General features: G+C 39.0%; 4 protein-coding genes, 1 long non-coding RNA gene, 1 other non-coding gene and 1 pseudogene across 7 annotated transcripts; 5 read left to right on the top strand and 2 right to left on the bottom strand.

Moving 5' to 3' along the window:
• Positions 1 to 52,873: 52,873 nt before the first annotated feature.
• TRNAL-UAA (transfer RNA leucine (anticodon UAA)) lies at positions 52,874 to 52,956 on the bottom strand. Its single transcript has one exon. It is a non-coding gene; the product is annotated as a tRNA-Leu (tRNA).
• A 30-nt stretch (positions 52,957 to 52,986) lies between these two features.
• Positions 52,987 to 56,213, top strand: LOC141639140 (splicing factor U2af small subunit B-like). Of its 2 annotated transcripts, none has more exons than XM_074448320.1 (5): positions 52,987 to 53,380; positions 53,983 to 54,069; positions 54,174 to 54,382; positions 54,494 to 54,884; positions 55,973 to 56,213. In XM_074448320.1, exons 1-4 carry the CDS (start codon positions 53,144 to 53,146, stop codon positions 54,858 to 54,860), a joined length of 900 nt encoding a protein of 299 aa, XP_074304421.1. In that variant the 5' UTR covers positions 52,987 to 53,143; the 3' UTR covers positions 54,861 to 54,884; positions 55,973 to 56,213. The 2 variants fall into 2 exon arrangements, with proteins under 2 accessions (XP_074304421.1, XP_074304422.1); XM_074448321.1 differs by having other exon boundaries at positions 52,991 to 53,380; positions 55,001 to 56,213.
• A 14,786-nt stretch (positions 56,214 to 70,999) lies between these two features.
• Positions 71,000 to 72,018, top strand: LOC141639135 (uncharacterized). The gene is made up of 3 exons (XR_012542384.1): positions 71,000 to 71,076; positions 71,158 to 71,260; positions 71,951 to 72,018. It is a non-coding gene; the product is annotated as an uncharacterized LOC141639135 (long non-coding RNA).
• Positions 72,019 to 72,065: 47 nt separating this feature from the next.
• Positions 72,066 to 75,232, top strand: LOC141639136 (exocyst complex component SEC3A-like). Its single transcript, XM_074448317.1, has 4 exons — positions 72,066 to 72,099; positions 72,508 to 72,625; positions 74,969 to 75,073; positions 75,116 to 75,232. Exons 1-4 carry the CDS (start codon positions 72,080 to 72,082, stop codon positions 75,230 to 75,232), a joined length of 360 nt encoding a protein of 119 aa, XP_074304418.1. The 5' UTR covers positions 72,066 to 72,079.
• Positions 75,233 to 98,891: 23,659 nt separating this feature from the next.
• On the top strand, positions 98,892 to 100,886 carry LOC141639137 (protein FAR1-RELATED SEQUENCE 5-like). The gene is made up of 2 exons (XM_074448318.1): positions 98,892 to 99,416; positions 100,224 to 100,886. Exons 1-2 carry the CDS (start codon positions 98,892 to 98,894, stop codon positions 100,884 to 100,886), a joined length of 1,188 nt encoding a protein of 395 aa, XP_074304419.1.
• A 1,468-nt stretch (positions 100,887 to 102,354) lies between these two features.
• LOC141639138 (uncharacterized) lies at positions 102,355 to 104,247 on the bottom strand. Its single transcript, XM_074448319.1, has 2 exons — positions 103,342 to 104,247; positions 102,355 to 102,819 (listed from the first exon to the last, which is right to left on the bottom strand). Exons 1-2 carry the CDS (start codon positions 104,245 to 104,247, stop codon positions 102,355 to 102,357), a joined length of 1,371 nt encoding a protein of 456 aa, XP_074304420.1.
• Positions 104,248 to 107,706: 3,459 nt separating this feature from the next.
• On the top strand, positions 107,707 to 118,456 carry LOC141639139 (delta(14)-sterol reductase-like; annotated as a pseudogene).
• Positions 118,457 to 144,179: the final 25,723 nt, after the last annotated feature.

Here is a 144,179-nt window from a genome sequence, read left to right on the forward strand (position 1 = left end):
AAAAAGGGAGACTGGGCGATGCGTGATTATTTCGTATTCATTTTCACGCATTTATGAGCTTAATTAGAAGCTTTCGCTACTATATTCCCTTATATTTTCTACTTTGTCGCTTCTTTGTATTTATTGCAGGAACGGCCAAGAATTGAGTAGAAATCGGACCTACACTTAACCCAAGGAGCTACCCATTTATATTACATTAAATTTTGGACTCGGAACGTGGCCTAGAGATGCGTGAAGTCATCAGGGAAGCTGAAATGGGAGCTATTTGGTGATGCGCGTAGGAGTAAGAAAGCTTAGCGGACAAAATAAGAACTTCAAATTACTAGTGCCTACTTTAAAGAGACATATATATAGTTCTACAATAGATATTCAGGTGATTCTAATTGGAGTTGAAAGCTTATCCTCTTAGCTTTCCAACGTCACAAAAATCGCGTGATTTGGCCAATTAACGAAGAAATGACAGCCGTTTGAAGTTCAGTGCGCAAAGCAGGAATTACGCGCTGAGTTCGATCGAACGCAATTCCTCTCGATTGGTCACTCTAGCCTTTCGATCGACCAACTACTCTACTGGATCGACCATATTACTCCTTGATCGACCACTTTCGACCATAAAACCACTCGAATGAGGACTTATGCTAAGGAAACTACTAGATCGAGCACTGGTATGTTCGATCGAATGAAGACCGCTGCTAAAGAATTAATCGAAGCATTAAATGACGCAATAAAGCCCAAATTTATCTTATTATTTCTTTTATACCTAGTATGTTTTACTATAAATACTTTTGTTAGATCAATGTATGAGGCATCTCACTTTCAGGGGAGATCATCTCCCTGACTCTTTCTCTCTTCCCTTAAAACTTTTAGTATAGAATTTCTTTCCTCTTAATTTTACTCTCTGGACTATTTCTCTCCTTTAAATTCGGTATTATTATTCCTTCTCTTCTCTCTTTAATTCTCCTATTTAGTTTAGTTGTTCCTTTATGCGTTATTTCCCTTTTCCCTCTATGCCTTTAACTAGATTAGTTTCTCTCACATCCTTATCTCCGTTAGATTAGTTTTAACTATGTGTAGCTAGTTTACCCTGCTAGGATTAGGGAATCTATGGCGTAGATGGACTAATTTGACCTAGATCTAGAACATGTATTACTTAGGATTGCCTTATAGTTGTTTAAATTGTTTATCTAGCAAATCGATGCGCAGCGACTAGTTAGACCCTTTGGTAATTTTTTACCTAGATCGAAATATTGGAAGGGAATAGACCTAACTATGACCAATCGACTACCCTGGTGGACCGAAAGGACCTAGAGTCGTTTAGGCAATGGATTACTCTAATGAGGGCGAAAGTTAAGTTAGCAGTAGTCTAGGGAAAGAAAGCAGGCCGAAAAGAGCTTTCTGCAGATAGTGGACCGAAAGGACCTATTACCCTCCTAATAGTACCTAGACCAGACCTTAACTATTTTAGACCGTCGTAGCTGTAGTGACCCCAAATCCTAGTATCTTTCTCTCTCATCATGCACTGCTCTTATTTCTTGCACTCTCTCTCTCTCTCTTTGCTTTAGTTTAGTTTTAGTTTAATTACAAATAAATTCCAACCCCCCGTTATTCATAGACTAATTTAAGACAGATAAATCTCATAATTGCCTCCCTTGGAGATCGACCCTACTGTAAGATTCGTATATCTCTTATTAGACACCTCTAATAACTAATCATTTATTAGTTTAGTCATAAACTAAAAGGAACTTATGCATGCATAACAATTTGAATAAAAGAGAAGAAATTTAGACATTCTTATAAAGAGGGCCGAATTGGTTTATACTAATTTGGTCTCCTACCAAATTAGTCTTCTTAAAGAAAAATCCAAATGCCCCGACAACCCTAGATCTAATTGCAAGATTGACTCCTTAAGGATTTGTACCAAGCAAATACTCTTAATACAAATATTAATTTAGTTACTAGAAATTAATATTTGTATCCTTAAAAATACTAATATTATGTGATTACTACTTCTAGTAATTTTAGGAATAATATTAGAGATTATGTGAGAGTTTTCTAGTGTGTTCAAAACTAAGACTAGAGAGATAAGTTAATCACCAAGTAAGTCCCTTATCTCAAATGAATTGTATAAAATAAGAAGGAAAAACCTCTCATTTTTCCTTAGGGTGGCCGGGTAGGTGGAAGGGGGGAAGAGTGCCCAATGCTTTTGCTAGTTGCTCTTCACAAGAGTGTAGGCATGAAGGCCTATAATTAGTAGGTAATGATAATGTTTCCCACTAATTAAATAATTAAAGCACAATAACCCCTTCCCTTCATTTTCACGGCACACTTGAGATAATATGAATCCATTTTAACAATTTGTATAGTGTGATATATGGGTCATGTTACTTGACATATAATTTAAATAATGTATTTTTAACTTATTAAAAATCATTATATAAATGAAATTAACTTAGTAATTCACATTTACAATTACTTAAAATGGGTCATAAAATTATAAATCATAGCTACTTGTATTTATAATAAACAATTCATTCTTATATTAATTGTTTCATAAACAACAAATAACCTAAGTAATAAAACAATTTAATTACTTAATACGAATCTTATTTAATCGAATTACAATAAGATACGTATTATAACTCACAAAATCATTTGTTCAAATTTAAGGAATTAATTAACTCGTATCGTCATACAATTAATTAATTAATCAATTAAGAATGTTTCCCTAGAGGTATGACCTTAAGGGATCAACTGATCACCACCGTTATACGACAGTAATGTCAAACTCTAGTCAGCCAATCATTACCGATTAATGTGGATCAGTTGACAATAAAATATTACAATCCCTTTAGTATTCTTAATATGAGATTTAAACATGTGATCGCATTATTGTCGAGGACACATACTCCAACACCTACTTCCACTAGCTACATTAGTTGATTTAGGTATTTATTTTTGGTACTAGATGACGGTATCAAATTTTGGCTGTAATTCTTGGGAGGCAACACAGTTTTATCTGTTTTTATTTAGTTTATTTCTTGTCTCTGGGAACCTCGGTTCCTTGAGACTATTCTCATGCCTATCGTTCTTGAGTTTCCGCAGAGAAGGAACGAATTTTTTGGTGCTTATGTGATCAGGTTTGCGGAATTTCTCAAATCAGTGCAAGGAGAAATTTGTTCTGACTCAATATACATGTCTATCATCCAGGGGATAAATCTCCCCACGCGAGCATACCTTGAGGCTAATGGTTTGTGGAAATTCGATGGAATGCCCATATCTGACGTATTAGAATTCTTTAACTGGTTTGGTGCTGAAACTTTTAAACCGGACTTTTCTCTTCATCTGAACTCAGATAAGGGGGTGAGTAAGGCTACTTTAGAACTCATACAGGTAGAATGTAATACCCCGTATTTTTATATAATAAATTAAACGGATATTATTATATATTAATTATTATACATTTTATATTACCAATTAAGTCGGGTAAATTGTCGAGTCGATAATTATGATAAGTTATTTTAATTAACTCGCGTTGTATCGATATAAGTTAATTGTGACGGGTTAATATGGAATTCGAAATGTGAGCTAATCAGTTGAGCTGGCCCAATAACTGTCCAGCCCATTTAACCCTAAGCCCAACTAAACACTAACCCTAACCCTAAACCTAATAGTAACCCTAATCCCTCAACAGTCAACCCGCCTCCCTCCTCTCATTCACTCAACCCGCCTCCCTCTTTTCTCAGACCCAATCTCGGTATGCACACAATTCGAGGGAGAGAGAGAGAGTGTGGGTATCGTCAGTGCAGCAAGGAAGGGCTAGGGGTGGTCGTCGACGTTCTTAGGCGGCTATGGTGGCGGTGGTGGTGACGGAAAGGTAAGCATACAACCTCTGTCCTCTGTTTTTCGCTTTTGATGTCGGGTTGTTGGTTATTGTTTCGTGTCTTATAGAGGTGGTTATGGTGGTTGTTGATGGGTAATATGAGTAGGGTGGTATGTGACGAGTGTAGTGGTGGTGGTTAGGGTGGTTTTGAGCGGTGAGAATGGCGGCAGGAGGTGTTGTCGATAGGGGTAGCAAATGGGTCATGAGCGTGTCAGGCAGGGGTTGTGGGGGCTTCACCGGAGACTGGGGGGAGGTCGAGCGGTGTCGCCGTGCGTCCTGGGGGTCTTGGGTTGGCCATGATTCTGGTGGTGGTGGTGGCTTGTGGGTCAGGCGAGTGTGTCGTGGTGGCAGACGAGTTGAAGGTGAAATTTGTGATGGCGTTTTGTGGCGGGCCGAGTTGCGGCAGGGGGTGTTGGTGGTGGCGGTTCGACCACCGGCGTGGGTCGACCACGTTGGCGGTGGTCGGAGGTGGCCAGCCAGACTGGTGTCGAGCCCGGTGGTCGGCGGTGGCCGGTGGTTGTTGGAGGAGTTGTGTCGAGTTGAAGGGGATGCGTGTGTTAGTCGGGTTTGATTCGTTTCTTTATTATTTAAATTATCGTATTCTTAATAAATTAATTCCCGAGTTGATTAAATTAAGTAGAGACGGGTTTTGAGTCGGGATGTTGGAGTTGTTTAAAGTTTGATTCGGGTATTTTCTTAATCGTTTAATTCGTTTAAATCTTTAATTAACATAGTAGTTATTTACTTCAATTCAGGAGTCACTTAAATAAATTATTTAATTTAAGTTCGAGTTGTTTAAAATAAAATAATAATTAATCATAATTAATTATCTTGAGTCGGGTTGTTAAAAGAGAAAAGTTACTATATCGGAAAAGTTTCCATTTTAAGAAATTATACTCTAGTAATCTATTTTGAGAAGTTGGGTCAAATACTAATCGGGTTATTTTAGCTATCAGTTGGGCATAAGTTTGGTGTCGGGATTGTATTTCGGGAAGCTTCTATTTTGGGAGATTGCTATATTTAGTAGTTAGTAATTATAAATATTATAATTGTTTTAGGTGACGGATTCGTGAAGGATCGATAATCAGATTCGTTGCTTTATTTCTGGACTGCTTAACTGCTTAATTGGATTTGCTGGCACTTTGAGGTAGGGAAATACACTTACTCTATTAACGTTGTTGAATTGTGTTGACTGGATTCCTGGTTGTTGATTTACGTTATCATTTATATTCGGAAAGGTGATTGACTGATTTGATCGTATTGAGTATGATATCACAACATCGGGTAACTGGCATGACTTTATGATTTATCGATTCGGTGATTTATATACATATTGCATTGCATCAATTACTGTTGAGCATTTCATATGCATTGGAGTTGGAGGAGGATGTGGTGGTGACGATGTTGAGATACGATGTGATGTTGTGATAAGGCCCAGGCGGGTTCTGCAGGACTTGCCCTGGTGTCCTCATTGTTATTGGTAGCGGATCGACTTCGGTCGATATTTATAGTCTACCGGGATCGGTATGGGGGCGTTCCGGGGTATGAGATGTGTGTGATGAGTTGAGATGGAGATGGAGGTGACGGAGTATCATGCATATCATATTTTATTGTTTTATTGTTTTCCCTACTCAACCTCGTGGTTGACCCTGTGTATTCGTGAACACATGTGATGAACCGTTTTATGGGGAGCAGACTTGACAGGTTTAAGAGATAGGACGGGATTTGGATGGGCGTGAGACACTGGATCGACGACTTAGTAACTAGATCATCATCTAGAAGACTTCACTTTTATTTATGTCAGTTCTTGTAATTTAATTTGAAAAGAGAATTTGTAATAATTAAGTTAAAATATTATATAAATTGCCTTGGAGTTTAATTTGTTATTCACTACCTCGGGAAACCGAGATGGTAATGATCCGTTTATTCGGGAATGTCTTGACGAGGACTTCTTTTATAAACCGGGGTGTTACAAAGTGGTATCAGAGCGAACGATCCTCAGGCCTAAACCAATGAACCCAATGAACATAGGATGTGTCTAAATAAAATGAACCCCGGGAATAGAACTGTTAGGAGCACACTACGGTAAGGTATGAGTTAGGGGCCCCCTCACACCGAACCAGTGGTCCTCTCAGTTGAACCGGAAACCATGAGTGTATACGAGAGAAAGGGTAGAATAGTTGATTGGGAATTGAACAGAAATTCATATATCGTTGCCTAAGTGTTAATCGATTGATACATTGATTATTGCATAAAAGAGTTTGATGTATAATTTGAGACCGATATATTCTAACCATTCTGCAGGACAACGCTACGGTAAGTAATTTGTATGAATGATGTGTTGTAGCACTACTATGACTAAGCAATATGCGGTTATGTGATCCCAAAGCCATGCTAGTATAGTATTGTGATAGTAATTAGAAACACCATTGAATTGCATGTTTATAGTCATAACAATCGTGATTTAGATATACGGAATAGATCGAGATGCGAAGGGATTCTATGGGGTAGATGTTACGAATGGTATAGTGTAAGATTTAAGTTAGGATGAATTAGTATCGATAGTATAGTGTAAGAATTGGGACATAGAAAATGAATGACTTGGTGATAAAACTCGTTCTGGTTGGTGTTACCCTTTTGTTGACCTTTTGCCATTTCTTTTCGTTATTTGCCTATGGATGAAAAATTTATGGGAGATAGCCTCGTGAGTTAGTGTTCTTTTGGCGTTTGTTTCATGCTTATATGATATACAGATTAGGAGTAATAAATACTTTAGTGAACGGTGGTTAGGAAGTTCCCGTGCAGTGATGTTTGACCAATGATTTTATAAAATCCTCATTTAAATGGTATAATTAATTTTCACATAATTCCAACTCCATCGATCATAAAATTTACATATGTTTCAAATTGATAAGCCACGAAAAATCTTGATGTCTCAATATTAAATAATAAGTTTTGCAAACTGACCCAAATTTCAGACCAATTGCTGTCACATGTTTGTTTGGACCAACTGAGTTGTAAAATTATTTAAAAATGGAATTCGTCCGCCTTAAACCTAATTCTTTTTCCGTGTGTTTGAACTCACCGTGTTTTATAAAAGTAATATGAATCAAGTTTTAATCGAACAATTATTTATTCGCGATTTTTGGAAGATACAACGTAAATCAAAACATTTAAAATGTGCGTTCTATGTGGAATTTTCATACAGTTGTTTGAGTAATTCATGAGCCTTAGTAATGTGAATTTATAATGTTTTATAAGACGATAGTAGCACGCATGTTCAGTAGTTATGTATTTTAACAAGTGATAAAATTAAAACTTAGTTGATAACATTGTTTGCATGATAGTATGAGTAAAATTGGATAGCTTAATTTGATCTTTAATCAAGGATGAAATATTTTATACGAGTCTAGTTGTTTGCATATTTTATATACGTTTGGCATGTTGTAATATTTTATATCATATTTGCATGGTGGTCGGATATATATGAATAATAAAACTATATTGTCGTACCTAGGTAAAATTGATGACGTTAAAAGCTAATTTGATTTTTCTAATATACTCGCATGAATATTTACAATAATTTTGTTTAAAAGTTTATACATGGGTGGTAGTAATGATTGTGTCTAAATGTTCACACGTGTAGGGTGTCATCTGAGTTCTAATGTCTTCCATATGAGTTGTGTGCCCATAGTTATAATTATTATCTTCATCGCATTAAATGATTTCAATTGAACCTAAACCTATGACACGATAATAAACAGTGTGTTATTTCTTATTGGATATGTTCGTCATTAGATCGTCATAAAATGCTAAAGAGATTCTTGCAATTGTATGAGCATGATATAAAGGAAACTGTTTGATATAACACGACATTTAAACATATCTATATTCTCGAGTCATCACTATCAATTATATTCTAATAAGGATTGTTTATGATAATTATATTAGCAATTATAATGGGATAACCCTTTTATGATTCACATGATACACGTTGGTTTAAATGATAGTTGTTATAGTTACGTTTAATTGAGCCGTGAATATAACTGAGTAAAGAAGTGCAACTAAAATCCTGATGATGAGGTAATAGTCATTCATTAGTAAGGATAGGACTGAAACGAATAAGATGAACCTGTAAATTACGATATAGGAGTTGACACCTAAGCTCGTTTTGTTGAGAGGAATTGAATTAAGTTTATCTGATTTTTGAGTTTCATAGTAAGCTGTAAATGGATTCTATGGACGGCTCTGTTATAAGAATATGTTAAGAAAGTTATTCACCGTCCAGTATGAAAGCAAAAGTGTTGAAAATGAAGTTAAATTTTGTCGTGTGAGTATAAATTCGGAATGAGATTTCCAACCGGTGTCTGGTTGTATGGTTCATGATAGTTGCTAGTCTAGAGAAATGAAACTAGAACGGAATCATAAGTAGTGGGATAATTTAGTCATGTGGTTTGTTCATTTAGCGAATTGGTGGGTTGTGGTTAGTTACGAATGTCGAAACTGGTTGTTTTCATTTTATTGGTGATTACGTGTCTTGACCTAAATCTGTACAATTAAGTAAAGGAAGGTCGATTTGGACCTATTAGGTTATAAATTTTCATAAATCGATTTATCAAGTGTTGACCCTAATCCTTTTCTTATGTTGATTGATCACCTATGTTTTCAAAGGTATAAGATTATAATAATTCTTGAAATGAATAATTACTAATGATTTTTACTGATAACGGTAGCTTCCTTGAGAGAGCTTACATATCGATTGTCTTTGGTAAGGATTAGTTAACTTGAACGTGAGTTGTGAATCTTTTATCCTTTTTAAGTTGTTAGCAGTAATTTGAGAACGTTGTTATAATAATGAAGGTTACGGGGACGTAACCATGTTTTTAGTTGGGTAGGATTGTAAAATCTTGATGCGTAATTTGCACTTGTTTGTCGGTTATAGTTGACCAAGTTGATGTTAGATGTGGGGTACCTATGCAGAGGAGTTATATATGTTTTGGTTTCTACTTCTGTTAGATTGGTTGATGTGTAAAAGGAGAGTATAGTTAAACTACTGGTATTGAGTTATGAGTTGTGGGGCCTTTGTGCCGAGTTACGTTTGCGGTCCAGTGCGACCATGGTTAATGAGTTTATGTTGAGTTGAGATCGGAATTTGGATGGAAGATGACGGTGTTCTCAGGTGATTATATAGTTATACATTGTGTTCTCAGGTAATCATTAATCGTAGTTAGTTGGGTTAAGTTAAAAAACGAGTCAAACTTCGGGACGAAGTTTATTTTTAGGAGGGCGGAATGTAACATTTCGTATTTGTTATGTCTAATTGATGTGTCAAAAGTGTGTGTTAACCGTGTTAGAAATGTGTGACGTCCGTATGGACGATATGCAATACCCTTCTGAGGTTTGGGTACGGGGCGAACTTCGGGACGAAGTTCATTTTAAGGAGGAAGAGCTGTAATACCCGTATTTTTATATAATAAATTAAACGGATATTATTATATATTAATTATTATACATTTTATATTACCAATTAAGTCGGGTAAATTGTCGAGTCGATAATTATGATAAGTTATTTTAATTAACTCGCGTTGTATCGATATAAGTTAATTGTGACGGGTTAATATGGAATTCGAAATGTGAGCTAATCAGTTGAGCTGGCCCAATAACTGTCTATCCAGCCCATTTAACCCTAAGCCCAACTAAACACTAACCCTAACCCTAAACCTAATAGTAACCCTAATCCCTCAACAGTCAACCCGCCTCCCTCCTCTCATTCACTCAACCCGCCTCCCTCTTTTCTCAGACCCAATCTCGGTATGCACACAATTCGAGGGAGAGAGAGAGAGCGTGGGTATCGTCAGTGCAGCAAGGAAGGGCTAGGGGTGGTCGTCGACGTTCTTAGGCGGCTATGGTGGCGGTGGTGGTGACGGAAAGGTAAGCATACAACCTCTGTCCTCTGTTTTTCGCTTTTGATGTCGGGTTGTTGGTTATTGTTTCGTGTCTTATAGAGGTGGTTATGGTGGTTGTTGATGGGTAATATGAGTAGGGTGGTATGTGACGAGTGTAGTGGTGGTGGTTAGGGTGGTTTTGAGCGGTGAGAATGGCGGCAGGAGGTGTTGTCGATAGGGGTAGCAAATGGGTCATGAGCGTGTCAGGCAGGGGTTGTGGGGGCTTCACCAGGAGGCCCAGGGGAGGTCGAGCCGGTGTCGCCGTGCGTCTGGGGGTCTTGGGTTGGCCATGATTCTGGTGGTGGTGGTGGCTTGTGGGTCAGGCGAGTGTGTCGTGGTGGCAGACGAGTTGAAGGTGGGCTGTGATGGCGTTTTGTGGCGGCTGAGTTGCAGACAGGGGGTGTTGGTGGTGGCGGTTCTGACCACCGGCGTGGGTCGACCACGTTGGCGGTGGTCGGAGGTGGGTGAGCCGGACCCGGTGTCGAGCCTGGTGGTCGGGTGAGGGGGTGGTGGTTGTTGGAGGGAGTTGTGTCGAGTTGAAGGGGATGCGTGTGTTAGTCGGGTTTGATTCGTTTCTTTATTATTTAAATTATCGTATTCTTAATAAATTAATTCCCGAGTTGATTAAATTAAGTAGAGACGGGTTTTGAGTCGGGATGTTGGAGTTGTTTAAAGTTTGATTCGGGTATTTTCTTAATCGTTTAATTCGTTTAAATCTTTAATTAACATAGTAGTTATTTACTTCAATTCTAGAGTCACTTAAATAAATTATTTGATTTAAGTTCCGAGTTGTTTAAAATAAAATAATAATTAATCATAATTAATTATCTTGAGTCGGGTTGTTAAAAGAGAAAAGTTACTATATCGGGAAAGTTTCCATTTTAAGAAATTATACTCTAGTAACGGTCTATTTTGAGAAGTTGGGTCAAATACTAATCGGGTTATTTTAGCTATCAGTTGGGCATAAGTTTGGTGTCGGGATTGTATTTCGGGAAGCTTCTATTTTGGGAGATTGCTATATTTAGTAGTTAGTAATTATAAATATTATAATTGTTTTAGGTGACGGATTCGTGAAGGATCGATAATCAGATTCGTTGCTTTATTTCTGGACTGCTTAACTGCTTAATTGGATTTGCTGGCACTTTGAGGTAGGGAAATACACTTACTCTATTAACGTTGTTGAATTGTGTTGATTTGGATTCTGGTTGTTGTTTACGTTATCATTTATATTCGGAAAGGTGATTGGTGATTTGATCGTATTGAGTATGATATCACAACATCGGGTAAGCGGCATGACTTTATGATTTATCGTTCGGTGATTTATATACATATTGCATTGCATCAATTACTGTTGAGCATTTCATATGCATTGGAGTTGGAGGAGGATGTGGTGGTGACGATGTTGAGATACGATGTGATGTTGTGATAAGGCCCAGGCGGGTTCTGCAGGACTTGCCCTGGTGTCCTCAGCTGTTGAGCTGGCAGATCGACTTCGGTCGATATTTATAGTCTACCGGGGATCGGTATGGCTGGGCGTTCCGGGGTATGAGATGTGTGTGATGAGTTGAGATGGAGATGGAGGTGACGGAGTATCATGCATATCATATTTTATTGTTTTATTGTTTTCCCTACTCAACCTCGTGGTTGACCCTGTGTATTCGTGAACACCTGTGATGAACCGTTTTATGGGGAGCAGACTTGACAGGTTTAAGAGATAGGACGGGAGCTGGATGGGCGTGAGACACTGGATCAGACGACTTAGTAACTAGATCATCATCTAGAAGACTTCACTTTTATTTATGTCAGTTCTTGTAATTTAATTTGAAAAGAGAATTTGTAATAATTAAGTTAAAATATTATATAAATTGCCTTGGAGTTTAATTTGTTATTCACTACCTCGGGAAACCGAGATGGTAACAGTCCGTTTTATTCAGGAATGTCTTGACGAGGACTTCTTTTATAAACCGGGGTGTTACATAGAACTAAAAGCCGTGTTTAATGTTATAGATACTAACGATGACGAGGACATAGAGGAGACCACTAGTGTAGTTGAGGGACCTTCAGTTGGGTTAGTGGTTGAAAATCCTTTCTATTAGGATAATTTAGAACCCCTCTATGATTCTTGCACAGATAGTGAGGACGACTGCGCGGGTCTTTTTGAGAACCTCCCTATTGACGAGTCTAGCGATAAGAAGAGTGAGGAGAAAAATTTTGACAGTCTTGAGGTTAAATGGGATAATTATGATAATATTATAGACGAACCTATTATAGAGGACCCAATTGACCCAATTGATTTTACCGTCCCTTGCATCTGAGATGAATACCCACCTTCTCCTTTAGCAGACCAGATCCGTCCACCTCAGAGTTCTTACCCGTCTAAGCATCTGAATTCTACTCCCGTTATTTTTGAGTCAAATGCTCCTGAGCTCTCTTATTTTCCACCTGCGGTTAATTTGAGCTTTTATATTCCGCCCTTAGCTGGAGGGTAGAATTATTTTGTGGATAATTTTGGGAGCTGTCATAGGAAATTTGTTAGGCTTAAACGTTTTTACATTCTAATTTCCTATGCAAATATTGTTTTATGGTGCTACTTACAGTTTTGTGTAGCACATGCGCAGCTATATGATAGGTTGCTGAGAGCTTTGAGTTGTTTTGACTAGATTTAATTGGAGTAGCTGTTGAAGAAAACAAAAAGGTCGAGCGGGACCTGACTGAAACCAGCGCTAGCCGGGAGGCAACCTGGATGTGATTTTATTTTGTTTTGCGAATAAACTTCATAGTTATTTTAAAAACTCTTAGTGTGTGCTTAATTTTTATTCGGTCACATTTAGATATTTTGGGCTATTATTTGTGTGCGCTTTGTATTTGGAAACGCTAGTTCATGTGTATCGCAGGTTTGAGGCCATGTGAACTCAACATTGAGTTCGTAAGCATTCGGAAGGACATTGGTATGCGTGCCCATTGATGGTAATTCGATCGACCCTGCTGTGTGGTCGATCGAACACTTTTCAAGGCCAATTCGGTCGATCGACTAACTCATATGGTCGATCCACCACTGTTTGAGCTGTAGACTATTTTGATCATTCCCCTGCTATGTTTGATCGATATTTGGTGGTCTGGATCGATATTCAAGGGAGTTGTTTCTACCTTACTGTTTATTTTCGATCCTATTTCTGATGCGTACATGTTCTTTATTGATTAATTATACCCATATATCGCTTCCTGTACTTTACTATCTGCTTTGATGTGTTTCTAGGTGCTTACTGTAGCATTGTTGCTACGAAACCCACCGTCGCATGCTGGTTTGGGGAGGTTTCCTTTCGTGCGCTAGTCTTGTGAGTTCTCGAGTCCCTATTCTTAATGTTTTTCCATTTAGTTTTGCAATTACCCATTTCCCTTTGATGTTATTTTTGTATGATTTTGCACAATGAGGGCATTGTGTGATTTGGTTTGGGGAAGGGTTTGCATCTATCTTGCATCTGCATTCGTTATTTTATTGCATTTCAGTTACACGTTTCTTGCATTTCAGCTTTGCATTGTATTTCAATTTCTATATCAAGAACATCCCAAAAAATTAAAATTTTTCAAAAACTCCTAAATATCACGTTTATTTTTGCATTTAGGTTGAGTCGGAACGGTAGTATTTCAATGATAACATTGGGCTACATTTTGTTTTGCCTAAGCCTTGCATAATTCACATGTTATTAGTAGAGTCTTATATGCATGGTCTACGAGTTTTTGTTAAATTTCCTGCTGAACATTAGACTTGACTTTTAATTTTGGCAAGCTACCTATAATTTCTAAGGTTTAGAGTTTATAAACTGGTGACATTCATGACCAGTTCTTGTAGGAATGTGAGTAGTTACTCCTTATAAGGCATGTAACATCAAATTGCATAAGCATGAATTCAGTCTACTTAGTACCTGTATGCATTCGGGTCTGTGGTTGGTGACACATGTTAGGAGAGGCAATCCCCTTTATTTCATTTTACCCATGAGCTCCACATAGCCAAATTGCCTGTTTTGTCCCATATAGCTACAATCTATAATTCTGCCTACCCTAGCAGAGCTAGTAATGGTAGCCTATTGGGAATGTTTCATTGCAATGTGGTTATATCTGGTTTGAGAAGTTGGTGGCAATGTTGAAGGGAATGAAAAGAAGAAAACAGAAACAAGAAAAATTGCGAAAAAAGTTGAAAAAAAAAGAAAGATTATGAAAAAAATCATGAGCTGAAAAAATATTATGTTGTGATTTTCGCTCCCATGTTATATTTGTATTTTATTGGGAGTTGACGATATTATGGTGATTAGTGAGTTTGTGTGCTGCAAATTGGCACTGTTTTGCATTGATATATATTGAGTATGAAGTTGGGAAGTTTCTAAATTTGGATCCGTTGTTGCTAGCTTGGCTATTAACTCCACATCTCCAAATTCATTTTAGCCCCTTCTTATCCATTACCTCACTTACCCAAATGTAAGTCCTCGGCATGTGTTTTGGTCATTAGTTGGTTGGAATGCATATGTACGGTTGTAGAGATTTTATTCATGTTAGACTGCATGCATGTTCTTATAGGTCGTAGTTAGGTGAGAGTCTCAATTCTTTCTATCTTACATTATATCTTACCATGTGTTTAAATGTGTGATTGAGCGACCTGTGAGAGTCCATTATGATAAGTCTTGCAAGGTCGACGGTTCAGCAGTTTTTAACATCTTCATAATTCGTTTGCATGACTCATCTTGCTAACTGTTTGTTGGTTGTTGCATTAAATTGGTTTGGGCATTTCACTTTGTAGTTATCTCTGAGATTGAACCCGTTCCATTAGTTAGTTTAGGTAGAGTCTAGAGCTTGCTTGGGGACAAGCAAGGGTTCAGTTTGGGGAAGTTTGATGCGTGCTTATTTCATACATTATTTCGTATTCATTTGCACGCATTTATGAGCTTAATTAGTATTTTTCGCTACTATATTCCCTTGTATTTTCTACTTTGTCGCTTCTTTGTATTTATTGCAGGAACGGACAAGAATTGAGTAGAAATCGGACGTAAACTTAACCCAAGGAGCTACCCATTTGGATTACATTAAAGTTTGGACTCGGAACGTGGCCTAGAGATGCGTGAAGTCATCAGGGAAGCTGAAATGGGAGCTATTTGGTGATGCGCGTAGGAGTAAGAAAGCTTAGCAGACAAAATAAGAACTTCAAATTACTAGTGCCTATTTTGAAGAGCCATATCTAGAATTTTACAACTGATATTCAGATGATTCGAATTGGAGGTAAAAGCTTATCCTCTTAGCTTTCCAACGCCGCAAAAATCGCTCGATTTGGACAAGTAACGAAGAAATGGCGGCCGTTTGAAGTTCAATGCGCAAAGCAGGAATTACGCGCTGAGTTCGATCGAACGCAATTACTCTCGATTGGTCACTCTAGCCTTTCGATCGACCAACTACTCTACTGGATCGACCATATTACTCCTTGATCGACCACTTTCGACCACAAAACCTCTCGATCGAGGACTTATGCTAAGGAAACTACTCGATCGAGCACTGGTATGTTCGATCGAATGAAGACCGCTGCTAAAGAATTAATCGACGCACTAAATGACGCAATAAAGCCCAACTTTGTCTTATTTTGTTTTACTATAAATACTTTAGCTAGATCAATGTATGAGGCATCTCACTTTCAGGGGAGATCATCTCCCTGACTCTTTCTCTCTTCCCTTAAAACTTTTAGTATAGAATTTCTTTCCTCTTAATTTTACTCTCTGGACTATTTCTCACCTTTAAATTCGGTATTATTATTCCTTCTCTTCTCTCTTTAATTCTCTTATTTAGTTTAGTTGTTCCTTTATGTGTTATTTCCCTTTTCCCTCTATGCCTTTAACTAGATTAGTTTCTCTCATCCTTATCTCTATTAGATTAGTTTTAACTATGCGTAGCCAGTTTACCCTGCTAGGATTAGGGAATCTATGGCGTAGACGGACTAATTTGACCTAGATCTGGAACAGGTATTAATTAGGATTGCCTCATAGTTGTTTAAATTGTTTATCTAGAAAATCGATGCGCAACGACTAGTTAGACCCTTTGGTAATTTATGACCTAGATCGAAATATTGGAAGGGAATAGACCTAACTATGACCAATAGACTACCCTGGTAGACCGAAAGGACCTAGATTCGTTTAGGCAATGGATTACTCTAATGAGGGCGAAAGTTAAGTTAGCAGTAGTCTAGGGAAAGAAAGCTTTTCGAAAGGAGCTTTCTACAAATAGTGGACCGAAAGGACCTATTACCCTCCTAATAGTACCTAGACCAGATCTTAACTATTTTAGACTGTCGTAGCTGTAGTGACCCGAAATCCTAGTATCTTTCTCTCTCATTGTGCTGCTCTTATTTCTCTCTCTCTCTCTCTCTCTCTCTCTCTCTCTCTCTCTCTCTCTCTCTCTCTCTCTCTCTCTCTCTCTCTCTCTCTCTCTCTCTCTCTCTCTCTCTCTCTCTCTCTCTGCTTTAGTTTAGTTTTAGTTTAATTACAAATAAATTCCAACCCCCCGTTATTCATAGACTAATTTAAGACAGATAAATCTCATAATTGCCTCCCTGTGGAGATCGACCCTACTTCCACTAGCTTCTGTTAGTTGATTTAGGTATTTATTTTTGGTACTAGACGACAGGTATCACTGGGCGACAAAAGGAGCCCCCAGTAAAGAGGTATAAATGGAATTTGTGGTTGGAAGGTTGGATTTGAGGTTAAAGGTTGATGGCTGAGGTGGTAATTGAGGTTGAAAGTTGATGGTTGAGATGGTTGTGTCCTTGAGGACTGCCTACGTATTCACGTGAAGTGAAATCAAACCAGGTCGTAGTTCTGAGGTTCTGTTAATTTTATTTGGGTGTTGTGGTTGTATCCTTCTTGTGTAAGAAAAGGCGCCTACGTATCCACACGAAGAGGTGAAGTCAAACCATGCTCGTAGTTCGGGTGTGTGCCTAAGCTATGTTGTCAGGGCTTTAAAGTGCATGGGTCAGGAGAGTATATTTCTTTGGTGACTCGAAGAATCGATTTGGATAAACTCCCTCCGGTCATAGACCAAAGAGGTATAACTAATCTTATAAAAATTTACTTGTCGTGTGAGCACACTCGAAAGTGGACCCTGAGGATGGATATGGGTTCGTCCCGTCCTAGGTAGCAAAGTATCTGAAGACTCCGTGTCTAGATCAAGGTGAAGCTGGATTGGATATTTGGAATATGGAGCTCGGAAATAAGAGGCTTTGATAAGCAAATCTCTGGTGCTTTGATTTTATGGAGTTGAGGCTCGATGGGATTATGGCTTGTAATATGGCTTGGAAATGGAGTCTCTTGGCTTGATGTAGCCTGAGCACATAAAGGTAGGTTAAAATGATATGGGTTCAAATTTCCATGTCTTGGCCCTAAAGGATGGGTATACTTTATGAGTTTGAGAGGATTTTCAAAATTCCTAACTATCTCCCTCTAACGGTCTCGAGAAGGACTTAGGTTGTGTGATGTGTGAAAGGCTAAGTGAGGGTGATAGCTGACCATCTTCATCGATGTCTTGATTCTATATAGACTTCAGTAGTATTCCGTTCATCATTTGATTTCAGGCTTGTTCTTGATTCAGACTCAGATTCTTGGTCTAGAATATATCTCGGCTTTTTGCTCAAATTCTTGATTCGGGTTTTTGAAGATAACTTTGACTTTGGGTATTGACATTGACTTGCTTGATTGAGACTCTTCTTTTGACTCTTTTGTCTTGGATTACGGGCATAACTGCGGCCTTGGATATTGACACCAGTTTCTCTCTGTTGAGCCTTTGTCTTTGATCATGACTTGTATCGTCTTGAATTTGCTTGCTATCATGGATTTGGGTCAGACTAGCACCTTTGGTGTGAAACGGGTTGGTCTTTAGTAACAGGTTGTTTATTGTGGGGAATAATGGGCTTGCCTTCCGTCATGGATCGTTAACAAGGGAGATGGTCTTGATTCGTCCTAGAATATCTTGAGATAGGCTCGTCCTAAATTAGGGTTATAGCGAGGTCTCTATTGCCAGACGTGGAATAGGTAAAGAAAATGGACACGGAGTTTCAGGTGCTCTACAAATTAGAACGGAACATCATTTAAGTGCACTCACATCGACTGTCATGTGTTGTTGTTCGTTTTAAAAAGTCTCAAACCAATTTTTGTTGTCACGGGAAAAGGGGAAAGGAAAAGAACAATAAGTGGATTGAAAATTGTACTTTTATAGAAATGAGTAATGAATGTATTTAACATAGACTCGAGAAGACATGTGACTCATGGGACAGCCCCCAGGTTGTCACTAGAAATGGAAATTGACAGAAAGAAAGATACTAGAATAATTATGGGATAGAAAGCCTAGGACTCGAACTTGAACTCTGACTCGATCTTAGGTCCAGACTCATAATCATCGGCCCACGCTTGAACATTTTCTTTTCCAGCAACTGGCTTTGGCATCTGACTTTGAGCATTCACCCATTTGAGCACCTCGTCCTCATCATTGGGAACACCGGAAGGATAACAGTCAAGAAGAGTTTCCTGATAAGTGGTATGTCCATGAGGATTGCCCAAACTGCCTTGTGGGTTAAAGGTTGAGAGGGACAATTTCCCACTTTCAGTCATATCCTGGATCACATGCTTGAGCTTATAGCACATCTCAGTATTGTGTCCTTTGCCCCTGTGATACTGGCAATGGGCATTACTATCCCAGAACCTAGACTTCTTTTTTGGATCAGGTGTAGGACCGATAGGTTTCAACATTCGTCGCTCCATGAGTCTCTGAAGGTTATCGGTGTATGGAATACCAATGTCGGTAAATTTCCTAAGAGGTGTATCCTTCTTGTCGGAAGCCTTTGTGAATGACCTTGGAGAATTGTTAGGTTTCTTTGACGAAGGCTCCATGAGGTTGCCTTTGTTGATTTTGATTCCTGAATGAGAAGACCTAAGAATAGATTGCTCACTTTTTGCTTTCTCCTTAGGACTGTCAGGTTGAGGGTTTGTCTGGACACTTTTCATCTTGAGAGGTTGGGCATCAAGCTTCTTACCCATTTCATCAAACTGGTTCTCCATGTTGGAAAGCCGAGAGTTTAAGTTAACAATGTGACACCCCCATACTCCAAGTGCCTTATCAGGACCACTCAGGTATAGAAACGTCACCATCTCGGTTACCCGAGGCAATGATAATCAAATGACAATAAAGAAACATAATTTAAATAGCAATACGGTTTAAAGTGATTACATGTTCAAAACCAAAACTAATAAAAGTACAATACATGTTCTCAAAACCAGATGTCTCAACAACTAAAGTATGACAGCGGAAGACTCTAAACTGCTCGTCGTGACTCATCCCAGCTAGCCCAAATGCCTCAAATCAAACCTGCTCAATAACTGCTCACCATCCGCGAATGGATCACCACAGTTTTTAAAACAATAAACGGGGTCAGTACTAATTACACGACATAAATCACAAAAGACAGAAGTCAAACAGCTCAATCGTCACATCAAACTCCAAACTCCATAATCAATCTCCTCATAACTGACTACACACTAAAGTGTGTAGCCCTGCCAGAGTACCCATCGCAACAGGTACTCCATACCGCCAGTGGGGGACCGCAACCGTACCCACCAAATCCCCGCTCATCTCCATCGAGCGATAAACCCATGTTCATTAATGTGCACATCCCTTCTGTGGCGGGTTCCACAGAAGGCGAATCAAGGGCGTGAAGCCACTCCCGCAAGTGACTCCACTCAGCCAGGGACGCGCCCCGAAGATCACAGACAGATATACAACAACAATGATAATATTCAACAACCGTCACAATACCAACATTATACTTTAATTACAATCATCACAAAATCAACAACCACAACATGTAATTAATACTGAGTAGGGAAACCCTACCTGGAATGCAAACACAAAAGCAGACGATCTAGCAGCTGTCTCAAAATCTTTCTTCTAAGAACCCTCCTCCTATACACATAATCATACAATCACTACTAATACAACACATTCATAAAAACCCCCAATCCCAAAATTAGGGTTTAACCAACGTCAACCAAACGCTACAAAAACGGTATGTAGGACTTACCCTTGACACAAGGATCACAATGATATCAAGAACAATTGAAACCGACTCCTCTAGCTCCGGGATTTGCCAATAATGCGGATGAATCAAACAACGTAGTTTGCAATCTCTCTTTTTGTGAATTGGGTTTGTGAAAAGTGTTTAGGAAAGATAACGGAGTATTATATATATTAATCCGCATTATTAACAAAACCCGTCAAACATAACCCGATAACCGACTTACTCGATCGAGTAAGTCTCATACTCGATCGAGTGCCACTTACTCGATCGAGTACCAAGGCTACTCGATCGAGTACCTTACAGGCAGACTACTGTTTTGTAAATCAAAACATACTTACTCGACGGAGTAAGCACCACTCGATAGAGTACCCAGAGACTCATAAAACCGTAGTATTATAGTCTTCCCTCCTTAAAAAGAACTTCGTCCCCGAAGTTCAAACCACAACAAAATAAAAACACACTAACACACTCCCGACACAACAACCAAAAACAAAACTCAACATAAAACTCCAACACATACTCACCAAACCAAACTCAACCCGTCTCAAAAAACCACTAACTATATCAAAATCAACACAAACAGATGTAAAAACTCTTCGCGACCATCTCCTACCCCCGTAAAAGAAACAAGGTTACGTCCCGGTAACCATACATACCTGATAAAAAAGAAACGGGTAGCGCTCTCTCATGGCCTCCTCCGCCTCCCACGTAGCTTCCTCAACCTCATGATTAGACCAAAGAATCTTAAGCAAGGCTGTCTCACCATGTCTAGTCTTCCTAACCTTCCGGTCAAGGATCTGTTTCGGCACCTCAAGATAAGACAAGGACTCATCCAGCTCTATGTTCTCCACCTCTAGCACATGTGACGGATCACTAACATACTTCCGCAGCTGAGACACATGGAACACATTATGTACCCTATCCAAAGCAGACGGTAAGGCCAACCTATAAGAAACCTCTCCAACACGGTCAAAGATCTCATATGGTCCTATGAACTTCTGACTCAGCTTCCCTTTCTTACCAAATCTCATGACCCCACGCATAGGAGACACTTTCAAAATAACCTTGTCCCCAACCTGAAACTCTATATCCCGGCGATGTAGATCTGCATAACTCTTTTGTCGGTCCTGGGCCGCTCTCATCCTCTCTCTGATCAGCTTAATCTGCTCTACCATCTCATGTACTATCTCTGGTCCTAAAACCACTGCCTCAGCACTGTCGTCCCAACAAATCGGACTCCTACATCTCCTCTCATATAAAGCCTCAAATGGCGTCATGCCAATGCTGGTGTGATAGCTGTTGTTGTAAGAAAACTCAATTAAATCTAACCTCTGTTCCCAGCTACCACCAAAATCCATAACACAAGCTCTTAACATATCCTCAAGAGTCTAGATCGTCCTCTCTGTCTGACCATCTGTCGCAGGATGAAATGTTGTACTCATCTTCAATGTAGTTCCCAAAGACTCCTGCAACTCTTTCCAAAACCGTAAGATAAACCTCGAATCTCTGTCAGATACTATGTCTTTAGGCACCCCGTGCAATCTCAGCACATTCTTCCGATAAGCCATAGCTAATTGTGCCTTAGTCCATGTATCTTTCATTGACACAAAATGAGCTGACTTGGTCAGTCGATCCACTATAACCCATATCATGTTGTTTCCCTATTGACTCTTTGGTAAACTCACGATAAAATCCATAGAAATGGACTCCCACTTCCACTCAGGTACCTCAAGAGACTGAATCTTACCTTGTGGTCGTCGCTGCTCCCCTTTCACTCTCTGACACGTCAAACAACGGGCCATAAACTCAGCTTTTTATTTCTTCATCCCAGGCCACCAGAACGTCTTGTTCAAATCCTTGTAAAGCTTGTCACCACCTGGATGTACCGAGTATGGTGTACAATGAGCCTCTGTCATGATCATCTTTTTCAGCTCCTCATCATTAGGGGCACACCACCTCCCATCAAACCTCAGACTACCATCTGTATGAATAGAGAATCTAGACACCGTCCCTTTCTCTACTCCAGCTCTCCACTCCACCATCTTGGGATCCAACACCTGTTTACCTCGAATATCATCATAAATATCAGGCTGCATTGTCAAATCTCCCATAGCATCCCCTTTCTGTATCATATGTATCCCGAATTTCCCAACCTCATCTCTCAATCTCATCAAAGATATAGTTGTGCACAAAGAATGCACACTCTTTCTGCTCAATGCATCTGCAACCACATTGGCTTTCCCTTCATGGTAGTTAATATCCATGTCATAATCGCCAATCAACTCCATCCACCTCCTCTGTCTCATGTTCAACTCCTTTTGAGTAAAGATGTACTTGAGACTCTTGTGATATGAAAATACCTTAAAGGTCGCCCCATATAGGTAATGTCTCCAAATCTTAAGAGCAAACACAACTGCACCCAACTCTAGATCATGCGTCGGATAATTCTCCTCATAAGGCTTCAATTGCCTAGAAGCATAGGCAATCACTTTACCATTCTCGCATCAACACACAACCTGACCCATTCTTTGAAGCATCTGTATACACCTCAAAGTTCTCACTCCCTTCAGGCAATGCTAAGATTGGAGCTGTGGTCAAACGCTCCTTTAATGTTTGGAACGCCGTTTCACAACTCTCATCCCAACGAAACCTGTTCTCTTTCCTTATCAAAGCTGTCATAGGTCTAGCAATCTTGGAGAAATCTTTCACGAACCGTCGATAATAGCCAGCTAAACCCAAGAAACTCCTAATCTCAGCTACATTCTTTGGTGCTTCCTACTTGGTAACTGCCTCAATCTTTACAGGATCCACAACTACCCCTTCTTTAGAAATCACATGCCCCAGAAAAGCAACTTTCTCCAACCAGAACTCACACTTGGACAACTTTGCATACAACTCATGCTCCCTCAAGGTCTGCAACACAATCCTCAGATGCTCCTCATGCTCCTCCTTAGTGTTAGAAAAGACTAAGATGTCATCTATGAAAACCACCACAAACTTGTCCAAAAACTGACTGAAGACTTTGTTCATCAAATCCATAAACACAGCTGGTGCATTAGATAACCCAAACGGCATCACCACATACTCGTAATGGCCACACCTCGACGTGAAAGCTGTCTTTGGTATGTCCTCCTCTCTAATCTTCACCTGATGGTACCCCGACCTCAAATTAATCTTAGAAAAGACTGCTGCACCACTCAACTGATCAAACAGGTTATCTATCCTTGGCAAAGGATACTTGTTCTTCACTGTCACTCTGTTAAGCTCTCTGTAATCTACGCACAACCTCAGGCTCCCATCTTTCTTTTTCACAAACAGAACTGGTGCTCCCCACGGTGATATAGTAGGTCTAATGTATCCTCTCTCAATCAGATCATCTAACTGCTTCCTTAGCTCCTCCAACTCCTTAGGACCCATCCGGTACGGTGCCTTCGAGATTGGCCCCGTCCCCGGTTTCAGCTCAACACTGAAATCTATCTCCCTCTTTGGTGGAAACCCTGGAATCTCCTCTGGAAAGACATCTGGAAACTCTCCCACAACTGGTATCTGCTCAACTGTTGGACTCTCCACTCTGTGATCCCTCACATGGCATAAAATCAACGGGCACCCCTTCCTCAAATAAGACTTTAAGGTCACAGATGCAATCAACTTAACTTTGGGTTTGACAACAAACCCACGATAAGACACACTAATCCCCTTAGGACCTCTCAGAGAAACTTTCTTTTGATGACAATCTATCTTAACTTTGTACTTTCCCAACCAATCAATCCCGACTATCATCTCGAAACCGTCTAAAGGAAACTCTAGCAAGTCTGCAGGTGGATCAACTTGCCCAACTATCATGGATACATCTCTATACAACCTCCCACACGATACAGACTCACCCGAAGGTATAAAAACTTCCTCTCTTACAGACTCATACTCTCTCAAACCCAACCTTTTAACATGACTCGAAGATACAAACGACTGTGACGCCCCCGAATCAAACAAAACAAAGGTATAAACACCATTAATAAGAAAAGTACCAGTGATAACATGCGCGTCGTCCTCAGCTGCTTTCTTATTCATCATAAACAGCTTGCCACTGGTCTTCTGCCCACCTCCCTGGACAGTACGTACTAACTGAGGTAGCCGGCTTAGCACCCGACCCCTGGGTTTTGTTGGTGTTCGTAGCTGGTTTCTGATAAGAATTACCGCCATTGCGGTTACTCCCACCGTTGTTGCTCTGACCTCCCCTGTTGTTCCATGACCCAGCCGGTCTATTGCTCGCATAACTCTGTGCAGGACCCTGTGAAAAGCTCCCATGTCCCAGCCTCTGGAAACCCCCACTCACCGCACAGGTGCACTCATGTCTCTTGTGGCCTACACCGCCATAGTTGTAACAGGTCATACCCCAACTACCACCACTACTACCACGGCCTCGCCCGTATGAAGCCCCAGCACTAAACCCTGAGCCCGATGAATATGCTCTCGCCTAAGTGTGGTTACCCTTCTTATAGTTGGATTGACCACCACTCTCGCTCTCAGCCTTTCTCTTCTCAGCTCCCCTCTCCCTGGTCATCTCCACCAACCTCTCAGCCCTCCCAGCTCTCTCATAAACTTCCTTAACATCTGTAAGGACTCCCACAGGTAGCTTCTCCATAATCTTGGGGGTCAACCCCTTCTCAAACCTCAAAGCTACGTTCTCCTCACTCAGCCCCATATCCTCAGCGTACCTAGACTTCTCATTAAACTTACGGTAGTACTCAGCCACCGTCATATCAGATGCCATCTTAAACTCATCAAAATCCTCTCTCAACTTACTCCTCACATGTTCCGGCACAAACTCACGTCTCATAGCTTTTCTGAACTCATCCCAAGGTATTGCAGGTAGCCCCTGCTTCATGTACATCTCCCTAGAACCCACCTTGACCTTAACCCACCACTCAACTGCCGCTTCCCTCAAGTAGAACGCAGCTTGTTCTACTTTCAACTCATCCGAGCAGTGCACCAACTCCAGGATGTTCTCCATCTCCCTGTGCCAATTGTCCAGAAGAATTGGCTCCCCGATTCCCTTGTATTCTTTCGGGTTGAACCTCGCTATGTGGATGCTGATCTTTGAATGATCAACCTCCTTATCCTTTCCTACTCTCTTCAAAGCTTCCATTAGAGCATCTTGGTGCTCCAACATCTTTACTATGTCATCAACCGTCATGCTCTCAGCTCTAACATACAAGGCGGTTTTCTTTGGCGGCATCTTGCAACTATATAAGAAAAGGTAGACATAAACATGCATACTATAACCCAAAACACGTATATAACCTGTACCGAACCCACTCGATCGAGTACCAGAACCCACTCGATCGAGTTGAGGCCACTCGATCGAGTGCCCAACCTACTCGATCGAGTGCCCCGAGGCTTAACCACGATCGGACCTGCGCTCAAAAACATACTCGACCGAGCTGACAAGCTACTCGATCGAGCGGACCCTACTCGATCGAGTGCCCCTATGTACTCGATCGAGTACCCCAAAACACGATTCTGCCTAGAAAAACACTAAACTACCTACTTGACCGAGTTACACCCACTCGATCGAGCACCTCACCTACTCGATCGAGTGCCCCCCACTCGATCGAGTCATGCAGACTCGTATACCCTACCCGCATGTCATCTCACTTTTCCAACATAATATACAATTTCTATAATTTTAATAAAATAACAACTACGCATGCACGCAACTCGTTATAAAATCAACAAAATGATTTATTCACACCACTAATATGCCACATTATAAACAACCAACATGCTTTTCATCCAATTCAATATACAAATCACATATTTTTCAACTTCTACTCCACACTTCCAACAATTCCCACCACATGCTACTATGCACACATACAAATCAAAAGACAACACATACAACTGACCACGACACGTACCCATGTGACCGGTTCAAAATTGTAGGGCGAGTTCGCGACTTTAGGATGTCTCCCAAGCCTTTGCATTAGCTCCTACAATTTCTACCCCGGGTTCATTTTAATTTGACTCTCTATGTTCATTAGATTCATTGGTTACAGGTTTCAGGATCGTCTCTATGATACCACTTTGTGACACCCCCATACTCCAAGTGCCTTACCAGGACCACTCAAGTATAGAAATGTCACCATCTCGGTTACCCGAGGCTATGATAATCAAATCACAATAAAGAAACATAATTTAAATAGCAATACGGTTTAAAGTGATTACATGTTCAAAACCAAAACTAATAAAAGTACAATAAATGTTCTCAAAACCAAATGTCTCAACAACTAAAGTATGACAGTGGAAGACTCTAAACTGCTCGTCGTGACTCATCCCAGCTAGCCCAAATGCCGCAAATCAAACCTGCTCAATAACTGCTCACCATCCCCGAATGGATCACCACAGTTTTTAAAACAATAAACGGGGTCAGTACTAATTACACGACATAAATCACAAAAGGCGGAAGTCAAACAGCTCAATCGTCACATCAAACACCAAACTCCATAATCAATCTCCTCATAACTGATTACACACTAAAGTGTGTAGCCCTGCCAAAGTACCCATCGCAACAGGCACTCCACACCGCCAGTGGGGGACCGCAGCCGTACCCACCAAATCCCCGCTCATCTCCATCGAGCGATAAACCCATGTTCATTAATTTGCACATCCCTTCTGTGGCGGGTTCCACAGAAGGCAAATCAAGGGTGTGAAGCCACTCCCGCAAGTGACTCCACTCAGCCAGGGACGCGCTCCGAAGATCACAGACAGATACACAACAACAATGATAATATTCAACAACCGTCACAATACCAACATTATACTTTAATTACAATCATCACAAAATCACCAACCACAACATGTAATTAATACTGAGTAGGGAAACCCTACCTGGAATGCAAACACAAAAGCAGACGATCTAGCAGCTGTCTCAATACCTTTCTTCTACGAACCCTCCTCCTATACACATAATCATACAATCAATACTAATACAACACATTCATAAAAACCCCCAATCCCAAAATTAGGGTTTAACCAACCTTAACCAAATGCTACAAAAACGGTATGTAGGACTTACCCTTGACGCAAGGATCACAATGATATCAAGAACAATTGAAACAACTCCTCTAGCTCCGGGATTTGCCAATAATGCGGACGAATCAAACAACGTAGTTTGCAATCTCTCTTTTTGTGAATTACGTTTGTGAAAAGTGTTTAGGAACGATAACGGAGTATTATATATATTAATCCGCATTATTAACAAAACCCGTCAAACATTACCCGATAACCGACTTACTCGATCGAGTAAGTCTCATACTCGATCGAGTGCCACTTACTCGATCGAGTACCAAGGCTACTCGATCGAGTACCCTACGAAGCGGACTCTTTTGTTTCGTAAATCAAAACATACTTACTCGACAGAGTAAGCCCCACTCGATAGAGTACCCAGAGACTCATAAAACCGTAGTATTACAATCAATGGCTCCCTCTATTTTGGAAAATTTATTATTGAAGGCAATGGAAAGCATGAGCATTCCACTTTGGATATCGTCGTCTCCAAGCACGTTGATCTCTTCGTCGTTACAAGGATCGAGGTAGATGAGAATAGTCTAGGGATGATTCTTCATCATGTTTAGTGTTGCTAGGCCCAAGAGGGTTGATCCTCTCGAATTGCTCGACAGAAGGTGGCACTGGAAGCTTGCCCTCTTCAATCATATTTTAGATGGCGTGTTTCAAGAGAAAACACTCTTCAATATCATGGTCTCTACCTTGGTGATATAGACAATATTTGTTGCCCTTCCAGAGGTTCACCTGCTTCTCTAAAGGTGGATCCGGAGTCAGACCTATTGGATGTAGCTTACCTTGGGCAGAGAGTCTCTTCAAAGAATCGCCATAAGACATGCCTAAATCAGAAAGCACCCTTTGATGCCTTCCAGGTTTCCTTTCGGTTGTTTTCGGCTTTCTAGGGCGACAGTTATTGCAAGAGGTAAGCTTTGGACGACCTAGACTAGAGGTTTCTCTAGGTGGCGTGTTCTTTTCCACCATTCCATTCTCAAGGGCGAGGACGCGAATGCTCAAATTTTCCACTGTAGCTTGAACTCGTAGGACCATGGCATAAACGTCTTGGAGAGACACGGTGATTGTGGCTTGAGCTGATTCGTGACTTTGCTGACTGGCGGAACTTGCTGGATTCCTACTTGACAGAAATGACGCGCATTACAACTCGATTCTACATGGGATCACGCATACTAAGGCAATAAGCAACGAACACAGGAAGGGACAAGTAATCACGAGGATAAGATGACAAATCTAGACTTGTGAACTCGCAAAATGTCATGAGCGACTTCTCTTGTTTGAATTCACGGTGCTTGACTTTAATTTTAGACTCGAGTGTTGACTTTGAGTGAGTGACATTTATATGGTTGACCTTATTGACGGGATTGATGACACGTGTTGATTCTAGACTCGGGCATAAGTGTAGATACCTGAGGTGTCGGAAATGTTGAGATCCTAACTGAATTAGAGTATGGGGTTCAAAATGCTGGAGTGACGCCTTAGGACTCGACTTGAATTTGAAAAGACCCGAAATGTAAAGGAAGACGGGTTTAAGACTCGACAGAGTTCCGACTAGGATATAGTCGGTCTGAATTTTGACTCTAATTTAGCACAATTGAATTTACATATTTATATTTACATTGTCTGAAAATATTTTTTATTTAAAACGTTTTTTTTTGTCCCCCTTTTTTTGATTTTTTTTTCCACACTTACTCAAAAAAAAGACTCGACTCGTGAAGTGGGTGTGTGCCAATGTGTTAAGTGGGATTTGAAAATGACAAATTTTGAAATGTTTGTCCTAGACAACTGTAGTGTAGTTGTAGGAGTGCTGACTCGAAGTGGGTTTTGAAATGGGTTTGAGGCCCGAAGTTTGACTCGACATTTGGACGAGTTTTGGCTTATTTTTTATTGTTTTAGGCCATTTTTGAAAATGTTTACATTTTGAAATGGATTTTATTTTACAAAATTTCGTCATGGTTTTGTTCACAAATGGTCATCACGTATATGATACAAGCATACATATGGGCATTATAACGGTATGTTGAGTGCATTTAAAGGGTTTTGGCTTAAAAAGGTGGGTTGCCATACCAAGCAATCAAACCCTGGTTTGTGGAGAGGTTCGTGCAAAACATGAGTAAGGTCGGTTCCTAGTCCATTTCCTCGAGTAGTGAAAGCTCTTGATACAAACATGAGTATGTACCACAGTATGGTTGACGTCAATCGCTATCCATCTTTAGGCCCAGATAAGAATTTGGACCATCCAGACGGGACGATTGGTCGAATGGGTTGGTTTAGGGCCTAGGAATACCAAATGAAACGACCTAAGAAGGCCGAGTAATGAAAATCGATAACTGTCTCGTATAAACTATTCCCTAACCTTGTTCAAATTTCACCCTGGGTAACACGTAAGTGTATCATCCCCAGCGGAGTCGCCAAACTGTGGACATGGGCCACCCGCGCGTTGGTTTCATGGCGGCGGCACTTCTCCCACGGAACCTTGGTTTGCCAAAGCACGTCATGGGTCGTTACCGATTTGTGAGGCATTGAAATCGGTGAAAGGTTGAATAAGCCTGCATTTGTGGAGTCGCCACCAATTTATTGCGGAAAAATTGGAAACCGTTCGAATACCTCGTGTCATGTCAAGACACAAAGTAAGGACATGAACACTAAGGATGTGTTTGGATACCATTTTAGGAGGGAAAGGGAGGGGAGGGGGAGTGATGGGAAGGAAAGGTAGGGGAGGGGAGGGAAAATAAATTATGGTTGTTTGTATAACAAAAATAATGAGAGGGTGATGGAAGGGGAGGAAGATGGAGATGGTAGAGTGGATGGAGGATGATGATGAAATGAGAGTCAAAAAAAAGTTTTCTTTCCAAATCTTGCCAATGATGGAAAGATTTTAGTTTGGTCTAAAGGAGGGAAATTAAATCCTCTCATTCCCCTCCCCTTCCATTTCGCTCCTTCCATATATTGTAACCAAACAAAGGAAATTAAACCCCTCCCTTTCCCTCTAATTCTCTCAATCCAAACACACCCTAAGAACTCGTTACCCTTAGCATTCTATGTCTAGAATGACTCTCGAAGATGCCAATGGACACGGATGTCCAGAGATAACTAGAGTAAGGGGTGAGGGTACGTATTAGGATGCTCTTTAATTCGAACACCTAATCCCGCCCGCCTCGATAGCGGCCTCTACTAATGATTAGGGAAATCGTTCATATTTGATATGTCGTCGATGTAATGCATGCAATGCAACAAACATAGATAATCCTAGCATGTGAAATTAGACTATGTCGGTTAACAAACAATTTAGCAATTAATTGAGTCGAAATAGGAAGTTAGATTAATTACATGTGAAAGCCAGATAAATAAATCATACAAAATAAATACAAAAAATGAATTAGAATAAGAAAATTACAAGAATTACAAGGTTTATTTGATCTACGTTAAAAGCACGCTCAAAGACGGGCTTTCGAAGAAGAAAAGAAAAGGAAAAAAAAAGAAAATTGGAATTAAAACAGGTAAATACGGCAGATTAGAGGTGATAATACGAATAATAGTCGATTTAAACTGTAATTAGAAGCTACGTCAAAGCGAGAAAGAGTTTAGAGACAGAAACCAACCCAGAACAGGCGCAGCATCTGCTGCGTCCTCTGGAAGAGGCGCAGCGATCCCTGCGTCTGTTTTAGAGCTGGGCTCTGGCTGTGAAGTCAGAATCGCAACGTTGTTATCGTTCATTGGTATATTTAGGATGGATTATCAATTTTAAACTCGAATTAGAGTGCTTTAATTGATTACATGCATCTGGGAAAGTCGTAAACGAATTAAAAATGAGAATTTACAACGGTTTACATAATTACGATGGACTCGTGTCGGAATTACAAAAAGAACGAAACTTGAGAAGTAAAAAAACTTATGTATCAAATTAGGATTCCAGCACCTCGACATGAACAAGTCGAAAAAAAGAAGAATCGATTTGAATTAAAACGGCGAAAATCCACAAGTATTGAATTACTCGGGATTAAGGACGATTAAACATTGTAATTAAAAGGGATTTGTCAAAAACATGATTTATACACTAAAAATTACAAAAGGAATGAAAGGAAAAGAGAAAAGGGAAAATTGCAGGAAGTCGGGGAAGAAGAAGAAGAGCAGGAGCAGCAAGCAACCTCAGGAAGAGGCGCAACAGATGCTGCGACCCGTCGAAGAGGCGCAACTGCTGCTGCGTTTCTTCTCGACGTCTGACTTCCGCTGTTTTATAAATACGGTTTTAAAATATGGATTTTAAATCGGTTTTCGAACGTGCTTTTGATATAGATCTACATTAATTGATACAAAATAAAAGTACAATAATAAAAGGGGATTTTACACCCTTAGACTTACATGTTAGCGCCGCGAGATTTAACTAAATCGGTTTTTTAGTGGTAACTCGACTCGATCTTTGCAAATATGAAAGTACCCTTGAAAAAGGAATTTAAATGATTGATTAATTGATTGTGTAGTAGTCAAATTGGTCGGTCATGCAAACGTGACTGGTACCCAGAAGGATCTGGGCTTACGTGGTCAATTGAGCAAGCACGTAGGCATCGAAAGACAATAGCGTGGTCTTAGAATGCAAAGGGAGAAAAGAAGGGAGGACACTCGCGTGAAAAATATGTGGGGCAAAGGCCTCTATTTATACTAATCACGGGGGGTAGGGTTTAGGAAAGGGATACGGAAGGAAAGATCCGGAAACAACCGACTTAGGTTGAAACACAGAAACTTGGACAAAAAGAAAGCCTTGAGAAAAGGCGCAGCAGGTGTTGCGACCCTTAGAAGAGGCGCATCATTTGCTGCGTCGTTTCTCGGGTACTATTCTTCTGCGCAAGAAAATGCGTTTGACAGCCTGTCGTATTTTAGGTAACTTTCTCTACAAGACTTGGATTGAGGTGATTTCGGTGGGGTTGAAAATTTAAGAGAAACATCTAGAACTTTCTGTGAAATAGGCCACACCCAAAAAAGTCGTTATCACCTCGTAAAATGGGCCTAAGTGTCGGGTTGTCATTTTAGCTAAATGAAATGCACGTTTTGTAATGTAAACTTTAAGTTTAGCCCAAATAAGTGACATGGGACTCAATATGAGATATACTCATGACATTTTATGACATCCTAACCTTAGGTAGACAAGCACATTGCTTTTTGACTCGGGATTTGACGGTTTTAAGAAATGAAGATGGTTTTTGACCCGGACTCCAAATGTACTCTAGTTACTGCCAAAACGACCGTAATAACACCTAGATCACAACCAAGGGGTAGACACAAGTGTATGAGTTACCTTTTATTAACTGATTTACAAAACATCATAAAATCGCGACATATGCTAAACATACGGCCCAATCATCACTGGGTGTTTGGCGGGAGGTGTAGAAACGAGGTGTCTACACATATGTATCTTATGTGATTCTGCCCCTGAGACACACTCTGATCTTTTCTTTAGCTGCATATATAGTTAGAAATGCATGCAGTTGTCGTCCATGAACCTCGGGTGCCATCTACCTGGGCAAGACTGGACTGCTTGGTGGCTCGGGAGGAAATTTAGGTTTCAGTGTGTGAAGAAGTCAACTGATGCTCGCATTTTGGCCTTAATTTAATCTATCTAGTTATGTAGAAATAGATGTAGACTTGAGCACATTCTTATGCGCCCTGAGTTTGTGATCTCTAACATTGTGCATGACACATTTTTAATGAATGTTTATATTGTAATTCTGTTGTTTGATCTCTCGGGATTTGACAAAAGGAGGATGAAATGTTGTAATGGTTTGTAAGTGTAATACTACGGATTTTTATAAGCTAAGTACTCGACCGAGTAGAGCCTACTCGGCCGAGTAGTGTCAAGAGTGTAGTTTGTTTGGGTTCTGCCGAGGAATACTCGGCCGAGTATGGTGAATACTCGACCGAGTAGCGGATACTCGGTCGAGTATACACAATACTCGGCCGAGTATACACAATACTCGACCGAGTATCCGGTCCGTAGAGTGTTATTTTCGCGATTTGATTTGGAAATGGTTAGGGCGTTATATATTACGATAAGCAGTTTCTAATTACAATTTACAAAACCTAAAACATCCTACGACGCTCAAATCATCTCTGAATCTCTCCTTTGGGTGATCATAGCAATCGTATTCTGTTCTTTGATTCATCGTCGGTAAGTCCTCATCCTTATATTGAATGATTGATATTTAGGGTTTGTCTTTGATTATAAATTGGGGGGTATGGGGTTTTGCAGTTAGTGATTGGAATTATGTGATTGTTGGTGTAGGTGACGATGTGGTATTTGTTATGCATTTGTATGGTTGATTGCAGCGTAAGCGGATTGCGAAAAGGTAGGGTTTCCTACTCGATTATTGTTTAATTAATTTGAGATGTTGTGATTGTCTTGTGTATAATTGTTGTTATCTCTGCGATCATCGGAGGATGGGTGTTGTGGTGGCGGTGTTGGTGTGGTGATGTTGTGACGGTTGTGGTGTTGTGCATTTTGTGATCTTTGTATGTGATTGTGGTGGAGTCACTTGCGGGAGTGGCTTCACACCCTAGTTCGCCCTCCGTGGAACCCGTCACGGGAGGGGATGTGCACATTAAGGGACAGGGATTGTTAGTCGCTCGTTAATGAGTGGACTAGGTGGGGATGGGTGCGGTCACCATCGGCGGCGAGGATTACCTGTTGCGATGGGTAATGGCGGGGCTACACACTTCGGTGTGTAGTCGGTTACTGTGTGAGATCGGGAGACCGGGGATGGAGGATGATCAGCCGGTTACATTATTTGTTTGTCTTATTTGAATTATGCAGTAACTGACCCCGTGTTGTTGTTTTGTAAAACCTGCGGTGATCCATTTGGGGATGGTGAGCAGATATGACAGGTAATGCAGATGTTTAGCTATGGGACAGACATGGGGAGTCATCACTTCGAGTCTAGTTTCCGTCGTTACGAGTTTAGCCGTCTTTGATTTCAGTTGTATTGAAGTCTTTACACTTTTAGTTTGAGTTGATCTGAGATAATGTATTCGCTAACTCTTTATACTTTAATAAATGTTGTTTGGAATTTGTAACTTTGATATACTAACCTCGGGAAACCGAGATGGTAACAGCCTTTCATGCTAGGGTAGTCCTTGGTATGAAGGGTGTTACAAAGTGGTATCAGAGCCGACGATTCCGGCACCTAAAACTAATGAACCCAATGAACTTAGGAAGTCTAAATAAAATGAACCCGAAGTCGCATTAAGGCCCTTACAATCTCAAGCCGGTCACATGGGGGGAAACTGTGGTATGTTTGAGTCATGTGTGTTTGATACCTATAGTTTGAATCTTGTGCATGATTGGATGGAATGATGAAAGAAGTGGAATGTGATAGTGGTTGAAAGATGTATTGAGGATTGTTGATGTTAAACTTTGAGCATGAAATATGTTGAGCATGTTACCTGTTTAATTAATATGTGGCTTTCAAAAGGGTAGTGGTACATGTGTATATGATTATGATGATGTTAATGTTTGGTTTGTTGGTAGAAGCATGTGATTAAGGTCGTGCGTCTATATATGTGAATGTCGTGTTTAATTTTAATGTGAGTATGATAAAAGTTCAACTATGTACTGGTTTTTAGAGGTATTGAGTTGTTATTGTTGCCTTATGCATGTTCAAGTTGTTTTGACTTAGAAAACTTGATTTGTATAAAGACCGATTACCGTAGGGTTGTCTTAAAACTGTCATAAGTCGAGTTCTAGGAGTGATATTGCTGTGATTCCAATTGGAGGTGATACCATGTCTTCTTATGATTCTAACGATAGGTCACACGCCCAAAATGACCAAGTAACGAGTGAGATATGACTGTTTTACGAAAACTGAACGATGCTGAGAATTGTGTTGGTACTCGACCGAGTAAAGTAATACTCGACCGAGTAAGGGCTACTCGGCCGAGTATTCCAATACTCGACCGAGTAATCCTCTGTGATAATTACGTTCGCTTCTGGAGTCGAAAACTCGGCCGAGTAATATAGTCACTCGACCGAGTATCCTGTACTCGACCTAGTATGAGTGGGCGACTATTTTGAGTCGGTGGCTATATTTTCACCTTAATTTTTAAGTCGGTGGCTATGTTCTTACATTTTTTTTGTGTCGTGGGGTATGTGCACACGTATATTTTGAGTCTTAACGCATTATTTTATATATGCGACGGTCTTGATACGTAAGTTACCGAATGCTATGATAGGGATGTAGGGTAATATCCGTATAATACCCTTAAATTATAGGACTATAACGTAAATTTAATATGTAATTTACTGTCATAAACGAAAAACAACAATGAAACGATAAAGCATTAGAAATAACCTTGGGTCCTTTGAGATGCGGCCTAAGAACAGAAATCAAAGTAGATTTCCTCCTAATCGATACACCCAAGACCGTCTGAGACTATGCCCTTGTGCTAGAAATGTATTCTCTAATTGCCTTGCAATATTGAGAGAATTGTTGTGAGTTTTCTTTAGATGTGAGATCTAGATTTCAGAAGAAAATGTTTTTCAAAACCCTAGTTTGTGTAAAAATGAATGCTTAGGTCAAAAATGAGAGAGGCTCTCCTTTTTGTTTGGTTCGGCCGTGAGCTTCATGAGGGGGGAGTGGGCTTTCCACTTTCTCCTTATTTTTAACTCGTGATCCGACATCATTTTCGCTAAATGTATATGACGCGGTTTTATTATAAATCGTCATCGGTTATCGGCTATTAATATATCAACTAATAACACAGATTAGTTGAAATATTAATACATGTCCGACAAAGACAATATTGTATAATTAATTCAATATACATTAATTAAATATAACCGTTTATATTTAATTTACGAATCAACTGTTTAATTCGCCTTAGCCAATTTTATTTAATCCGTATTAAATAAAATATCTCAACATCACGTTTTGACTAATTATTAGTCAATAACTCGGACTAACTGCTTAGTCAACTTTGGCATCAACATGACTGTATTTTCATACCGTCACATCTCTCAAATGTATCCTATAGGTGTGACTTTTAGGGACCAGTTGATCACCGCCATCTGTATGACAATAACGTCAAACTTATCTAGCAAGTCAACCGTTATTGATAAACGTGGACCAACTGATTATAATACAAAAGTATACCCTTTGATCCTTTTAGATATTTATAAGTCCTTGCACTAACTGTAAAGGACACCAGCCCCAACAAGCTCCCACTTGTCCGTACAAGTGTATGTGCAATGACGTTATCCGCACTAACTGGAGGACACAGCTCCAACAAACTCCCACTTGTCCGTACAAGTGTATGTGCGATAACCGATTCTCATATTCATTTAAAATTTCTCCCACTCAATGTAAAACAATTTGCAGATCCGGATCCGCAAAGGTCGTATTTTACAATCGATCTGTATCAAGAGTGGTTTCCCCGACTAGAGAGTAACTCAACTGATAAAACGAATTCGTATTCGAGCATGGCCATGCATTTCGATTCTGACTCCTCGAGTGGCCCGAGAAATATCGAGTACGATAAAGGCTGAATATTTCCTTCAACTCGACTCCTTCCGAACTAAGCACAGCATGAAATGACCCAGAAAAAATCTACTTGGCCCCCTGTTACGGATGACCGTGAGAAAGAAACCAAAGTCACCCAAAATTTGCCTTAATCTCAAGAGAGTCGATAGTCAAAAGAATCGACTCTTAGGATCACCATGGAGGTCCTATCCACGACCGGGCACCGAATGTTATAAAACATTTAGGACTCCACGTCGATGTCACAATTGTGTCCTACGAGATATCCGTATAAATCGCCTCTGTGATTGGTCAGACAACCTTTTGACTTATGGCTCGTTGAACCCACCATCAACCAACGTCACAAAATAATTACCTTGAGTTATCAGCTCACGTGGGCAATTAAGGACCAAAAAATATAATGTTTGTTCAGTTCACTTTGTGGTGTTCAAAATTGTCGTACAAAACCACATGAAAAACAAAATATATAAATATCAAAACGATGATGTCGTATAGAGTACATAAGAGAATGAATCTAATCCATAAAAGAGTACTACAACTTAGGAACACGTTTAATTCCCATGGAATTAACATGCCCTTCATGCTTATCTTGTCGTAATGGTTTAGTGAGAGGATCTGCTATGTTATCATCTGTAGCAATCTTTTCTATCACTACTTCCTTTTGCTCCACGTAATCTCGGATTAGATGAGCTTTCCGTTGTACATGTCTAGACTTGTTGCTAGACTTTGGCTCCTTAGCTTGAAGATGGCACCACTATTGTCGCAATAGATGGTGATCGGGTCATTCGAACTAGGCACTACGAATAGTCCTTGTAAGAATTGACGCATCCATATCGCTTCCTTTGCAGCTTCAGACGCGGCATAGTACTCGGACTCGATCGTAGAATCTCTTTGTAACACTTTGTTTGGAACTCTTCCGGTGACTGCAGCGCCATTAAGAGTAAAAACGAATCCAGACCGAGATTTCGAGTCATCTCGATCCGTTTGGAAGCTAGCATCTGCAGAAGGTTGCGCATAGCTTTTGATCGCCTCCATAAGTCAATGCCCAATCTTTAGTCCTCCGTAGGTACTTAAGAATGTTCTTGACAGCCATCCAATGTGATTCACCTGGATCTTTGTTGGAATCGACTTGTCATACTCAATGCATATGCCACGTCCGGACGTGTGCATATCATGGCATACATGATTGATCCTATAGCCGAGGCATAAGGAATCCGTGTCATGCGCTCTTTCTCTTCCGGTGTCCCTGATGCCTGAGACTTGCTCAAATGCACCCCTGGAGCCATAGGAAGAAACCCCTTCTTGGAGTTAGTCATGCTGAATCTCTCTAGGATTTTGTCTATGTAAGACTCCTGACTGAGAGATAACATCCGTCGTGATCTATCTCGATAGATACGGATGCCCAGAATTCTTTGTGCCTCACCCAGATCTTTCATCTGGAAATGGTTTTTCAACCATACTTTCACCGAAGTTAAGAGAGGTATGTCATTCCCAATCAGGAGTATGTCATCGACATACAATATTAGGAAGACAATCTTTCTCCCACTCGACTTGATATAAAGACATGGTTCCTCGACCGATCGAGTAAATCCATTTTGTTTAATCACTTGGTCGAAGCGATGATTCCAACTCCGAGATGCTTGCTTAAGTCCATAAATGGAACGCTTAAGCTTGCATACTTTCTTAGGATGTTCAGGATCGATGAAACCTTCGGGTTGTACCATGTACAACTCTTCCTCCAAAAAACCGTTTAAGAAGGCGGTTTTCACATCCATCTGCCAAATTTCATAGTCATGAAAAGCGGCAATCGCAAAGATAATCCGAATGGAACGCAGCATGACTACGGGTGCAAAAATTTCATCGTAGTGCAAACTTGGCACTTGGGTGAAACCTTTAGCAACTAGTCGTGCTTTATAGATATCTTGTTGACCTTCCACAGAATGCTTTATCTTGTAAAGCCATTTGCATTGAAGGGGACGAACCTTAGCAGGTAAGTCAACAAGATCCCATACGTTGTTCTCATACATAGAGTCCATCTCGGATTGCATGGCCTCAAGCCATAGCTTTGAGTCAGAACTAGTCATGGCACCTTTATAGGTTGCGGGTTCACTACTCGTTAAGAGTAGAGTGTCATCTATGTCATGTTCCTCGACCATACCAATGTATCTGTCCGGAGGAATAGAGACTCTTCCCGACCTCCTAGGTTCCTCGGGAATATTCACGCGGCCCAGGGATTGAAGGAATTGGTTCCTCCAATGGTTGCTCGGTATTTGGTTCGGAATCTCCGACAGTCGAAGGTTCTATCACTCTTTGCATTCTTGAGAAATTCCTTCTCTAAGAATGTCGCACTAGCCGCAACAAAAACACGTTGTTCGGTTGGCGAATAAAAGTAATGACCAAGTGTTCCTTTAGGATAACCTATAAAGTATGTCTTGACCGATCGCGGGCCGAGCTTATCCTCGTGTCTCCACTTTACATAAGCCTCGCAGCCCCAAACCCGTATAAAGGACAAGTTAGGGACCGTTCCCTTCCATAGTTCATATGGAGTCTTGTCAACAGCTTTAGACGGACTTCGGTTAAGTATTAGAGCAGCTGACAGAAGAGCATAACCCCATAATGAGTCAGGCAACACGGTGTGACTCATCATGGATCGAACCATATCAAGTAGTGTTCGATTTCTCCGTTCGGACACACCATTCAACCGAGGTGTTCCGGTGGAGTTAAGCGTAGGGCAATCCCACGAGTCCTTAAGGTGTTGATCAAACTCGTGAGAAAGATACTCGCCACCACGGTCGAGCGCTTGTGTTTTAATCTTTACGCCGATGAGGTTCTGTACCCGATTCTGGTATTCCTTGAATTTATCAAAGGATTCACTTTTGTGCTTCATTAAGTAGACATAGCCATATCTACTTAAATCGTCCGTGAAAGTGATGAAATACCTATAGCCTTCTCGTGCGGTGATTGACATAGGCCCACATACATCCGTATGTATGAGTCCTAATAAGTCAGCAGCGCGCATTCCAACACCTTTGAAGGAAATTCGAGTCATCTTATCGATGAGACATGATTCACACGTGCCAAATGATTGAAAATCAAAGGCCGAGATAGCTCCATTCTTTATGAGCTGTTTTACGCGTTTCTCATTAATGTGTCCCATACGGCAGTGCCATAGATACGTTTGATCTTTGTCACCAACCTTTAACTTTTTATTCATTACGTGTAATATTTCAGTGGTCTGATCTAAAACATAAATTCCGTTCATGGAGACTGCCTTGCCATAAATCATATCGTGTAATGAGAAAATGCAAGAATTATTCTCTATTACAAATGAAAAACCAAGTTTGTCAAGTGCGTAAACCGAAATAATGTTTTTAGAAAGATGGGTACATAATAGCGATTATATAAAAATAACTCAAATCCGCTAGGAAAGTCGGATCACGTATGTTCCCCTCGAGACGGCGACCACTCGTGCTCCATTCCCGACACGCAGTCCACCTCACCCTTTACGAGGGGTTCGATGTTTCGGAGCCCCTGCACATGATTACACAGATGAGAACCACAACCAGTATCTAGTACCCAAGTTCCGTAACTTGCGTGGTTAATCTCAATCATATGAATAAAAGTAGAAGAGGAAGAAGACATACCAACAGGTTTAACGCGACCTGCTTTTATGTCCTCATGGTAAACAGGACATGTACGCCTCCAATGCCCGGTCTTGTGGCAATGATGGCATTCCATGTTTTCGGTTTTGCTCTTTGTCGCGCCCGATGAGTTACTTGCCTCACCAGGCCCACTCTTACCTGATCCCGACTTCTTAAACTTCGGTTTACCTACGATTAGGATGCGCTTGAGCTTTACCCTTACCCTTGCCCTTGTTTGACACAACGAGAACATCTGTTTGAGCTCCCACCGAACTTCATGTCCTTCTCGGTGCATCGTACGAGAAGGAGTGCGATTCATGGGGACTTTTCTTCAAATCATTCATATAGTAATTCGCTCTAAAGAGCGCAAAACCATCGTGGAGTGAATGAAGCATGCGGTCAATAACAATGTTCTCGCTGATTTTACAATCAAGCGCCTCCAGTCTCTCGACATTCTCAATCATGCCGAGAATGTGTGGGCTAACCGGTTGGCCCTTTTCGGAGTCTCGCATCAAAGAAGCGAGTGGTATGCTCATAGGTCACGATTCTCGGTGCTTTCGAGAATTCCTTAGTGAGCGTGGTGAAAATCTTGTTTGCACCTTGGGCTATGAAGCGTTTCGGCAAATTGGATTCCATTGCAAAAATGAGTACGTTTTTAATCGCACCCGCTTCCATGACGAAGTCGCTATACGTGGAGACCTCGTTAACTCGAGCCGTGGGGCCAGGGGGGTGGCGGGAGGGCTCGATCGGATACTTGAGCTTCCCGTCGGCGGTGGCGGCATTCCGTAATGCCGCCTCCCATTCCGCGAAGTTTGATCCATCATTCTTGTCTAGTAGCTGATTCATCCGATTCATAAAGATCCGAAGCCAGGACTCACGGTCCAATGTGGCACTTGGCATTGGGTCATCGAGGATGCCCGCCATTATGTTATTAGCGAGTTTAAAAACGTGATCTCGCTGAAAAAAAAAAAAAAAAAACGAAATAAGCAACTCATCGAGGTGATTTAAGTCTATTTAAAATTCATTTTAATCGTGTAGACTCATTGCACTTGCATAATTGATCTCCCTCAAGAATAATACAAGTGATCCCAAGACTCAATTTCCGTAAATTGATAAGCCAACTGTTTAGCTAGTTCTTCCGTAAGAACTCTTGGTCGATAGATTTCCGTAAATCCTATCTATAGTCCACCATAATCACAGGATCGTACGAGTGACCATGGTGTTGAGATAAAATAAGTCAATCAGTTCCAACTTACCTGACGTAGAAGGGGTCATATTATGCCTACCGACGAAGAAGGGATTCATTGGAGTTTGACCTATAAAGACAATTCTCAATTTTTGGTTATACGAGGAAGATCCCATCAACTTAGTTTTAATTCATTTTAAGTGAACGAATAACTAGCATTACGTGAATGAATTAACTTAGGTGATGGCTTAAACTTGATCGTGTGACATAAGAATGTCATAGAAAACTAACGCGTGACCTCTATATGAGTCAGTTTTCATGCAATTATTAGGTGGTTTGGTTTTTAGGCGGAATATGATGCAATCTATCGTTACGATAAAATAAATAAAAGAATGCAAAACGTAAATAAAAATTCCTAGTGTGGCCTATCCTAGTAAAAAGAACATAATACAACTTTGGAATCCACCGTTGGACCCGAGAAGCTTGTCTTGATGTTCCATCTTTGTCCATGCAGCGGGAGTGAGCATTCGATCTCCATCTTTGGTCTTCTCAAAATTACAATTAAAATTTACAAAATATAAACCTATTTACATTCTAAATAAAAACTGTAATTACAAAAAAAAAACAAAATGGAGATACGAGATCTCAAAATACAACCAAGACCGTGTTCCATCATTACGGTAACACGTTCTACTAAGGCCACACTAAGTTACAACCGTTTGTAAAAATAAATAAATACGTAATAAAAGCATTCAAAATATTCAAAATAACGATAAATAAAATGCATCAACTAAAACAAATTTATTCGTGACATAATTCCGTAATTATGTTAAATTTATCCAAACCACCTTTAATGATTAAAATTATGTGACAAAACCGCTTTAATCAACTTAATTTTAATCCGTGATAATCCGTCACTTTAAATCGTTTTAAAATAACTAAATGGTACGTGAGTGAACCGTTTCACTATCAAGCGAATGCATAAAATCCGTATTATGCACATGTTAAGGCCAAAAAAAAAACTTAAATTTTTTTTTTTTTCTTCACGTCTGGCCGTGAACAGTACCCAATTTTTTTTTTTTTTTTTTTTTTTGGAGCTGAAAACCGAGAGCTCAAAAAGCAAAAAAAAAACAAAAAAAATTCCATCGGTACACATGAAAACCGAGAGCCTCAACAACCAAAAAACAAGATCGATTTGTTAAAACCAATTGCAATTTAATCTAATCCGTATAGAATTGAAACTACAATTGATGAATCTTTAACATATTGTTATGAATATCGATTACAAGAACAATATGCAAAGAACAAATCGAATACTAAACATCGTCTGATTAGCACGGTTTACAAAAACAACAACAAAATAGACTTGGCACGGAATTCAAGAAAAACAGCCGTGTAAAATCAAGACACGGTTTTCAAAAAAAATAAGCCGTGCAAAAAAAAAAATTTGAGCCGTGCATAAAAAAAAAATCAGCCGAGTGGGATTTAAGCAACAAAAATTATCGATTCAATCCGTTTGATGAAAATCACATAGAAAAATTTACGTGGCCTCGCTCTGATACCATTTGTAGGGTAATATCCGTATAATACCCTTAAATTATAGGACTATAACGTAAATTTAATATGTAATTTACTGTCATAAACGAAAAACAACAATGAAACGATAAAGCATTAGAAATAACCTTGGGTCCTTTGAGATGCGGCCTAAGAACAGAAATCAAAGTAGATTTCCTCCTAATCGATACACCCAAGACCGTCTGAGACTATGCCCTTGTGCTAGAAATGTATTCTCTAATTGCCTTGCAATATTGAGAGAATTGTTGTGAGTTTTCTTTAGATGTGAGATCTAGGTTTCAGAAGAAAATGTTTTCCAAAACCCTAGTTTGTGTAAAAATGAATGCTTAGGTCAAAAATGAGAGAGGCTCTCCTTTTTGTTTGGTTAGGCCGTGAGCTTCATGAGGGGGGAGTGGGCTTTCCACTTTCTCCTTATTTTTAACTCGTGATCCGACATCATTTTCGCTAAATGTATATGACGCGGTTTTATTATAAATCGTCATCGGTTATCGGCTATTAATATATCAACTAATAACACAGATTAGTTGAAATATTAATACATGTCCGACAAAGACATTATTGTATAATTAATTCAATATACATTAATTAAATATAACCGTTTATATTTAATTTACGAATCAACTGTTTAATTCGCCTTAGCCAATTTTATTTAATCCGTATTAAATAAAATATCTCAACATCACGTTTTGACTAATTATTAGTCAATAACTCGGACTAACTGCTTAGTCAACTTTGGCATCAACATGACTGTATTTTCATACCGTCACATCTCTCAAACGTATCCTATAGGTGTGACTTTTAGGGACCAGTTGATCACCGCCATCTGTATGACAATAACGTCAAACTTATCTAGCAAGCCAACCGTTATTGATAAACGTGGACCAACTGATTATAATACAAAAGTATACCCTTTGATCCTTTTAGAGATTTATAAGTCCTTGCACTAACTGTAAAGGACACCAGCCCCAACAGGCTCCCACTTGTCCGTACAAGTGTATGTGCAATGACGTTATCCGCACTAACTGGAGGACACAGCTCCAACAAGGGAGGATGCCGGCGTATGAGGGATAGGTGTTGGATATAAAGGACATGAGTTATATGTGGTTGTGAGGGATAGTGGAACAAGAAAAGAGTAGATTGATGAGCTAATCGAGACAAGGAGCATGTTTTGTGAGATATGATGAGTGATATAGTCGTGGGTTGAGTAATATAAAAGTAAGTGTATATGGGCAAGGGTGATGTAAGTGTAAAGAAACGTGAGAATGAAAGATTGAGATGAGGGATATGAATAGTGGCATATTGGGATGTGTAAGGATTTATGGAGGGAGACGGTTTGGATTGAGTTGCTTAAGGATATATGTGATAAAAGGTCGCTATAGAGAGATGGAAACAAATAGTGTATAGTGAGGTCAAGTTATGCCGCGATGAGTAGACAATGGTTGATTTGGGAATTTGGAATATCAAGAGGTGAGCCTAGTGTGTAATTCTTTGGGCAATTAACGGTATGAGATGAATTTTGGTTTCTAGAGATACGAAAGGGAGATACGACTAATTGAAGAATAACCATTAGTGTGTAGACTTGATGGTAACAAGTGCGAGTGAATAGTATGATGGGACGAGATAAGTGATAAGAAATAAAGAGAAGATATCGATATGAATTATTGGAATCTGAGTTGTGGAGTAACAAGAAGGTAATCGGATTACTAAAGAGTTAGGTAGAAAGAGAAAGGAGATGAATTATTAATTGGTATTATTGAGTAAAAAGGGGGAAAGAGGGATGGAAGTAAGTTGAGAGAACGTTGAGCGGAGTTAAGGAGCATGAAGGTAGGAAATTATGGATATGTATGATAGCCTCACTAGAGGGTGTGAGTTAATAGTTATATAGGAGAGCAGCACGACATGTTAGCCGTGAGTTTCGAGGTATTAAGGGAATAAGAAGCTGGTAGAGTGTTTGCACGATCTGAGATTTTGGTGGAGAGTTGGGTAACGACATGATAAAGGATAGAATTGGGAATAATGTTGAGGTAGCTTTTGTTGATGGATTGGATGTTCGTTATTTGGGATGATAACCAAAGAGAGGAAACGGATTGTTATATTGAGAAGTGATAGTAAGAGAGTAGTCACATGGAGGATGTTGGTGTCATAGTATTGTCACTAGTGGTTGAGGATGATGTTACTTTAAGGAAGTTAATTGTTCTAATGAGGTTGATTTTGTGGAGGTGATTAGTATATTTGGTTGTGAGGGAGTATAAGATGTGGACATATGAGGTGTTCGCTCGAAGTTGGGTACTGATGTTATGGCTACATTTGCCGGAGGGGTGATAATTGTGTGTATGAGAGGATATGTTATGAAAGGCACCTGAGTTGAGTCCGGATGAGAGGTATTCATTGTCAAGTGGTAACTTACGTGATCAGGATTGGCTAGTTAGATTCGATTATGGGTCCATGAGGTGTGTAAAACTTTGTGTGAGGTCTTGGCCTCACGAGTAATGGTGTGGCGCGATAATTACGAGTCGTTATGTGTGTGTTCCGCGTCATAAGTTATAATTATATGTGTATGTATGATATCTGTAAGTAATGGTGTTAGGTTCTGGCCTCAAGAGTCATAGTATGGATGGTATTCATAAGGTTGGTATTTGAGATCCCGTCTAATGTGCTGCATCGTGATCTGGTAGAGCAGATTTAAGGAAGTCTTGTGGTCAAGGAAGTTGTGCTGAGTCAGTGTTATGAGATTGTAAAAGTTGTGATGGCTATCGATGTGGTTTTGTGCACTGTGCACGGTAATTCGTGTTGTGATACGAGTATTTTCGTGTTGTCATAGGGTGTTTGTTTGTTCTTGCTATTTCTTGTCAGTGTCGGTCGGGGCATATAGACCGTTGTGTTATTTCCCGATGTTTCTTACCAGTGTCGGTATGGGTATGTTCCTATTGGTTTGTATAGAGTATGATATGAAAGAGAGTTGGGTATGGTTCTGTTATTGTCATGGTAAAGTAATATTCTGTTAATGGGACACCGTTGTGAGAGGTTGTTGGAGTACTTTGACCTTGTTTTAGATGAGGCATTGGTGGACATAGTTGTGGCAAGAGAATTGTGGAGCATGTGTGATATCGAACTGGAACTACGTGTGGTTTAACACCTTTTCTTGGGACAGCAAGTATGGAGTTTTGGGACTTAGCATCATGTCAAGTTAAGAGTGAGTTTTGTGGTAATAAAGGAGATGAACTTAAGAAGCTAATGTGAGTATGTGTAATATTTTGTGGATTGTGAGCTAAGATTGTGGAGATGAGTGTATAAGTATATAGAAGTATGTTGTTTTGCAGTAGTGTAGAAGAGATGAAGTAATGGTAATAGTAAGAATTTTATGATATATGTTATGGGAGTACAGAATAATTGGAGGCACGAGAAATGTTAGAGAAAGAGAGCCTGGATATAGGAATGGTTGTAGGTCTTAAGGTTATAGTGGTTTAACGTTGACATGCGTTGATAATGAGGGTTATGGGAGGTATGGCAATGGAGCTAGTATTAGTGAGTTACGAGGACGTAACATTATCTTAAGAGGAGGTAGGATGCGACAAAGAGAGTTCGATGGTTGTACATGTTATAGTATAATGGGAAGTTTGAGTGTTGGTGCAGAGTAAAGGATGGATTTGTGTTAGGGTTGATTTTATTACAGGTAATGGTAGTGCTCGTAGTAGTATGATGTTTAGGAGTGTGTTTAAGACTCGAGAGTGTTAACGGATTGTGTGAGGATGTTTATGTGTGTGAGTAAACTTCGAGGACGAAGTTCGTTTTAAGGGTGGTAGAATGTAACATTCCGTCTTGATGGCTGATCTTGTCCGGTGGATTGCCTTGGTAATTGAGTTGCTAGTGAGGGTTATAGAAGTGAGACAGAGTTGGCAACATTATATTGTGGTTATTCGGTAATGTTATGGAGTCACTATTGGGAGCCTATGCTATAGTTGAGACGATATCGTGAGCCATGTTGTGGAAGGAAGAGTGGTTTGTGGAGTTAGTGTTAGGTGTCCATGTTTTATAGGTTGGGTTGGAACTTCGGGGACGAAGTTCTTTCTAAGGGGGGAAGACTGTAATACTACGGATTTTTATAAGCTAAGTACTCGACCGAGTAGAGCCTACTCGGCCGAGTAGTGTCAAGAGTGTAGTTTGTTTGGGTTCTGCCGAGGAATACTCGACCGAGTATGGTGAATACTCGACCGAGTAGAGGATACTCGGCCGAGTATACACAATACTCGACCGAGTATCCGGTCCGTCGAGTGTTATTTTCGCGGTTTGATTTGGAAATGGTTAGGGCGTTATATACTACGATAAGCAGTTTCTAATTACAATTTACAAAACCTAAAACATCCTACGACGCTATAATCATCTCTGAATCTCTCCTTTGGGTGATCATAGCAATCGTATTCTGTCCTTTGATTCATCGTCGGTAAGTCCTCATCCTTATATTGAATGATTGATATTTAGGGTTTGTCTTTGATTATAAATTGGGGGATATGGGGTTTTGCAGTTAGTGATTGGAATTATGTGATTGTTGGTGTAGGTGACGATGTGGTATTTGTTATGCATTTGTATGGTTGATTGCAGCGTAAGCGGATTGCGAAAAGGTAGGGTTTCCCTACTCAGTTCTGTTTAATTAATTTGAGATGTTGTGATTGTACTGTGTATAATTGTTGTTATCTGCTGATCATCGGAGGATGGGTGTTGTGGTGGCGGTGTTGGTGTGGTGATGTTGTGACGGTTGTGGTGTTGTGATAGCATTTTGATGATCTTTGTATGTGATTGTGGTGGAGTCACTTACGGGAGTGGCTTCACACCCTAGTTCGCCCTCCGTGGAACCCGTCACGGGAGGGGATGTGCACATTAAGGGACGGGGATTGTTAGTCGCTCGTTGATGATTTGGACTAGGTGGGGATGGGTGCGGTCACCCATCGGCGGCGAGGATTACATTGCGATGGGTAATCGGCGGGGCTACACACTTCGGTGTGTAGTCGATTCTTGTGTGAGATCGGGAGAGACCGGGGATGGAGGATGATCGGATGGTTACATTATTTGTTTGTCTTATTTCAATTATGCGAAGAATCGACCCCGTGTTGTTGTTTTGTAAAACTGCGGTGATCCATTCGGGGATGGTGACGGATATGACAGTAATGCGGATGTTTAGCTATGGGACGGACATGGGAGTCATCACTTGAGTCTAGTTTTAAAATCGTTCGAGTTTAGCCGTTTTTGATTTCAGTTGTATTGAAGTCTTTACACTTTTAGTTTGAGTTGGTCTGAGATAATGTATTCGCTAACTCTTTATACTTTAATAAATGTTGTTTGGAATTTGTAACTTTGATATACTAACCTCGGGAAACCGAGATGGTAACAGCCTGTCATGCTAGGGTAGTCCTTGGTAAGGTACCTTGGTATGAGGGGTGTTACAGTAAGGGCTTTGTTAGCCAGCCGTGCTTGAACGGTTTTATCTTAGTTTCTTATTAATATAAGCTTATCTTATACCACAAAAAAAATACAAAAGAATAACAATATTTCTTTAACCAAATGCAAAAAAGATAGCTAAGCAAAGGATATCGCCATTAACAACATCTTGGCACACAACAAGATGTTAGAAACCCAAATATCTCAAATTGCCTCATCTAACTCACAACGGCAAAAAGGGCAATTGTCACCTCAAGACAATCCCCCTACTAAACATGAAACCGTTCATGTCATCCACTTGAGGAGTGGCACACACTATGAGAGCCCGATGGAGCCTATTGAGGAAGATATTGTTTAGGTAAGGAACAAAGATAAAGATGTGGTAGGAGGAAAAGTGTTGGGGAAAATGAAAGAAGAGGAAACATTGAAGAAAAATGATAAGGTAATGGAACCTACTACAAATGCAGCTTTGAAGAAAAATGAAGAAAAGAGCAAGAAGGATGAAGAGGGACCTATCATTGTTAGGATACCTTTCCTAGTCGACAATCAAAGCCTAAGTTTGACAAGCAACTTTAGAATTCATGGAAATTGTACCAAACTTGGAAGTATCTTTTCCTTTCACGGAGCTAATCACACACGTGCCGACATATGCAAAATACATGTTTAGCTTGTTATGATATGTGACAATATTATTTACATGATAATCATAATGAGTAGTGAGTAGTCTCTTATTATCTATGGTTAATGGGGGATTAGGGGATGATTAAAGGGTAGATCCATGCTTAGTGAGTCTAAATAATTGATTAAAAGTTGTGGTTCCAACTAGTGCACATAATATAATTGATGGAAATGCTTGATTAACAACCTTGCATGAATCTCTATCTATTCAACTTCTTCTATAAGATCGAGAGTCTTAGGAGTTGTTAGACCTTGCATGATGTTGATGGGAAGAACGGGTGTACGGAGAGCTAACCCGACTCGACCTAGGTGGGACCATAAGATCGTGAGTCTCGACCCTAATCCAACTATAACCTTGACCAATTCTAGACTCATACATGTAGATTTCCCTTTGATTACCCCTATGATCTCATGATACCCTAGTGTTTTCTCTATATTGTTTACACCCCTACCTTTAATACTTGCATTAGGTTCCATTAGTTTACATTTTGTTGTTATTTCATGTAGTAGTCTTAGAACACAAACTCAAACCCAACATACGTGACACAAGTGATGAGTCATAGTTATATACACATTTATGCCTTCCCTTAGTTGCTTTTGTGACGGTTTTGTGTTATAATATGTATTATATGTCGTTAAGCTAGAAATATCATACTTCCGCCATTTGGTGTTTTAATACAGATTGGATGCATTTGTGGAGCAATTGGATGGTACTGAGCACCGCGGAGTCGGGAAGACGGAGTACAAGAAGATATGCACGAGAATCGAGAAGGAAATGAGAAGAGAAGACACAGAGATAAGCTGAAGTATCTGTACTCGGTCGAGTCGTGTTGACTTGTACTCGATCGAGTGTCTTAATACTCGATCGAGTGTCCAGCTTTAATTACACTTTCCGCGAAACTTCCTTAAGCCGGTTTATTTGTATTATTAATAGGAAATTCGTGCCCTATTGTTAGGTTACGCTTTTATTTACATCTAAAGGTTTTAGAAATCTTTAGATCTATTTTATTACACATTACTTTCGGATTTACGCTCTTTACTTCCGTTAATTGTTAATCTTTCTTTAGTTATTATTAATTCAAGTACTTAATTTTGTCATTGCTTTCTTGTCCATCTTTTATATGTTTTTAATTATGTCTTATATTCATCAAATTATTGTTAATGTTATAAGTATGAGTAGCTAATTTCTTAATCTAGGGTGAAAGGGGGTCTAGGTTGTTAGAATGAGGTTAATTTATGAATTGACCGTTAAATTGCTATGGTTGTTGTTCAATTGTTGTCTTACATCTAATTAATTAATTTTCGCCAGAATTTGTTAATAAGTCTTGTAAATTAGGATTATCACCGACCGGTTTAGACTAATATAGGCTGCGACAATTGAATAGACTAGCTTAATGATAGTGACCGCATGCTAAGTTTAGATCTAAAGGGCATATTAAAGTCGATCGATCATATGACCTTAAACAAATTATTTGACCTTTTAATTAATTAAATTACACCGCCGGATACTGATCTAGTGAACCTGAACCCTAAACTCTTTTAATATATTTGAATTCGTCTTTAATTACATTGCAATTAATTATAGCTAAACCAATCAAATCTTCAAAAAAATTGTTACCTTTAGGACAAATTATTACATTAACAAATATATTATTATCGCCTCCTCGTGGATACGATACCCTACTTATCCCTGACTATTAGTTAGTACTGAGTTAGGTTTACTTTGATTTAGGGGACACGACTTTACCCTTGTCAACAAGACACCGTTACTAGTATTTTGATAACTATTCAATAAACTGTGCTTTGGGTTCGACCTCTACTTACATACTACTTACATGCTACGCTTGTTAGTTGAGTTATAAATGATTGTTTGAATCAGTTTGACAACAACCTAGATAGACTCTAGTGAATTCCAACACCCACATTGCGACACGATCATATCGAGCAACGAGTTTGGAACCTAAACCAATGAATCTAATGAACATAGGGTGTCAAATAAAATGAACCCCGGTGTATGGATGTTAGGAGCTCCTTATGCTTGATTTTGGATGAGAAGGCGCCCTCATTCCAAAATCTCGGCCCTTACAATTCTAATTCCGTAATGTACAGTGGCGAGATAAAAAGAGAGTGAGTATATACTTTATGTGGTGTGCGTTGCTATTTGATGGTTGTGAAATTGCATGGACATGTGAGGTATGATGAATGATGTGATGCTTTATCCGGTAACTAATGGTGTGTGCCATAATAAGAAAGGTAACTCTATAATCGAATTATGTCTCTGAATGTTATACAACGATATAGTTAATACTAAATGCCACAACACCGTTTTTGTTGCGTTTTTTTTTTATAGGAACTTATGATTAATCAATCATCATCTAAATCAACTCCCAAAAGTTTGTTTGCTTCCATTATCAGCATAGGTTGACCTTTTAGTAAACTTAACTGTTTTTCTATTATTAAACCATGGTAACATAAACCAATACTTTCAATAATGCCGTAAAATACTAATTTGGTAACCCAACGTTTTCAATGATGTTATAAACTACTAACAGATGTTGTCACAGATGATACTACAAGGTGCCTCGTGCATTCGAAGTATAAAAATCACGTATTTTGTTATCGTTGCTAGAGACTCCTAATTCTATTGGAATTTAGTTTGGATTTGATTTTGCGAGAAGACCTTTCAGTTTTACGTAATTGTTGTAAGTCATAATAATCTGCAAAACCCATAAAGGTCCATCTCAGTTATAGAAATTAAGGTTCCTATTGGTGAATTGCACCATTTTTACGAAGATAGCGTTTTGTATTTAATTGAAAACCGGTGGTGCTTGTAACAATGAAAATGTTAACTACATAATATAACTATGTCACTTGATGTTATACAACTGATATAATTGCTATTGAATGACAAAACTTATGTTAAAAGTACTGATCAACTATAGCAAACACGCAACGTAAGGTGGTGCATCTTTTTTTTAAAAAAAAAAAAACAATAAAATATAATATAAATAGAAGCTTAAATTAACAGCAATAAAAATAAAAATAAAATGATAAATATAGGAATGTTATACAACGATATAGTTAATACTAAATGCCACAACACCGTTTTTGTTGCGTTTTTTTTATAGGAACTTATGATTAATCAATCATCATCTAAATCAACTCCCAAAAGTTTGTTTGCTTCCATTATCAGCATAGGTTGACCTTTTAGTAAACTTAACTGTTTTTCTATTATTAAACCATGGTAACATAAACCAATACTTTCAATAATGCCGTAAAATACTAATTTGGTAACCCAACGTTTTCAATGATGTTATAAACTACTAACAGATGTTGTCACAGATGATACTACTAGGTGCCTCGTGCATTCGAAGTATAAAAATCACGTATTTTGTTATCGTTGCTAGAGACTCCTAATTCTATTGGAATTTAGTTTGGATTTGATTTTGCGAGAAGACCTTTCAGTTTTACGTAATTGTTGTAAGTCATAATAATCTGCAAAACCCATAAAGGTCCATCTCAGTTATAGAAATTAAGGTTCCTATTGGTGAATTGCACCATTTTTACGAAGATAGCTTTTTGTATTTAATTGAAAACCGGTGGTGCTTGTAACAATGAAAATGTTAACTACATAATATAACTATGTCACTTGATGTTATACAACTGATATAATTGCTATTGAATGACAAAACTTATGTTAAAAGTACTGATCAACTATAGCAAACACGCAACGTAAGGTGGTGCATCTTTTTTTTAAAAAAAAAAAAACAATAAAATATAATATAAATAGAAGCTTAAATTAACAGCAATAAAAATAAAAATAAAATGATAAATATAGAAATGCAGGCTGTGGGGTTCGAACCCACGCGCACTTATGTGCAGAAGATCTTAAGTCTTCCCCCTTAACCACTCGGGCAAACCTGCTGATATTTATTTAATATTTTAGTTTTAAATATGTACAAAACATAATGAATCATAAAGGCCGACATATGAGAAAGAAGATAGAAATAAGAAATAAGAAACCCTAGGCAGTAGATCCGTGTACAAAAGGAGAAAAGGAAGACGATAGAAAGAGAAAGGAGTAGAGATTGATTGATAGATCTGAGAAAAGATGGCGGAGCACTTGGCATCGATATTCGGAACAGAGAAAGACAGGGTTAACTGCCCCTTCTACTTCAAGATTGGTGCCTGTAGACACGGTGACAGATGTTCCCGTCTTCACACCAAACCCAGCGTCAGCCCAACCCTCGTCCTATCAAACATGTACCAACGCCCTGACATGATGACCCCTGGTGTTGACCCTCAAGGCGCCCCTCTTGACCCTCGCAAGATCCAACAACACTTTGAGGTCCTTTCTTTTTTTTCCTTCTTTTGTTGATTTGTTATCGCCTCCGTCTTAATTATTTGTTTACGTCTTTCTATTGGAACTTGATGTGTGCCGTTTTCAGTAACCAGTCTACTTGAACTTTTTAGGGTTAGAAAAGTACTCCCTCCCTCCCGGTCATTTGTTTACATATTTCTATATTAAGAATACCCTTGGTGGGCAGTTTGATCCTCCACACCCAATTTGGTCCACTTGTCATCTAATAATTGGCCCCTCCTCCTTGTTTTTGTACCAAAATCAAAGGTAAACAACAGAGGGACTATCTATTAAGTCCTTATTGTTGCTTTGTTTTTTAATTATTGCTTGCAGTTGATTCTCGGGTTTATTTTCCAACACTTTGTTGCCTTATTGCTCACATTCACCAGCCTTTTGCCCAAAATTTAATGTTCTGTATGAATACTGTTGTTGACGGTAAAAACCGATTGTTGTGATTCGACTGAAAATTGTGGAGATGTGATCTTTTGCTCAGTACCAGTTTTTTTCACATGTATACTTTTTTTTTTTTATATATAAAAAACTGACTCCGTTGGAGTTGAGTTGTTCCTGATCTGGGGAATTACGTGCAGGATTTCTATGAGGATTTGTTCGAGGAACTTAGCAAGTATGGGGAGATTGAGTCTCTCAACATTTGTGACAATTTGGCCGACCATATGGTACTTCTCAACTGATTTTTGTCCCCTTGTATTCACTTCTGTTTTTGTTGATCATGTTACTGACTATTTGTTCACCTTCCTTTCATGGATGTCTTCCTGAGCAGGTTGGAAATGTTTATGTTCAGTTTAGAGAGGAAGAACATGCCGGAGAGGCAGTCCGCAACTTGACTGGGAGGTTTTATGCTGGCCGTCCTATCATTGTTGACTTCTCCCCAGTCACAGATTTTCGTGAAGCTACTTGCAGGCAGTACGAAGAGAATGAGTGCAACCGTGGAGGCTATTGCAATTTTATGCACTTGAAAAAAATTAGCAGGTAATCTTTATTTCCATATTTAAATTCGTAAAGAATAATATTTTAAACGTCATTGTTATCTGAAGGTTTTTTGTCGGTGTCATATATTGGTGCTCATGATTCTTTCTTCAGGGAGCTGAGGAGACAGTTGTTTGGGAGATACAGACGTAGGCGCAGTCGCAGTAGAAGTCACAGTCCTAGACCCCGAGGCCGAGGTGAAGGACGCGGTGGTGGTGGTCGTGGCTATGGTAGAAGAGATGATGATAGAGGTCAGCGGTACCATGATAAGGGAAGAAGGCCTAGAAGCCGTAGCCCTGCTGGACATAGGGGTCGAAGCCGAAGCCCTGCTGGTAGAAAGGGCAGGAGTCCAGTGAGGGAGAATAGTGAGGAGAGGAGGGCCAAGATTGCACAATGGAACAGGGAAAAAGAGCAGGCAGATACTGGCAACCATAATGCAGAGCACAACAATGGGGATGACTATGACCAACAACAGCCATGACTGGACATTGTTTTGCTGGTTATGGTACGTGTCCAAGTGAACTTATATTTTTTGCATATAGGATTGGGATTTTTATTTGGCCCCTCTTAAATTTAGGCTTTAAAAAGATTATAGCTTACTACCCATTTTCCACTGTGCAGGTGGAGTACAGGTTCTCTTAATGATATTGAAAGTTAAATCTTTTCTCCTATTTTAAAATGTTAAAGAACAATACTGCAAGGATCCCTTCCCCCCATACTTCACAACATTATTCCCTCAACCGCTCTTGTTTAGACAAACCAGCTTTCTGTGTCAAGCCCATTAGAGAGTGTGGAATGTAAAGACTTCCTCTCACTCCTCGTAAATAGAAAAAAAAATAGGGAAATTCTTCTAAATCATTCTTGAAGTTAAGAGAATTTGAATTCTGAGATATCTTTACGAGTCTAAAGATGTTCATCGTTTGGCCACTGAGAAACTTGCAGCAAACCCGAGATTGCACTCATATTGCGGTATGGTTAGCTTGTCTTTCTTATTCTGGAGTCTTTGGGTATTCCTGTGGATCGCTGATTTCATTTGCAATCACCGCAAAGACTCACTGTTACTTTGGAACATGACCAACTTGGCTGGCCCTTTTTATTTTATGCATTAGCAATAGTAACTGCAAATATTGACATAATTTCTCATTATGGGTCGTTTGGAAATAGAGTATCTATGCTTCTAACATAGTGTAAAGCTGGTGACAGCCTTTACCCTGCCATTGGCAGCCTTTGCGCCATTGAGGTAATGTTGGATTTCTAATTTCATTTCACTTGCAACTGTTGCAAGTGCATCTAGCTGTTATACTTCTCACTTTGGAACTTAAGAAAACTAAACCAATATGAATATGTTCCTGGGCAGAAGTTCCGGCTATCGGGACATTTTAGGTTTTAGTCATCATGGTTCATTAGGACAGCATCCTGTCTCTGTTACACAGCGGTTCATATCTTATGTCGGATGCTCTTTTTTTTTTTTTCCTGGATTTGTTTTGTGGGATAAATCTTACATAGAATTTTCAAGATTGTGCAGGTCCAGGTTATCCTGCAAGAGGGCTGGGTCATGTTAATATAGCAGCTTATTTTGATATTTGTATACAGGTTGGCTGTTGTCATCTACAGAGCTGTTTGCAGGATATTGTCCAGGTTGCTCATGGGAGGCTTGAAGAACCTTACTTGTTTTGAAGCTTTTTTTTTTTGTGTTGATTAACCGGATGTTCTTAGCAGCTGTTATTCGGAATGTAATTTGAATTTTCGGTTTAATGCTTTCTGGAACGTGGAGTTACTTGATTTAATATTGTTGCTATATGACATTTATGTCGTGTGGATCAGCTTTCATGAATCTTTTTCTAATCACTATAAACCGCTATTAACTGTGTTTATCCATCGCAAGAAATTGACCTTCCTCTGGTAAATGGCAAGTTTTTAAAAACGTCTTGGGTTTGTAGAGTATGATCCAACTTTGTGTTTGGAAAGCATATTTTTTTACCACAAATTCTCATTGGAGACGTGCATTATCAGTCACAAGCTTAAGACGGATAATGCCCCTTTCACAATATACAAGTGGCACTATTAGGGTGCTCCATTTTTCCCAACTTGTTCTCCCACTTGCCTTGTTGTGAGAGGGGAACTATCCGTCTTCAGCTTGTGACGGATAGTGTCCGTCACAAGCAAGACGCTTTGTTTTTTTACCCAATTGGCAATCCATAATTGGAGCAACAATATTATTGCATTTATTGGGTGTTTGCTTGAGTGATTAAAGTCCATTTCAATGTTTAGTTGGGGGAATTTTGGATTCCACATCCGATCTTCCCCGTTTGCTTTCCAAATCTATTCCTTCCCCTTACAAATTTATATTGAACTAAACAATCTCATAAGGAGTGGATTTAGAACCCTATATCCCTATGATATTGATTATTGAATTCCATTCCATTCCTTCATCTCGAACCAAACGATCCTTTAGTTTATGTTCAATAACATAGACAAGAATCTATTGTTTTCTTGGGTAAATTGCGATAATTTTTAAGGATTCGAATTAAAAGAAAGCTGGTTTTGCGATTGCCTAAAGTAAAGTGAAGTCTCCTCAACAAACTACGTCTTCGTCTGTGTGTATTTTAGTCTGTGGAGTTTAATATGATAAGATAATCAAAATCATTACCGCAAGATAATATTGGAAGTTCACTTGTTCATAAGGCTAAATGCTTCGAGAAAGAGGTATTTGACAAGTACTCGGTAATTTGCAAAATCATCTCATATTTCTGGGTTCATTCGTTTTTTCAGGTAAATGGAACGGCCAAAAAAGAATACGTAAACAACTCAATAAAACGGAGGAAGTATTAAAATATTGTGAGAGAAATTATAGAATATATTAATAACTAAAAAAAAGGAAAAAAAAAAGTAACCATCTACTCTTTAGAGTCTTGTTTGATGTAGCCAAGCTTGGACAGATTCCAAGAGGCATCATGTTCTTTAATATCTTCCACCCAAAGTACTTCATTTCGCTCCATTTCACGCGAGATAAGATGAGTAAATCAGTAATCTTCCTAAAGCTTGAAGGAAGAAGGATTATCAACAGTAAGTCTCCCTTAAGACGGTACTATCTGTTTTACGCTTAAAACGGATAAAGTCCATACCATATTTGTGTATATAAGAATGTATAGGGAACCAAGTGGTGTTAGTCCAGTGGTAGCCGGGTTAAACCTTGGAGCTTGCAGAAGTGCAGGAGTTGAGAGGTCCCGGGTTCGACTACCAGCTGGGGCGATGATCACTTGGCCACTGCAGCCTCCGAAAGGGGTGGCTTACATGGTCCATGTGGTGGTGCGGGAATGCATGGGCCCGGGGGATTCAACCCCCCGTCATCAAAAAAAAAAAATGCATAGGGGGAACTGGAAAGCAATATAATTTGTCATATATATATATATATATATATATATATATATATATATATATATATATATATATATAGAGTTGGGATCCGGTGAGTCCATCTAAATATTTGAGTCCATGAGTCCATAAAACAATATCACGAATTTTTTTTTTCAAAATTTTTTTTTTCGAAATAAAAAAAAATTTCAAAATTTTTTTTTTCGAATTTTTTTTTTTCAAAATTTATTTTTTTCAAATTTTTTTTTTACGATTTTTTTTTCGAAATTTTTTTTTCCGAAAATTTTTTTTAACAATTTTTTTTCGTGTAAACTGTGATATTGTTTAGTAGAACGTGTGATATTGTTTAGCATAACTTGTGATATTGTATTACAAAACAATATCACGAAATTTTTTTTTTCAAAAATATTTTTTTCGAAATTTTTTTTTAACAATTTTTTTTTTCGTGAAAGCTGTGATATTGTTTAGTATAACGTGTGATATTGTTTAGCATAACGTGTGATATTGTATTACAAAACAATATCACGATTTTTTTTTTCAATTTTTTTTTTTTTCAAAAAGTTTTTTTCCAGCTGTGATATTGTTTAGTACAACGTGTGATACTATAAGTTGTGATATTATTTAATATAACGTGTGATATTATATCATGGACTCACGGACTCAAAAAGATAGGGTGGACTCATGTGATCCTAATTCTATATATATATATATATATATATATATATATATATATATATATATATATATATATATATATATATATATATATATATTTTTGACTACTTTTGCTTTCTTTATTTTTAGTCAATAACTACCTAAGCTAAGAGTCTAGACATATTTGGGCAGTTTCCGCTTTAACCTATCTCACATGACTCTTTTATGTTTTAATCTTGCTTAGGCCCGATTTTGGGAAGACATGATGTACTTTTTCGCTTTAACTTTAGTAGATGTTCGTTGTTATTATTGAAATGTGAAAACTTAAATTTTGCTTATTTTAAGTTAAATTGTAGTTTTGATGTAGTTGATCATTGTTGTTTGATGTTAGCAGAGTCATGTGAGATAGGTTAATATCGCTAAATCGACCAAATCTCCCCATATTTTAAGCATAGGAAGTTTTTACCAAAAAGGAGAAAACAAAGGTAGTCTAAAACAAGAAAAATAATATAAGCTAGTCTTTTACAAATACCTCTAAATATAATGTAGTTTTTGACAAAAGCGCATTTGTGTTTTGAGGCGATCTTAGCTGCATTTGTGGTGCAAGGACCGAGATCGGGATTATGGGTGAAACCAATTTAGAATAGTAACATACTTGGATGTGCTCATGTACTACACCCCTTAGTTGGCTTTGTTTTGTAGTTAATTCTTTGAATCTGTTGAAGCAATCTACCATTATGCAATTCCTTCATGTTAAACTAGTTGCCTTGTTTTGTCATACATCATTTGTTATCGGCGACTTTAATTTTGTGACCATCATTTAACGCAGTAAAACATAAGGCTCAGAGGACGAAAGCTTTCCTTCGTGTTTTAAAATATTCTAATGGGGGTGTTCTTGAGGTAATTTACTTCTTATATAATATTTCTGATATTATTTTAAATGAGGTGTGAAAGGCTTGTTTTTTTAGGTGCCTAGGCTGTAAATCTTTTATGTATGCCGTAAAAGATATTTTCAACTGGTTCCAAACATGCACAGATGGAAATGGTGGCAAAACTATGAATCATTTAGATGTTTATTAAATTATCTGGTAGACCTATTGAGACTCTGCAGATTGCGGATATGGATGTTAAACTCTCAGTTCTGATATATCAGCTCTAAACTGGACTAACTTACCTTTTTTTTTGTTGTTGCTCATGAAGGCGAGAGAGATGTACAAGTGAAGCATCTCTCGAAAGTGGAAATGGAACAAAGCAATGATCCCGGTGGATGTACATTTACTCGGTATTGCTCATCTTTACGTTTGACACGACACGTACGTCGTCGCACTGTCAAAAATAAAACCTAACGGTCTCAACTAAATATGTAGTAGAGGCAGTCGAGTATCGAATCCACAGGGAGGAATGTAACTACAGCTATCTATTTCTAATTCTAAGGTAACAATTGGGTTTGATTAATTTTTGGTTCTAAACTACGGATTAAAAGGAAGAGAAATAAAGGAAGAGCAGTAAAGGCAAGAAAATGATTTTAAACTATCAAATAGAGAGGGACATGCCGGGAATTCGGTTCACTACGGTAGTACAACAACTCAAATGACAAATGACTTAGACGAACTAATGTGAGACGGATATCGAAGGTCCTTTCGGTCCACTTCCCACCCTAAAATACCACTAACTTAACTTTCGTCCTCATTAGGGTAGTCTACTGTTTATAGCAGGCATATTTAGTCCAATCTTTCGATCCAGGATTAATTGTAGCCAGATTAATGGGTGACATAGAAGCGTGCACTCAACTAGGTCGAGAATTACAGTTATATTGCTATAGTGACAGAGTCTCTTATGTCAATTCGTCTAATTCATTCACTACGTCGTCATTATTCTACCGCAGATCCCCTAATCCCAACATGAAGGGGTTTAGCTACTCATATTCGTAATAAAACTAACAAAGCATGTAAATTTCAGTGAGATGACATAATGAAATGATAACAAAAATTGCTAATAGTAATTAGGGCAGAAAGAGACAATAACATAAAACAAGAATTAAACAACAAAGGAAGGTTAATTATTATTAAGAAGGGAAAGAGAATTACAATCCAGCAATTTCCGGCGTAAAGAACGAAATCCGAGCAAAGAAAATCCAACGTCGAAAAGTAACCGTCTAATGTAGAAGAGAGTAAAAACTAGATAAAAAGAATACTCGATGAAAAGAGAAGAATAAGATAAAAGATGATTAATAACCTAGTTAAACATAGGTTAAATAGCCAAAAAGCCTAAGTGTTTATGCGGAATATACTAAAACACGGACTAATTAAAGCCCACAGACGAAATCCTCTCGATCGAGTAGGCAAAACCACTCGATCGACCAACGGCTCGCGAGAGACTCCTCGATCGACCTTCGGGAACTCGATCGAGGACCGGATCAAATGCGGCTTACTCGATCGAGTAAGGAACAGCTCGATCGAGTCTTGGGAAGCTTAGGGACCTCTCGATCGACCTATAAACTGCTCGATAGACCACCAATCAACTCGATAGACCACTTGAGTCTTCAATTCAGCTCACGTCTTCACCCAAATGCTTCGTAATGCGTGCGACGACACTTCAAGTGCAGCATCTCACTCTGGGACAATTCCGTCTCCTCTAAATGCATGCAAAAAGGACGAAATGGAGCATGGTTTCGCTACTTCCGCGATTATCCCTACAAAAAGGACAAAATACACCAAAGTAGCCAATTCGGGGCAAAATACTATAAAAACAGTATATAAATGCATAGAAATACGTCTTTGAAATAGGCCAAAAAGACTATACATTAGGCACGTATCAAATCTCCCAAACCAAACCTTTACTCGCCCTCGAGTAAACTCAAAACTATACACTAATGGAACGGAAATGATAACTCAGAGCTAGCCTAACTTGTCTACTTGAACCACTTTAATGCAAAGAAATCAACGAGTTAAAGCTAGACAAAGTCAATACGCAAACGAATTATAAGTCATTCGAGAAATAAAGTGACCTATCGACCTTGCAAGACCAACAAAACTGGACTCTCACGTGGTCACTCTTCTCTCATGAAGCAAAGGGCAAATGTTATATGTAAAAGAGAGAAGAAAGACAGTCACTCACCTAACTGCGACCTACATAGCATGCATGCAACAAAAATGAAAGACAATCCAAGTACTAATGCACACACTCCAACCAATAATGTCCGTCACAGCCGAGGGTTTGCAAATAATATGGGAATAGTGAGGTTCAGGTGAGAAAAGGCAAAACAAGTTATGGAAATGTGGAGGTAAAAGCGTCAAGCTAGTTCCTAACAGGACCATAATAAACCATCCGGATCTCAAACTGACTGAAAGACTAAGCACAGGTGCCCTTCACTTGGCACAAAACTCACTAGACTGGAAGCACAATCTCCTCAAAAAATATGGAATAAGGGTGGAGGAGCTAGACGGTCACAAAGTTCCCTTTTTTTAAACACCGTCTGAGACAACTAACTGAAACAACCAACCCTCTTGTCGATTATACGTCCTCAAACATCTTCTCAACTCTGACAAGAGGGTCCAACTTTTTCACAATTTCTCTCTTTTTCTTTTGTTTCACGTGAATCTCATCATCTTTTCATTTTTTTTTTTCTTTTTTTTTTCTTACTTCACGTTTTTTTCCTTTTTTTTTTTCAATACTTTTTTTTTTCTTTTCTTCCTCCTTCCTTAATACAACACCAACTCCAACGGGAATTACGGACCAAACTGCAACGGAAAACGTACCACAAAAGGACAGACTAACTAGCTTGACTAGGCAGGCTTAGTTTGGAATGTAGCTAATGGGTCAAAAAGGCAAGTTTTGGTCAATGTGGAGCTAAATGGGTGAAGAATGTAAAGAAAGGGAAATTGCAAGACCTTCCCTGCATGTGACACCAACCGCAGACCCGAATATGTGCATTTGACGAGAATTTGAATGTCATAAATGTGCAAATGAGACAAACATGCTATGCAAGGAGTACTACTCTCAAAATTCCTAATGAACTGGTCATGAATGTCACCAGTTATGGCTCTAAAACTCAGAATTTTTAAGTAGTTTGCCAGTTTATAGGTCAAGTCTAAACAGTCAGCTATTATTTGAACAGAAATTCGTAGACTATGCGTATGACAAAGCTAATAACTATCAATGAAAGTGCAAGGCTCAAGTAATGTGACAAGCTAAGTGCAATTTCATCACGGGAATCTACCGTTCCGACTCAACCTAAATGCAAAAATAAACGTGAATTTTTTTTTGAATTTTTAATATTTTCTAATTTTTTTGGATTTTTGATTTTTTTTTTTTGAAAATGAACAACAGATGCAAACTGAAAAATTAAACGTGAATGCAAAACAAATGCAGATGCAGACTCAAAAGGATGCAATACCCTCCCCAAACCAAAACGGACAACGCCCTCGTTGTCCTCCAGCATACACCAGCAGAAAAATGGGGGATGGGGGTATACAACCAATGAAATAAAAATAAAAGAGACGAAAATAAAAGAGTAAGAAGACATACAAAACACGAACTTCCCCAAACCAGCCAGAAAACTGGGGAAGTGAGTAGACCACTAGCTACTCGTCGTCGGCACCGCCGTCTCTCAGGTACTCCGACTCAGCAAAACGGTCTCCCCAAACCAGAACAAACAAGGGGAGACTCGTCGTCGTCACCCGGTGGTCCTCGGACCGGGTACGAACGGAGGATCACTCTGCTCCTCTCGGCGGCTCTCGGCTCTGATCGCTCTGCGCCCGTAGCCGCACCTCTCGTGCTACCGCTGTCTCCTCCGGCTCCTCCTCTGAGTCAGAAGAGAACGGAGGGTACCCGTCCGCTGGGTATCGGTAGAAGGAAGGATGCGGCCACCCCTCTGGAATCGGTCGCCGGGCTCGGATATGGAACTCGTAAAGCGGGAATACAGCTAAAGCCATATCCCGCCTCATCTCAGTAAGGTACCTGCACATATCCTCGGGCGCCTCTAAAGCAGGAGGGCAGACAAAATTGGCCGGAAAAGCCGAACCAGAAGGAGGGTCAAGTGGGGGTGGAGTGAGTGAAGGTGTAGGCTGAGGCGTGGGTGTCGGTCCAGCCTGGGCCTGAGTCGGGGCCTGGGAGCTAGAAGAAGCTCCGGCCTCCCGCTTCCTCTTCTTAGTGGAAGAAGAGGGAGGGGTGAAGGTAAGGTGGTAGGTAGGTGGAGGTGGCCTCGCTCCCTCAGCAGCAGTAGGGAGCGGTAAAAGTGGCGGAAGGGTAGAGCACGGCAAGGTAACAGACGTGGAACCACAGATCTTCCACGTCCTCGCGCTCCCCTTCGCCTTTGGGAACCAGGTCAAGACAGCCATGGCATCGAGGTCAAGGTAAGCCACCTCATCAGGTGCAGTGAGTGAAGGGTCAGTAGGGTAAAGGTGGCGGGCAATCCTAGTAACTAGCCCGCCGCGGACAAACGGTCTTGACCGAGTCCCAATTCCGTTCAATCTTTGAGCTACCGGATAGGCAATGTTTAGAACAAACGGGAACCGGAGTCAATGTTGAGGTACCCGCGAGAATCGCTAGCTCGGTGTTGGTCAAGTTATTGGGCTCGGGCGCCCAAAAATAGTCTCACCTAACAAACGCAAGTAGTAACGGGGCGCAGGTAAGTGAACGTGAGCTCCCTTCCGTGAGTGGAAGGGAGTGTGAGACAGAGAGCGACCCAGTGGTGAAGAAGGTCTCGAGGTGGGGCGGTGAGGCCGTCACTAACTAGGCCTAAAACCTGCCCAAAGGCGAGCCAAAGTCCAGTGATGTGACTCGTTGCGGAGTCGAAAGTAAATACGGGGAGCTGGAGTGGTCGGCGGTGTAAGAGTCGGTGTCAAAAGAGTAGGAGCTAAAAAACTCGTACGTAAGGGTACGAATGGTAGCCTCTGCATGGTAATCGACCCGACATACCCGTCCCGTTTAATAAACTACGAGACCTCCTCGTAGATGCCTAAGGTCTCTAGGTCGTCCGCGCAAGGAAACGGGTGGAGGAGAGGGGGCAACGAAGTAAAGCGACTAACCGTTTCCGGTGAGCCTCGAAGTGAAACGTCGTGGGCAGCTTGATGATAACAGGTGTGAGAGCGCCCTCTCCGTAACAATGACCTCGAGACGGGTGGAAGTGATGGCTAGTCTGGCTAGCCTTCTTTGGTGTGGTCTCGGTGGCGGCATACCAGTGCTGGAACGGGCGTCCGTCCACGATCCAAGAAAGAGAAAGGCCTGGTGGGAGTGAGGGTGATGGCCTGTGAAGCCTGAACCGAGCTCCCGGCTGTGCTAGCCGCGGAGTAAACTGTCCCTGCAGCTGAGACAAGTAGAACTGGTGCTGCAGTGGTGACTAAGGCGGAGCTAGTGGCAACAGCAGGGACCACTGGCTCGCTCGAAGAAGGGCTGGAGGACGTACTAGTAGAAGAAAGAGAGCTCGCGTCCATCCTGCAAAGTGTCAAAAGGGCATGAATAAGAGAATATGCTGCTAACCGTGGTTAAAACAACCGCTAACCAACATGTGACAGCAAAAAGAATGGCCCTATTAGTCGAAAAATTCGACTTACAGCATACAAAACCAAACAATTCCTCAAAGATTTTTCGAAAAACAGCATGTGAGTGGTGAATAAATGATGAAGCAGCGACTGCCAAGGGCTAAAACAGCATGAAACCAGAAATGGGGGCATGTATGACTCTGGGCAGTCGAGAATAATCACTCACAGCGCGAGATTCCTAACAATGTACATCAAGTAATGGCGATAGGGGACGGGAAAACAGATAACAGCAGCAAAAGGTAGTCAAGAACTGCAGTTAAGCATAGCATGGCAGCATAAAACCGTCTTACAGTCGATAAATGTCGACTCACAGGGACCCTAGTCGCGGAAATCGCACAAAAATCGAATTAAACATGTAAAACACCGAGGAATTGCGATAAGATCATTAATAAGCAAATTAAGGGCATGTAAACACAATCAAATCGAAACAATTCGACTTAGACATGGAATTTTCGAGCCCTAATTCAAATCACCTCAAGAATTTCTACATAAATCAAGTGAAAATGCAAGGAATGTGATAGAAACACTTACTTGGTGATGATTATCCTATAATAAGAGCAAATAAACTTCAAATAGCAATCAACAAAACGGATTTTTAATCAAAAACCCGCAAACCCTAATTCCTCTTAAAATCCGCAAAAACGAGCACAAAAGAAGGGGAATATAAGGGGCTATTGAAGAATCAAGTGCTAGTGATAGAATGTAGGTGGTGAATTTGATAAATTTGGGCAAAAATTAGGGATTTGGGGGAAAAGGAAATCGTAATAAAGGGAGTGTTAGAGGAAATTAGGGAAAAAAATAGAAATGAAACGGAAATAAAGAGTTAAGTAAAGAAACTCCCGTCCACTGTTCATTTCACTCGATCGAGTGATTTTTAAGTCACTCGATCGAGGACTTTTTGATGTCCCTCTGCTCGATCGAACAACAGTCCCCTTCGATCGACCTGTTCCTCTGTGGCCTTCCTCGATCGAGTAGCCAGCAGACTCGATCGAACCATCTTTCACTCGATCGAGTACAAAAGTACTCGATCGAGGACTTCCTCGTGTATATTTCCTCGAATTTCTACCTTTTCTTCCTCGAAATGCGTGCATTTCCCCAAACCTGCGTAAAACAATTCCAAACATATCCCAAATACCAAATATGCAGCAACACAGTCTATAGTCTTAGTCTATGCTAAAAAGAATTGTCTAAGCTAATTGTCGTAATAAAAACGTAATAAGAAAATAAATTCAAAAGAAATTCAAACCAAAAATCTATTACAATTTGTTACACGGGGCATTTCCCCGTTTAATTCCCATCAGCTGTCAGTAGCCCCTTCGTGGGCTTCTGACTGGAGGACGTCACTTCAGCGATACTGACCGTCCTCTTTGACTTCCATGAACTTGAATTTCTAAGGGGAGGAGGAACATAATTCCAATCTACGTAGGTTCGAACCGCCTTCGTTCTCGCCCCTCTGTCATCTTCTTTGGCATCCTTTGCTCCAGATTGATTGATAATGGCTGCACCCCGTCCCTTGACAGCTCCTTTCTTGCCTTCATCTGTACCTGCAGTAAGGAAAACAGACGCATTTTCCTCCTTTTTGCTCTCAGTATGAGGCGGAGGGTCAGCAATAACAGCAATATTCTCCAAAATTGGAGTGTCAATAATAGGGTCAACAGAAGAGAGGGCATTGCAAGGCTGAGCTTGCATGGGAGCCCTCCGGAATTGGGACTGACGAAAAGTCAGCTCCTCATCCCCTACCTGGAAGGTCAAAGTCTTCCCCCCGACATCTATCATTGCGGGCGGTGGACAAAAATGGTCTCCCTAAAATGATAGGGGTATGCACATCTTCGGGGATATCTAGGACGACAAAGTCAACGGGAATAAAGAACTTCCCGATCCTAACAGGTACGTCTTCCGCTACACCTAGTGGCCGTGATAGACTACGGTCGGCCATCTGGACAGTCATATTGGTGCAACTCAGTTTTGTCACACCAAGTCTCTTAGCTAGAGACAAAGGCAAAACACTTACGCTAGCGCCTAAATCGCATAACGCATTGTCAATCAACTGCATACCTATATGACAAGGGATCGAAAAACTACCGGGTCGATTGCTTAATAGGTAGCTTATTTTGAGATAGGGTGACCCCATCTCGATCAAGGCTACGGTCTCATTATCATTTATGGTCCTCTTACGTGCTAAAATCTCTTTCATAAATTTCAAGTAAGAAGGTACCTTAGTCGGCAATCGATGAACGGCACGGAAACTTCCAAACTCTTCAAAAGCTCAACAAATTTGCTAAACTGTTGATTAATCTTGGTATTCTGCAGCCGCCTCGGGAAGGGAACAGTAATTGGAATCTCGAGTCCCTTGTTTCTCGCTTCCAAAGTGTCTTCCGGAGCGAGTTCAGTATCCTTCGGGCGCTTCTTACCTCTCGAACGAGGTCTTTCTGGTAATTCATCGCTTAAACGAGCACTAGCAGGCTCTCGAATAAGCTTCCCGTCATCAATGTTGCTCGATCGAGCAGTGTGGTCACTCGATCGAGCTCCTTCTTCAGCAACATCAGTCGATCGAGCAACATCCCCACTCGATCGACCATCTTGACTTCGAGTTCACTCGATCGAAAGCAGAAGACTACTCGATCGACCAGATTCTTCACCGTTTCCACTCGATCGACCTGTTTCAGCACCAGACTTCAGTCGATCGAGTAACTGCTTCGTTGTGAGCCCCTTTTTCTTAACGAAAGCACCTTTGTTCATCATCGATTCTGACTATTTCAGTCGATTTCTTCATTTCTGGTCCCTTATAAGAGAGACCGCTTCTCAACTCTATCAAATGTACCGTCTCATTTGGGTTCTTGTCATTTTGAGTCGGTAAATGACCTGGCTTCCTCGAGGATTGATTCGCGGCGAGTTGGGCAACTTGAGTCTCAAGTGCCTTTATGGTCGCGTCTCTCTGTTGATCACTGGTGCTTCTTTGTTGATCACTCGCATGAAGCTGCTTTGTAATGGCTTGCATCATAGACTTTAACTCGCCCATTTCACTCACCCCACTTGAAGATGAACCGTGGTTAGGAGGGTTAAAAGACGGAGGCTTCTGATAGCCTTGTTGCTTCTGATGTGGAGGGATATATGGTTGTTGCTGCTGATTCGGAGGAGCGGTGGGATTGAGTACATTGTTCTGGTTACTCCACCTCAAGTTGGGGTGGATATTTGGCTCGTAATGAGTGTTGTTTTGCCTGTAATGTTGGAAGGCAGCACATTGCTCATAAGGACTAGGACAATAATCAGCGACATGTCCGTCTACCCCGCACCTCGTACAGACGAAAGGACCGTCTGTCATGGCATTAACCTGGTACATCCCTGGCTTTAGAGCTCCCCTAGTTCGTACTTGTCGAACCTAGCGATGGGGCCTCTAACGCAGCCATCGAAGAGGACTCGTGAGCTCTCCTTTGGTTTCCCCTTGAATTCCGTATTCACCCGGTGAGTGGCTAAATCATCTATGATTTTCCATCCTTTCGTCGGCCCCAAGTTGTCGGAAAATCGACCGTTGGCTGCAGCATCTAATATAGCCCGTGATCATCATATAAACCATTGTAAAAATGGTTGCCTGAGACTCCATTTTTCGAAACCGTGATGCGGTATGGTACGCACTAGTTTCTTAAAACGAAGCCATGCCTCGTGGAAGTTCTCGTCGGGCCCTTGTTTGAAACTTGTTATCTGAGCTCTGATGGCGATGGTTCTTGAAGCAGAGAAATACTTCTTATAAAACGCCAATGCTAGCGAATTCCAATCTGTTATGCCGTGAGCAGCTTTGTCTAAATCCCTGTACCACTCCCTTGCAGCATCGCGGAGTGAGAAGATAAACATAGTTTCTTTGATCGATCATTTGTCACGCCAAAGGGGAGGAGGTATGGAGCAGCGATAATCAATGAAAGTCTCCATATGTTGAGCTGCATCTTCCTTCGCGGCTCCTCCGAACTGATTTTTCTCGACCATGCTAATGTAAGAGGGCTTAGGCTCGAACTTCCTAGCATCTCCAGGCAGTTCGAACCCTTTATAAAGATTGTCAGCGGTGGGCTCGGAGTGACTAGCAATGGTAGCTTCCTCGGCCATTTCGGGAAATTCTGGGAAAGTGATAGACTCAAGTGATGAATTGGAAACTGGAGAAGATGGTGGATTGTCTTCGAAAAGCTCGTTCTCGTAAAAGTTACCACGAGAACTGGGCTCTTCCTCGGCCTGTTGCTCTTGAAATAGTCTCCTTTTTACGCGTAGAGATCTCTCAATCTCGGGATCAAAAGGTAGTAGTGGACCACCTTGCGACCTGCGCATAAGACGAAACTACAAACAAGATATGAGAACAGTCTAAGGAACGATGTTCCTTAAACTAAAAAGGAGAATTAAAAATAAAACAGCTAGTAATTGGAACAATTGCCTCCCGGCAACGAGCGCCAAAATTTGACACGTCGTCGCGCACTGTCAAAAATAAAACCTAACGGTCTCAACTAAATATGTAGTAGAGGCAGTCGAGTATCGAATCCACAGGGAGGAATGTAACTACAGCTATCTATTTCTAATTCTAAGGTAACAATTGGGTTTGATTAATTTTTGGTTCTAAACTACGGATTAAAAGGAAGAGAAATAAAGGAAGAGCAGTAAAGGCAAGAAAATGATTTTAAACTATCAAATAGAGAGGGACATGCCGGGAATTCGGTTCACTACGGTAGTACAACAACTCAGCAGCAAATGACTTAGACGAACTAATGTGAGACGGATATCAGAAGGTCCTTTCGGTCCACTTCCCACCCTAAAATACCACTAACTTAACTTTCGTCCTCATTAGGGTAGTCTACTGTTTATAGCAGGCATATTTAGTCCAATCTTTCGATCCAGGATTAATTGTAGCCAGATTAATGGGTGACATAGAAGCGTGCACTCAACTAGGTCGAGAATTACAGTTATATTGCTATAGTGACAGAGTCTCTTATGTCAATTCGTCTAATTCATTCACTACGTCGTCATTATTCTACCGCAGATCCCCTAATCCCAACATGAAGGGGTTTAGCTACTCATATTCGTAATAAAACTAACAGCATGTAAATTTCCAGCAGATGACATAATGAAATGATAACAAAAATTGCTAATAGTAATTAGGGCAGAAAGAGACAATAACATAAAACAAGAATTAAACAACAAAGGAAGGTTAATTATTATTAAGAAGGGAAAGAGAATTACAATCCAGCAATTTCCGGCGTAAAGAACGAAATCCGAGCAAAGAAAATCCAACGTCGAAAAGTAACCGTCTAATGTAGAAGAGAGTAAAAACTAGATAAAAAGAATACTCGATGAAAAGAGAAGAATAAGATAAAAGATGATTAATAACCTAGTTAAACATAGGTTAAATAGCCAAAAAGCCTAAGTGTTTATGCGGAATATACTAAAACACGGACTAATTAAAGCCCACAGACGAAATCCTCTCGATCGAGTAGGCAAAACCACTCGATCGACCAACGGCTCAGCAGAGACTCCTCGATCGACCTTCTGGGAACTCGATCGAGGACCAGATCAAATGCAGCTTACTCGATCGAGTAAGGAACAGCTCGATCGAGTCTTGGGAAGCTTAGGGACCTCTCGATCGACCTATAAACTGCTCGATAGACCACCAATCAACTCGATAGACCACTTGAGTCTTCAATTCAGCTCACGTCTTCACCCAAATGCTTCGTAATGCGTGCGACGACACTTCAAGTGCAGCATCTCACTCTGGGACAATTCCGTCTCCTCTAAATGCATGCAAAAAGGACGAAATGGAGCATGGTTTCGCTACTTCCGCGATTATCCCTACAAAAAGGACAAAATACACCAAAGTAGCCAATTCGGGGCAAAATACTATAAAAACAGTATATAAATGCATAGAAATACGTGCTGAAATAGGCCAAAAAGACTATACATTAGGCACGTATCATTTACCTATACAGAATATTATATTTTTCTTTGCTTTCTGCGATTTTATGGTTTTTCTGTATGTTCTATAATCCATATAATGTTGCTCATATTGTTATATGATGACTTTCCTTAGGGGTTTGACAACCTTAAAAATCAAACCATCGCTCCTCCACAGTGGACCATGCGAAATTCTGATGACAGGTATTACCTTTAGCATCCTTGATCTCTTTGTAGAGCACTCGTCATGTTTATATAGCTCATTTGTGTGATACGTATGTGCAGAAATCGTCTCCTACTCTGTATATTAAATGTTTGCAAAGACATGCTAGGTCGTCTTCCGAAGGTTGTTGGAATAGATGTTGTTGAAATGGCTCTCTGGGCGAAGGTATGTATGACATTTCCACAGGAAATATATCGCAGTATATCCTCGAACTTTCTCTTACAGCTAAAAGACAATAGCAACGATATTAGCCTCATTTTATTACTCTTTAAACATTGTGTTCTCTTTTCAAGCAATGTCATGTCTTACAACTAATCTGGCTAAGACTGCTTATTCCTGCTTGTGAAGTGTCAAATCTCAATACCTTGGTTGAGTTCTTTGGTTGCGGCATCAATTCTCTGACATTGTTTTTATTAAGCCACCCTTTTGGAGCCTTGGTCAAGTACATCTGGCAAGTTTTGCTATGTACTTTATGAGTTTATGTCTCTCTATAGTCTATACTATTTGCACTAGTCTTGCAGCAAGGCTTGAAAATATTCAACTAGATTTCTTTAGGGGTGGCAAAATGACAATGCTGAGCATAGAATAATTTATTGGGTTGGATAACCCCCCAAAGTTTTTCCACGACCTATAAAGTTTAAGAGCTGTAAGCCATAAGGTGGTGAGAGTAGACGCTCAATTATTCTGAACCTTCCACTGGTAAAGTTAATTTTATGGTTTTTTTTTTTTAATGACATTTTTCCGGCTTTTGTGGCTGGTATATTGTTTTCTGCGATCTTTCGTTATCTGTTTTTCATCATGTGTTTTTGCTTGTTACCTCACACACCTCAAGTATCAACTTGTAATGCACTACAGGAGAATACCACAGCCACTACCACCACTCAGGTCAATATAGAAGACGGACCTGTTCCTACTATAACGACTGAAAAGGACCTGAAGGCGACTGTTGAGAAGGACTTAGTATCCCAAGCTGAGGAGGAAGATATGGAAGCTCTTCTCGGCACGTATGCATTCCCAGTTAACTGTTTTGTGTGTTTTTGTTTAAACTTCTGTTTTTGTTATGGCGCTAGCCAAGAAAAGGATCTTTTGTAGTTTAAATATTGTTTACTTCAATCTGGCATTGGCAATCTAAAGTTCGGGGTTTTCTTCCAATACTGCAGAACCCTATAAGGCAAACATTTTCTGAAGATGCTTTTAACTCTATTACTTCTTATATTCTATACAAGTCAGCTGCCTTATTGGATTATAATGAGTTCTATTTCGCGTTGTTTAGGTGGTATTGTGGGGGCTTGTACTTCCTAGTTCAGTGAGACATAGAAAGTCACTTGTAGCTTCATCAATGAAATCAACGAACTAGTTAACGGATATATTTATATCAACATAATATGGTCTGTATTTGCTTCAAAATGCAGTTATGTCATGGGCATTGGTGAAGCTGAAGCTTTTTCTGAGAGGTTAAAGCGTGAACTTCAGGCTTTGGAAGCAGCTAATGTGCATGCTATTTTGGAAACAGAACCCTTGGTTGAGAAGGTAACCTGCTAAGTATATTTTTTAAAGATATTGTCTATTTGGATTAAGCTACAAGGCGTTTTTTAACTTTTTTGTTGACTGAACTCTGAAGTGGTGAAGTCTTCGTAAATGCTTGAGGTGGATTATATTCTTGGTTTCTTGTTTGAGCTACAGCCTTGTAGCGGTGTTATCTCCATTAATTCTGTGGAATGGAAGATGAATTCAGATTTATCTCTCATCCTTCTCTTCCTCTGGAAATAAAACATTGATGCCTTGGTCGCTTTATATGGAGGAAAAACCTTTGTTAAAACATGAAGATTAGGACAGTTGCTTCTTTTGTTTCAATGAGCTACTTTGAGGAGATTCATTTGCCCTAGGGATAGCATAAGAATGGGTGCGCGATATAATCTCAAAGTGTGTGCCTGACTTGTGAGTTGTGAAATCAATGTTCTACGCCAAAACACAGTTCGTGCACACGTCTTCTAGTTAAAATGTGCTATTGAAGCCGTTAATCTTACATTGATGATAATGGATGCAGAAAGTGATAATCCTTGTTTTTGCAGTGGAAATATTGCTTTTAAGGTGTCTCTGCTCAGATGGTTGTTGATTTCACTATGGATAGTGGTTTAGATCTATACTTCTCTTCGAAATGATTGAGTAGAAAATAATACTGAATATGAGGGTCTATCTTTAAGATAGCTATAACTGTTCCTAACTGATATGCAAGCCGTTGATTTAAGTTACTTGAAGTTGATAGTCAATTGTCGGACGAAAGCCTGAAAAGAATGTCGCCAAAGTGTCGAGCTTCTTATTAAGCTTAGTATCTCTTTAAAAGCATTAAAACAATAAGAATGGAGTGAAAATACAAGCTGACATGATGCGGTAAAGTAGAAATATGACAAAAAAGTTCACAAGAATTCCCATCCTGTCTAAGTGTCTAACATATATTCGTGAAATGAATTTGTCTTCGATGCTTTATTTTTGAAAGACTAAACGCATTATTTCTTTCCTGACAGGTTTCTTTTATCAAAATGAGTTCTTGTTTATGTTTTGTATGTTTAATTCTTTGGATTTGTCCTCTGGCTTGTTCATCTTCTTATTCTTGTCGCTGAAGTCTGCAATCCTTAATGATTTGGCTGATTCCCTGGGTGCAGCATGAATAATATTTCTTCATCGTTCTTGGGTTTCTGTTTGGATGCCTCTTTCAAGTGAAATTCAATGTGCAACCCCGTTATCGTGAGGGGAAAGTTCAAAGCTCTATCGAGTCGACTCTTCTAGAAAGCATCTCGTGAAGTACAAATGTACTTTATTCTTCTCATTAATGTCACTGCTATTGTCCTCTCAAAGGTTAAGAAATATTCAATGTGATTTGTTGCGGGGTGTCGATAATTTGCATATGGGTTCCATTTGATTAATCAAACGTGATTTGTGTTACCAAAGACTGATGACTCAGATTTTTGGCGTGAGGCTATAAGTTTTCATGGCGACGAGGTGCGAGGGACAAATTGGGTTCTTGGAGAAACAATTTAAATTGAGAAGCTGTTTAAATAGAGAAGCTATATAAAACCCTAATGATTTTGAAGGTTCTGAAGGTTCCAAGTAATGATTTCGGAGTAGCGATATGATTGATTTTGAGATCAAGACTCAAATCTAGATTCATGGCGTTGAGGGCGAAGAATCTAAGGATCATATTTTACTATTTATCCCTCGGGTTTTGTCATTGCTACACTTATCCTTATCTATTTTTGGCTTGTATTGGATTCACTCTTTTAGTGCTAAAGCTTTTAGATTCGCATTGAAGAGAAAAATGAAAAAAGGGTTTTGTAGCAATGTTTGGAAGATGGTCACTTAGCTAGGTGGTGATCCTTGATGAACAGAGTTGTCGTTTTTTTTTTTTTTTTGAAGATATTACCACTATGCGGAAAAAATTGAAATGCTGATTTTTGAAGAGTTCATTGCCTTCTGTTTGAAGTTGTTCCATATTTGGAGTCAAGTGCTCCACTCTCACCACCATATTTCATTTTTCTCTTTGTCGATGAGATCACTTGTGAGATCTTAACAGCTCTATCATCTAGTTCTTTTTTTGTGTATGGGTGCCACCCTTGGTATTGTTTAATTCATTTCCCAAATTGCCTTCAATAAAAGAATAGTTCCTGAGGTTGGTCTTAGAAGCGTGATTGACTTGGTAGCATGCAAGCCTTATAATTATAATTTATATAACCTTGTTCTAAGTTGTTGTATCTCGTGACATTTGTCTACTTTTCCGTTGTTATATGAGATGCAATTGTACATCCATCTATGGTTTATCTAGTGCTGACGTATAAATTACGTCGTAGAGTATGCAAACGAATTCTCTCCATGCAGGTATTAAGAGGTGTTGATAGTGCCCTGAACTGTGTAGACGATATGGACGAGTGGCTTGGTATATTCAATGTGAAACTCAGGCACATGAGAGAAGACATTGAGTCGGTAAGTTAATGTTACTATTTTGTCTCTTTTGAAATTTCCTAGATGGAACCTCTTTTATCCAGTCAAAACTATCTTTGTTTACATATTGTGTTGGTGGTCATTTCCTTACAATTTGATACTGCTGAAAAAGAGATGTTTTCGCTGGATGTTAATTATTGAACTACTTGCCAAGGATCCCGATTTAAATTCTCATCTGCGCTATATGGTTTATGTTTGCTCAATCCCACCAAGAGGGTAAAGCTGATTGAGTATCAGTCACATGAATACTTTTTTTGTCTAATTGACATTTTTGTCTAGGGACAAATACGAGTAGTCTTGATTCTTGAAGGATAAGAAGCAAGTGATATATCAAGATTCTAGTATGTTGTTCATCAACCGTTTTGCTAAGTTATATTCAGGATTTTGTTTGTTTGTAATTTACAAGCAACAGGGCTCAAGTGTATAGTATAACTTGTGATACTGTAAGCTGTGATATTGTTTGTTTGTAATTTTTTTTTTCAATTTTTTTTTTTTTCGAAAAGGTTTTTTTTTCAGCTATGATATTGTATAGTATAACGTATGATACTGTAAGCTGTGATATTGTGTATCATAACACGTGATATTATATTACTAAACAATATCACAATTTTTTTTTGGTGTAGTATAAGTTGTGATATTGTTCAATATAACGTGTGGTATTGTATCATGGACTCATGGACTCAAAAAGATAGGGTGGACTCATGTGATCCTAATTCTATATATATATATATATATATATATATATATATATATAGTGATAAGTTCTTCTAAGTCCTTAATATCTTTTGAGTCCCTAAGTCTTTATTCGGGCCCTTGGATTAGAAGAATGGAGAGTGGAGATTTGCCTAGTTTAAGCCCATTATAGGCGTGAAAAAAAAAAAAGGAAATAGGGTGAGCAGGAGAGAGAAGGGCTGTGTCAGTACAACTTGCTATTACCCACTGTGCACACACAAACACATGCATAATCACTCAACAACCTTCCTCAACACATTTCTTAGACATACTCCACCAAAACACCATTTGAAAAAAAAAATACTCATCAGACTGGCGAAAATTGAGAGCGAATCCTACTTTCTTCATTTCCCATCTTCCTTTATCAGCTTCCTTGATCATCTTCCATTATTATCCTTGAGCATCTTCCATTATTATCCTCGAAGCTGAGAGACAAACAACAAGACCAACGTCCAACGTAAAAAATGACGGATTTGCAAATGGTTCCATTTGGCCATGGTAATGATTGGATTGTTTATTTTTTATTTTCTTCATGTTAGTTTATATATAATATTGTTTTGAGTCCTTAATATCTAATATTGTTATGAAAACATTAGGTTAGATATTAACAGTTCTTTAAATATGACGAGGAAGTGTTTTTGAAGCTTGTTTTTTATTATGTAAAATCTGTTAAACTTCTCCATGATGGAAGTTAAACTCTGTGAATAATAAGTTCAACATCATAGTGTCAGGCTTGAAATTTATAACAGTGAATTCGATGAAATTGTAATCTTAACTGCAAAAGGTGTGAATGTAAGCCACCAAAGTATTATTGTAATTACTATGGTAGAATTGAATTTCAAAAGTGTAATATTTGTATCTTAAATTAAAATTGTCAATATCGTAAGTATAACTTATAAAACTGTAATTATATGTGATAAAAGTATAATTTTAACAGGTAAAAGTGTTATTGTAAGAGACGAAATATGTCAGTGTTCAAACTGTAATTGTAATAATTACAAGTATAATTGTAACATACAAAAGTGTAATTATAACAACCAAATGGTTTATTGTAACAGAAAAGCTGCAACTTTATAAACTATAATTGTAATAATAAAAAGTATATTTCTAACAGATTGGACTGTAATTTTAACAGGCAAAAGTGTGATTGCAAAAGACAATTTCTGACAGTTTTCAAAATGTAATTCTAATAGAAACAAGTATAATTGTAAGAAAGAAAAGTGTAATTTTAACAACCAAAGGGTTGATTGTAACAGAAAAGCTGCAACTTTATAAACTATAATTGTAATAGTAGAAAGTATAATTCTAACAGGCAAAAGTGTAATTATAACTACGAAAAGTCTAATTTTAAGAAATATATAATTTGAACAAATATATGGGTTACTTTAAGTTGTTATGAAAACAATTGATAATTATTACGCTATTGTCAGATAATATCGAGCACAATGGAAAACAAAAGCCGAACGAAGAAGAATTTTGCAAAGATGTTGAAGCTAAGTTCACCCCGTATGTTGGTCGGGAATTCCGGAAATAGAGGAAGCGAGTGACATTTTATAGAATTTATCTTTGTTGCTTGTGGTTTTGATGTGCGTAAGTACACAACTAAGAGATGGCGTGGAGGGGAGATCAAATCTAAACTGTTGGTTTGCAACCGGGAGGGGTTCAAACAGAAGGGACAATTGGAGTGTAGTGGCGGCCAGGACTCAGGTAGGAGACACAAAGTCAGGCGTGTTGGTTGCAAAGCGAGGATTAGGCTGTTCTTGATGAAGGGGAATTACGAATTGTGATTCCACAGTGGGCACAACCATGAACTCGTATCAGCCAGAGATAGAGAGTTCCAAAAGTTGGCATGCAACATAACAGACTATCACAAAATGATAATCCTTTATAATTCAAGGGTGAGTTAATTAAAATTACACTTGTCTTGATTGAAATTACACTTGTTTATGTTATAATTTCACAGTAATTTGTTAGAATTACACTTTTGTCAACTAAAATGACACTTCTTGCGTCTACAATTACATTTTTTCTTGTTAAAAGAACACTTTTCTTTTTTTGAACTTATACATTTGTATCTGTTTTCTCTATCAGCAAGAGATAGAGAGTTTCAAAAGTTGTCATGCAACATAACAGACTATCACAAAATGATAATCCTTTATAATTCAAGGCTGAGTTGATTGGAATTACACTTTTCTTGATTAAAATTACACTTAATTTTGTTAGAATTACACTTTTGTCATCTAAAATTACACTTTTTGCGTCTACAATTACATTTTCTATTGTTAAAACAACAATTTTCTTTTTTTTGAACTGATATATTTGTATCTGTTTTAATTATGTTTTTGATGAATGAAATCTGTAAATCTAAAAGATTGTCATTAATCAACAGCTGAAGATAGGAGCTACGAAGACGTACAAAATTCTGAAGGAACATGTTAATGGGTTTGAAAACATCGGTGCTAGTTTGAATTCTTTTAAGAACTTTCACAGGGATGTGAAATGCTACATTCATGAACGGGACGGTCAGATGTTCGTGGACCACTTTAAGGAATTGGTGTTACTAGACCGGGGTTCTTCTTTGACTATGATGTTGATTCGACGGTAGCCTTAGTAAAGCTATATGGGCGGACGGGATCGCTAGAAGGAACTACTCAGTTTTTGGGGATGCAGTGTCATTCGATCCGACGTATTCCACCAATAAGTATGACATGTCATTCACACCTTTCACGGGGGTTGATAATCATAAACGGTCGGTCACTTTTGTGGAGCGCTTGTTGCTCATGAAGATGCGAGACTCGTTTAAATGGGTGTTCACCCGTTTCCTGGGTGCGATGGGTGGCAAAGAGCCTAAGTACATTATCACCGATCAGGATGCTGGTATTCTTAAAGCGGTGCCATTGGTGTTCAAGACAGCGCGCCACCGCTATTGTATGTGGCATATCATGAACAAGGTTCCAAGCAAGTATGGAATGGCGAGAGATGATTATTCAGTGTTTCTAAAGAAATTGAATGCCATAATCTGGGATGAAGACATTGAACCGACAGAGTTCGATGCAAAATGGGAAGAAATTGGCAGGGAACACAATGTTAATAACATTGATTGGTTCCAAGAAATATTCGCTAAAAGGAGGCGGTGGGTTATGGCTCATTGTAGGGACCTAGATATGGGAGGTGTTATGAGGACAACCCAAAGATCAGAGAGCGAAAATAGTTTTTTTAAGAGATTTGAGAGTAAGTCGGGAACATTAGTTGAGTTTACGATGCGTTTTGTGTGCGATGGACCAAAGAAAAAGACACACACGAAACAGATGACAATCGTAATGACACGGTTTCCTGAAATATCAACGCATCTAGCTATTGAAGTGCACGGGCGGAAGTGTACGGTCATAAAGTATTCGAGGAATTTAAAGAAGAGGCCAAGTGGTCAATTGGTACTTGTAAAAGTAGAGGATTCACTGAGTGTGGCTCTTTAGAAGTGACCACTGTAAGAGATGCAAACAGGGAGAGAAATTATGAGGTCACATACTGCCGGGTATCATTTCGTAGCATTTGTTTACTAAAATTATACTTTTATCCGTTAAAATTATACTTTTGTTGATTAGATTTACACCTAGGGTTGTTAGAATTATACGTTGGGTTGTTAAAATAATACGTTGGGTTGCTAAAGTTATACTTTAATCAGTTAGAATAACACTTTTATTGATTAGTATTACACTTTGGGTAGTTAAAATTACAAATTGATTAAAGTTATACTTTTATCCGTTAGAATCACAATTTTATTGATTAAAATGCTACTTTTGTGTTTTACTACAGTCACACTTTCGTCTGATCGATTTAACTAACATATTACTTTATAATGTTGAACTAGATACACTGAAAGCCACTTGTAGCTGCAGAATGCTTGAGAGGAAAGGCATCATTTGTCGGCATGTCATATGGATTTACTCATCAAACGGAGTGAAGATTATTCGAGAACAATGTATTGTTAAAAGATGGTGTAAAGATGCAAGGTTGTCTAAAATGTTCGATAGTAATGGTGAAGCAAGCGAGGACATTGATATAATAGATGGAAAACAGATTGCGATGTCAGTAATGTGGTCGGAGATTCATCAGACAGTTGGGTTGCTCATGGGCAAATTGAAGAATGATGTCGAGAACTTCTCGTGTCTAGTTAGACAGTTTAAGGAGAAACTCTCACCATTAGGATCACCATTGAATAAACGTCAACAGTTGGAGAAAATTCTTGGATGTTCTCCTACTGAGGAGATAACCATTTTGCCGCCCAAGAAATCCAAGAACAAAGGGAGCGGAAAGAGAATGTTGTCGAAGAAGGAAAAAGCAGTTGCTTTGGCAAGGAAGCCAAAACGTATGTGTAAAAATTGCAAGCGATTAGCTAACCATGACAAAAGGAACTGCCCTAACCCATTCGCAGAGCACCCGCCAGACTCGCAATCGTCAGAAACCTCGTCGGAAGAAGAAGAAGATGGAGAAGACGAAGAAGAAGGAGAAGAAGACGAAGAAGATGAAGAAGCAGGCATCTTAGAATAATCAATTTAAGACGTAATAAGTAGTGCAATTTTTTGGGATGTCTACACAAAATACGAGGTACAACATGATGTTTCGTATTGTGTTTAGACATCAAAGCGCCAGAAGACAATGGTCGCCGTTGGTATTACAATGTATTTTGATGAAGTTATTTAGTTAGAATTACATTTTTCTATTTTAAAGTTACACTTTTTATTATTTACAGTAACACTTTTTTGCCTTAGAATGACACTTTTTCTGCGCAATTAGACAATTTGTTAGTTAAAATCACACTTTATTGATTAGAATTACAATTTTCTCTACTAAAACTACACTTTTTAAGTTAAAATATGTTCTTCAAAGTATGTAATTTTAAGTTAAAAAATGTAATTCTAACTAAATAATTTGTTATTTACATAACACTTTTTTAAGTTAAAATATGTAACGCTTGACTATCATGACAAATTATGTTCTTCAAAGTACACGATTATTATCGCAACATCTTTGAGATAAGTAAAACAACATTACTATCTTTTCATAAATAAAACTACTAAAATGACACTTTTGTCTTTTAAAATTACATTTATATTTTATGTAATGTAAGGTAAATCATCACTTGATATGGCCTGTTAGAATTACATCAAGGTTACAATTACAATTTTGTGTATTACAGTCACACTTTCTTTCGATTGATTTAGCTAACATATTACTCTATATTGTTGAAGTAGATGCATTGAAAGACAGTTGTGGCTGCGTCTTGCTTGAGAGGAAAAGGCATTCTTTTATAGAATGTCGTAAGATTATTTACACAAAAAATAACTGTCTACATTAAGTTTGCTAACGATTTGCAAATAATACAAAATATGAAATAAGTGTTGACATAGCCAAGGGAATATTCCAACAAAAACAGAACTACTAAATTCAGGTTGTTATTTTTTCACATTGGGACGGGGCATCTACGCTTCGTTGTAATACCTTCCCAGTTTGTCCTTCGTGCTAACAAAAGCTTTGACCTTCTCGAGCACACCTTCGCGCAAAATGTTCATGTCCGCTTAACGAGGGTAGCTACCACTGGATCACCAAATAGCGCCGTGATTTCTTCTTCTCGAGATCTTCATGCTGAAAAGGAAGACCCTCGTATAAGAGCATCGCCATCATGGTGAACAGACCCGACTCTGGTTAGTTGAGAGTTGGTGACATCCTGAAAGGTATACGGCGCAACACATAATTAGGAATTTCCGTGCCCTAGTGTTCTTCTTGTCCTTATCCCGTGATTCTAAATAATCACTCACCGCGCTAGACCGCAAATGTACATAATTACCCTATAAAAACCGATTGAACAAAAAAGATAGCATTCGGAAGAAAGCGATCGAAAATAACTTACAATTAAACGCGCCGCTTTGCCAAATCGCGACTTCTTCAAGTCGAATGCCTTTGCCGTCCAGCAAGTCGATCGTATTTGATTTGTGATTGATACAAACGCATGCAAAATGGTCGTCAATGCAGAACGGGACAAATAGCAAGTCTGTTTTCAAGTTAACGGTGCGGTCACTGTCGACGATGAAGGTGTCCCGGATCGCATGCAGTCAGTCGTCATAGTTCTTTGTCACGATTGTGTGCCTGGTTGCTCAAACGTCCGAGCATACGCAACGAAGAAATCCTTGAAAAGGCAATAGTGAACATGATTACTTGTGTTTACATTGTCACCCAAAATTACACTATTGTCCCTTAAAATTACACTTCACACGGTTAGAATGACACTTTTGTGGATTAAAAGAACTAAAGTGAAACATTCACATTAAAACGCTGTAACTAAGAAAAGTGACATTCTAAGCAACAAAGGTGTAATACAAGTGGACATAAATATTATGCAATGATAAATGGAATTACCATGTGACGTATACCAAAGAATGACATCCTCATTTGGTCGCCATATTCCTCCTTCTCCAAATGGTTCATCAAAATCGACCAGCACTCGATCACATTTAACGACATAAGGTTTTCAGGCATCAAGGACATAATGTCTTTTCTCCGAAGCGTTGCGTGACGGGTGTACCAGACCAGCTGTTCACTGCACTCCGTAATATTAAAGATGTCGTTAATTAAAGTAAAATAAATGTCAAAAATAATATGAGTATCCTTGAATAAAGAAGGCGTTAATTAAGCCGGCGTGATGCACCGTTCATCATAAGTGTGGTCATCTAACAAGCAATAGTCGGCTACATGCTTCCTCCTGTTTTTAATATCCTTGATTAACGCCTGATTGCCCCGGAGCAGCTTCGACACCACATTTGTGTTGAGACCACCTCTACCACAGTCGAGAGAGCAGCCCAACCCGTCCCCCTTTCCACGGGGATGGCTCTTGACGGCTGATAGCGCTTGACCAGATGGAATGCGCATGGCAACCGGCGTCACCTCCATAACGGGCTTTTCAAATTCAGTTACGCGAGCACGTTTTGTGGACTCCGGCCCTATGTCATCATCTGTTTTCCTCTTAACAGCATTCAACTTTCTTGTCAACGGATGTCCAATGTCGTTTTGAAAAAACCAACCCTGGTCGGGATATCTTCTAAATCATCGTTAATGTCACAGAGGACGAGTGATGCAGCAATCTCAGCACGGTACAAACTCATAGCATCCTCTTTCCCGAGGTCACATTTAAAAGGGCTTCCGCGGTAGAACATCATATGTAGCATCATGAAAATACCACAGTCATTTCTCGAATACCCTTGACCTTGCAAATTTGAACTCAATGTTGACAATCTTGAACCCGCTGACCTTTGCCCCCTTAGACAGCCCTTTAGACACCAAATACTTCCCCATTATATTTGCCTGGACACAAAAAAACGTCATTGAGTTAACGTAGTACGACCCACTAAAATTCGTTGACTTTTAAGATATCAGCAAAAGAAAAGTGTGATTGTAGCAAAGACAAAGTGTTATTTTAACTAACATAAGTGTGATTGTAAGAGAGGAAAGTGTAATTCTAACAAAATAAAGGGTTATTTTAACAGGCAACAGTGACATTTTAACGAGTAAAAAAGTGTGATTTTAGTCGACAAAAGTCTAATTGTAGCAAAGCATAAAGTGTTATTTTAGCAACAAAAGTGTGATTCTACCAAAGGGTCAAAAGTGGGATTTGTAGCAGAATAAAGTGTTATTTTAGCTTACAAAAGTGTAATTCTAACAAAATACGGTGTTATTTTAATGAGACTACATTGTAATTTTAGCAAAGAAAAGTGTGATTTTAGCTGAGAAAAGTGTAATTCTAACAAGATAAAGTGTTATTTTAACATACTACATTGTAATTTTAGCAAAGAAAAGTGTAATTCTAACAAAAGGGTAATCAAAAGTGGGATTTCTCCAACCAAAAATGGATAAACTGTAATTTTAACAAAGAAAGAGTAATTGTAGATATCGGCCACTTACGGAAATACGCGCTATCCCTCCGTAAGGGAGCGTTTCTATTGGGTCATCGTACTTGCGGTTGTCGAGGTAGTCAATCTGCTCGGTGAGAAAGTTGATGCACACGCAGCTGTAGTGATCACCGTCACGGATAAAACGGGAGAAAGATCTCGCACCATGTGTTGCTAAGATCGAACAATTAAAACTTAAAAACCATGAGACAAGATTACATGTTTTGTTACCTACCATGTCCGTATCAAGCTGGAATGGTGCACGACACATTTCAGCCCATGAATCCCAGCCACCATAAATGTCTTCGTCTTTGTTCAACACTTTCCCAAGCTTTTGAGCGTCCCAAATCATAATTGCAGGGGACTGTAATTTGAAAAGTGTTAAATGCGTGAACAGATAATTAAAAGAACTATTTTATACAAATAAAGTGAACCTTTAACCAAAAAAAGTGTTAGAATTAACTCAGAAGGGAGATGTTAAAAGTATAATTTAAACAATCAAAAGTGTAATTCTAACGGCAAAAAGTATCATTTTAACGGACAAATGTGCAATTTTAACATACAAAACCAACGTTTTAACTTTAAAAAGTATAATTCTAACGGACAAATGTGTAATTTTAACACACAAAGGTAACATTTTAACTTACAGTGTGACTTAGTCCAAAGAAAGAACGGGATATGTCCGAAGGTTTCATGATGTGGTTGAGTAGCAAGCACCAACCATCAATAACACTGGTCATGATTTGCTGCCCAGGGTTCAAAGTTGCAATATCTTCCCGGGTAATGAAATACCACTTTTGAATTGGACCAATTGTTCCCTACAACGAAAAATGAAATTAGCCAACAAATATATATATAATTAGCAATGTTAAGAGGCTCTTGTAAAGAATAATACACTTACAACTCGTTAAACACGTCCGATCGATTGAACGATAGTCAATCACATATTTTCTAATCATGAACATTGGCACTAGGAGCTCGACTAAATGCTAGGTTTTTCGTCGCAAAGCACAAATCGGGATTAGGTGCCCCACAATCAAGAGAACACCCAAGGTTCTCAATGACGTGATCCATGCATGGTAAGGGCTCACTCGAGTGAAGTAAAAAAGGATGGTAGCTCAGATCACGTGAGGGACGACGGGACCGGGATAGGAATGTCAACGTTCTCTCGCCTCGGAAGAACGTCGGTGATACCTCTCTTCTCTCGACGGTCCCTTCCGAAGACTTCCGGCAAAATCCTCAATCGCCGCATCGTAATAAAAATAGTGTTATTTCATCATCGGTAAGTAAGTGTAATCGTGGCGAGAGAAGAAAGTATAATTCAGTAGACAAAATTATAATTCAAACAAAATTGAGTGTTATTTTATCACAAATAAGTGTAATTTTAACTACAAATAGTCTAATTCTAGAAGACAAAAGTGTAATTGTAAGCTACAAAAGTATATTTTTAACTTAAAAAAGTGTAGTTTTTAGTAGAGAAAATTGTAATTCTAACTGAATAAAGTGTGATTTTAACTAACAAATTGTCTAATTGCAGCAGAGAAAAGTGTCATTCTAAGGCAAAAAAGTGTTACTGTAAATAACAAAAGTGTAACTTTAAAAGAGAAAAATGTAATTCTAACTAAATAACTTCATCCACGGCATTACCTCCGTGATCCTTCAAAGGTCAGCCCCATCCACTACCTTCTCTACCACTGACTGAGAACTTATATCCAAATTTGGCTCATCATTATTCCAACCCTCCTCATTTACAGTCGGCACAGATATTGGGTGCTCCTCGAACAGCGCGTTTACTTCCGTAGAAGAATATACAGTGCTTGTCCATTCTACGTCCATAAATTCCTTTGCTCGCAACGCATATACATATTCAGCCGCTCGTTTTCCTTTAACACCCGCTCGTCGGTGGTTTCGCCTCCGCCGTTTCTGCACCCTCTTGATAATGTTGTTCGTGCGCGCTCGCATCGCATATCTCAAAGAAGAGAGAACATCAACGAGTGGCGTGGGGGAACTTCGTGTTCGAACTTCCGCCAAAGCATTATCCGCCTTCTCGGTCTCCCGCATCGGGCCCTCTAAATTCCAAAGATTTAGAGTCCACTTGTACAAAGATCGTGTAGGGTTGCGAAACCACAATTGAACTTGAACATTGGAGACCGGGTTCAAGCATTACCCTTCCCAATCTTGTCATCATCCTTTCCCGCCTCGGCATTCAGAGCTTCACTCACATACACAACCGCTCCCGTAGTGTCGGAGGCCACATTCACAAATTCTCTTACCTCTCCAATTCCATGGTCTTCTGCGGCCGACCTTTCGGCTCGGCGGTGCGCTTTCAATAATCTCCGCAGACGAAATCGCAGATTGAGAGACGGGTGGAACAGCGTCGGTGGGCCCATCGTCCTCATTTTTTTTTCCGCTATCTCATTATCCCCGCCACCCGCACGTCCGATCCATCTTCCCGCTCTTCTTCGGCCTCATTTTTTTTGTCGCACTATCTCATTATCCCCGGCCACATGCACGTCCCGGATCCATCGTCGCTCTTCTTCCTTTGCGGTGCGCAGATTCGCATAGAACTTCTTCTCGGCCTCATCAAGCTCTTCTTTTGAATATATATCTTCCAGAGCTTCGCGGTCAAATTTTGGTGGTTCTTTAACAGACCACACGCTTTCCATCCGCCTTCCTCCTTCGTATATAACGGAAATCTCACGAGTACTACCAACATCCACGCGGTGTCCTTATCGTACTCGTCTCGTGACCGTGTCCGTAAATTCAGCGGAGCCGTAATATTGCACGGCCTCCATTATCTGTTGTGTAGACACCTCCAGTGCTTTCTCACTAGCTGCATCATCCGAAACAATTGACGCGGCCCATAGGGCCTTCACGGTCTCTACCAAGATCTACAAATCACCTCTTTCTCATTATCGGATCCATCATCCTCCATATCATCACCGTCCTCCTCATCGCCAACATTATCAACATCCCCGTCATCTCCCTCGTCCTCATCACCATTGTCCTCCTCTTCATCATCGTCACCAACATGCCGCTCGTGCCGCCGTCATCTACCTCATCATTTCGACATCGATCACCTGGACTTTGTTGCGTAACGGTCGATTTCATGAACGATTTATTCGTTCACCATCTCCTGCATTTCCACAAAGATAATCCTTCATCCTTTGGCTTTGAAAGAATGATTGCGTGCATTGTGTAGCGACAGGTCACTAGGATGGTTCATCCCTCCTGTTAACCTTTTGAGCGTCATGGTCGTGATCTGCATACCATGAATAGAAGACAGTAGCATTCCTTTGCATCTTCAAGTAAAGCTCATGCACATCCTACATTAAAATACAGATAATTGGACAATTGTTCAGTCAAAAGTGTTCATTAAAAAGTATAATTTTAACCTTAACAACTGTAATTCTAAGGTCCAAAAGTATAATTCCAACGGACGAAAGTGTAATTGTAAGCTACAACAGTAAAATATTAACTTTAAAAAGTATTATTTTAACGGACAAAAGTGTAATTGTAACATACAAAAGTATAATTTTAACTGTAAAAAGTATAATTTAAACTGACAACCTTGTATAATTTTAACTGACAACCTTGTATAATTTTAACTTTAAAAAGTATTTTTTTAACGGACAAAAGTGTAATTGTAACATACAAAAGTATAATATTAATTTTAAAAAGTATTATTTTAACGGACAAAAGTGTAATTGTAACATACTACACTATAATTTTAACTTTAAAAAGTATAATTTTTACTGACAACCTTGTAATTTAAGCAATTACTGATTAATATCGCAATTACAATTGTAGTGTAATTGTAGTGAAAGAAAAAGTATCTTTAAAACATTAAAATAGCACTTACATCTACAGCCCGAGCTTTCAACTCCTCGTCATCATCAACACCAGAAGGGAGTTCAATCTCGATGAACTTCTTCCTGTCTGAAGTTGAAGTCACTTGTAATGCCGTATCCCTAACCACATTTCCAATGGCCAACACTTGGCTGTTATCAGGCACCCCACCAATGCTTAACAGTTCTTTTTGTAGGCACCGAGGATACTTAACCACGGACCAAGTTAGCCGACCCAAACGGCTCTTGTCAAGCTCACCATGTAGTCGTCGAAAGCGCGTCGCGGTCCCAAAGTGCTTAATGAGGGGGTGTGGCGACAACTCTCACCACGGAAATCGAAACGTTGAAAGTACGTAATCATTAAGAAGGGGATACACCCCAGAAAGCCGCATTTATTTTCACCAAGATCTCAGCCTTCACCAAATTTTCCAAAGACATAAGTACACCAATCGTATTGCGTAATCGAGTCCACATCTTCATGCTCTCAAAAGCTTGAAGTCAACCCCACCGTATGACGTTGGAGTTAGGAATGATGACATTGCGAGCAGAACAAACAGCCTGCAGAATTGCGGACCTCCTTTTTTGTATTTTTTTTTTAAAATATCTTGGAAGACAATTCCTAAATTAATGCCTTCATTAACCCCTTTTATGTTGTACGCTTTTCGCCATTTATCTTTCAATTGCTTGTTCTCCGGCGCTTGAGAATCCTTTTGGCGGCCCGTAGGTACTAGATCAAGAGTTTTAGGACCAAGTGGTAACATAAAACAGTCATACACGTCATGCTTGGTGACCATGAACTCCTTATCCTTGGCCCGAAAAATATACGATTCATCATCGAATGCTTTGAGAAAATCTTTAACGTACCCCATCGGATATGTTTTGAGCTTAAGCTCCAGAATACCACCGAAACCAATCCTCCGTACCGCATCTCGCTGTGCATCATTGAGCTTTTCAAGGAGCTCAACCATTTGCTGGTAAGCACTTGATGACCACCTTTGCTATTTTCTTCGTGTCGGTTTATTTGGTTTGGTGGTTTGGCAACAACAAGCTCCTTACTCGACTTAACAGCACCTTTGCTTTTTTGGACTTGCCTCGATTTACCCTCATTTCCACCGACATCGTTAACATTACTCAAAATTCATTGTTAAATACAAAAAAAAATAAGACAAAAAGAAAATTTAAAATTGTAGCAAACATAAAGTGTAATTATAGCAGCCACAAGTGTAATTCTAATAAAATAAATGGTTATTTTAACAGCAAACGAGAAAACTATCAAAGCAAAAGAAAAGTGTGATTGTAGCAAAGACAAAGTGTTATTTTAACTAACAAAAGTGTAATTGTAGCAGAGGAAAGTGTAATTCTAACAAAATAAAGGGTTATTTTAACAGTAAAGCAGTGACATTTTAACAGAAAAAGTTTGATTTTAGTGTCAAAAGTCTAATTGTAGCGACATAAAGTGTAATTATAGCACCACAAGTGTAATTCTAATAAAATAAATGGTTATTTTAACAGGGAACAGAAAACTATCAGCAAAAGAAAAAGTGATTGTAGCAAAGACAAAGTGTTATTTTAACTAACATAAGTGTAATTGTAGCAGAGGAAAGTGTAATTCTAACAAAATAAAGGGTTATTTTAACAGGTAAAAAGTGACATTTTAACGAGAAAAAAGTGTGATTTTAGTGACAAAAGTCTAATTGTAGCAAAGATAAAGTGTTATTTTAGCAACAAAAGTGTGATTCTAACAAAGGGTCAAAAGTGGGATTTGTAGCAGAATAAAGTGTTATTTTAGCTTACAAAATTGTAATTCTAACAAAATACAGTGTTATTTTAACAGACTACATTGTAATTTTAGCAAAGAAAAGTGTGATTTGAATGAGAAAAGTGTAATTCTAACAAGATAAAGTGTTATTTTAACATACTACATTGTAATTTTAGCAAAGAAAAGTGTGATTTAAGCAGCAGAAAGTGTTATTTTAGCATCAAAAGTGTAATTCTAACAAAAGGGTAATCAAAAGTGGGATTTCTCCAACAAAAAATGGATAAACTGTAATTTTAACAAAGAAAGAGTAATTGTAAGCAACAAAAGTAGGATTTCTCCAAAAAATATGACTAATCTTAATGAATATGAACATATATACTCAAAACGTTAGTTGACAAAATATGAGTGATAAAAAATAAGCGTCGTTCAAATCCTAAATGTGCTAAAAATAACTGGCGTATCAAAATGAAGAAACCAAAAACAGTGATCAAATAGAACAATACATCAACAATGGTGACAAAGCTGTGATCAAATACGATCCAATAGCATAACAATGTCCAATAAATTAAAAAAACGTCTAAATAAATGAAGAGAACAAATAATAAAACTGTAAAAACCAGAAAAAATCATAAAACTATAAAAACCCCAAAAAAAAATTACCTTTCAAGTGATTGAATGGACGACAATGGCAGTTTGCAAGTGAGCAAAGAAAATGGAGAAAAAAACGATAATAAGGTAGCAAAAAAACGATAAATTTGGGGGATTTTTAGAGCAGTTTCGTCTTGAAATGAATGTGGTTTAATTTGGGGCAAATGTTTTGGGGGAAAATTAATTTTGAATAATTGAGAGATGGAAAGTGGGGGGAAGTTTTTAGGACGTGTGTGTGTGTGATGTTTTGATTGACAACCTGCTGCATGCATGCTAATACCCACCCTATGAGTGGTAGGAGGAGAGAGGTAATTATTTTAGCCATTAGAATAATATTATTAGTTGCTTTTTACTTTTAATCTAAGCCATTCAATAACATGATCTAAGGGATGACAATAGAACTCATGGACTCAAGTGTAAGACATGGACTTAGATGATCTTATTACTATATATATATATATATATATATATATATATATATATAGTCGGGATCCGGTGAGAACTCCTAAATATTTGAGGATTGAGGATTAAAGTAAGACGTTGGATTTACCTAATCAACAACGCATAAACATACGACGCGCGATTCAAAAAACAGATATCAACTCTCATTTCCTTCCATAATACTTTCTCTTACCTCCATACTTTTTTCTCTCATTGCTGCACAATTTCAACAAATTCAAACATCAAAATTTGTGGAAACCATTTATTTCAACATTAAGAACAAAAAATAAAAGATGAAGAAAATGAGTTTGACGCAATTCATCTTTTAGTTCAATATTGAAAGTTTGAAACAGGTATATTTGGATCTCATTTCTCCATTTTGTCAATTTAAATTTATGGTATTCCATTTGTTCTTCAAATTTCATGATTGACTCGGTTATTAATTTCCTTATTTCAGTGAATTAATATCCTATTTTTGAATTAGGGTTTGATTTTGCAAAATCTGACTTTATCGCCATTCTATTACGATTTTTAATTCAATTTTGTAAGATTTTTTAGTTTAACTATTTATTGTAGAGTTAAAGATGGATTTAGGTCTAGAATTGATGGAATATATAAGTTTTATTTGTACGATTGATTATAATTAATTAGGTTCTGCTATACTTCTATTTGCTTGTCTTGGTTAATAAAGAGGTTACTTTTTGAGATAATAGTAAAAGAGAATGTGACAGTCAGGACCCAAAATATGGGAGATGAGGGTCATCTTTTCTTAATCATAGCATTGTTTAGTTTGGGAGAGTACTTGTTCGGCTTCTTGCTATGTGTTTTAATTAGATTGTTACTCTTTGTGTTATTGTCCCTATTTCCCTTTTTGTTCTCAATTGATCAAGGTAATATTAGGATGTGACAAAGTTAGTCATGTATCTCTACTTTAGCCATTACTTAGCTAGGGATGATGTACATGGCTGGATATCTTTTATTCAACATGTTTTGTATTGTTTTCTCAACTCCTTTATACACAAAGTCATGTTTATTAGAGAAAGGATATTACAACTTTCTAAATTCTTATATGCGGCGTAGGACCTTAACAAGAAGTGATCTATACCAATGTAATCTATTTGAAAGAACATGTAGATTTGAAGGGATTCACAAGCTTCATCTGACAATTAGCCTTTTTATTTGACAAGAGTGTATAAGACATCTTCAATGTTCAGATATTTAGAGTGTTTTGCCATCAATTAACAATTTTTATTATACTTTGTGGCTACATTTTATAACACCTCATCATAAAAGCCTATTAGCTCAATCGGTAGAGCATTGTGCAATGCGCAAAGAATGTGGGTTCAAGTCCCACATAGGCTACTGTTAATGTGTTATTTCAAAGTACATGGTAACCATATTGTATACAGTGTGATATTGTTTTCCAGACAGTGTGATGAGCGACAGAAGTTTTGAGAATTCAAGAGAAGGTCACGGCGAGACGAGCCGCTCACAGGGCGATTCCCCTAGAAATCAGACAGTGTGATATTGTTTTTAATGACTTGTGGTATTTGTATTTTACCGTTGGTGATATTGTTTCACAGGAACACAAAATTGGATACTCCTTTTGAAATACTGATAACCAGTGATACTGTTTTGTATAAAGAGTGATATTTTTTATAGGTACGTATCAAATTGTATAACAATATTACCTAAGGGGTATTGTCTACGACTAAGTATGATATTGTTTAATATAGAGTGTGATATTCTATATATGAACAATCTTCAGGATCTAATATTGTATGTTCTTGGTAAAGTGTGATATTCTTTTCAACATTTTGTGATATTTTTATACACTGGTTGTGATATAGTTTGACAACATTACAAAATGGAGAGGCATTTAAAGTACTTTTGAAACAGTGATATTATTTTGTATAAGGTGTAATATTATTTCTTGCAACGTGTGATATTGTTTCTCAGTATCACAAAAGTAAAATGTTATACCTTTAGAACTAATAGTCGACGACATGAAAAAGATAAGTGCTAAATCTAATATAAGTTGATTCAATTATACAAATACATGATCAACTAATATATTTTCCAAGGAGCGGAGTGTGCTACCTTGATACAAATTTAAACAAGCTAAGATAAAAACTTCATCAAAGCGCTAACGGCTAGCTTCAAATTGAATTTTTCTCGGAGCGAAGTCGATACCGCATTGACGTTGTTAAATATTCTTCTACTGGCCAAATTCAAGCCACCATTACTTGCCTTTAGTTTGCCAATGAAGTTGCAAAATGAATGTATTTCCATCACACATCAATCTGTAAAACAATTAAAATGACAGTATGTCACTTCATCGCGACAATCATATCTAAAAAACTCAATTGACAAAGAGAAACATATTTTTACCATTATAACAACACAATTACACTGTTAGAATAATACGTGCATAAAGCTTAGCTACAACATTTGAGTAACATAGTTGTAACACCATAATAATAAGCACTTGCAATTAAACCTAGATCAGGAAAAGTTAGTAAATTTATAATGAAAGCATATGAGATACGGATTAAAACATTGATTAAGGAAAGATCACAAATAAATCATAGGATATACGAATTAAATCTATACATACAAAATGCGACATATATAGAATTAGGATCATGTGAGTCCACTCTATCTTTTTGAGTCCATGATACAATATCACATGTTATACTAAACAATATCACAGGTTATACTGTACAATATCACACCACTGAACCACTTTCGCCCGCTGTTACTAACTTCTTTTTCTCATACTTATTTTTACACTAATCGATTCTAGCACCGGGGCTCCGACAAACACCACATTCTAATTCCAGATTGAGGGCTGAGAAAAGCATTCAAAAACGGATTGAAAATGGGGATGAAGTGATGATCAATCCTTATCTTCCTTTGTAGATGCTACACCTTTTAAACTTGAATCATATGTTTCCGTTGTACATATAAAGGTTAGTTAGCTAACCAAAAGATTTTAGATGTAGTTCTACTATTATTTGTATAATGCTACTACAACAATAGTGCTCGTGCACTCTATTTGTTGAAAACCTTTTTTTTCAATTATTGATAAATTTTGGCATCTAAGTGGTTATGTACATTTTATACCTTTTTTTTCAATTATCTTAACAATGTTAAAATACTAATACCAGGGTAGGTGGTTGGTGTCGACCGACGAATAGGTCACATAAAACACTTTCAACCTTTTTTTGTGCTTACTTTTCATGATATTATTTAGTATTCCTCGTGATATTGTTTTGTATAACTTGTGATACTTTGACTGAACTCACAGACTCAAATCTATAGATGAACTCACCAGATCTTGACTCTAAATTCACGAAATAACGATGATCGTCTATAAAGGAAAAATGCATTAACAACAATTACAATTTAACAAATTAAAAATTGTTGTAAAATATGATATTTTACAAATCAGAGGTGAAACACAAATTATAAATGAAAAAAGAAATAGAAAACAAACATGAGATTACAAACAGGAAATAATGAAGTTGTTGATTGAAAGTTGGAGGAGACGAAGAGGAGAACAAAAAGACAAAAACGTTCAAGTAGTGCTCACATAATTTAGGTAAATTAGAGATATGAACTGATTGAAGAAAAACTACAATCAAATAACAACATGACAATATGAAACATTCTAATCAAAAATATGAAGCGAACCCGAAAAAATCATAGAAACATGTGCAATTGAACATAAATCAGGCAAAAGATACTAAAGTTGTAACAAACTCATAACAGATTCGAATTAAACCTAGATTTATAAGCGAGGCACCCAATAAATCACATGAGAACAAATTAAACCTAAATTTAAGATAGACAACAGTTAAGGCATGAAAATCACGATGAGTTGCTATGAAATTGAGAATGAAGAACAAAATTGTATCAAGAATAGAGTTACAACAAAAGATTATCATCCTAAACAATTAATTGTTAACAAAATCAAAAGAGGATGTAAATCGAAACAAACACGAAATTGCGATTTCAGGATAATAATAAATTTTATTGATGGAAAATGGAATAAGAGGAAGAAGAGGAAACGGAGATGAACAACGAGTGTGTCACACATGAGTGTTCAGAGAAATCAGAGAGTTTTTGTTAGAGAGAAGTTAGAGAGAGAAATGAATCAGTAAAAAATGAAGGAGAAACTTGTGTGGGTTGATTATATAAGGAAAAAAATGACTACCTCACCCTTAATGACGCGCATCAATCTCAAGCCGTTGGATCTCTTAGATCCGACGATCGAATTAATCCTCAATCCTCAAATATATGAGGTATACTCATATGATCTCATTCCTATATATATATATATATATATATATATATATATATATATATATATATATATATATATATATATATATATATATATATATATATATATATATATATAGTGTAAAGATCAAGAGAGCCCACCTCTTACATTTGAGTCCATAAGTCCCCCTTATAGCCCTTGGATGAAGAAAATAAAAGGCTGAGATTTACACAAAAAAAAGGAGATTAAAGCTAACAAATCCCACTCTCTCACTACCACACTAATTAATCCTAATTATTCACTAATTTAATATATATACCTTTTTCCTCCCACCTACTCATCTCTCATCCACACAATATCCTTTCACACTCTCTCTCAAAAACCCTAAAATTCAAAAAAAAAAAAAAAAAAAAAAACCCGCCTACCCCCACGACCACCACCCAGCCCCACACCATCACCACAACCCCACCATGGCACAACGACACCTCCTTTACCACCGACCACAACACACCATTCTCGCCACCTCCCCGACACCACCACCGCACCAACTTTACCACCTCACAACGACACCACCACCGCAACTTTACCACCGACACCTTTACCACCGCACCTTTACCCCGACACCACCACCGCACAACGACACCCCCTTTACCACCTCCCCGACACCAACTCAGCCGCACCAACACCACCGCACAACAACCAGAACGCGGTCTCGCCATCCACCGCACCACCTCCTCTCTTGCCTCAAACACCAACCTTTCATTGTTTTCATTGTTCTTTTATCCATTTCTCTCAAATCTGCCTCATGTCTTCTTTTATCCATTGTTTTTCTTTTTTTTTTGAATCCATTTCTCTGCCTCAAATCGGTATCGCCATTTGCTTTTTGATTTTTTGATATTTTGTCTTGTTCCACTGTCTTGTTCCACTGTCTCTTTCTCGTTTACTTTACTTTTTTTATTTTGTTTTTTATTTTTTTTCCTTTCTACCAGTATTAGATCTAACATTTAGTATTTTTTTTTAATTGTGATGAGGGCAGTGGAAGTTTTAGATCTCGTTTAGTTTTGTTTTACTAAAAGTCGATTTTTTTGATCGTAAAAGTCGATTTTTTAAGTTTTAGATCGAAAAAAAAGATCTCATGTTTAATTTTGTGAGATCTTTTAATTTTAATCTTAGATATATTTAAAATGTCGTCTCCTCATTTTTCTTCAATTATTGTTATATTAGATCGTTTTATTTTAGTCTTAGATCTAATAAATAGATCTAAGGTTATTTGTTGATTTTCATCTTAGATGTGCATTTTTTCCTCTTAGAATTACTCTTTTTTCTGCTAGAATTATTCTTTTTTTCGTTGAAATTACACTTTTTTTCTACTAGAATTACAATTACTTTTTTTTTTCTACAATTACTCTTTTTTCTGCTAGAATTACTCTTTTTTTGGTTGGAATTACACTTTTTTTCATCTTAAAATTACACTTTTTTTCTACTAGAATTACAATTACACTTTTTTTCTGGTGAAAATTATACTTTTTTTGCTAGAATAACACTTTTTTCGGCTAAAATTACACTTTTAGTTGTTAGAATTACACTTTTTCTGTTAAAATTATACTTTTTTTTGCTAGAATAACACTTTTTCTGCTAAAATTACACTTTTTGTTGTTAGAATTACACTTTTTTTCATTAAAATTACACTTTTTTTTGCTAGAATAACACATTTTTCGGCTAAAATTACACTTTTTGTTGTTAGAATTACACTTTTTTCTGTTAAAATTATACTTTTTTTTGCTAGAATTACTTTTTTCTCGCTAAAATTACACTTTTTGTTGTTAAATTACACTTTTTGTTGTTAGAATTACACTATTTTCTGTTAGAATTACACTTAGCTCTATTGGACTAATGTTATACTCTCAATGGACTTGGTCATATTCTCATATTCTCATTGGACTAATGTTACATTCTCAATGGACTAAAATTACATTCTCGATGGATTTGAAATTATACTTTTCCGGACTAAAATTACACTTTTACGGACTAAAATTACATTCTCCTTGACTAAAAATAACAATCTCATTGGACTGAAATTACACTTACCTGGACTAAAATAACACTTTTTGTCATTAACATAACGCTCGTAAAATGCTAAATTACAATAACTTGTGATAAAATGACAAAAATTCAAAATAATATTCGTTAAAATCACTCGGAAAAGATTGAAGTTAAACTTGTAAAACGCTAAATTCTCGAAAATATTTCTTAAAATTACACTTTTTGCCGTTAGAATTACACTCGTAAAATCCTAAAATGTCGAAAACTTGTCTCGAAAAAAAAAACGAAAAAAAAAAACGAAAAATAAAAACTTGTCTCGGAAAAAAAAAAAAACGAAAAAAACCGAAACAGGAAAAATGTTAACAAAATTTTCATAAACTTTGAAGTATAAGACAAAATATGGTGTTAATTGTGTATGATAATCAATTAGTGAATGTATTATTAAAACTAGAGAGAGAAGTGAATTAATTAGTGTTAAGTGTGTTTTTTGCTTTCAATCTCAACCTTCCACCATGCATGATCCAAGGGTTGTGGGAGGGACTTATGGACTCAAAAAAAAGGGACTTAGAAGAACTTTGCTTTATATATATATATATATATATATATATATATATATATATATATATATATATATATATATATATATATATATATATATATATATATATATATAGAAGAAATCATGTAAGGCCATGTATATGTATTGAGTCCATAAGTTCTATTATGAGCCATTGGATGGAGGGAGATGGAGGGATGAGATGAACCCACCTAAAGTCATTATAGAAGCTAATTAACACACTTTACTAATCCACACTAATTAACCACTAATTTACTATATACTTTTTTTCTACCCACCCATTTCTCTCTCATCTCACACATTTCACTCTTCTCTTCTCTCAAAACCTCAATAAAAAAAACCCAAAAAATCCAAATAAATAAAAAAAACTCAAAAAATCCAAATAAATAAAAAAACCCAAAAAATCCAAATAAATTAAAAAACGCAAATTCTTGTTTATAACGGTTGTAAACACGACAATAGTGAAACGGACTCGGATACTGGTTATTTAAACCCAAACAACAAGTCATACGGGTTGACTTAATCATTCATATGTTAAAAAAATAAAATATCCACAAAAATAGCAACTAAATAATACACATACCTTATTTACAATATTCTCTTTTGACTTTTTATTTTTCCACGTTACGTTTAACAGCTTCACCTTCTACCTTTCTTGGCCTCCATTTTTTTTTCTCTGAAAGATGACTAACAATGACAATGATGATACAATGCCTCCATTCCATAACGACGATATTGTAGATGAAGATGCTAATCCCGGTTCAATTATTTTGAAGGACGGATCAATTGTTTCTCTAAAAGAAGGTATTGCAAGATTTTGATGCGTTTATTTTGTCTGATCGTCATTTTTTTGATGCGTCTATTGTAACTAAGAACAACTAAACAAGATTATATTGGTCAACCCCTGCATTTTATCATGCTAAAACAGATTGCACTTGTACCTATAAATTAAACAATGAATTCGTAATATATATCCGTCTACTCGTCAATTGTTTATGCGTTGAATTGGTGTGCTTGTCAATTGTTTATGCGGTTGCTACAATTTATCATCCAAAATTATTCAATTGTTCATCATTTACGATCTTTCTTTTGTCTTGCAATTTTTGTAGATTTTGACGCCTCTGGTTCTCTTGTCGGATTGAAGGCTACAAAATGGGAATACTTACTCACTCTGTACAACAAACATGCCGCAGCAACTGGTTTTGGTACCAGAAAAGGCACTCGTCGTATCGAAAAGAATGTCGAGTATGAGAGATATTTTGTCTCAGAATCGCTGTGGTGGTGAGCACGGTAATGGTCGATCATTGAACTCGATGGGACACCCTCTTTCGTCAGTACGAAGAAAGTCAACATCACAAGATCTATTTGCAAGGCTTCCATTCGGACACAACTCAACGAGAAAGGTCTTTGGGAAATATTAAACCATAACCTTGATCATAACCATAGCTTAACGCCCCCTCAATGGCAACATAACCACAGTCGAGAGGAAAATAACCATTTGAAGAGGGTGAGGTGATTGAAATGATGACTGAAGCCTTGGTTCGACCATCTGTCCAATATCGTGTTTTAGCCGCTATTTACGGAGGCGAGGAGTTTGTTGGACATACAAAGAGAGACCATATCAATTACGTTAATAGGCTTAAGATGCGTGCTATTGAAGGCGGTGATGCATCAACCTTGGTCGAATTGTTGACCAAATGTCAATCGAAGACCAGTTTCTTCTTCCGTTTGAAATTTGGTGCCGACGGAAGATTGTGCCATGTTTTCTGGCGGGACTCGATGATGAAGGAGGATTACTTATTGTATCATGATGTGCTTATATTTGACACCACTTACCGTACAAATAAATATAACTTGATTTGCGGTCCGCTAATTGGGATTAATAACCATTGGTCGAACATTATGTTCGGGTTTGCATTCATATCGAATGAACAAGATGAATCATTTGAGTGGTTGTTTAAAGCCTTCAATGAATCAATGGGAGAAGATGTCCGTCCTGTAACTATTTTTACTGATCAAGACCTTGCTATGACAAATGCCATCAAAGAGGTAAATAACACTTAACTGATCACATATTCTTACGTAAATGGTTACAACTTAATATTTAGCTGTAAACAGGTGCATTTTCCCACACAAAAGTGTGACCCTCATAAGTAAGTGATAAATAGTTACATAATATTTTGAAAATGGCTACGTATAACTCAACATGTGCATATTTTGTAATCAAATATCGATACGGGACCAACTTTGTGTTATTTCATTGTTTGTGACCATTCCGACGACATTAGTGGCCATTTCTCGGGTATGAATTAAATCCTATCTTTTGTTCTTTATTAAGATCAAAATGTGACCAATTTTAAGCTATGTGTAGTTTCGGTAGGAAAATTGATGAGACCATTCTGATTTGTGACCGTTCTGGTTTGGTTTGTGACCAATTTTTTAAAGTTTCTGACCGTGGTTTGGTAGAAAGATTAAACAATACCATTCTGGTTTGTGTCTGTTCTGGTTTGGTTTGTGACCATTTTTTTATAGTTTATGACCATTCTGATGACATTAGTGGCCAATTGTGGTTATGACTTAATTCCTTTTCTTTTGTATCTTATTAAGATCAAAATGTGACCAATTTTAAGCTATGTGTAGGTTATGAATAACTACTATAGAATTTCTTTATTTTGTTTTGTTTGTGACCATTCAGGCTAAAATATTGACCGATGTCTTCATTAGTTTAACCTGTTATAGCACGGTTACTTTATGTATTCACATGGTCACATATTCATAGTAAAATGGACACAGTCTATATTTACGTTCTATATGTAATAGTTACCCCCCGATTAACTGTTATCACTCAATTTCTAGGTTTATCCAACTTCAAGGCATAGGTTATGTCAATGGCATATCCAACAGAATGCTGTTTCACACTATGGTTCACTGAAGCATAATCGATCATTCCAGACCGTATTCAACAAATGTCTTAATGGTTGTTATAGCGAGGCGGAATTCGAAGATACATGGAGTAAAATGATATCAGATTACGGACTACAAGATAGTGATTGGTTTGATCGTCTTTATACTTTAAGGGAAAAATGGTGCACCGCATTTAATAAGGGATACTTTTCAGCAGGTATATTATCGTCGCAACGGAGTGAAAGCACCAACCGTGCTTTGGGGTTCCAAGCAACTAAGACTACTTCACTTACCGAATTCTTTCACATATTTGAGTCAACGGTCAGAAGATGGAGGTCGGAAGAGGAACGAAATGAATTTAATAATATTCGTGCCAAGCCCACATCTGTGTTTCCTATGGTGGACTTATTAGATCATGCATCCCAAGTTTATACACTGAAATTGTTCAGGGCATTTGAGAAGGAATTCGGTATCGCAATCGGTACAAGGGCCATAGAATGTACGATCAAGATCATATTAAGTCATACCTTGTGTATCCATCGGCATCTTGATGAAAATCCACACCATGTCACATTTGATTCTTCTAATTTGCTTATCGATTTGCACGTGTCGTAAATTTTGAATGCGGAAGGCTATGCTTCCACTCCATCCGCATCTTACACCTCCGGTCTGTTTCCGAAATTCCCGATCGATACATTTTAAGGAGGTGGACTAAGTTTGCCAAGAAGGAAGTGTGGGACAGACTTCTTCCTAATGATAGGCGTAGAAGTGGCATTAATGAGGCTGTTAATTGGCGGCGTCAATCGCTTACCATGTTCAACAATCTGATAACAAAATGTCAGAGTGTACCCGAAGCGAGGTCGTTATTTGACCATGCTTACTCAAGAGCTCTAGAAGATATCCAAACTTTTTTCAACAGTAGAAGAGCGTCAGAGTGTCCAACAAATAGTGCTCCACGCACAGGTCCTACGATACTTGATCCTAAACGAGCAGTTACGAAGGGGCGTAAACAAAGGAAGAAAAGCGGGATACAAAAACGAAAGTCAAACCGTCCCGCTAAAACAAATGAGGTCGAACTGCCATACACTCCCATTCCTAGGCTCTTATAAGCAAAATAAGTTTTTACTTTGCGGTAGTTGGTACTATGCATTTTTGGTTGTGCTTTATTTTTTGAACGTAGCATTTTTGTTTTAGTCACCGAATATTTATACATTGTTTTTCTAATTAATTTGTCGCAAAATTATTTCTTCTATTGCATGTTCCGATATTTGGTTACAATTTGTTTCATTATATTTTGCTGGTAATAAGCTAACAAATAGCAGATACATGGCTACAAATAGTAGATACATGGCTACATGGCTATAAAATAACTAATTCATTTAAAAAATACAAATAGTTTAAAATTGGTCACTAAGTATTAAAAAATGTTCACAAACATTTAAAAAGTACTCTTCAACAAATGTTCCTAAATCTGGTCACAAATTAATCTTAATAAGCAACATAAACATAAAAATGTAGACATCGGGCATTAGTAGCAAGATTCTAATTTCACACTAATTATCCCGCAAAATAAAAGTCACGATTTGATCTATAAAGGTTACAAATTAGTGTAAAAATTTGTTGTTGGTAACAACGTATAAATAGTATATATAGGGCTACAAATAGCAGTAATATAGCCACAAATGGAAAGGACTTTTGTAATGTGACCAGTTAAGATTATAATTTGACAAATTAAATATTATAATGTGACCACAAAAGATATGTGGCCACAAAAGATTATAATGTGACCAGTTAAGATTGTAATGTGGCCACAAAAGATAACTAACCACAAAATATTATAATGTGACCAGTTAAGAATATAATGTGACCAGTTATGAATAATAGGCACAATTCGACTACGGAACACAGTAAAGAGGAAAATGTGTTCAATTCACTTGAAATAAATTACCAAAATAAGATGTGTCCAATTCATAAATGTTTGCAATTTAAAGGGGAATCTCAACTAGAAAGCAACAACAGTTTCTAATCATCTACCAAATCCAAATTAAAATATCAATATTTTCCCAACTACTACACCAATTTGCTACTTATCCTTTACGCAATCATCCTCTACAACGGCCCCCTCAGCTCCATTCTTCGTTGCCAACCTTGTGCATCTTCTTACATACACGCTTTTGCTTTTGTTTGAATCTCGTGGTCGCTTTGGACAATGCACACTCTTCTTTTGTGAAGGTCCCGGGCAGTTGGTATCATTAGTACCAATTGAATCATTGATACCAATTGAATCGATCCCAAGGTCAAAGGAGGGCGCCTCAACCAACTTCATCTCCGCTATCTCATCAATCCTCTTACCCATATCTAGAAATTGTGCCAAGAAGTTTGGATCCTTCAAGGCTTGTGTAAACTCTCCTTCCATCTCCTCACGAACCTGCTCTTCATCAATCGGGGTGACATTAGCTTGCTTTTCCACTTCTTTCGTTCTATTCTCATGTAACCTTGACACAAGTTCCAAATCCCGTTTTGTCATCATCCAACTCACCAAACGGGGCTATAAAAGAGAATAACATGAACAAACAATTACTATACTTCATAAAAAAGAATTAGTATGCTAAAAACGACTAAGTTCAATTAAAGAGGTTACAAAATATGTTTGTCAAAAAATAAATGGCCCTTTGTAAAATTTAAAGAGGTTACAAAATATGTTTGTCAAATTTCAATTACAATGGTCACAAACTATACAACAATGGTCACAAACGAAACCAGAACAGTCACGAATCAGAATGGTCTCATCAATCTTTCTACCAAACCACGGTCACAAACTACAAAAAGTTGGTCACAAACCAAACCAGAACAGTCACAAATCAGAATAGTCTCAGTAATCTTTCTACCAAACCACTGTCACAAAGTATAAAAAAATGGTCACAAATCAAACCAGAACAGTCACAAATCAGAACAGTCACAAGCTATAATTCTAATAAAAAAAAAATGGTCACGAAACCAAGAAGAATGGTCACAAACAGAATAAAAATACACTTTTACTAATGTAAAGGTTAAAGAGTAAACAACTTACATCATTATATTTGCTTGCAATTTCTTCATCACTCAATAAATCACTTGGCAACTCAAACGTGGTAGTTCTTTTTATGCGGTCATCATGTCTAGGATCATCACCCTCAGTTGGAAGCCTATATATTACTTTAGGCAGATTTCGGGAGATAGGGTACGTCTTCTTATCCCAACCCCCACGACCATACTCGTTGTTGTTCTTCAATGCACCAGCCCTTTCATCCTCCACACGCACTTTTATTTTCTCGTATGTCCAATGTTTAACTAAAGGAATGGTTATTAACGTGTTTTTGTTATCCCTCCATATAAGGCGATGAAAATAAAGTATTTGAAGCAACATCATGCATCCACCTACATTCTTTGTTCGCTTCTCCTTCCATTTGTCCACAGCTTCATTAAGCTTTTCTACCACATAAAGGCACCAATCTTGATTAATGATGTCCTCAACATTTTCCACGGCCTTTATAAGCTTAAGGTCAACGTGATTATGGCATGTCGGTGCAAGGAAAGTGCCAAGAGCATACAATACAAAAAGTTGCTTGAAATCGTGGCCTCCTTTAGGCATCTTCAACATATCATCAACCAATGTATCACTAGAAATCTCCTCACCCGCTTTTATACCCAACCTCTTTCTCCAACACTCCATTAGCCCAAGATCAGGATTATCTTTTTTCTTACTCGAGGTACGTAATACATCCTTCCCAGTGTCACAAGGCAACATAAATGTGTCATACACATCATCTCTCGTCAAAATAAAGTACCGCCCCTCACTAATTGTGAACATCCTGGAGTCTGGGTCATAACAATTCATCAACCAATCTATCATCACGTGATACATACCGCTAGCTCTGATCTCCAACAGCCCCCCGAAACCAATCTCTTCTACACTTCTCTTTTGCTCTAACGTCATCTTCTTAATCAGCTTAAACAGTCTTGGGGACCCATATGCATCAACAACCTTTTAGCGAGACCTATATAATATTTATACAAGATTAGTTGAACAAGTAAAAACTATAAGACAATCACAAAGTTAAACTATGTAAAATAAGAACGGCCACTAATTAACCTATAATGGTCAAAACAACAAAAAATAACACAAATATATGTTAATTAATTTAGAGCTACAAATACTTCAAAACTGGTCACAAACAACTCAACATATTGGTCACCTTATAATTCATCTATACTAGTAGATAGAATACATAACCAATAAATACCTACAAACTCAACCAGAATGGTCACAAGCAACTTAACCTATTGGTAATTAATCAAAAACTATACAAAGCTTAAAATAGGTCACATTTTATTCCCATTCAAAATCGGCTACAAGTTGAATCGAATGGTCACAACCTTCTCTTAATACCGTACAAGCAGAAATCCAAACATATTGGTCAAAAAAAATAATGGTCAGACATAATCCAAACAACTACTTTTAAACAAATGTTCAACTACCGAGGATGAATGGCAAGCTTATTTTGAATGTCTATACAAGATTACTTGAACAACCATTCCATTAGGTTTTATACACAACCAATAAATACCTACAAACTCAACCAGAATGGTCACAAACAACTCAATAATTCCAACACAGTACAAGAAAAAACACAACATTAAAAACAATAAACGCACTAAGTAGTCAACTTACTTGATCAGAGCTCCATCCGAAGATACAACCATCTTACCATGCCGTCTCCAATTTACCGGAGCTTGTCTAACTTTTCGAGCAGGAACCCCATCTTCAGGAACAACGGCGTCTTTTTCCACATGTACCGTATCTTCTACTACGGCTCCCGTGCTCGATTGTCTCCGCCTTCTACCGCCTCCACTTGATGTCTAAGGTTTTTCCTTTCTTCGAAATAGGACTTCCGAGATTACCTTATCGGGTTAACAAACATTGAAATGCATTTCTACAAATTATTCAAAAATAAATTGAAATGACAAAATTGAATAAGAAACTTACCAGACCGTGGTTCTTCCACGGCAACATCCCCATCAATAGATCTGCTAGTAGTCTTCCTCTTATTGTTATTTGTAGCTACTGTCGTCGGAATTTCGACTCCTTAAAACACAAGCAAAAACACGACCAACAATGTTAACGATTATGAATCTACATCCAAATCAATTAGTACAATTAAATTACTAAATCATACCTTCAACGTCACTAGAAACTGCTTGAACAACGCCCTTTCTTGCTACCTGTTTCACGCGTTTCATCTCTAGAATGTAGCCCCAATTTTTCGGATCTGTAACAATTTTTTTGGGAAGAAAAAATCTAGGGTTTATGGGAATAGAAAGAGACAGGAGAAAAGTGAAGAAGAAAGGAGTAGAAACGGTCGTGGGATTTTTTGGTGGAAAATAACGCGATTTTAGGAAACGATATTGAAAAGATTATTTGTTACAATTTGTTACCCTTTTTAAAATTATTTAATTTCTCAAAATTATCCACAACCAAATACTTTCTAAATGATATCAACCTGACCCGTTTCATTATAATAACGGATATATCTGTTATACAAGAGACTAATTGATTAAAAAAAACCCAAAAAATCCAAATAAATCATTCATTTCTCTCTTCTTCATTCACCACCACCCACCACTATCCCACCCGACACCACCCACCGCCCACCTCTACCTCCACCACCGCCGTCGGTCCAGATTTTGCGTCTCGGTTTTTTTCGTCATTTTTTTTTCTTTTCAGATTTTGTGTTAAATTTGTTGTTTGTGGTCGGTTTATTCTATTTGTTAATTTTTGTTAGTTTTTGTTGTTATTTATTCTTTTCAAATCTCTTCTTGTTATACGTTTTTTTTTAAAAAAAATTCGGGTTTTAAATATCGTTTTTTTTGGTGATATACTTTTTTTCATCTAAGATCTACTAAAATATTTTTCATAAAATTTGTTGTTAAAATTTTTATATAAAAATGATATAAATTGACTAAAGTTATACAAATAAGGACTAAAGTTATACAAAAATGGTCTAAAGCTATACAAAAATTGACTAAAGTTATACAAATAAGGACTAAAGTTATACAAAAATTGATTAAAGGTATACAAATATGGACTAAAGTTATACAAATAAGGACTAAAGTTATACAAAAATGGACTAAAGTTATACAAAAATGGACTAAAGTTATACAAATAAGGACTAAAGTTATACAAAAATTGACTAAAGTTATACAAATAAGGACTAAAGTTATACAAATAAGGACTAAAGTTATACAAAAATTGACTAAAGTTATACAAAAATGGCCTAAAGTTATACAAATAAGGACTAAAGTTTAGTCAATTTTTTTAAGCCGAATAAACATATTTCGTAAAATTATATATTTAATATTTATAATATAATTATATTCATTACTTATCAAACTTATTTTAAACCATTATAAAAATAAAATTATTTTAATAATTTTATTATTATTTAATGGTATAAAACTTATATAAAATTTATTTTCTATACTTAAAATTTTGAAATACTACTATTATATTTATTTTATAAAATATAATATTCAAATATTAATGTTTTAATAATATTATCCATTATCTTTGACCCAACAGGTCAAGCGAGTTGGTTTCGACCCTGAAATAAGTTACGTGTTTTGGTCAAACGGGTTGGGTTCGACCCTGAAATAAATTTCGTTTTCGGGTTAACATGGTCACATGTCTTTGACCCTAAAAAACAGGAGCGGGTCAAGTGTTGACGGATCTAGATGTGATACATTCATAAATTGAAACCTGAATTTACATATACTTATATACAAGAGCGGGTCACTATTACTTTAACATTTGTGTCAAATTTCATATTATTTATAATAAGTACTTTAATTGTGCAGATGATAACCCAATGAGTCAATGACCAATGTTGACATGTACCTAATAAAATAGCACAACTGCAATAATCGTGTACATTAATTTGTCCAATCTTATTCTTAGTTACCTTAATCATATCTTACTTTACGTAACTATTCCGACTATTTCAATTATTTTGTGTTTATTTTCATCCGTATAATTTTGTTTCATCTTATAAGTCAAGTTTTTTCTTTGAAGTCATCTAAATAAGAAACAAAGAAGCAACTCAAACTTAGATAACAATATGACATATCATACTACAACGAATACTCGGCCAATTAAACTTACTGTGTCATTTACGCTACTTGATATTACAACGTTCGGCATGCACAAACTCGCTAATTGTAGTTGACTTTACACGAAAAAATAATCAACTTTCTTTTTCATTATTTGATGAGAACAAAATCTAAAATAGCAACACGTGCAATTTGCACGGGTTTAAAACTAGTTAACCTTCAAATACCGGTAAACTAACAGGCGAGTCATATTTTGGTTTATGCCTCTCTCTTCTTTTCACCTTCAAATACCGGTACTTTCATCACCACCCACCAACGACATAGCAGCCACTACCACGACGACTACCCCAGACCCACAGGCCACAGCCACTGATATTCTTCCCTCACCTCGCCTACGCTATCGACCACCTGTCGTCAACCGTTCATCCCAACAACCAATATTCAACCCCCCTATTAACCACTTGGCGCGAACACCGCCCTAACCGAGCTCCTTCACCGACCAAGCCAACACCACTTCGACCAAAATTGTATCAGCGCCCCCACCGCTCAACACCCACACAATGTTCGATCTTTAAATCCTATAAATTGTGGATCTGGGAACTTCCGGTCTATTGCGCAAGCAAGTCGAGGGTAGTGTTGGTGTTAATTGTAGTGGTCGTAGGTGTCTTGGGAATCGGTGGTAGTGGTGGTGGTGATAGTAGTAGGTCTGATAGTGGGTTTGTGGTAAACTTGATGATGGGTGGAGGATAAATGAAGGAGTACGAGATGATAGTTAAAATTGATGATGGATGGTAATGTTTTCCTTTACTTTTTATGCGTAAATTGAGAACCGTTAGATGTTGCCAAGATGCGATCCAGATTACCATTAAGAAGCTTCCGCTCTCCATTTCTTTTTAGGAAATGGAAATTGTGCTCGTAATGTTCATGCTGGATGGTGGTTTCTAGCGGTGGTGTTTAGCTCTGAATGTGTGATGTTGGTGGGGTGTAATTTTTTGCTAAACTTTTTTTTAAAAAAAAAAGTAATAGCCTAATAAACAGGGAGAGGACAATCGTAAAAGCCAAGATTTGAGTATTTGAGTGGGAGAGTGACTTAGAAGAGCACGACTATCTCCGGTCTTTTCTCTCCTATAAAAAAACCCAGAGTGATCGTGTAGACAGTCACATTGATCAAATAAAGTCAAAATGGATCTAATCTCACATTTACAACCCTTCATCCCTTCTTGGACCTCTGTAAGTTTCACCCTTTTCATCTCTATATATATTTACCATCATGATTTCCCCTTTCACTTCCGCATTTTAATTGTCTTGATTTTACTACAGGCAGGGTTATTGTTGTCGTATTTTGGGTACTTGGCTATATTTGGCTCTTTTTTACCAGGCAAGATCATTCCTGGTGCTACTTTGCCTGATGCTACTCGTCTCAACTATTCTTGCAATGGTCTGTTTTATCCATTTATCTATCCCAATTCCAATTCCGTCCTTTTCAATAGAATTGCTTATTTCGTAATGATTAATTTGATGGGTGTTTAGGTCTGTTGCAACTTTTTTTGCTGCTCTTGCTCCTTGCTGCTGGAGTTGCTGCTGGACTTGTTTCACCTACAGTAAGCTACTTTATTTATAGATATATCGTTAAATTTCTGTCTCATGGGTCTCAAGTAGGCTCGTGATTTTGCCACCGATGTTAACTAGCTTAGTTGGTAACGTCCTATCGTAGACTAATGGCTAGGAAACATGTAAAGATTGTATCATTGTCTTTTTTGGGTCCTCGTCCATAGTCGGTGATCACTTGAGAAAAAGATCCAATGAGGCTTATTTACTTAACTGGAGGGAGTATCATGCAATTCGATTTTACATTTCAACTTTTTGTTATGAAGAAAATGTAAGAAAGATAAGAACAACGTCACTGTAGCTGAATGAGTGTGTTTAAGTCTTGTTGTTGGGTTTTAATGCTCTATAGAATGGGATTCTGCGATATGGGTGTATACGCGTCACAGGGTGAATGGTTTTTAGGGGTGTATGGGTGTATTGCTGTTATGGTGGATTTTAATTACTGGACATAGAACCCAAGTTATGAATTGGTGAAGGGTAACAATGAGGAATTTTTTTGAAGTGCATATAGTATTTTTCTGCAATTTTCTGTGTAACTTGGCTATAGCTTACAAATTTGTCACTAGATTAAGCTCTTATGCAGGCCATTGCTGACAGGGGACTTGAGCTACTCTCTGCAACATTAATTTTCAGTATTGTTGTAAGAACTACTTTTCATTTGACAAATTAAACATAATGTTTCATGAGCTTTCGTATTCGTGTCTGTTCCGATAGTATCCACAATTGTCTTTGGTTTCCATTTTTTGCTGCCCATGTACTAGCTACAGTTTGTGATTTGTCATGGATCCTCAACCTTTTCTAATCTTTGACTTTGGTGTATGATTGAATTTAACAAAATGGTTCAGTAAAATTCCATGTAATCTTCAGAACGTGGAAGCTTCAGTTTCCTAGTGTGTCAGTGGGTGTTCTTTGCTATGTTACTCTTACTCAATTGCTAGTGTCAAACACGTTACGATGTCGGATACGGTTATTTTATGGAAAGTTATCAATTTTTTGGTCAAGTGAAGCACCGAAGTCTCGTGTTGGACACTCCCCAAGTATCGGACACGTGACACGACTGAAGTGAGGTGTTGAAGTAACATAGGTTCTTTGTGCACTGTGAATGGGGAATCTATTGATTTTTTATACTCTCTTTTCTCTTGGTCTCATCATTGTGACACTATCCAACTCTTGTCTGTTATTGTCTCGAGTTGGATGAGGCTAAAGGTGCTATTTCAATTCGTAAGAGAAGGATGAAAAGCATTAGAATAGTTTAATGAAGCTTTAGAAAATAGTTCCCTAGGATATTTGGTGGTATACTTGGATTGAAAGGAATCATTGTATTTTTTTTACTATACTGCTTTTATGAGTCAAAAATTTCAAATTTTGCCTCCTTAAGTTGCCTGGTTTGAGACTTAGTGGTCTCTCATGGATTTACAATTGCATAGGATAATCCAATTGTTGGGAAATTGGGAATTAAGCTCCTTGATGAAATTCTTGTGTATTTGGCAAGAGGGTTTGGTTGCCATTATATTAATAATTTAATTATACCAGAATCACTGATTGTCTATGGTGCCAAAGGGTTTAGTCGCATGTATAGGAATGTAATTGTTTTGGAATCGCTGATTGTCTAAGGGAGTTAGGTAAGCCAATTCCACATATTTATCATGGAAGCTTTATATTTCCTACATTTTGCCAAAACAAATAGCAACCAAAAACTCTTAAATGCAATTCACGGGCTTTCTAATCCTTACATTAATACATTCTATAAGGTTCAACCAAACGTGAGAGTCAAGTGATGTGCTCTAATGACAGTATGACACTTTTCTTCTTTTATACATTGGATACCTCGTGATAGCTTGAGAGCTTAATTATCCAGCGTTCCAGCCCCCCTTCTTTTATAATATCCAGTATGCAACTCCCTTGGCATCTTTTTGTTGACATCTCCTATTACAAAAACAATAACATTACCCCAACCTCAAGGGGTCTCACAAATCGTGAAGTAAGGGGGTTTGGACGTATACAACATTTATCCTGCATGAACAGCAAAAAAGACGTTTCCAAGCTAAGTTTGCCATTTTGCTTTATTTCTTCATAATCCTGAACCAATTTAGTGTGTCATTTTGCTTTATTTCTTCATAATCCTGAACCAAAGTACAATGAGTCTTTGACTCCATTGGAAAATGAAAAGAAGTTGATATCTTGTATTAAAAAAAATTGTAGCTTATTGAATCATTTTTGATGAATTTGTTCTGTTCTGATTAAATAGATTCCTCATGTTCACAAAAATGTTTTGCTTTATGTTTCATGAATTAAGGAGTAAGCGATTTTGTTAACCTCGCTTATTTATTCTGAATGTATGTATTTCCCCATTATGCATTTACCTATTTCTTTATTTCATTTGCGGAGTTACTAAAGTATAGTTCTGGTCTTATAGAGCTGTTATTGTTTATATAACGTGTCTCTATTCCTGTATGCTCAGGCAAATTTGTTTATAATACTATTGTTTCAAGTTCAGGTAACCTTATTACTCTATGTTACGGGCCGGGTTTCACGTCATCAAGGTTCATCGCTGAAGCCGCATGTCTCTGGAAACTTGATTCATGACTGGTATTTCTGATTGATATCTTAACTTACAATTTAAGGTTTTCAATGTTGCCTTGTTTTCTAAGCGTCAGAATGTAGGGCAATCTAGCTTAATGGGCATGTCAATGTTTTGTTCATTATGAACAAATGATATCTGAAATGTATAGGGGAAGTGTCATGCACTCTTGTAGCTGAAAGCCTGAAACAACTTAGCACACTCATATTTAGGGGCACACATTAAGGAAAGTGACATAATTCACCTTCATAGATGCTACTCAGAGATATGCTTTCTCAAATATAATTGCCTTTTGGGAGTTGTTGCGAAACACAAATTTGCACACACCAAACTGAATTAATTGATGGAATTGTTGACTCCTGTACACGTTAGATTGTTTGAATAACCCTCATAAATAACTTATTGCTATAAATATGGAATTCGAATTTAACAGCTACTAAGGATTTATTGCCGTTCTTTTAGTTGAAACTACATGGTACATTAAACTATTTGTCGGTTTTTATAATTTCTATGTAGTAATACACGTTGTATTCTCAAAGTGGTTGGATGGGAGAAGTCCGGGTCTCATTCCCCTACTTCGTTTCCTTGGTTGACCGAGCAATCGTTGTCCAGTCATTAAGAATATAGTGGTATTGTAGAATGAATTAACACATTTTCTCTCTTTTCGACCATTAAAATGAACCGAGTTTTTGTCAGAGTTGATGCTGCTACTACAAAGCTCAACCACAAATTCTTGCTAGGGTGATATAATTTTATTATATACTGAGGATGCAGTGTTTGCTCAACTAATGCGTCTTCCAATTGTAGTATCTTATACGGGGTACAGTGTTTCCTCTCAACTAAGTTGTCTTTCAATTGTGGTTTCTTATAGGTGGTTTGGGATACAGCTGAATCCGCAATTCATGGGTATTGATTTGAAGTATGTCTCTGTTTTCGCTTCCATTGTATACTTTTTGCAGATAGGATTTTCACATAGTGAGCCTATAAATGATAACATGTAGTTCCTCCATCACATAGTGATCCTCCTAGAACCTAATCTTGAGTAAAACAAAAGCTAGAACTTATTCTAAAAATCAGAATAATTGTTTTGATAAGTACAATGTGACATATTTAACTTTTTATTGCTACAATGTACATTTGTAGTTTTGACTGTTTTGTACATATATAGAGAGAAATTAATGAGAAAAGTTGATATCGTTTGACAACCAAAGCCAAACGAGGTCACTACAAATATGGTAAAGGGAGTTTCTTTTTTTTTTCTTTTTGGCCTTTCCATTTCACTTAAAACTGGTCTCATTTCTTTTCTAGTTTGTTGCAAATTAATTTTCTTTGGTCTAAATTTAGGAAATCATTATGATCTCCTAAGTTTACTCCCTTAAATAAAAGCACATCCAAGCTCACCTTTCCTTGACAACTCCATATCAAGGAATCTCTAAGCCAAAATTATTATTTCATCACATTTGATAAAAACGGCCTTGGAAAATGAGGGCAATATAAAAGTTGAAATATGGGAGTGACAAGTTAAAATACTCTTATAGCGACGCCATTTTCTTTGTTTCAAAATGGTTATAGGTCATCGAGGCAAAACTTGTGTAATCAAAGTTTGTGGGAGCTTCAACTCATATCCATTCTTCATTGAATTAACATTAGACAATTTTTGCGCACAAGAACATAAGTTTTGAACTGATTTGTTCTTCATAAGCCCCCTTTTTTCTCTGTTCTTTTTTCATCGTACGTGTGTTAAATTTAGTAAAGCTCTATCATGCATCAATATTCATAACCGAGATTATGTCAACCTCAAAAAGTGTACTTGGAGTAATTGTAACTACTATGACATTACTTGTGACCTTTTACATCACACTAGGGCGACTAGGCTTCCCAAGTGTCTTGCATTTTTGTCTTTATTTGAATACACTATTTGGCGCTGGCGCTGTTGGCGTTAGCCGACCCCAGCATATTGGGTTGTTGTTGTGATTGTGGTTGTGGATCAATGTTGAATTAGCCTATGGGGTTTCTTTAAGTTACTTCATTTCCAGTGCTTTTCATTTGCAGATTTTTCTTCGTTCGAGCTGGAATGTTGGGGTGGTTGCTTATTAACCTTTCCGTTTTGGCTAAAAGTATCGAAGGTGGCAGCTTAATCCGATCAATGGTTCTGTACCAGCTGTTCTGCACTGTAATATCTCCCTCCCCCCTCCTCTATCTTTCTCTCTCACACACCCCCACACCCACGCGCACGCACACGACTCTCTCATACAGATTACCTAATTATTTTCTGTCATTATGTTTTCCATTGGACTCTAATATATGTTGTTTATACTATGTATCTTTTTGTTTTTTCCAGTTCTATATCTTGGACTACTTCTTTCATGAGGAATTCATGACTTCCACGTAAGTACCTTTCTCAATGCTAATTAAATCAAAGTATTAGATATTTGACTTTGGCTTTGAATGCTGCGATCATTTGTTTATCCTCAATCCTAGAGGAGGAGGAGGTTGTGAAATGGTTTTCTCATATTAAAAAACTTCGAAGCAATAAGAGTTCTCAATATTTGGGATGGGTATGTGCGAGAGACTTTTTCAAAGGTTCCTTAGAGTAACAAAAGTTGATTGCTATAATAGTGAGCCATCTTCAATCACCATTATATTTACTTGGAGCTTTTATTTATTTCTTCTCAGCAAAACACCGCCTTAGAATTCCTAAGTGAAACTGCTACATACTTAGAAATAATGAGAAGTGAGGCCGTATCTTGTTTTTTTTTTTTTTTTTTTTTTTTTTTTTTGGTGGTATGACATGTTTAGTTCATTGTTGTCTCGAGTTTTTTTATTGCATGGTTTAAAATCTCGCAAAGTCATATCACCCGAGATGTATTAGTATCAGAGTCGGCCGATACGAGATATCTCAGGTAAATTGAAAATAGCAAAATATCGGACGATTAATAACGTATCGTGTATCGGCCAACCCGGCCTGATACGGTCCACGATGAAGTCGGGATGAACGAGTTATACTTGAGAGTGACCAAATTTTGTAATGAAAAAATCTTAAAGTTGTATAGCATTGGTCAAACTGATTATTCTAAATAGAATTAATCTTAACTTTATATGAAATAGCCAATAGATGATAAATTATCTACAAAAGCTTGTATAACAAATATCACGTGATAACCGCGATCCGGAGCGCGACGACCTAGTCGAGGAGGTCCACGACACCGTTACGACGATCACGATTGCGACCAATACCCGCAATTTTAAACCTTGTTTTATTGATTTACTTTTCCATTTTGACCTAGATAGTTCTCAAGAAGTGTCCTCTAGGTTAAGATCCATTCTAGTTTAGACTTTAGAGCTTGAGTTTTGTTCTTGCCATTGGTTCTTGTTATTGTGCTTGTATCCTAGTCTATTTTGGCTTATGTTGAGTTAATCAGCGCAATGCTAAAGGCCTAAATATGTCCTTTAGGTGTGGGAGAGAAGGATGAAAAACGGTATGGAGTTTGGAAGAAGGTTCCTTCAACAATTTGGTGGTGTACTTGGATATCAAGGAAAAATCATAGTTTTGATGACATTGTTTCTTCACGTCATTTAGTTTACATAAAATTTGACTACTTTATACCTTAGGTCACCAGAGTGAGGAACCTAAGGTCTCGCCATTGTGGTAAACAGCTCAAACCTCGGGCCATCAAATTGGAGTTAGCGAAACCTAATGCCACTAGTGTAATTAGATCAAACCTTAAGGCACCAAAGTGGAAATTTTCCCTTATAAAATGCCCTCCCTTTTTCCCCTGACTATCTCTCTCTATTTGGACTTTTCGTATTTTGGTTTCTCTTTGTTTGTTAAACAATTTTATTTGATTTTTGTTTGTTGTGCGGTTGTGATACTTGATAGTCATTATCTGAATATATGTTCTCTTACTTTGGCAGGTGGGATATAATCGCTTGAAAGACTGGGATTTATGTTGGTTTTGGGGATCTAGTGTGGATTCCTTTCACTTTTAGTATCCAGGTACATCATGTCAAAAATCCTGCTGCGGCTTTTGAAATTTTTAGATTGCCTGTTAGCGTAAGGTTGTCCCATTTTCGGTTTAAGGGTCGCTTGGAAATATTCTGCTATTATAGGGACCTTGCATCCAGCCAACTCTTCTTGGAGCATGAGCCTCTAAATAGGCACTGTAGTTAGGAGATTGATTCCATATTAGAGGCCTTGTAGTTGATTTTTCTTAGGGACACGTGTGGATTGTGTTTGTGTTTGTAAGTTGTGGATAAATACTACGGAGCAATTCATAAATTTAAGAATTCGTGGATACAAGTCTTACAGACTAGATTAATCTATTATTATTTTTATGTCTCCTTTATTAGATGCAACTTGCATTTCTTGCTATGCCTGGACAAGTTTAAGCTCACCTATCTTTATGTCCTTTTGGATGGAAACTCTTAAAACGGGGAAATTTCCGTGAGTCTTATTGATAAAGAGAACTTCTAAGAAGCTTGAAGAAGTGCTTTATGAAATGTTGGGAGGTTTAGATGGAACGAGGGGTGTCTGGAAGGGATCGTATTCTTACCTACTCCTTTAGGTGGTAACCGTTGACTATTTTCTATTTATAGTAGTCATTTTCCAAGAGCTAGCTACGAATTTAGCATGAGCAATGAGAGGCATACTCTGTTAAGCATCACAAGAATGTGGCATGCGTTTTGAGAGTTTGGCGTTCAGTTTTTCTTTCTGAACTTGATAATATTTGGCTTCAGTTTGTGACTGTTATTGTCATTTGGAATATTTGTGACCCGTTTGAAATTTATCTTCCACGTATTTTAGAAGTTCTTTTCCTTGATCACGTGTAAAGATGGTAAGTGATGAGCAGTATGGTTTTGATGGTCTGGAAAGAACCATGGGCAGGGAGCAACTATTTTCTATATCTTTCCTTTGAAACTTCCATCTTTTCTACATGGTTCCACTTTACCTGTCCTTGTAATTTGTAAGGGATAATATGTACATTCGTAAAATTTGCGTGTAAGATAAATTTCACATTTGGGTGTGAGGTGAGCTTTACTAATTTGCTGGGTGTTAAAGGTTTGTATTTCGGATTGCCTGGTTTGGAGAATTTGGATGGGGTTTGGGGCTTTCTCTGGCACATTTTACTAGTAGTTCCACGTTCTTTTTGTGAGTTCCACTTAGAAACTTCGCCATAGTCTCCTCCTGTTCCAAGTGTCTTGCAAAAGGTGCCAAAGAAGGCCAAGGCTTAGTGTCGGCAACTTGCTTACTCAAAAAATAATAATAAATGGCACGTTTCACCCAAATTGTTGTGTGAAACGGGCCCACCTAAAAAGGGTATTATATTGATGTATCCTGTAATGTCTGTATGAAGCATAAAGTCTGAAAGATGACTATTATTACCTGTCCTAAAGAGCAAATTGTTTGCAGGGATGGTGGCTCTTGAAAAATAATGTTGAGTTAACAACAGCTGCAGTTGTCGCCAATTGTATAGTTTTTCTGATGGGGTAAGTTGTCTATATATTTCGGCTGTTCTCCCGTGTCTTTTTTCTAATTTTTCCCGTCTTTCCTAAATTAAAGATTTTTGGCATTTTTTTGACATACTTGGCTTATATGTCAATTGACTATTTGTCGTGTTTCCCTTTTCATTTTTTCTTTATTTTTTTTCCCGTTCAATATTACCTGTTTACGGTTTTACACGATAATTCATGTGAGCCGACCCGAACTCAAATTGAGATTAAGGATCTGCTGTTGTTGATGTCTGTTTCTCTTTCAGTGTTCTCACTGCTTGTCCCTAGCACTCTTAGTAGCTATAAGAACCAGCTTTGGTACCCTTTCTTTCATTTGCTGACAGTTACAAAGTTTCGTAATTATGACAGGTATCGCATCTTCAGAGGCGCTAACAAGCAAAAACACGTGTTCAAGAAGAATCCTAAAGCCCTTATTTGGGGCCGACCTCCAAAGGTTATAGGGGGAAAGTTGCTTGCTTCTGGTTATTGGTAAGGGGTTTTTACTTGCATACCCTTAAAATAATTGAGTAAATTTCCTGCTAGTAATTTTCTCTGGACTGTGACTTGTCAATTATCGAGTCAGGGACTACCTGGACAGAAATTACGGAAACATAGAGAAATATATGCATTGCTATGTCATCGAAACTCGGTTGCCAGCGTCGGATGCAATTGTGTCTCAAATTATCGGGGACAGATATTATGTCAATGTGTTGGCCATCTTTCCATCCGACACTTTAAGATTATTGTTGCAAAATTCTGTGATTATAATTAATAATTCTGTGATGACAGGGGAATCGCTAGACACTTTAATTACTTAGGAGACTTGTTGTTGGCATTGTCTTTTAGTTTACCTTGTGGAATCAGGTGACTCTCATATGCTCTCTATACCCATTTAATTAATACAATAATTTATTAGTAACTCTCTTTAAGTCCATTATAGCTAATTTTCCATGGTGTATCCTCTTTGTAGTTCGCCGGTTCCCTATTTTTACCCAATATATCTTCTCATTTTGCTGATATGGAGAGAGCGACGAGATGAAGCTCGATGTGCCGAGAAATACAAAGATATCTGGGCTGAGTATTGTAAAGTAGTTCCTTGGAGAATTTTGCCTTATGTCTATTAGTCTTTTCCTGCTAATCAAGATATTCAGCCATACCTTCTTCCGCTTCAGCCATGTAGTTGGTGTTTGTTTATTACGCGTAATAGTCTTCTTTTAACCAGCTGTAGTTGTAGACTTGTAGTCTTGTAGCTAGTTGAGTATTGGATTTGGACGTTTCGTTTTATTTTGTGCTTTTGGCAAATCTGTAAAATTGTGTGTGAATTTTTTAACCATCCTTCAATTACTGATATTTGAATTTTTCTTTGTGATTCGAAAATCATGGACACTTTTGACTCAAAAAGGAGTGTGAAACACAAAATAGATTTGAGTAAAAATATACATTTTAAATTGATAACTAGTTTTGTGACCCGTGAAATTCACGGGTTGTTCTGTTTCTAGTGTAATACTTTAGTGATTTAATACAATAACATACTACGATCAATTCAATTTACGGTTTTCATGTTTTAAGGGTTGTATAAATTCAATTAGTCTTTTATACAACAGTTTATCAGAAATTAAAATTTCATACATTAGATTATATACTAAGATACCCCTATCAAAACTAAAGTAACTCAATGCAAGCTAAAATGAATTAATAATATAAGTATTCATATAATCAAATTAAACAAAACTATATTATCAAACAAAGATCCCCAAAGATAGAGCACCCTCACAAATTAGATACAAAATTTCATCAACAATTCTGAAAATAACATAAAACACACAATTTGAAATGTTATGACAAAACTAACATTTCATACCCCCATAAAATTGAAGCTAATACAATAATAAATTGCGGAACTAAAAATTTTAATGCAGCAACAACTTGAACAACAATTGGATCATTATTGCCAAATACTTCACCTATTAAACAATATTATATAAAAAATGCTATGTCATCCCCTCAAATTTTCCACCTTTTAGCCATATAGATATTCAGTAGGTCTCATGAGAGACCGTCTCCCACTAATTTAGTGGGAGACATAATAGGAAAAAAAGAAATTCGGTGGGTCCCTCACCCCATCATGTGAGAAGTCTCTCAATAATTATTGGTAAACCGTCTCTCCTAGGAGTTTTTGTGATATTTCAAAATATATATAATAAATGCTCAAAAAATTATTAATCATCCACGATTCCACGTTGATGTCACCAATATTTAGTTAGTATATAAAATATAGTTGTTTAAGCAATCTTAGTATTTCACTTCTCCTTATAATCTTCTTTCTTCAATAAATCATACCTATTAAAAAAAAGTAACACAATAATAGTGGAATTTGTTTTATGCAATATTATCGTTATTAACTTAGTTTCACCTTAAGTAATGAAAAAAAAAGAGAATGATAATCAAATCGTAGCAGAGATGTAAGTATATTTACCTTGGAAGAGCTTAACACAATAAATAATCTTGATAGCACCTAAATGAGAACAAAACAAACACATACGCGAAATTGAAAATGTGATGAACACTTCATAACCCAATGAAACTTCCAATAAAAAAATAAAAAAAATTAGTTAATAATATCGGTGACACATACCATTCTACTAACGATAGAGATAAGAAATTTTTTGCTTACAAATTTTGCCTTCCATAAAAAATATATAAACAATTGAGGATGCGTTTTATGGCTATTAAATATTATTTTTTCATTATTATCAAATTTAATATAGGTATAAATAAAGATCAAGTTCATGACTTTTGAGCATCCATTTTCATTAATATGAAGTTTAATATATACATAGATATGGGAAAATGAGAAATGGTATGTAAAAGGTTTGCATTATTATTATTATTATTATTATTATTATTATTATTATTATTATTATTATTATTATTATTATTATTATTTTTTTTTTTTTTTTTTTTTTTTTTTTTTTTACAAACTCCACTTTGCATGAAAGTTGTTTAAAAAGTTATCTTGTATATGTAATTAAAATATGACATATTGATGATGATAGATATTTTGGTTTTTCTTTTATTTATATTTATAAATTTGTAGATATTAGTAGCTTTATAATCAAAATTATTAATTTTTTATTTACTACATATCAAACCTTTTAGCTACTATCTTTATGGTTAAGGAGGAGTTAGATGAACAAATTGAATGATTTAAATGATGAGAGTAAATTCTTAATTTATTTTTATAATTTAAATCATGATCTTATGGTTTCCACACAAAAATAAATATTACTAAACCTTATAATGAGTTTTAATAAATTTATTAAAGTAGCCTTAATATTAACAACATAAATTAATAGAATTTAATTATGATAATCCTACATGGCAAAAAATTAAATGTATTAAGTTGCCTTTTAACTATATAGTTAAAATATTGATGATGATAGATATTTTTGTTCCGGGTGTAATTTCGGAGCAGTGTTATGACCACGTAAGCTTGTTGAATGATAACTTTGCTTGGCTCTTCCTTTCGCTCTTTCCTGTTTAAGATGAACAAACTGAGGGCTCGGCTTGGTACCGAGCGTACTCACTCCGACGCTCAAGTCAGTAAACTTAAAGAGATTAAGTTATGTGTTACTTGGCAAAGTATATTGTAGAGAGATAAGGGAGTTTATACCAGATTAATAGTGAGTTTTAGGATGAATTGTGGATCGTTTTCTCAATGAGGATTGAGGAGTATTTATAGACTTTCACCTTTTGTCACGTAGTGGCCAAGTGGCAGTGTAGGTGGAAAGACTGTTCTACCCTCGGCCGAGGGACCCATGGCAAGCCGGCTGGCCTGGTTGACTCCATACCGAGGGGACTGGATGTGAGTACGCGGATGTGCCTCCCGGCTGGCTAGTTGCCTAGCCGAGACCCAAGAAAGTGACATGATGCGTCGGTTAAGTTTGTCTAATACGTTGACTTCTTTGTCTTTTGGCTTTGACCTTGCTCAATATGTTGACTCGGTCGGCGGGTGCAGAATATGCCCCATCAATTTTCCCCGGCGTAGTCTATGCCGTGGTATGGACCTTCGATGAGTGTTGAGCGTATTCTGCGCAAGTTGAACTTCTTCCCGGCTTCTTCTTCCTCGGCTTGGTTCATTCGGCCGCGTGCCGTATCCCCCTCCACATGGATGTGTAATGGACATCAAATGTGGAAAAGAAAATGGCGCTGGCCGAGACCAAGGTTGAGAGTGCCGTGTGCTTTTGATTGCCCCCGGTCGGTGCTGCCAAGCTTGGTTGATCAGCGGCCGGTGGCGAGTAGATACCAGGCCAAGGAGCGTGTCGAAGAAGATTTGTAACTGTATGTCGATTGACATTCCGTGGCTGCATGCTTGACACGTGGCTTGGCATTGATTGGTGGACGTTTCATGGGCTTTGCCCTGATTGGTCCGCTTCATGGGCTTTGCTCTATAAATAGAGCAGTGTGCCCCGTTTTTTGGCCATCAAACTTCATTTTCTCAAAAAATTTCCCCTCTCTTAGTTTTTTCGAAGAAATTTCTCTCTAGTCTTCAAAGCGTTACTCGGCGTAGCACTTTTTCCAAGGTAAACAAACAAATTTTTCCAACTTTTAATTGTTAAGTTTTTGTTGTCACTATGTCTTCATGGATGCTCAACCCGAGTACCTCTGCGCCGGGGGGCGAACCGTCGCATCCTGATGAACAGGAGCCATTGGTTGTCACCCCGATAGGGTTTGGGGGTCCGAAGTCGCCTCCTCCTGAAATTGACCCAAAATTTTTGGAGGGTTTTGAGGATGATGATGATGATGAGGCGACCCCTTCTGTCGTAAAGAGGCCGCATTTCTCGTGGCACGGCGACGCTGTTCGATCAATCTCGATCGTGCTTGGACGAACAAGTTTGCCGGTTGTTCGGTTCGACCTTTTTGAAGATCATTACTCCTTTGGCAGGGGGTATAAAATAATTGTCCGAGGAGGGTCGGGCCGTCTGTTGCCCTCCCGAGGGTTGTATCGGCGTATACATCGGACACCGGAGTATGGGCTCCGGTTTCCTCGAATGAATACGTTCTTTGCCATAATTAAAGCCATGAATGTCGCCGTGGCCCAACTGCATCCGTTGGCCATCAGGACGATTATTGGCTTTGTATGGTTGTGTCTTTTTAAAGGGGAGGCCCCAACGGTGAACCTATTCCGCCGGCTCCACCATCTTCGGCAGACTACCCTAGGTGGCTCGGGGTGGTATAGCATACAGACCGAGGCGGGTTATGTTACCGTTTCCAAGTTGACATCTTGCAAGAATTTGGAAGGGGCGGTGGGTATACGTCGAGGTTCGGAGGACTATCCATTGCCCGGTCCTTTTAGAGTCGCGTCAATTTGCGGTGTGAGAATCAAGGGGAGCATGACAAATATGTCTCCCGGAGTAAGCTTAAGATGGGCGCCGGCAGGTCATCTTAATGAGGACGAAACGCGGGCAATGAGGTGTTTGAGGTCGAGAAGGATGGTACGACGAAGGGATGGATGCCCCGACGCGGATCGTTCTTCAGGATGAGCGCTCGCCACGTCGACCTCATACGGCCCTCGGCCCGGGGTGAGTGGGGTCGGTATGAGGCCCATCTTTGCTTTTTATGTTTCGTATTTGAACCTTGTTTTATTTCTTTTGCTTAACTCCGCTTCGTTTCTTTTGTAGACCGATTTGGCCGGAATCGCTGCCGTCTCGTCCTCCGAGTGGGACTTGACGAGAACGGAGAGTTGTTGAGCTGCATCCTAAGGCCCTGCCACGTGATCGCAGACCGGCCCCTCACGAACTTATGGAGCAGCAGTTGAAGGCATTGGATGTGACGGCGGCTCAAGCGCAGATTGCTGGAAACGTGTCGCGCCGGAGACCAAAGTCAACGTCTACGGCGGCAACGGAGTCAACTCCAGCTCAATCTTCAATCCCCGTGGTCCAAAAGGAGCAGGTGGTCGTCGATGTTGAGGAGGAGGTCACCGTTCTGGAGGCTCCCCCTCCTTCAAATAAGAGAAAAGAGGCGGCTAGCTGCTTTATTCGAGGGGAAAGGAAAGGGACCAGCCGGCCCTCTGCCTAAGAAGGCCAGGACTGGTACGGATCTTACCCATGGCTCGGATTTAGTAGGTTCATTGGGCATTCCTGATGACAGACTCTCTGACATGTCAATGAATGTTGACATGGATGCTTTGTCTGGATTTTTTGTAGATCAGCCGCCGCCGGCCGTTGTTCTCTCTGAACGGCAATTGGAGAAGCGGCCTGTGCAGACGGGCGATAAAAAAGTCACCGCCGACTCCTCATCCCAGAAGGTTTCCCCCGCTCAGCTTGTGGCGGAAGGCACAAGGTTGTCCAAGAAGCTGGCGAAGTGGAATGAACTAGCCGACGCTCATATAATGGAGCAAGAAAAGGTCATGGCTCAAGCAGCCCCTGCGCTTGAACGGCTTAGGCTCGAGCTTGCTACTTCTAAGAAGGAGGCCGAGAGGACGAAGAAGGAATTCCAGGCCGCCATGAAGGACTTCCTCGCTGAGCGAAAGCTTAGGGAGGAAGCTGATAAGGCGGTCCTAGCCGAGAGAGCCAAGGTTGAGGCTGCGTTGGCTGACGCCGCCAAACTGCGGGAGGAGGGAGAGAAGCTTCAGGGTGGTTATAATACCATGGTTGAGCATAGGGAAAAATGGAAGTCCCTGCATTCGGCTGAGGCGAAGGAGCATAGGAACACCAAGGCTATCCTTGCCCAGAGGGAGAAGGACATTGAGACGCTGCAAACCGTCATCATCCCTGACATGTGTGCCCGGTACCGGGACCAAGCTGAAGAGGCTATCAGGGATGCAATCAAGGAGCTCCTTCCTGAAGGTAACTTCCCGTGGCAAGATTTTGATCGGCTTCTTGATGAGAAGGCGGATGCTGCGGAGGAGGCGAAGGCGGCGAAGGCCGCTCAGGAAGCTGAGGCCAAGGCGGCCCATGCTGCAAAGGTGAAGGAGGCTAGGGAGGAGGCTGAGAGAGCAAAGGTAGGTGAAGCTTCTGGGCCGCCCACTGTTGGTGATCGCGATCTCTTTTGCCCCGGTGGCGAGCAAAGACAGGCATAGGGAGACGGCGGTCGTCACCGAGATTCACCGGCCCTTCCGACAACTTCACTGTTCGGGGGCCAACTATTGAACCTTTCCTCCCTGCCATCCTTTTGGTGCTTCATATCTTATGTCTGTAACCTTTTGTTTTTGTTAAACTTTGGTAGGTTGTGTTTAGGCTATCCCTATGGGGACGGCCGTCGACTTTGTTTTGCCTCATCTTGTAAACATTTTTCAATAAAGTTTGTTTATTTTGCCTTCATTAAGTTGTCTTCTTACGTTTCAACATATTGAGTGCTTTTTCGTTTTTACTTTCGGCTTGGCGTGCGGTTAGAAAGCGCATCTCAATTGTACTTAAACGTTTAAACATGTTGGCATGTCGGTCGCTTCCTCCACCACCCCGGTCTTTAGCCAAGGCGGTGATTTGCGCTTCCCAACCACCGTTGTGAACATGTTAGCGTATCGGTCGTTGTGTCCCCGTCGCCCCCGGCTTTGGCCGAGGTAAAACGAGGTTACGGCTCGACAGCGTTCGTATCTGTAGACATATTGATCGCTTCCTCTGCCGGGCCTTCGGTTGGCCGAGGCGGCTAGATTTGCGTCTCAACTGTACTTATACGTTCCTATTAGCGTATCGGTCGTTGTGTCCCCGTCACTCCCGGTTTTGGCCGAGGCAATCGAGGTTACGGCTCGGACGCGTTCAGTATCTGTAGACATATTGATCGCTTCCTCTGCCGGGCCTTTGGTTGGCCGAGGCGGCTAGATTTGCGTCTCAACTGTACTTATACGTTCCTAAGCATGTTTGTCGCTTTCGCGAGTATCAACTGCATTTGGCGTGACTACCCGGCTTTGGCCGTGGCGCCTATTCTGGCATGGCTATGGAGGGGATAAGTATTTTGATGGGAAACTTGGATTATTCTTCATAAGGTATAATCAAGCGTTGGGGTGCCCACAACGGTCTCGGACACCTCCGCCGCTATACAAAGTATTTCCTTAAGTTGTCCGTGTTCCAGTGGCTCATTAAAGGAACACCCTCCATGTCTGTCAGCCGGTATGTCCCCGGCCTCATTTCTTCAACCACCTTGTAGGGTCCTTCCCAGTTGGCCGTCATTTTACCATGGATGTTTCCCTTGTTTGTGGCGGCCGACTTTCTTAGGACTAGATCTCCTACTCTTAAGTCCCTTTTGTGGACCCTACGGTTGTATGCTCTTCTCATCCGGTTTGATACATTTGCCAAGTTGAGCCGTGCCGTGTCTCGACTTTCTTCGACAGTGTCAGGAGGCTCTTAGGCCTTCCTCATTTTCGACTGGGTCAAAAGTTTGCGTGCTGAATGTCGGCACCGTTGCTTCAATTAGCGCACGGCCTCGGACCCATAGACTAGGTGGAATATTTGTACCCCATTGCTTCTTTCTCCGTGGTTGAAGTGACCACGGGACGCCGGTAGTTCATCAGCCCACCTTCCCTTTAGATCTTCAACCTTCTATTTCAACCCGTTCAGGATTGTTTTATTAGCTGCTTCCGCCTGCCCGTTGCTCTGAGGGTGGCAGACGGAGGAGTATGCAAATTTGATTCCAAGCTCCTCCAACCAATTCATTACCATGTCGCTCCAAAACTCTCGGCCGTGGTCAAATACAATGACTTGGGGCAACCCAAATCGAGTTATAACGTTCTCCCAAATCACCTTTCTTACGGCTGCCGTGGTCTTGGCAGGTACCGCGACAGCCTCGACCCATTTGGTGAAGTAGTCAACGGCGACAATTAGGTACTTTCTTCCTCCGGAGGCCGTCGGAAATGGTCCAAATAAATCCATCCCCCACTGTGCAAAAGGAAGGGGACTAAGCACCGGTTGCAGGTCTCGAGAAGGTGCATGTATCACCGGAGCATGCATCTGACAATTCTTGCACTTCTTGGTCTTTGCTATGGAATCCTCAAGCATGGTAGGCCAGAAGTAGCCGGCTCGGAGAGCTTTGTGGGCTAGCGTTCTTGCCCCCATGTGATGTCCACAGATGCCTTCGTGAATTTCGCATCAAGTATGAGCTCGCATCGGGTGGGCCGACACACTTCAAGAGTGGTCTTATTACCGACCTTCTGTATAATTCTCCTTCGAATAGCAAGTATCTTGCGGCGATCCTTCTTATCTTCTGCGAGAGACTGCGGTCCTCCGACAACTCTTTTGTAAGTTTATATTTCATTATCGGAGTCATCCACGTCGTCTCGACTTCGATGTCGCCCACCATGCCGACGGTCTCAGTGATGCTTTTAGCATTCCTGATATCCACCAAACACGGTTCGTGACATTCTTGATGCTTGAATCGGCAAGTCTGAGAGAGCGTCGGCTCGGTTGTTCTCGGACACTGGGATGATCTTTGTATTTGGAAAGATTTCAATTTTGAGGTGTCGGCTTTTACCCTCTCCAAGTACCTTATCATCCCATCGTCTCGAGCCTCATACTCCCCCTCTCGATTTGGTTAGTCACTAAGAGTGAATCTGTCTTCAACACAATATGCTCGCCTCGGCGACTCTAGCTAACTCGACTCAGTTATCACCGCCTCATATTCGGATTCGTTATTTGAGGTCGAGAAGGTAAATTTCAAGGCGTACTCAAACTCGTCCCCGTTAGGGCTGGTGATAAGGATGCCGGCTCGAGTGTTTGCCGTGGAGGACCCGTCGGTGTATACTTCCCACACACCGAATTTGATTCTTCTTGATATGTGCATTGACCAGGAAGTGCGCAAGTGTACGCCCCTTTATCGAAGGCCTCGGCTTGTCTTGAATGCCGAAGCGGATAGCTCTCTTGCCCATTTGATAAGTCTGCCGGATTTTTGAATTTTTCCAATGCTTTCTCCAATGGCTGGTCGGTTAAGACCGTCACGGGATGTGCGTCGAAGTAAGGTTTGAGCTTCCTTGCGGCAACGATGGACGGCGAAGGCCGCTTTTTCAATGGTGGATAATTTCTTTCGGCGGCCAGCGGTGTATGGTGATAAAGTAAATTGGTCTGCCGCTTATCTTCTTCTTTGACAATTCACGACCTTGTGGCCGAGGTAACTGCTAAGTATAGATATAGCGTCTCCCCGTCGGCACTGGGACGAGGTCGGAGTTTTAGAAGGTGGGCTTTCAGTTGTTTGAAAGCCGTACTCTGTTCCTCCCCCCAGCTGAAGTTTTTATTCCCTTTCAGCACTTGAAAGAACGGTGTGCTCTTGTCGGACGACCGAGAGATGAAGCAGGCAAGAGCCGCCATTCTCCCGGTCAGCGTCATAACCTCTTTTCGATTCCTCGGCTCCGGTAGGTCCAGTATTGTTTGGACTTTCTCCGGATTGGCATCAATTCCCCTGGCGCTGACAAGTACGCCGAGGAACTTACCGGCCCGGACACCAAAGTTGCATTTCTTTGGGTTGAGCTTCATTCTATATTTCCTTAGTGAACAAAATGTTTCGCTCAAGCCGGCCAAGTGCTCGCCGTCAGACTTGCTTTTTACAATAGCATCGTCGACGTAAGCCTCGATGTTTCGCCCTTGTTGATCTTGAAACACTTTGTCCACCAGCCTAGTGTAAGTTGCGCCAGCGTTTTTCAAACCGAACGGCATCATTTTATACATGTATGTGCCGTGTATGGTGATGAATGCGCACTTAGGCATGTCTTCTTCGGCCATGAATACCTGATGGTACCCCGAGAAGGCGTCTAGCAGGCTCAGCATAGTGTAGCCTGCCGTTGCGTCGATTAAACTATCTATTCGAGGCAAGGGATAACAATCATTAGGGCACGCTTTATTAAGATTTGTAAAATCAACACACATCCTCCACGCCCCTGATGACTTCTTTACCATTACAACATTTGCTAGCCACTCAGGGTAAGTACAAGGCATGATAAAGCCTGCCTCTAATAGTTTATCTACCTCGGCTTTGATGGCCTCATCCTTTTCGGCCGAGGAGTTCCTCATCTTCTGCTTGACAGGGCGAGTGGTGGAGAGTACGTTCAGCTTGTGAACGATCACCTCCCGGCTCACGCCTGGCATCTCGGCGGCTGAGTATGCGAAGACATCTTTGTTCTTCTCGGCGGAGTCTAGGAGATCGGCTCGAATTTTGGCTCCGGGCCGACACCGATAGTTATGGTGCGCCCGGGTCAATTTCTACTTCCTCGGTCTCGGCTCCTTCGACCATGCCGACGTTGGTATCCATCTTTTCGCCCTCTGCTTTGTAAGGATGGGCTCTTCCCCTTCTCTGATTTCCTCGCCACTTTGAGGGATTGCATGTTGCACCCTCTGGCAGATACTTGGACATTGACAATTTCGTCTCTCTCGTCCTTTGAGACGAGCTTTTGTGCTTCCCCCCGGTCCGAGACATACATCAATGTCAGGGCCCGGATGGACATCACAGCATCGGCCTCGCTCAAAGTGACCCGGCCTATCAGAACATTGTAGGCGGACGAACCATCAATAACCACGAACTCAGATAAAACATTTTTGGCCGTATCCGCTTGGCCGAACATCACCGGCGTCGATTGATTGACCCGGGGTACCAGGCCGACCCGGAAAAAAGTATCTGCGGGTTGATGCGAGGGCTCGGGTCTTCAATCTTGAGTGAGAGATTGAGAAAGCATTCCCGAACATGATGTTCGTGTAGGCGCCTGTATCAACTAGGCACCTCTTGACCAAGTGGTTGGCTATGTCCAAGTGGACTACCAGTGGGTCGCTGTGCGGGGCAACGACTCCTTCGTAGTCCTTCCTTCCGATGGTTATATCGGGGACGGTGGAAGCGGGGGTCGTTGTGGTGGGCACAAAGTTGATGGCTTGGTAAAGCTCATTTAAGTGCCGTTTGTGCCCATTAGTTGACCCACCATTCTCGTTTCCTCCGATGACAACCTGGATCACTCCCGTTATTTGGAATCGATTTTTATTTGCCCCGTCGGAGCTTGTTTAAGGGCCTCCGGCTACATACTTGCTTTGAGGGCCCCCTTTCGGATTAGCTCCTCGATGGCGTTCTCAAATGCGACGGGTTGTCGGTCTTATGGCCGGGTTGGCCGTGGTAGTCGCAAAACTGGCTAAGGTCGCCGTCTCCCCTCGCCTTGGGGGGCCTTGCCCATTTCTGCCCTTCATTCTTGCTTAGGGCAAAGACCTCGGCTGGTGATTTGACCAGGGGGGTGAGACCCATTGTCATGCCGCCGGGGTGTATGGTCCCGAACTCCCCGCGCCGCAGGGTTGCATTTCTATTAAATCTCTCGGTAGTGACCTATTAATGTCACGGCGTCCTCGCGTCTACGTTGTCCGCGGCTCCTCCTTTACGGGTGCCCGACTTCTTTGTGGCCTACCGAGGTCTTGTGATAGTCCTCCACCTTTATGGCTCGGTCGTCCATCTTTACGGCGGAGTCTAGGTTGAGGTCCTCGCATTGATGAGCTCATTTTTGAACTCGCCTTTCGGCGGAGCCTTTCATCGGTGCGAAGGCGCCGGTTCGGTGTTCGGCTCAAGAATCTTTGAACCTTAGCGTCGAATCTCTTGATGTAGCTCGGAGGGACTCGTCCTCCCCCCTGTCGGATAGTCGGGAGATCGATGTCTCCCGGCCCTTCGCTTGTTGCAAGCGTCTTTGGGCTATGAAATTGTCCCTTAGGTCGGCATAACGAGTACACCGAGCCATTAGGTAGCCCCTTGTACCAACTCTGAGACATGCCATGGAGGGTCGTTGGGAAGACTCGGCACCACACCTCATCGGGCTGCTCCCATACCGACATGTACGACTCGAAAGCCTCGGCATGGTCGGTTGGGTCGCTATCCCCTTTGTATGATAGGGGCGGCGGCCCGGTTTGGTAAACCAGGGACTTCGAGGACATAGGCATTGAGGGGCTGTCTGACCACGTGCCGAATGGCACGCGGCGATCGGCTCCTCGCAATCCTAGTCCGGCTTCTCTCCCCGTGGCGGGAAGGGCTTCTTGTTGTCCGACTTTGGAGAGTCGGACTTCTTTCTTCATTTCTTCGGGGGTGACCTCGTTGTTGCCGCGACGACGCTGTCCTCCCGCGAGTGGGGGAAGGACTTTGGTCTGCCACTGGCACCACGGGCACCACCGGCGTCCTTGCATGCCCAGCTCCTTGTATTACTCCGGTTAAGTTGTTCGGAGTAACTTTATGGGCCTGGTCGCATGTGGAGGCCGCCGCCCTGTCGCCGTGGCGGGGGTAGAAGGCGTACCACCCATCGGTCCGGGGAATAGCTTGATTTGTTTGCATCGACCACATGTCCCATGACGGTGACTTGGCGGTGGACAACGGTGTTCGGCTCTCTTGGCATCCCGTACTTCAGCTCGGTGACTCGGCGGTGGGGCTGCCCGATCTCAGAATTTGGGAACGTGTCATCCTGGTAGAATTCGGTTTCTACACTCACAAGTTAAATTTGTTTTGACATCTTAGCGTTTTGAATGGTTTTTTTTTGGTAAGGTAGGTGACCGACTTTTAGTATGGATCCCCACGCAGGCGCCAATTGTTCGGGTGTAATTTGGGCGAGTGTTATGACCATGTAAGCTTGTTGAATGATGACTTTGCTTGGCTCTTCCTTTCGCTCTTTCCTGTTTAAGATGAACAAACCGAGGGCTCGGCTTGTCCAGCGTACTCACTCCGACGCTCAAGTCGTAAACTTAAAGAGATTAAGTTGTGTGTTACTTGGCAAAGTATATTGTAGAGAGATAAGGAGTTTATACCAGATTAATAGTGAGTTTTAGGATGAATTGTGGATCGTTTTCTCAATGAGGATTGAGGAGTATTTATAGACTTTCACCTTTTGTCACGTAGTGGCCAAGTGGCCAAGTGGCAGTGTAGGTGGAAAGAGCATTCTACCCTCGGCCAGGGACCCAGCGGAGCGGCTGGCTGGTTGACTCCATCAGGGGATTTGGATGTGAGTCGCGAATGTGCCTCCGGTGGCTAGTTGCCTGCCGAGACCCAGTGACAGGCCCGACGGGATCGTCGGTTAGGCTGTCTAATACGTTGACTTGCTGTCTTTTGGCTTTGACCTTGCTCAATATGTTGACTCGGTCAGCGGGTGCAGAATATGCCCCATCAATTTTGGTTTTCCTTTTAATTATATTTATAAATTTGTAGATATTAGTAGCTTTATAATCCAAATTATTAGATTATTAGATTTTTTATTTACTATATAAGACCTTTTAGCTACTATATTTATGGTTAAGGAGGAGTTAGATGAACAAATTGAATGATTTAAATGATGAGACTAAATTCTTAATTTATTTTTATAATTTAAATCATGATCTTATGGTTTCCACACAAAACAAATATTACTAAACCTTATAATGAATTTTAATAAATTTATTAAAGTAGCCTTAATATTAACAATATAAATTAATAGAATTTAATTATGATAATCGTACATGGCAAAAAATTAAATGTATTAAGTTGCCTTTTAACTATATAGTATAGATTATATAGGTTTATAGATGTGGCATTCATAATGCACGCGTGGCTTTTCTTCGCCTATGTGGCTTTGTCTACGTGGCCTTTTAAGGTTACCCTTTTAATATAGTTTTATAGATTTATTGATTTATTAGTACCAAAAACAAATAAATGATAATTTATTATTTTTTTTTCTTTTTCTTTTTCTACATTTTTCAACTTTGTAATTTGAATTCAGAAAAAAATTGAAATACAAAATTAATTAAGATGACTAATTCCTGCCATGAGATTTTTCGTATAGTAGAAATAATTTTCTTGCCTGAAGTTAATGATATTATTTTATATTTTTTTTTTATCGAAAAAAAAATTGATTTTTTTCATAACCTAGAGATAAATCTTCTATACGATAAAACTGTGTTGATTGTGCGCTTGTGAATTTTATAGATAATTTCAATTTAAAAGAATAGGCCATTTGTAGCGCAACATATCAATACTAGTTTTGAACCGTGCGATTTGCGGTGGTAATGTAGAGTGTTATTCAAGCGGATGTTAAATAATCTACTCAAAGCGGATGTTAAATATATATAACTTTTGAATTTGAAGGTATAAGGTTAATTCATTAGTACTCGTAAACTTTAGGTGAAACTTTTGAAAAGTTATTTTATTTATGTATATATTTGTAAAGTTATATCTCGTAATTTTATTCATGGAACTTTGTGATTTTGTTTTTCCTTTTCATTTTGTTAAATTATGCAAGTCTTAAGGAAGACTCACTGTTTTTATATTGTCTTCTCAGATGTTAATTATATTCATCTTATTAGTTATATCACAAATCTATTTTAAGGGGGCACTTGATTACAAACCCAACCCGCTTTTCTTTTCTCCCTCAAATATCTAACCCGTACCTTTTGACCCATAACCTAAAAGGACTCGAACTCAACATGAACCCTTAAATTTAGGCAACATACCTCGTTTGACACATAATCCGACTCCATAGTAGATAATGTACAAAAATGAGTATTTAAACCATATAACATTATCTGAAGACCGAGATCTCTTTATGATTTGGTAATTGATGGAAACTTTAGCAAGATAGACAATAATATTGTAGCACACAATTGTCCCATTCTTCTAATTGTTCCACTACTCTCTTTATAATTTGGTAATTAAAATGAAAATTAATAACAGGTCTAGAATAAAATTTCCAAATAAAGATTTTTATTTTTGTACTGTACTTGCATAAAAGTTTAAAAACTATTGAAACACTTACATTTGAATGTATCAAAACTATTGGTACCTGCATAAAAGAATTGGTACACTTACATTTGAATGCAAATTTGTTCTTGTTCTCACCAATTAAATCCCAACCCGACCTAATTAAATTTCATGTCGTATTCGTGTCAATCCACTTAAATAAATGGGTCATTAAATGTCAAACCAAACCCGTTAATTTCGTATTGTATCATATTTACCCGCTCTACTTTTGTAGTACATGCATAATGGCGATAACTTTTGTAAAGCTGTAATAGAGTATATCACGCTAAAAACCCTTGTCTACACGATTTTTCTCAAAGCAAGCTCTTCTTTCTTGTGTTTTTGTATTCTCTATTCCAACCACATTTTTCTTAAGTCTATATAAGAAAAACCTAATTGCCTACACTAATAAAAAATGGTCAAAAGACATGACAATGATGAGCCGATCATTATGAAAGCATATACGAAGTATGTACTAATGAGTAATAAGAAAAGTCTACATAACCCATGATTAATTGTAAAAGTGTTACGAAAATACAGAAATGAATATGATAAAAATAGCCTCTTATTACTTTTATTTGTGTAAAACAAAATGAACTTGAATGTTCGTATAACAACCTCTGATACTTCATAGATTGAGAAAATACTACTACATGTTAAGAGTGTTTCCATCCTCACAAAGAAAGTATAGGAATATGAAGTGGATATACATAAAATCTAAACAATGTTTAGCGCCAATACACACAACTACTAACCTTCACCATTATTCGGCAAATGGCAATCACCATTTATGGACTAAAAATCGTTTTGTAGTTTAATCCACTTTCACACTTTTTCTTTAACCTGACCCCTTAAAATCTTAAAGATCATTCAAGAGCCATAGTTCATTTTCTAACTCATAATTCACAAAAAAATATCTTAATGATAACAATATTTAACTAACATCTAAGGAGTAACATTACAATAACAACAATTAAAACCGTCATAAAATCAAATATTAGAAATATGAAACAGAAATAAAAATAAAATAAAATGTAATTTATTCTAAAATGGAAACAATAAGTAAACTCTCTAAAAATAAAAACGAAATTATGAAATTGATTATGAAAACTTACACATTTTTGTACCAACATATCAATATCAATCATAAGAAAATGAGAACCACAGAAGCTAAGGCGGTGGTGATGTTTCCCATGTGAATCGATTAATACTGTAGAGGTTAAAAAATAGCTTGATGCGATGGATCGATGTATGATGGGCTATGTCGGTATAATGGATGAAACAATGATGATATCCTCGTCAATCAAGAGAAAGATTATGAGTAGCGATTTTCATAGTTCTAATCAAGAGAATATGAGGGTGCGATTTTCATAGTTCGACATATGCGTGCGATCGTTATGGTCTTCATACTACTATCTTAGTGGACGCCATATTCAATCCTCCATCGAATTGATCAATCATTATAATTATTCATCAAATTTATCGGGAATTATAATTTTGAGAAAGTTTTAGTTACATTTTTTATGGTAAAAGGTAGTTAGATATTGATTCATTAAAAATATAAAACAAAAAATCAGCTGCTTGAAACTTAAGATCTTTAGATATGGAAAATGGCATAAATATAGCTATATATGATAAGAGAAGATCATATCCTTATTTAAATGCAATTTGTAAGGCTCTGTTTGGTAAAAGCAGCGAAAAGGTACCCAGAAACGAAAAGGTACGAAACACGATAAGGTAGTTGAAATTAAAAGGTACGAAGGGGCTAATTTGAAAATTGAAGCGATAAGGTAGGTGATTAATTGTAAAGTGTTTGGTAAATCTAAGCCGAAAAAGAGCTTGATTTTTGTAAAATGACATAATTATAATAAATTAATTTAAATAAAGGGTAAATATGTAAGTAGAACATTTATTCTGAAATTTTAAAAAGCTACCTAAAGTAGCTTTTTTCATTTTGATACTGAAAAAATTCATTTAGTGCGTGAAATGACTTTACAACATGACACTAGGTAAAACAACTATACGAAATATTAGTCAAATCAGGTTGCTTCGTCAAATCAGTGCACGAAATGCCTTGCCCAAACATAGCCTAAACCTAACTATTCTAATTGCAGGGGCCAACGTTATAGAAAATCTCCTAATCTCATGAGCTAATTTAGGTAATTATTATTATGAGTTCGAAATATGTCAACTCATAGACTATACATACGAGAGGTAGTACCTCTTATTGTTTATTTTAAGTTTTATTTTAAAGTTTTTGAGGATGCTTTAGTATAAAGTTTTTGAGCACATTTACTAAAACATTACACTAAAAAATATAATATTGCTCAAAAACTATATTTATAAATGGTAATATGCTCAGAAAAAATGTGTATATGCTCAAAAACTACAAGGTGCGAGGTACTACCTCGGATGCGTAATCCTTTTCTCGAAAATGTGGCTAACTTGGAGCAAATTTTAAAAGTTAACTTATTGGAAATGATTGATTGAATATATTATATATTATTATTTGATTATTTGATTAAAATCACAATTGGATGTATTAATAAAAGCAAGATTTTTTGAATCAAATTTTAAAAGTAAACTTAATTGAATATATTATTTGATATATTAAACTAAATTTTCACGGTTTTGACACGTGGCAGAAGCCATCTGCTGATGATACGTGGCAGGTGGTTTCTGCTTTAATATAATATATGATATATGATATATGATATGATAATAGATAGACTAGTTTAGATCCCGCGCAATAAATGCGCGCTATTTATAGAGTTATTAATAGAGACCGTGTAATATATGCACAGTGTTTATTAAGTTTTACTTTTTTGTGTATTATTTATAGAATTAAAATTGACAATTCACTTATTTTTCATGTTTCTCCTGAATGTATTTGTAATACTACGGATTTTCTTTGGTGACTACTCGACCGAGTAGAGCCTACTCGTAAGTAGTCTTTGTTGTCGTGGGTTGTTTTGGTTCTGCAGGGAATACTCGTGAGGTATAGTGGATGCTCGGCCAAGTAGAGGATGCTCGGCCGAGTATAACTACTTTCGACCGTGTATCGATGCTGGCGAGTGTTATTTTGCGGTTTGATTAGGGAGTGTTTAAGATTATTTTTATATCCGCGTCGTTTCTAAACATCATTTCAAACTTCATCATTTTCTCGTTAACCCTAATCTCTCTAATCGCTTCCTAATCATTCCATAGCATTGTTGTGTGTAATCTTCGGAGTTCTTACGTATAATTCCTCATTCTACTGTTGGTAAGTCTATTTCATGTTATTCGTATTCGTTGGGGTTACTTGTGTACATTTACGGAATTGGGAATAGGGTGTGCAATGTGTAATTGTGTTATGTGATTGTTGTATAGGAGAAGACTTCGTAGAAGCCTTTCGATTGTTCGAGTTCATTCTACTGTTGATTGCTAAGGTAGGGTTTCCCTACTCGGTTCTTATTCATTGTTAAAACATGTTTGTTGTGTGACTATTGTTTGTTGATCATCGGAGTATGGAGATTGTTGTAGCGATGTTGGTGTGAGGTGTTGTGGCCAGGTGTGATGTCGTGTGATTGTGATTGTGGTGGATTCACTTGGGAGTAAGCTTCACACCTAGTTAGCCCTCGTGGAACCCGCCACGGGAGGCATGTACTGATAAAAGGGGGGATTGTTTGTCGCTCGTTGGCTGGACTAGGTGGGATGGTGCAGTCACCAAGCGGCTGGCGAGGATTACATTGCGATGGGTGTCTAGCGGGCTACACTTGGTGTGTGTCCGATTCTGATGTGAAGCGAAAGATTGGGATTATGCGATGATCAGTTGATTACTTTGTTTGTTGTCTTATATTGATTGAGTAATACTAACCCCGTTGTTGTTTGTGGAATTTGCGGTGATCCATTCGGGGATGGTGAGCAGGCTTGACAGGTATTGCTAGTGATGAGCTTAGGGAACGATCTTGGGAGTATTGTCATCACAGTCATAAATATCAAGTAGTCTTAGTTTGATTTCTTTTATTGTCGGACATTGGAGTTGTATTTAGTTGAATGGGTCTTTGGATTTGGTTGATGTAAACTTTATACTTTCTCAGTGCTTTAATAAATGTGCTCGATTCGAGCGCTTTTGATATTTACTAACCTCGGGCAGCGAGATGGTAACACACTTTTCATGGTAGGGTGGTCCTGGTAAGGCACCTTGGTATGAGGGTGTTACAAAGTGATATCAGTAGAAGATTCCGGCACCTAAACAAATGAAATTAATGAACTTAGGTAAAATAAAATGGGCAGGAGAATTGTTTGGAGCTACATGCAAAGACTGGGAGACGTCCCGGAGTCGCAAGTCAGCCCTCATTAACTCGGTAACTTGGGGAGTGTGATGAGTTGGATTTTTATGTACATGTATGTGAAGATGCATGTTGGTAATAGTTGATAGTTGAAAGGGTATGTGTTGAAATTTGTAAGTATGGTGATTGGAGAAATGGTGGAGGTGACGGGTTTGTGATGTTTGTTATGTTGGATTTAGAATATGCATGAATTGTATGTTGGTATGATTATAACGTGGCATTTAAGTTCTTGATGTTTTATGTGTTTCTTTGCGGGAATAGTGAGCATGATAGAGAACTTTATACGTATCACCGAGTCTATAGTGTTACTCGGTAGAAGCGGGCGGTACTCGGCCGAGTAGGGGCACTCGGCCGAGTAACCAGGCACTCGACCAAGTGTTGTTTGTGATGAAGTAGCGATGGCTCTTTTGTATGTTATAACTCGGCCAGAAATAAAGTCGTATACTCGCTCGAGGTAGTGACTACTCGGCCGATTGTTGTTTTTTCGAATAAGTGTTGTTTACGATTTTGGCGTTTGTACAGGTGAATACTCGGCCAAGTATCGAGGATACTCGACCGAGTAGTCTTTACTCGGCAGAGTAGTCTTTACTCGGGAAGTAGTCTTTACTCGACAGTAGTGTTGTATACTCTAAACCGAGTGTTCCTTTGGACGGAAGATTATTACGTTTTGAGCCGTACTTTGTGCTCTGATTCCTTATTTCTTGTCGACTCAAAAAATGCCCAAAAAGAACTCCAGCTTGAGATCCAAGCCGGAGATGACTCTTGATGAGGTTGCTCGCATGATTGAGCAACAAGAGCCTCTCCTTGAAGCTCTCAAAAATGTGGGAAAGGGCAATGAGAAGTCGATGGATTTCTCAGCTCAGCATCATGTTTGCTGCTTGACCCTCCCACATGATGGGGTAGGTGAACAAAGCTACTCGAGGAAGTGACTTAGTGAGATCGAAGCTCTCATGGAAATGGTTAAGTGCCTGAAGACATAATCGTCGACGGAGTAGTGTACTACCTAAGAGGTGAAGGCTGCGATTTGGTGGAAAAAGCGTCAAGGAAGATCTAGAGCTTTTACCGAGTGAAGGAGCTATTCTTGATGGGTTGAAGAGTGCTATAAGGGAAGCGGTTTGTCTTGGAGCATATCCGACACAAGATGAGATCCGACTTTGATTCCTTACCATGGTTGAAGAGATGGCCGATATGGGGACTACATCATCGGTTCTGGAGCTATCTCGTTATGTTGAGGACATGCGGCTAGGACGAGAGGTTTGGCTCTCCGTTTTGAGAGGGGTTTATCTGCTAAGATCGTGAGTCGTATGCCCAGTAGGGGTTGCTCTTGACCTCAAGGAAGTGTATCGAGAGAGGTCAAGGCGAGAGAATGGTAGATCTCTCCAAAGAGATCGATGAGAGGGAATTTCTGCGGAAAAGAGGAAGGGTGATGGTGGAAGCAGCGATCGATCGGCCAACAAGAAAGGAACTTCAGCCATGCTAAGGCTTTTCTGGTGGAGCTAGTTTCTCGGGAGGATCTCGTGGCCAGAGGAAAGAATGGAGGTCGGAGTGTGAGTGACAACTCCAACCTTACATGCTTCAATTTGTGGTGGGATAGGCCCAAAGACGGGAATGCACGAGCTAAACCCCCGCACCGGTTCAGAGCTCGGTGGAATTTTTCTCGGGCCAACTCGAGTTTTGCTAGTAACCGGCGTAACGGGGAGGTTCATGGGGCAACAGAGGTGGACAAGGTAACCGGGCGATTCTACAACCGCGGTGGTAGTGGATCATGTCGGCGCGAACAGCAGTACCACCGGATTGGCGATCGAAGCCAAGTACCTCAATGCTTCGATTCGAGGGTGGTGGAGCGAAAAACGATGGGAAGCTTTTCATGATGGACAAGCAAGAAGCCCGAGGATGATGCTCATGAATTCACCGGTACCTTTCTTGTTCTAACGTACCGTCCTTTGTTTTGTTTGATTAGGGGCTACACATTCTTTTGTATCTAAGAGTCATCTTGTGTCTATGGGTTTGGGAAAGTGTGAGGTTGTTAAAGATGATGTGTTCATACCTTCGGAGAGTCGTGTCGTGTCTCAAGTTGTATAAGGGAGTATCTATGGTAGTTGGAGGGGTAGATTTACCAGTAGACCTGTTAGAGTTTCCTATGGATGGGTTCGAGGTGATTGTCGGGATGGATTGGTTGGGTAAGTATGATGCCAGGATAGATTGTCGGCAAAAGAGAGTGTCCTTAAAGGGTCCCAAGGTGTTATGGTGTCTATAGAGGGTTTGTGGTAAAGCCTAAGTGTAGGTTCATAGCTGTGATGACTTTAAAGTCATGTTTGAGGAAGAAGTGTCCCTTGATTATCTGTCATGTGAGAGACCACCGGTAAAGAGCTAAAGCTGAGAGCACGAGATATACGTAGTGCGAGAGTTCAAAGACGTTTTCTGAGGAGATACCGAGTTTGCCTCCCAAGAGGGATGTTGATTTCGCGTGGAGCTTAAACCAGGAATAAGTCCTATATCCAAGGCACCTTACCGTATGGCACCTAAAGAGTTGGCGAGTTGAAAGAGATACGCTGAGTTGCTAGGCAAGGGTTATATCGGGCCTAGTGTGTCACCGTGGGAGCCCCAATTCTTTTTGTAAAGAAGAAAGATGGGAGTATGAGGCTGTGCATTGATTACGTAGAGCTCAATCGTGTCACAATGAAAGAACAAGTATCGTTGCCTAGGATTGATGACTGTTTGATCAGCTAAGTGGGCGGTGTGTTTTTCCAAGATTGATTTGGTGGGGATATCACCGAGTTGAGGATAAGCGGATGAGGATATTCCCTAGAAAGGCAGCGTTCCGATCTCGATATAGTTATTCTGATGCGTGGTGATGCCTTTTGGGTTGACCAATGCACCAGCGGCTTTCATGGATTTGATGAATCGGATCTTTACACCGTTCTTGGATAGGTTTGTGGTTGTTTTCATCGATGATATCTTAGTCTATTCTAAGACTAAGGAAGAGCATGAGGAGCACTTGAGGATAGTCTTGCAGACCTTGAGAGAGAATCAACTATATGCCAAGCTATCTAAGTGCGAGTTATGGTTAGAGGAGGTGGCTCTTCTAGGCATGTGATATCTAAGAAGGGGGTCTCTGTGGATCCTAGTAAGATTGAGGCCGTAACCAAGTGGGAATCGCCGAAGAATGTTGCTGAGATTCGGAGTTTCTTAGGCCTTGCGGGCTACTACAGGAGATTTGTGAAAGATTTCTCTACCATGGCCATGTGACCTATGACATCTTTGATGAGGAAGGAAGTCGGTTATTTGGGATGAGAGTTGTGAGACGGCGTTTCAGACCTTAAAGGAGCAGCTTGACCCGGCCCTATCTGGCCTTGCCGAGGAGGATGTGAGAACTTTGAGGTATATCTGATGCTTCAAAGAATGGTCTTGGTTGTGTTTTGATGCGGGGAAGGAAAGTAATAGCTTATGCTTGAGGCGGTGAAGCAATATGAGAACTACCCTACTCATGACACGGAGGTGGAGTCTTCAGGATTGTTTTCGCTCTTAAGATTTGGAGCACTACCTAACTTTTAAGGTGTTCTGCGATCATAAAGTCTAAAATATATCTACACTGGAAGGAACTTAACATCACGGCAGAGACGGTGGATGGGTGATCGGAGATACGATATGGAGATCATCTATCACGGTAAGGCTAATGTTGCGGATAGGCGAGTAGGGAAGCGTTCATTCGCTATGTCTGACCATGTCTTTCTTTGAAGTTCGGGATGAGATGTCTAGGATGGGGATCTTTATGATGCACGAAGGGAGATACCATCCGAGATTTGGCGATCGAGAGCGAGTTGTATGATAACATTAAGTAAGCGATGAGCTTGATCCTAAGATTCGGGGAGTGGAAGTCGATGGTAGAGAGTGGAATGGTTTCGGTTTCTATCCATACGAGATGGGAGTGTTCGTTTGATGGGGAGATGGTGTGTTCTGAGGATGCGGAGTTGCGGAGAGTGATCTTGACGGGCTCATTGCACTCCTTATTAGTTCACCGGGTGGTGACAAAGCTTTACAAAGACCTTAAAAAAAGACTTTTTGGTGGCCAAACATGAAGAAGATGGTGAGTTTTAGCGGATATTTGACTGTCAAAGGTCGAGGTGAACAAAGGGACCCACAAGGTAAGATACGATCTTTGGAAGTACCAGGAGTGGAAGTGGGGTCGATCTCCATGGACTTCATTTGTGGGGTTGCCTCGGTCATGCGGCAAAGGTAACAACATGATTTGGGTGATTGTTGATCGGTTAACCAAGTCGGCTCATTTCGTTCCCATGAAAGATACTTGGTCTAAGATGGAAGGCGGCATTGGGTTACGGGAGGCATGTGGTTCGATTTACATGGTATACCTAAAGATATCGTTTTACGATCGTGATGCGAGGTCGTATCAAGTTTTAGCGAAGCGCCAAGAGTTGATAGGTACTGACCTTGAAGATGAAGTACGACCTTTTATCCCAGATGGTCAGACAGAGACGGACCATCAAGACCTTAGAGGACATGTTGAGGGCATGTGTTATGGAGTTTGAGGGGCGATTGGGAAGGCAGGGCTTGATCGTCAGTTTTCATACAATACTTGATTTATCATCCCCTGGCATAAGGATGGCACCTTTTGAAGCTTTGTATGGCGGAAGTGCGAAGTCCGGTTGTTGGGATGATAGTTAGGGCGGTGGTTTAGGGACCACGGTGAGTACAAAGATATGGTTGAGCAAGTCGATTAATTGAGCAAAAGATGAGGCGACTCAAGAGATCGGAAAAGAGCTATGCCGATTTACTGCTTGAGGACATTGAGTTTCGGTAGGTGACAAGGTCCTTTTGAAAAGTGTCACCTATCACGGGGGTTATGGGTTTGGGAAGAAAGGTAAGCTAAGCCAAAAGTTTATAGGTCCTTATGAGATTTTGGGCCAGGTGTAGGCGAGGTGGCTTACGGGTTAGCGTTGTCACCGACTTTGGATAGGGTACACAATGTTTTTCATGTATCTCACCCCGGAAGTATGTGGCGTCGTCGCATATCCTTGAGATGGAGAACATCAATTTGGATGAATCCTTGTCCCCTAAGAGATCCTTATGGAGATTCTTGATGCAAGGTTCGTAAGACCCGAGAATGGTGAGGCGGTTTTACCGGGTGCTCCCAGTCTAATCATAATGTGGAGGAAGCCCATAAAGAGCCGATGAAGCTATGCGAGCGTTTTCCTACCCTTTTGATCGGGTATGTTTAATTCGGGGGCTAACCGTTGTCTTTAGGGGTAGGAGATGGTGTGGTCGTGTTTTGTCTTGTTTTGTTGTTTTGTTTTGAGTCGGGGTAGTGAATTTTGTGACTTGTGTGTAGTTCTTTGGCGTTGTTACATGTGGTTAGTATAGTCTTGTTGCGTTGCGTTGTGCCTTGTTTTAGAGTAGAGTGTGAACTTGAATGAAGTTCTTTTAAGGGAAGGCACAATACTAGGTTTTCTTTGGTGACTACTCGGCCAAGTAGAGCCTACTCGGCTGAGTAGTCTTGTTGTCGTGGGTTGTTTGGTTAGGAATACTCGGCGAGTATAGTGGATACTCGGTAGGAGTAGAGGATACTCGGCAGTATAATTTACTCGGCCAAGTATCGATGCGCGAGTGTTATTTTGACGGTTTGATTAGGAGTGTTTAAGATTATTTTTATATCCGCGTAGGTTCTAAACATCATTTCAAACTTCATCATTTTCTCGTTAACCCTAATCTCTCCCTAATCACTTCCTAATCATTCCATAACATTGTTTTGTGTGTAATCTTCGGAGTTCTTACGTATAATTCCTCATTCTACTGTTGGTAAGTCCTATTTCTATGTTATTAAACATTCGTTGAAGTTCTTTGTGTACATTTACGGAATTGGGAATATGGGGTTGTGCAATGTGTAATTGTGTTATGTGATTGTTGTATAGGAGAAGACTTCGTAGAGAGGAGCCTGATTGTTGAGTTCATTCTCTTTGTTGATTGCTAGGTAGGGTTTCCCTACTCGGTTCTTGTTCATTGTTAAGACATGTTTGTTGTGTGACTATTGTTATCTGTTGATCATCGGAGTATGGAGATTGTTGTGACGATGTTGGTGTGAGGGTGTTGTGGTACTGTGATGTCGTGTGATTGTGATTGTGGTGGATTCACTTGCGAGTAACTTCACCTAGTTAGCCCTCTGTGGAACCCGCCACGGGAGGGCATGTGCACGATAAGAGGCGGGGATTGTTTGTCGCTCGTTGAGAGGTGGACAGGTGGGATCGGCTGCGGTCACCCGGCTGGCGGCGAGGATTACTGTTGCGATGGGTAATACGCAGGAGCTACACGCGCCGGTGTGTAATCGATTCTGATGTGAGCGAAAGATTGGGATTGTACGATGATCGATTGATTACTTTGTTTGTTGTCTTATATTTATTGAGTATCTTACCCGTTGTTGTTTGTGGAATGCGGTGATCCATTCGGGGATGGTGAAACGGGCTTGGTAGGTATTCTAGTGATGAGCTTGGGGACGATCATGGGAGTATTGTCATCACCGGTCATAGTATCATAAATAAGTCTTAGTTTGATTTCTTTTATTGTCGGACATTGGAGTTGTATTTAGTTGAATCAGTCTTTGGATTTGGTTGATGTAAACTTTATACTTTCTGATGCTTTAATAAATGTGCTCGATTGGGCGCTTTTGATATGTACTAACCTCGGGCAGCGAGATGGTAACACACTTTCATGGTAGGGTGGTCTGGTAAGGCACCTTGGTATGAGGGTGTTACGTATTTTGATTAGAGAAACAAATAAAAATTTAAACGTAAGTAATAAAAATGAGTATTTTTTTCAGAAATTAATGATGTTAATTTACAAATATTTAATAATAACATATTTTTATTTGCAAATTTTTATCACAAAAAGTCAATGAATTTTAACAAATATTTACTAATACCATACTTGTATTTTTAGCGAAACTTCTTATCATAAAAGTCAATAAATTTTTATCAATAAGTTCTTTAAGAAAAAGAATTTCATTATCCTGAAAATATTATCTGAAAATATCGGAGATAATTTATG

The sequence above is a fragment of the Silene latifolia genome, unplaced genomic scaffold (genome assembly GCF_048544455.1).
Source record: "Silene latifolia isolate original U9 population unplaced genomic scaffold, ASM4854445v1 scaffold_281, whole genome shotgun sequence".
Classification (NCBI taxonomy): Eukaryota; Viridiplantae; Streptophyta; class Magnoliopsida; order Caryophyllales; family Caryophyllaceae; genus Silene; species Silene latifolia.

What these genes read in the sequence shown, in the direction of transcription:
- LOC141639140 (XM_074448320.1), top strand. Translation starts at nt 53,144, where the DNA reads ATGGCGGAGCACTTGGCATCGATATTCGGAACAGAGAAAGACAGGGTT. An exon ending in AGATCCAACAACACTTTGAG is followed by an intron (nt 53,381 to 53,982) that starts GTCCTTTCTTTT and finishes AATTACGTGCAG; the next exon opens with GATTTCTATGAGGATTTGTT. An exon ending in CACTTGAAAAAAATTAGCAG is followed by an intron (nt 54,383 to 54,493) that starts GTAATCTTTATT and finishes TTCTTTCTTCAG; the next exon opens with GGAGCTGAGGAGACAGTTGT.
- LOC141639137 (XM_074448318.1), top strand. Translation starts at nt 98,892, where the DNA reads ATGACTGAAGCCTTGGTTCGACCATCTGTCCAATATCGTGTTTTAGCC. An exon ending in TGACAAATGCCATCAAAGAG is followed by an intron (nt 99,417 to 100,223) that starts GTAAATAACACT and finishes CTCAATTTCTAG; the next exon opens with GTTTATCCAACTTCAAGGCA.
- LOC141639138 (XM_074448319.1), bottom strand. Translation starts at nt 104,247, where the DNA reads ATGACGTTAGAGCAAAAGAGAAGTGTAGAAGAGATTGGTTTCGGGGGG. An exon ending in TTGCAAGCAAATATAATGAT is followed by an intron (nt 102,820 to 103,341) that starts GTAAGTTGTTTA and finishes TCTCTTTTATAG; the next exon opens with CCCCGTTTGGTGAGTTGGAT.
- LOC141639136 (XM_074448317.1), top strand. Translation starts at nt 72,080, where the DNA reads ATGGAAGCTCTTCTCGGCAC. An exon ending in ATGGAAGCTCTTCTCGGCAC is followed by an intron (nt 72,100 to 72,507) that starts GTATGCATTCCC and finishes TTCAAAATGCAG; the next exon opens with TTATGTCATGGGCATTGGTG. An exon ending in TGAGAGAAGACATTGAGTCG is followed by an intron (nt 75,074 to 75,115) that starts GTAAGTTAATGT and finishes GAAATTTCCTAG; the next exon opens with ATGGAACCTCTTTTATCCAG.